The 121896-nt window shown below is 44.8% G+C and overlaps 4 protein-coding genes across 5 annotated transcripts; 2 read left to right on the top strand and 2 right to left on the bottom strand.

The window, feature by feature from the left end:
* Window positions 1-294: 294 nt before the first annotated feature.
* zc3h4 (zinc finger CCCH-type containing 4) lies at window positions 295-17288 on the bottom strand. Its single transcript, XM_080507595.1, has 14 exons — window positions 17036-17288; window positions 11401-11749; window positions 10367-10474; window positions 10071-10269; window positions 8592-8737; window positions 7962-8094; window positions 7739-7872; window positions 7509-7640; window positions 6214-6325; window positions 5992-6101; window positions 4731-5251; window positions 3720-3985; window positions 3402-3644; window positions 295-2688 (listed from the first exon to the last, which is right to left on the bottom strand). The coding sequence occupies exons 1-14, from the start codon at window positions 17113-17115 to the stop codon at window positions 1040-1042; spliced, it is 4182 nt and encodes a 1393-aa protein (XP_080363721.1). The 5' UTR covers window positions 17116-17288; the 3' UTR covers window positions 295-1039.
* Window positions 17289-19355: 2067 nt separating this feature from the next.
* sae1 (SUMO1 activating enzyme subunit 1) lies at window positions 19356-44881 on the top strand. 2 transcript variants are annotated; one of them, XM_080503063.1, is made up of 9 exons: window positions 19356-19517; window positions 20721-20832; window positions 21369-21542; window positions 31644-31789; window positions 32387-32486; window positions 32895-33000; window positions 39598-39742; window positions 40020-40089; window positions 44596-44881. In XM_080503063.1, the coding sequence occupies exons 1-9, from the start codon at window positions 19417-19419 to the stop codon at window positions 44686-44688; spliced, it is 1047 nt and encodes a 348-aa protein (XP_080359189.1). In that variant the 5' UTR covers window positions 19356-19416; the 3' UTR covers window positions 44689-44881. The 2 variants fall into 2 exon arrangements, with proteins under 2 accessions (XP_080359189.1, XP_080359190.1); XM_080503064.1 differs by lacking the exon at window positions 19356-19517 and adding an exon at window positions 19730-19770.
* A 9875-nt stretch (window positions 44882-54756) lies between these two features.
* On the bottom strand, window positions 54757-66474 carry bbc3 (BCL2 binding component 3). The gene is made up of 4 exons (XM_080503041.1): window positions 66235-66474; window positions 64584-64957; window positions 58514-58686; window positions 54757-54892 (listed from the first exon to the last, which is right to left on the bottom strand). Exons 2-4 carry the CDS (start codon window positions 64729-64731, stop codon window positions 54797-54799), a joined length of 417 nt encoding a protein of 138 aa, XP_080359167.1. The 5' UTR covers window positions 64732-64957; window positions 66235-66474; the 3' UTR covers window positions 54757-54796.
* Window positions 66475-93957: 27483 nt separating this feature from the next.
* ccdc9 (coiled-coil domain containing 9) lies at window positions 93958-116635 on the top strand (the record flags this gene model as incomplete). Its single annotated transcript, XM_080505433.1, has 16 exons — window positions 93958-94060; window positions 95437-95467; window positions 95699-95800; window positions 96625-96774; window positions 99924-100307; window positions 101475-101558; window positions 103505-103669; window positions 103814-103995; window positions 106435-106496; window positions 110401-110445; window positions 113872-113992; window positions 114558-114681; window positions 115096-115582; window positions 115942-116444; window positions 116488-116552; window positions 116614-116635. Exons 2-16 carry the CDS (start codon window positions 95465-95467, stop codon window positions 116633-116635), a joined length of 2499 nt encoding a protein of 832 aa, XP_080361559.1. The 5' UTR covers window positions 93958-94060; window positions 95437-95464.
* Between the last annotated feature and the right edge of the window lie 5261 nt (window positions 116636-121896).

Raw genomic sequence — 121896 nt, 5'->3', positions numbered from 1 at the left:
ATGAGTCAAAGTGTTAGAAGTCAGTGACTAGAAATCCGACTGCGACCAGGAAATTAAAGTGAACCAGCAGCTGCCACAGGGGGGGGGGGGGGGCGCCGTCTCCCCTCCTCCACTGAATCGGAGCCTTCCATCAACCAATAATACAACATGTTCAAAGCTTTTGTCTTTGTGCAGCAAAATGACTATTGAAGGCAAAATCTGTGTGATTGATCTGAAAAAGTGGTTACAGGCGTTCCACTGAAAGGTCAAAAAGGTTACTTCCTTTCAACCCCTTTCAGAGAAAAGAGCCGAAAATACGAAACGAAGCAAGTTTTATGAACATCTGGAACAGTTTTTACAGACATTAAAAATATGATAACAAGCTTCAGAATGCAAGCTGACAGTGCAAAGGAGTAGAAAAATAAATACAAAAAAAAAACAACAAATCAAGCAGAATATAGATTTATATTTAGATATTTGCAAACGTCTCTGCGGGAAAACGTGAAGAGAAACAGAACTTTTCATAGTTGGAGGAAACAATATGTGGAGCGCAGTGCATGAAAAGGCAGTAATTTGTTCCTGATCTGAAGGAGATGATCAAAAAAAAAAAAAGAAAAAGGAAAAAAAACCCACAATGCTTTCAATAGGTGAGAATTAGCTGAGAAAATGAGTCGAGGATTCCAAACTGAAAAAAAATGACAAGTTATGCTAAAATTGTTTATTTGCTGCTGTTTGATTAACTGTTTCCACTAATCACTGAGATGAAGAGAATACGTCTATTTATACGTCAATATGTTGGTTTAAAATAGAGATTTGACTTCAAACCCGTTCCCCTAAACCCTCAGTCTTTCATATAATCTGTGTGTGTGTGTGGGTGTGTGTGTGTGTGTGTGTGTGTGTGTGTGTGTTGAGCCCGTCTCTTACAGGTCGACCCCTCGGGGTTCCGTTCACTCAGTGTTTCACCGATCAGCTCAGTGTCCAACACAGTTAAAACAAGGCAGCCCCTGAACACATCAGGTGGGGTGGGGTGGGGTGGGGGAGGGGGTGGGAGGAGGGGGTGTCACTGGCAGAAGGGCGATGCCGTCGGGTCGAAGCCTTTGAAAACGTCCTTCAGGGAGGCGTTGTCCTGCTCCGCCGCCGCCTGCTCCGACTGAGCCGGGCTGTTCCCTCCGAACGGGCTGCTGGCGCCACCCGGCTTGGCGGCCTGCTTCACCACTCCGAACAGCGAGGACACGGGGAGGTTGTGGACGCCCGCCGGCCCCTGCTCGGCGGCGGGGGCCCCGGGAGCCCCCGCGGGAGCCCCCACGCCGCCGCCGCCGCCCCCCGACGCGGCAGAGTTGGGCGAGGGGGCGGGTTTGGGCCGCGGCCGGTTGTAGCTGTTGTAGCGGTCAGTCCCCTGCTCGCCGCTCTTCTCCGGCTCCGGCTGGTCGAGCGCCGACTTGCGCACGAACAGCGGCTCCTTGGCTTTGGGCTTGCCGGGCTCGGCGCCCGAGGAGTTGGGGGAGTTGCTGGTGCCGGCCCCGGGGCTGCCCGGCTTGTCGGTCCGGGGGTCATACAGGCTGATGTTGCTCAGCACGCTGGCGCCCCCTGGCGCCCCGGCGCCGGCGCCGCGCCCGGCTCCGCCGGCCGTGAGCAGGCGGGGGTCGTAGGGGGCGGTGGCCGGTGGCGACGGGCCCGAGGTTGCCGACGGCGACGCGGCGGGCTGAGGAGCAGGAGGAGGAGGAAGAGGAGGAGGGGGAGGAGCAACGGGGTCCGGCGGCTGCTTCAGGGCGGACTTCTGCGGCTGGAGGCGGGGGTCCGCGGGGGTTTTACGGACCACGCGGGGGTCGACGGGCTTTTCTGGGGGTGCGGGGGTCATTGGGGGGGGCTGGGCCATGAGGGCGGGTGTTAAAAGAGGAGGAGAGGGGCTCTGGGACGCGCTGGAGTTTACAGTCTTTAGGATACGAGACAGCAGCTCAAAGTCTGGGGAGGAGGAGGAGGAGGGGGGGGGAGCGGGGGGGTCCAAGGAGGGAGCAGGCTGCATGGGAGGGGGCTGCGAGTGCTGCTGTGGCTGCTGCTGCTGCTGTGGGCGGGTAGGGCGGGGCTCAAGGGTGGGGACGGGGGGGATGCCTGGCGGCAGGGGGAGCAGGTCCTGCTTGGGGAGGGGGAGGGGGAGCAGGTCTTCGGGGGACCAGGTGATGGTCTTGTAGAAGGGGGGCATGTGCAGGACTATGTCCTTTTTGATGTGACTGAACTGCTTCAGCTGTGAGCGGGGGTCCCTCAGGGCCATGCCCATGAGGGGGTCCAGAGGGATGGGGACCGGTTTGTCCCTCAGCACCCGCTCCGTCTCCTCCTCCTCCGCCGCCGGGGCCGTGAGCGGCGGGGGCTTGTAGACCAGCGGGGGTTCTGGCTTCAAGGTGGGGGGGGAGCGGGAGGCCGAGGCGGCGAGCCGGGCTAGCCGGGGGTCGGCGGGGGGCCCGGACGACGACGACGAGGGAGCGGCGGCGGCGGCGGCTTCGGCCGCCTCGGCACGCGCCAGGCGGGGGTCCCGAGCCAGGCGGGGGTCCGTGGGGCGGCTGGGGGGGTTGGCGGCCTTCTGGAGACGAGGGTTGCCGGGAAGGCCGTCGGACTTCTGGGGGGCCTGCGTCTGCTGACGGAGGGTCTTCAGGATGGACGTCACACTGCTGCCGCCGTCTTCGTCCTCGCTGGAGTACCAGTTCCCCGAGTCGCCTGCAGGAAGGAGGAAGCACCACACACCAACGTCACATGAATCCTCAGACCGGCTAAGCTCTTAGAATGACAAAAAAAGATCATGCAGATGAATTCCCGTTCCTTAAAATGACATGCATCTCCTAATCACTTCTTTCTTTAATATCTTCTTAATGATAATCAACACATTACGTCCTGTGTACAAGGTGAATCAATATGAATCACAGATCAGGGTGTGTTGGTGCAGGAGAGGCACGAGCACAGTCGCGATGTGTATTTTGTTTTCATTGCGCTTTACTGTGTGTCGCTTCTTTGACTGGAGGCATTATGTCGGGCTGACCGTTCATAAATCTGATCATTAACTTATTTTAACTGGAGAAACAAACAACGCAATCACTCGTTGACAAACCAACAGCTCCCTTGAGGGAAATGATAAGTTTGGTGTCACTCACCGCTGGATTGAGGACAACAGCAACAATAAACAAGACTACATCTCTTGAAAAAAAAATTTATGTGAAGCACCAGAACAATCAGGCAATAAACAAATCAGACGTATTGAACTGTTGTTCTCGAAGCACTGATAAGCAGGGGTAAGCTCAGCCAGGAAGGAAATGGAAAAAATGGACGAGAGCCGACCGTTGACTTGTCGAGGGTGAAGAGTTCCCAGTTTTGAGTGACGCAAAACAGCAAATCTGGTCGACGTCGCCTTTTTGTGATAAAGAGCGTTGGACTACCTTCGGCATCCTTGCTCTTCTCTGCTCCTCCCTCGGCCATCCTGCGAGCTCGCTCCTCCTCCTCCTGCTGCTTCTGCTGGATCCTCATGAACAGGACGCGCTGCGCCGGAGGCAGGAAGTCGGGTACGGAGAGCCCTCCCTGATTGGCCGAGGCCCCGTTGGCCGAGCCTTCCTGCCCTCCGGACTGAAAGCTGCCGGCGGCTCCTCGGTCGTCCATGCCGGGGAAACCCTGGTAGTTCTCGCCTGAGAGGGAGCGGACTGCCCATCAGGGTCCAAACCAGACACACGAGTTGACAAGCAGTGGGGTTTGCGACTCACCTTCTTGCGCCACTCCCTCCATCGGCATGCCCTCCTGCTGGCTGTAGAAGTCATTGAAGAAGTTCCCTCCACCCTGAGGAGGACCAGGAGGAGGCCCCTCGCCCGGCGGGAACCCTGCCATCATGGGGGGCCCACCGGGGCCCAGGCTCTGCATGTCGGGGGGCATCATGCCGGGCGGGGGAGGGTAGTGGGGAGGACTGTCTCCGGAGCCACCCTGGGATCCGGGTGCTGCTGGCTGCCCCGGGGTTCCACTGGGAGTCTGAGTCCTGAGACGGGGAGAGGGACGGAGAGGAGTTATGGACCGGGACGGGGCTTTTCCAGCAACAAGAACCTGGAGCCAGCTCAGGGCCAGAACCAGGACCAGTTCTTAAATGAACACAGCCTCATGCAGGCTCAGCCTGCCGTCATAATGCGAAACAAGACGTGGAAGTGAAGTTAGTTACAATGAAAAGTGTTAAAAAAAACAACAATGGAAAACTGCTTTCTAGATGATCTAAAGTATATATCAATGCAGCTGACAGGACACTTCCAGAGCCACCGGCTCCGTAATCAAGGATTAAATGATCTTGTTCCCTCGTATTATTAACTTGAGGGAGCGACTTATAGCGTTCCCATGTGTTATTATTTTTTTCCGGGGCTCCGTGTTGGCTGTAGATTTCAGAAAGCTGGTTCAGAGTCTCTTCCACCTGGTAGGTAGCGAGAACTCCAGCGGTAGCTCCGCCCCCTGCTGAAGATATGTCAGACCCCACTCTGGTCCGGCGACGGTGTGGGGGTCGGCTTAGCACCAGTTTAACCCCTGATAGGCCGGGGCTTTGGCAGTGCAAAGACAAAGAACTGGTGCTAAATCTGGCCCTGGACCAGAACTGGGACCTGGTTCATTCTGGTGGAAAAGCCCCCTGAGAGGAGCTGCAGAGTTTCTGCACAGCGGCAAATCGTTTTTTTTTAAAGATCTGACCTGATATTTTTAACGAAAAACTCAAATCTTGTGTTAAAGTTTCAAAATGTCTTTACCTGACCGCCAGTTTCTGAGCCAGTTGTCCTGTTGGCTGAACTTTAATCTCAAACAAGGAGGGGATCTTCTTCCCGAGGCAGCCTCCAGCTGCCGCTGCCGCGGCTGCAGCCGCCAACGCCGCCGCCGTGGCTGCGGCGCCCCCAACCGGGGGAGGGGGACCCATGTGAGGGGGAGGAGGGAGTCCACAGGGATTGGGGAGTCCGCCTTGAAAGGGGTTTCCGTCGGGACCTATGAGGGGTGGGCCAACACAAGGGTTCGGCCCTGGAATGGGGCCCGGTAGAGGGGGGGGCATGTTAACCATAGGACCCTGGTTCGGCCCAGGAGGACCCCCGAAGTCGGTGGGCGGGGGCCCACAGAAGTCCCCGGGCGGGATGGAGTTATCCACGGGGATTGGGCGAGGAGGGGTGGGGAGGAGGCCGACCCCGGGGGGGGGTTTTGGGAGGGGGTTGATTCCCTGCTTCTTCAGTTCCTCCACCTCTTTCTCGTCCTCGGCTCCAGCCTCCGCATCTTCAGCCAACATCTACAGGGGAGGAACCAGAGGAACAAGCCACTGAGACTCAAAGGCCTTTTCATTATTCATGAACACAACGGTGGAAAGTAACGTTAGTTCAGATCCAAACAATATATTCACTCGTCAACTTGTTGGCTACAAAAACATTGAATAGGAAATGTGTTATACACTGAGAAACCGCACGATTCTACAATTACCTTGGCGGAATGCTTCAGTTTTTATTCTAGGGCCGTCAAACAATTGAAATCTTTAATCAGATTTAATCACAGGGCTGCTGTGGATTCATTTCAATTAATCGCGATTAAATATTCATTTTTAATCTGTATTCATTGCATTCGCTTCACAAACAGACTGAAGAGAGAAGAAACATATCAATGCACTGTTTATTCAACTCTCCATCACGGTGATTCTGATCAGACGCCACCTGACAAGCTTTGATATGATTCAACTGTGGCTGAGTCGACGTCATGGAGCTGCTGCACGTGGAGACATAACTGCCATGTATTGCGATACGTTTTCTGAGTAGGAGACCTGCCATTGTTTTTGAAAAACGAAGACACATTTGACATAAATCCTGCCTTGATATAGGAAATATTTACTTTTACTTAAGAGCTTCGTTAAAACAAAGCGACTTAAAGCATGTTTCACAACCACGTTCTCTACAGATGTATTTCTACCTGTACTAGAGGGGCAGAGTTTAACCTTTAGAGATGACGTGTCTGTTGTGCTGGACCACACTAGTCTCTCACCTTGTTGAGCAGCTCCTGAGTGTCGTCGTTGAGGGAGTCGTGGGAGAACATGCACTCGTCACCGTTGACGCAGTTTCCTGTCGTGTGGAAGAGCTTACAGGGAAATTCACGTGGCAGAGGAGTCAAGGAGGAACGACGGCAAACAAACGCCAGAGTGAATTCTTTCATAGACTTGGATTCAGTGGTGTACAATGACTAGAATTGATGAAGAGTAAAGGATATCATGCATGTAGGGACAGTGGTCGGCCCGGGCACAGTATCCAGTGATGTAGAACTTGCACAGCTCTTTCTTCTTTGGCAGCTCGATGTCATGGCTGAAGTTACAGTGGTCCCCCTGGTGGTAGAAAACAGTAATGATGAAATAGGAAAGGATAGATACTTCAATAAAATACTACGAGGAGCGTGTAGAAAAGCCGTTATGAGGAACCAGGGGTATATAAATCCACCCACAAAGGACCACTGGTTGATAATTCTTGAACAAATCGACAGGAAGGGAAAAACTATCCCACAAACTGCGACGACAGAAGAACAAATGGACAGTGAGTGGGAAAAAATGGACTGAATACAAAACTCTAACTGGCGGAAGGACTAATGCAGATAACCAAGCAACGTTCATACTTTTGTTCTCTGTTTGTTTATAGAAGCCAAATCAAAATTTAAGAAGAAAAAAAGAAATCAAACAAAAGAGTTTTTTTCTGAATCAAATTGTTTCAATGACAAAATATCTATCAGTGTTTAACATGCTCAGGCTGTTTTTGACAGTGTTGACTGAGAATTGACTGATCCGACATTCAGGTGATCGATGGAGTCAAACTCCACTACATGGAATTAAAGTTCTTATGTAGGTTTTTTTTTATGTTTTTCAGTGTGTTTCAATAAAGTAATCAAGACCAAATGAACTTGGAGCTGAAAAGAAAAAGAAATTCTAACGAATTAAATCTTTCGTCAAAAGAAATGAGCTGTGCTTTGCCGTCAGCTGCACGCACTGTCCCATGAGGAGGAGGCGCTGTCTGCACGTCGTCACAAGAGCCACATGTGACGGCGGGTTGCAGACCTGTGATGTAGAACAGCGGTCCCCAACCCCCGCGCCGGTACCGGTCCGTGGATCAATTGGTACCGGGCCGCCCAAGAAATAATCAACTATTTCCGTTGTATTTATTGTCTGAGTCTGAACAATCTTTTATTTTGAAAAATGACCGGATTCTCTCGGTTACATCTCGGTCACTTGAGCGCCAAACATTTAACCCACGAGCGAGCAAAATGAGCAAAAAAACAGACGTCTTTGGAAAGTTTCTTTTGGAAGGGGAAAAAGGCCGGTGAAGAGACGGAAGGAGAGCCTACAACTTCCAAGAAAAAGAAAGTTTTTAACAGACAGTACCAGGAGTTCTACTCGAAGTATGGATTTATGGCGACAGGTGATTCCCACAGGCCAAGCCCGCTCTAACCAGGCAATGACGCCTTCAATAATATAAATCTACGAAGGACGGAGGGATGTGGTTCTCCTGCTTCAGACTCACCCAGGTGCAGCGGCCCTCGATGTAGTACTTGCAGATGGCTTTGCCTTTCTTGTCCTGGTGTTTGTCATTGTGGTTCCTCCGTCCCGGTCCCGGTCCGTGTCCGTGTCCGTGTCCGTCTCCCGGGCCGCCGTCCTGAACCAAAACACACCCGCGGTAAATAACACTGTTGCTCTCCTCTGCACCGTCCAGACGGCGACTCTGATCACCGTGACCCCCCCCAAGAGCTTCACCCCGTGGTCCATGTCTCCGTTGTTGTCGTCGTCCATCCCCATTTCTCCTCTCCCCCGGCCTCGGTTTCGACCCTTTCCTCCCCGGAGCATCCCCCGTCCTCCTTTCCCCCGGCCGCGGCCGCGGAGTCCTTTACCTGGTGGGACGCACGTTTAGAAACAGGACTTCCAGTCATTAGTGTAAAAGTGTATTTGTTTCTTTGGGGGGGGAAGAAGGGAGACAAACCTCTGCCTCGATCTTTGGACTTTCTGTACTGATTGAGCTCTTTTGAGTAGTCGTCGTAGTCCTCCTCCCCCCCCATATTGTCCCCCATGTAGTCCTCTTCGCCATACTGGAAGAACAGAGGCACGCGTTTCATCTTCGGTCAATTTCACATAGAAATGAAAGAAACAATCATAGAAAAATTAGGAAAATTTACATGACGGTAGTAGCTGACTTTTATTTTTCATTTTTAAACTGTAACTCTAACTGTAGATCGACTTCAATCTGAACATAAAGAAGCATATTGAAGTGGATTTGAACATCAGCCCAGTGCCACTGTGACAAACTGTGACCACAGAGTGGAAAAACTTCTATCAATAATCTATCGAAAGTCATTAGTTGTCTGGTTACATTCCGGGCGAAGAAGGTGGAATGCAAACAATTCAACAATGTTTTTATTATCTCACAGTTGTTCCATTAAAAGGAAAATAATCTGTCTCTTTACGAAGACCGCCAACAATCATTGGCCTTTTCTATCTCGTCATCTTCGTCTTGTGTTGTTTACGCATAAAATCGAAACTTAGGCTTTGGGTTAGAAGCACAGAAGAAATCAAATGAAATGAGTGAACAGGAGTTTTCTGGAGTTGGGCTCACCTCCATGTCGTCTCCGTAACCGTCCCCGTCATCGTCTCCTCCCATCTTCCCACCTCCTCGCCCTCTCCCTCGGCTCCCTCCCCTTCCTCGGCGGCCCCCCCTCATTCCGCCGCGGCCTCGCTGCATCTTCATACGACCTCTCATCCCTGCAGCAACGCAAAGATGACGATGAAGACGGGAGACTCTGATTGGACTGAACTTGGGGAGTCAGGCAACTGAAAATAGGTCCGTCAAAATTGATCCACCATCATGATTAATCTGATTAAAATTTTGAATCACTTAACCCATCTGCAGGGCAGCGTCTTCATTGGTCACATGACCAAATTAGATAAACGGGATAAAAAAAATAATCTTGTGTTACAATTTTAAAATTAAACACCATTCTGATTTAGTTTTCATGGCTCTTGAATGAATGACTGACTGACTGACTGACTGACTGACTGACTGACTGACTGACTGACTGACTGACTGACTGACTGACTGACTGACTGACTGACTGACTGAATGAATGGTTTATTTCGGTTACAGTTTCAGTATAAGTGCAGTTGATGAATTTCTGTGCAGTTCATGGTACAAGTTCACACACCTGTGATTTTTCACTGTTTCCACAATAGACTTGTAACCGAAATGGGTATAGGCTGAAGCCAAGGCTTATTTTAGCCTATCCCTTAAAAACCCGTGCGGTTACCCCAGACACCAGTGATGCAAAAAATATAATCACATTTTTAAAAAGCAACTGGAGAAAAATAAAAAATAATAAACATAGCAGTCGTAATACGGGAGAAAAAATGAATATGGAACATAACAGAAGTAATACATGAGAAAAACCCAACCAAACAAAAAGAAGTAACAGAAATGATTGTTCATTATTTTTCCTTTTTACTGTTTTTTTGAAGTTGTCACTGAGACATTCCATAAACCTACTCCCAGAAAAGAAACACATCTGTATTTAACGTTGGTTCTCGCACCACCTTTTTCAAATATACACAGTCCTCTTAAGTTGTAGTTGTTTTCTCTTAATTTAAAACAATTTTGAATAGCTGTGGGAAGACTTTGATTCTTTATTCGAAATAGTATTTCTAATGTTTTTAAATATACTATATCTTTAAATTTTAATGTGCAAGAGGCTATAAATAGTTTATTAGTATTTTCTCTAGAGGAAGCTTTATTTATTATTCTAATAATTCTTTTCTGGAGTTTAATGATAGGGTCTATATATGTTCTATATGTGTTTCCCCAAACCTCTGCCTCCAAGCCAGCACACATTATTGATGCTTATATTCAGAAAATCTAAAGAAAGACCATAAATGTCAGAGGTGTGCACATGAAGCTACAGCATTTTATTTGCTATAAATACTGTTTGCTCATCTCAAATGTGTTGTTAGCTGCTGTCAGTTGTTCTCAGCAAGAGGGTTGGGGGAAAAAAAAAAAAAAAAAAAAGCAGCAGAAGTGCCAGTATTTGGAATCGAGGCCTCTCACCTCGCCCGCCGCGGCCTCCCTCCTTCGCCTTGCGGTACTGGTTGAGCTCCTTGGTGAAGTCGTCGTAGTCCTCGTCCACCATGTCCTCCTCTTCCTCCCCCTCGTAGTTGTCCTCTTCGTAGTCGTCGTAGCCGCCGTAGCTCTGTTTGTCCATCTTCATGTAGCCGCCCTTCTTGGAGCCGCCGTACCCTCCGTGAGACTGAGGACAGAGCGAAGACGCGGGGGAGTGAAGAACACCGGGATTCCATGACGGGGGATTTTAAAGTGTGTGTGTGTGTGTGTGTGCTGAGCCTTACGGGAGGGGGGTACTGGGGGCTGTACTCTCTATACTTCCTCTTCTCGCTGGGACTGTAGTCGGAGTCGTCGCTGAAGTCCGAGTGGTCGTCGTCAGAGGAGGCATGACGCTACGAGAGGACAAATAAAAAAACAAAGAGAAATTCAGAAGTGTGCAGAAGTGGATGCATGACTTACAATTGGACATTTCACCCAGTGAATGGAGTAAATTATGTTTAAAAGCACATACTCAAACCATCAACACTCGTTTGAGAATGATACAATTTAATTGGATAATGCGAACATATACTTCCCCTGCACAATTAAATAAATTCAATTCTAATATTCTTGATCTATGTTATAAATGTAACAATCACCAGGGTACATTATTTCACCGTTTCTCAAATCACAACTTCTCCTGCACCTCTATGCCCTAAGCTATGTATTCTAAGTATCTATCCTGAGAACTGTTCTTTATCCTGCCAAGAAAGGAAAATGGTTGATTTGTGTTTCCTCCAGGCCAAACGTTGTATTGGATTATGTTGGAAGAATGTTGGGTGTCCTTCTGTTAAACACTGGTTGAATCACTGAACATGGAGTTTGGCTCTTGAGAAGCTGACCTATATTGTGAGAAAGAAGGCTTCTGAATTTTAGGACATTTGGAAGATGTTTCTGGAACTGTTGGAGGGAGGGGGTATGGAGGAGACATTGGGAGAGTGAGATGATAAAGATATTTATATAAAAGTTTGTTTTTTTTCTTTGATGGAAGTATATGTTATAACTTATATCGAGAATATTATTATTCATCATTATTGTCAGAGTATTTTCATTTATGTATGCACTTATTTATTTATTTTCTCTTCATTTATTGCTCAGAAATTTGGTGAATATTTGTTGGTGTACTTTCTTATTTTTTCAATAATGCCATATTTTTAAATTGTTCAAATTGTTGGTTGCTGTATTGTTGTATGAATATCAAAAATAATAAAGATATGCTTTAAAGAAGAAGTGTGCAGAAGTTTGAGCGGCTCGTTTCGGCACTTTCCAGAGTTCCTACTTTATGTTTGGATTTGCGTTTCTTCTTCGCCCGCCTCTTCTCCCGCTCCCTCTCTCGCTCTTTCTTGCGCTTCCTCTTGCGCCGGTGGGCTCTCTCCTCGTCCGAGTCACTGCTGCCGTGGCGCTCCCGGCTCCTCTGGGGTTTCTCCGCCCCTGCGGCCGCCGCCTCCCCTCCGCCTTCACCTCCTCCTCCTCCTCCTCCTCCGCCCGCATCCTCGCCCCCGTCTCCTCCTCCTCCGCCCGCGGCCCCCACCGCCGCAGCCCCGCCGCCGCCGCCGCCCACGTCCTCCTGCGCCACTTCTCCACCGTCGTCTTCCAGCTCGCCCTCCTCCAGCTCTCCATCCTCTGGCCTGTTGGGGAAAAAAACAACCACGTGAAGAAAGTTAGCGAGACGCATTTACGCTAGATAAACGTCGAGCTGTTAAAAATAAAATGACAGTGTGCATTTTATTCAGACACGTGACTGCAGATTTACTGCAAGAAAAACAAGTACAGAGGGTTTTTTCCCCCCCAGAATTTGAAAGCAATCAACACTTATTAAGTTCATAAATCGGATTGGTTCAGAAGCTGAAAGACACATTTTGGTCAATTGCGATGTAGCTGCTCCGTCCAGGGGTCAGAGGTCACCGCAGCACGCCATGGCGCAAAGCTTCAACCCGGACGTTGTTCCTGATGCAAACCGTCAGTGGGATTCAAACCTCCAACCACAAGTTACACGCTCACTGCTGTGATGTCAGGTTTCATGTCGTATTAAGAAAAATTTACAGTAATAAGAATTAAAAGTGACAGTTTTGACTAAAATACTCACTTTTAAAAAAAATAATGAAAGAATGTTTCACAATTAATTTATATTTTTCGTCTTTGTCGGCATTGTTGCAGTACTTATAATAAATATGGATACGTTTGTTTGTGGTTCTTTGTGGATTTAGTTACATTACCATAGAACGTTGTGACACAATCTGAGCTCAGTAATCTAATCGGCCGTCCAGACATTGTCAACATTCATAAACATTCCAGCTGATTATATTCACGATATCAATACATTTTTTGGGCGTGTGTTTCTGGCGGATGTTTAAACTAACGGTCACCTGCACAGGTGCACCATTAAAGTCTTCAAGGTCGCATCAAAGCCAAATATACAGTCAAGAAGGACTTTCTGGAAACACACTGGGACCCGTCGTCTGACTTACAAAACAAAATACCAACTGTGGCCGACCTAATTCCATTGTATTCTAACAAACACCCTACACCCAGCCCAACACAGTGAACTGTGCAGTAGATACACAAAACTCTGCATGCCAGCCAAAATAAACATTCTTTCAAACAGCAGAGAAACTGTGACGTTGAACAGTTTGCTGTGCAGCAGGGTGAGAACCACCCGGACGACGCAGCGACACTTCTGCTATACCGTTTTCACACCAGGAGATCAAATATATCTCCTCCTTAAAGGGATAACACTTACTTTAAAAGGAAACTGGATACAAAAAAAGCCAAATACGAATAAGAGTCTTTTAAAAGAAGTAGAGCTGAAAACAGTAAAACTTCGACACTTTTCATTGAAGTCATTTTAGGATTAAAACCGGCCATTCCTTCATTTTCAAAATTGTTTGTCGCTATCTGATCTGTAAAGTATAAAAAGGTACTCCAGAAACCCTGCAAAAAGACAGATGTGTCAAAACCTGAGGTGTAAGAGTTGCACAATAAGTTATTAAAATGTGTTTATGAAGCACTTTCGGAGCGAAAGATCACAAGGCGCTTTACACCGAGAGAAGCAGAAAAGATAAAAACAGAAATAAAATTGGAACGGGTACTCGGTAGAGCGCACACCTTCTCTTAACACCACGTTTGCAGAACGGAGTTAAGTGTCGCTCGTCAGCCGGTAGCGATGCTCACCAGGTAGCTCAGGTAGCTACATCACTGTATGAACATGTGACTTGTTGCCATGGACACGGCTCGGCTACCAGGTTAGGGAGAGGGTGCAAGGCTTTCTGACCAATGTAGATGAATGGGACTTTTGGGTTTGGGTTTTTGCAAAATTAGAGAAATACATACATATATACAAAACAATAAATATATATGTATGCGAAAAACTTAGCCTCAGCCAACTTCCTTGGTCCCCCCCTTCATTGGCGAAGGTAATCCATAAAAATATAAGTATGTAACAGCTATGTATAGAGTGGTTAAAAACAATTATTCAAATTGAGCAGTTACAGTTCAACCAAAGGTCTGTTTGAAAAACAAAACCTTTCAAACTACCTCATATCGGTTTCAAAGGAGTCGACCAATCACAGCTGTTAAGGAAAAGCGTTCCACAGCTTTAGTGCAAGAGATTGAAAAACACAATACAGAGTACATATAATTGCTTTTCAGCTATTCCTAAGTAACAAATTGTGTTTTCTACTGCCAATCTCAGATCCCAGCAGCTGTTATATTACGACCTCAATCACGACTCGCACCGAGTGACATTGAAACTTGGTCCACAAATGTTTCATATTTATCTCTTTTATGATAAACATCAGTTTTAAACTCTCGCTATTTGATATTTTTTTTTCAAATCATGGTTACTTCTCATGGGAAACAAACACACAAATCCCACTGTGCTCTTCTCGTATGGGCACAGATGTACATCTGTTTTACTAACGGGGTGAAAAATGCGACTTGAGTCCACAACACAGAAGGTTAACGGAGGATGTCCACAGCTGAAAAGGATCCAGCTTTTACACAGCAACCACAGAACGGACGAGTAGACGCCACGATAATGTGGTGTTACTGTGTTCATCTGGTTTTTCTGGACACCCCCCCAATCTGACGAATCACCAGCATAAATAATTGTTAAATTTCTGTCTCACTAGTATAGTGGAACTACATAAACTGGGTCTGAAAAAGTAATCCCCAAGAGAAAAACACCCTAAAAGAGCCAGAATAAAGTTTCATCAGAGGTTGTGACAACCGTAAAGACTTCAGTCCACCATGGAATATACTGAGACGAGATATCTGGATCAAATCTGACTGAAACCTGAAAACAAATCATCTTCCAGCTACAGTTCAAAAATATTGCACCCATTGAAATTTTCCGTATGACTTTGTAAACCTCTTTTCAAAATAAAGGTCACATACAGCCTGGTTATTATCAACATCAGAGCCCGACCGATTAAACAGCTGACTATCGCCATCGGCACCAATATTTAGTTAATTTTCACGAATAAAATGCAGGGAAAGTGATGTTTTTCCGATGTCCTTGTGTGACGTATCCAGTACTTTTTACACTCCAACTCCTTTTACTTCACGCTCCAGTCACCCCACAGCAGGGCGAAGTACTGAAGAGTGCAAAGCGGTAAGTCAACTCCTTTGTGAAATAAACAAGTCAATAAATACGTTTAGTGTTTCCCACAACTTTAGCTCAATGTCCATCCATGCTTTGATCGCCACTGCCAATATTTAACGAACATTGCCATCTTTGATGTGCTACATTGATTAATGTATTTACACTGACACGTCACTCCAGCACTAACAATTTTTTTTTATCAGCCAATATATCGATTATCTGAATTTTTTTGTTCCCTAATATCGGAATCGGCCAACAAGCACCTATTCATCAGATCTGTCTTATCTGATTTATTCGGGAACAACAAAAACCCCAATAGATGAAACCAATGAATTTATGCTTTCCCACAGATTATGCGTTTGTCGGCCAATAAATCCAACAGTGCCCAACTTCACCAAGGACCCCACTACAGCATCCCTCTTTCCATTTCTTCATCATTTCCAATGCCCTGACCCCTCATCTTCACTGCACACTCTACTGAGCGAGATGACACATGCTACAGGCTGGAGAATGTACTCAAAACCTGACCGACACCCATCACAAGTCCATTCATCACGTCACGCTATAACAGCTCAGGGGATTTTGCTGCAATGTGGAGGCACACTGTTGTGAATGGTGGGGGGGGTGTCTGGGCTTTACTATTTGAGGGGGCTGGGGGCCTCACTGGCCTGTAGCCATACTGTCCGTACACATCAAACCTGTGGCTGACAGTAGAGACCAACATGGTGTCGAAAGAAAACTGTGACCGGCAGTAAGTGAATCTACCACAACTACATGGCACTAAAAAAACCTGTGGATAAGAAGAGCTGTTATTTACTTAATGAGCTATTGATTGGAGGCTGCACCAGCAGCAGCAACAACAACATCTAAACTGCCCTGTATCGCACAACATTTCCAGTTATCGAGCCCATAAAGTGTGCAAATCTCCGGACGTACACTGCCTACAAGCAGACATGAGACGATCAGAAAGGTCAACAGTCAACATGATTACCGTGGTCCATTGAGGCCCACTGAATCAAAAGGATTCACCATGCATTAGGCGACAGTTTTAGCTGGCTTGGAGTCCATAACCACATTCTGGAAGCAAAGGGCCATGATACTTACTGTGACCGGATTTCTTCATTCAAAAGCATTTGAGGAAAAAAGTAGTTTTCCCTAAAACTGAGCAGGGACTCTAAAGAGGGGGGAGAGGGGCTTTGTGGGGAATGGGGCCAACAGCACAAAAATAATTAAAAAAAAATGTTTAACTTAAAAATAATATTACCAGTTGGGGACCGTGGAAAAAGGGGATCTTTGTGTTTGACTTGAAACAACTCTGGGATGCTTTGCAGACGTTTTACACTTGATTTTTTTTTTTGGAGGGGGGAGAAGAGGGACTTTTTGTGGGTGTTTGGGAACGACTGTGAATACAAGTCACATGTTAGGAACAAATGTCAACTTTACAGTGATACCGAACAAAGTTACACTATAAAACACGTATCACAAAACAGAAGCGCGGAGAGGAATACAACGTTGTAAGGGCGTCCGGGAGCTGAATCTTAACTTTTCTTTACGACTGTTTTTTTGCGCGGCTATCTTTTGAAGTGCGTGGCACCAACTCGACGACAAATTGTTGCTTCGTCTCTCTCCGTTTAAATGACATATCTTCTGTAATGGTCGCGCATTACTCGAATAACTACCCAACGACTGTAGTGATGCAAATTAATATTTTAAACGCGACAAAAACGTCGACGGAGTGCCAAGTAGGCCGTCGTTAGCCGTTAGCTTCAGGGCTACATCAGCTAACAGGCGGCTAACTGCTAAGTTGGCTCGAGAGCAGGGTCTTAAAAAACACCAAACAACCCCAAAAACGATCGTTTGGTTTAAAACTCTTGCGACGTTACGCAAAAATATAAATTACTATTTTGAGCCATTAGTTAGCCGTTCTTAAAACAACTAGTTAGTAATTCGCCGACGCTCCGTAACCGTGGAATTGACGGAGCGTGTGGCTGTTAAAAGTATAATGGATCAGCTGCTTCGAGTCGTCTTTTTTTTCTTTTGGCTGGAGTCGAGCCACTGTTGATTTCGGTGTAAAAAACAAAAACAAAAACAAAAACGGGGAAATAGAAAAGAACGTTCTCCGAGATGCTTTTTGGCTTCCCAGTTGGCGTTGTCGTGTCAACATGGCGTTCTTTACCTCTGTACTTGTTTTCCAGAAAAGGCGAGTTTAATCCCTCTGACAGAAAAAAAGGAAAAAGAAACCCCGAGCTTTTTGTGTAAAAGCACAGGACAAATAAATATTCATATAAATATGATTGTAGAATTACTCGACCTTTCGTCAGTCAGGAGACTGTTGTGTTCGTGGTTGGTAGTTGGGGAGTTTGGATGGACAGTCATGCTTTCCACAGCCATTTCCTTCAAGCTACATTGAGATGCAAAAAATTACAACTCGACACTCTGCAGTCTACTGGCTTATGCGTCACTTCACTAGGATCTACTTGTTTTTGGTTTGAGGAAGAGATTCAGTTCATAGTAGGCAATTCTCCACCACAGTTGTAAGAGAAATATGATGAAATTGGGTCCTGACGTTCTCCGTCCTACTGTAGCGAGGTGAAATGACGACTGATGGACTTAAAATGGCTGACTGTCGTCTCCAAAGAGAAAAGGGGCGGGCCTCCCCGACAGTGACGTTGCCACTCCTCACGGAAATTACCGAATGGAGAAATTTAAAGGGGCCCCGCAATTTGACTCGCAGGCACAGCGGTTATTGCAGCGACTGCGCTATATACCAATTGTAATCCTAATCATTTGTTGCAATTGTTTTGTTGTTTGCCATGTATTTTATAATCACCATAAGTATCGTTATAGTTTGAATGTTAATTTGTAATCCAACAAATTAATATTTATCTCCAACCCTGGGCATTGGTACATCCTGGACAGGTCAAAAGTCCATGGCAGAACAAACACAGAGAGGCAGACAGCCAACCTCGAACAGTCTGTCAACTGTGGGGTGGGACATTTTGGATACCTTGAAAAAAACCCAAACATGCACAGGAAGATCACAAAAACTCCAAGTAGCCGAACCCAAATCAGAGTCTGATCTGTGAGTTTGGAGTGTTTAACCACTGTGTGGCCCAGAGCCCAATGTACACACCAGACTGAGCCGGACTCCATCCGCCCAGGCTGTTGGAGGATACGTGCCACTGAAATATCTCTTAATGTCTATTGTCAGAACAATGTCATATATCCTGACAATAAATAAAAGTCACTCCCTCCATAGTGCAAATATGACAGGGAATACTAGAATACATATTCACACAATACTGAGTGGCTGCGAAGGAGCTGCTTCCCTCAGGCTGTCTGCTGAACCTGAAATAAATTGACTTCACAAACTGCATTGTATATACTGTATACTTCTGCACTATTTGACACTTTGATCCATATATCTACCTATATTTATCTTTTGTGTGCCTTAATATCCATTAGTATTATTAACATTATCATTGCTGTATGCTTTTAATTTATATTCTTCAATTTGTATTCTTTTATTCTTCGAATCGTATTATTATAATTTTTGTTCGGCATTGTGCTGTTTATAACTGTTTGTGACAAATAAATGACTTGACTTGATGCAAATATATTGCATAGATGGTATAAGTGTGCAGTTCTTCCACAAATGTAGCTGTAATCAGTTTAAACTGTTATGTGAAAATACTATTTCTGGGTTAAGTTTTGTTTCAATATATTTGTAGCATCTGGCAGATGGCTGCAGGTTCTTATAGCTGAACTGTGGAAAAACTGGTTTACAGGCCACCAGTTCATCTCAGGACAAATACTAAGAGACACACATTCAAACGACTGGGTGACTTAGGATCGTCCAGTAGCTTCACATGCGTGTTTTTTGACTGTGAGAGGAAACTAGATAACATGCACTGGGAGAGATTTCAGACTCGACACCTCTGTGTGCCGCCCAGAGGTCAAAGTTAGAGTTGGACATCCATATGATCTGAGAGATATAGATGCTCCAAACATAACCGAAGATGTGAGATGTATTTTGGGCCTAAACCGTTCACAGTTTTGTCGACCAGTGGTAGTAATATTTTGAAACCTATTTGTTGCGTGACACCAAAGCCAAGGATAAAGACCAGAGAACTGGAGTGGTGTGTTCATAATGTTACCGGTAAAACCTGTTACAAGCACTTGCTATTACAATTGAATGCGTTTGAAAGCCTCAAGGATACAAGTCCGGGGCTTTGTAAGACAAAACCCAGGGTAAAATTTAACCACAGTTCTTTGTCCGAAGGCTTTGTGGTACTAAAATAATAACATCTATTCTATTTATCGTTTTTATTTGTTTAAACTACGTCAAACTGTAGCACATAACGAACGATACAAAATCCAGAAATCAGTACAAATGAGCAAAAAAAAACGAGATGAAAAAGAGACTAAAGACGATAAAAAAAATAAACGATAAAGAAATTATTTGCATATAATAGTATACAAATCATTAAGACTAAACGTGTAAATCCATCAGTCCGAAAATCGATGGGGTAATAAAAATAACAAACAGAAATAAAACTATTGTCTCGTGTTGTGACGTCATCACCCAGCGCCCATACAGCGGGACTGTGGCTCCGTTTGAAACGTTTCCATCTGTGACTAAACAAAACGCTATTTTTTTCTCGAAAATCCCAGCCTTCAGTTCGGACTAACATGATCGACATGATCGAGAAGGAGGACGCGGTCATCAGTGAGGAGGAAGCGGCGCAGTACGACCGGCAGATACGGCTTTGGGGGCTGGATGCCCAGAAAAGGTCGGCTAGCTCTGTTAGCTCGCTGAAGCGAACCGGCGCAGCAGCGGGGATTTATTTTTCTTTTACTTGTTGCACTCTTGCCGCACCGGATCGGTTTATGACTCTGATTCAGCTTTACATCACACTGAAATCTAGAAAGGTGCTTTCATTAATGCATGCAAATACTGTTTCTTTGATATTGATTGAGTATTTTAAATACAATTAACTAGTTCAGAGCATCGGTTGTTGTTCTGATGAGTGGAGACACGGACAGGTGGGACTTTTGTTTATCAAACTAGATAGAAGTGATACGTTATAGGTAAAAGTACCCAGTCTTATAAACTAAACAAATCAACAATCTGACATGTTTTTTAAAAAGTTCGGGAAATAATACTCTTGCGTTGTCAAACCGTCTTTATATCAGTATAAGATCATTAAATATTGTTTATTTTCTCAGTTAGCAATCACAACTTCACAATGAGACATAATAAATACGCTTTACTCAACTAAAAGACTGAATAATAACAATAATAATACAATATAAAACACTTGGGTTAACTCAAAACTTGTTATAAATGATATCTACATAAATGCACAGTGCACCAGTCTTTTGCAATGTGTATAATGTGCATCTTGTTGTTCCAATAATGGTACATTTGTGCTATATTGTGCAGCCTTATTAGATTAAATATGATAAAGTTGGTGACATAAAGGTACAAAGAAGCGAATCTCAGAAATGCCTCCATAGATCTTCTGTGCAGCTTTGACACACCGGTCGGTGCCCGCTGCTACTTTGGTCTCTTTCACACTGTTTATGTTGCTTCTTCACACCGTCTGTGGACACAGAGAAAGCGGAGGTGTTTCAGTGTGAAACCTGCTCCGCTCCGCTCTGAGGACGGTGCGCACTTTTCATACAACCACGAGAAGCTACTTCCAGGGCATGTTTATCCAGCCATCATCTATATAACCACTTTACCCAAGTCGGTATCGAATTCCACCCACAGCGACATGAAGGGACACTTCAGCACACAGTCACACTCCGTTGTTTGGACTGTGGGCAAAAGTCAAAGTGCCTGCAGAAAGCCTGGAATTCAACCCTGTTATTTCTGCCAGGGCAAGCCGCTGTCCTCACGCCGCTCTGTGCTCTCTTCACATAATCCATCCTGCAGCCTCGAGCAAGCCTCGACTGAAGACGTCTCCATCTTGTCTTTGTCCCTCTTCCAGACTGCGGGGGTCTCGTGTGCTGCTGGCAGGCCTGGGTGGTCTCGGAGCTGAAGTGGCAAAGAACCTGATCCTGGCAGGAGTTAAAGGCCTCACTCTGCTGGATCACGAGAAGGTGCTCAACCAGTCTTTTTCACACTGGCAGCGTTCACACCATCAGATCTACCACATATGTAGACTGTGTCACAAGTCTTCCACCTCATGTTTTCAACACGTCTGTCCAGCCGACAGAGACGTAATCTAATGTGGATTAAGAGCAGTCCTATAGAGTCATTCATGCCCTGTGAGACAGGACAGCAAGATATCTGGATCGTCGCAGTGGGTGGAAAGCTGATTTAATACACCATGTGTCGTTGAAAAATCAAAGTTTGGAGATATTGTGGGAGAAAGTGAGAGTTTCCAGACAAATCCTACACATGCAAGCTCCACATAGAAAGACCCTGAATCCCAGAAACGTAACTATGACAATTCCTGCTATGGATGAACGTGAGCCTGTATCCAGCAAGGAAACAAGCCTGACACTTTGAAATAACATTTATCGTGTGTGAATGTTCTCTCTATGGTCATGTATTGGTCTGTTTTCTGTATGATGATATGTATTAGCCTTCTCTCTGAGATCACGCCCTCCTCCCGGCTTTGTGCGTCTTCCAGGTGTCCGAGGACTCGTGCCGCGCTCAGTTCCTGGTCCCGGTGACGGCTCAGGGTCAGAATCGGGCCCGGGCCTCTCTGGAGCGGGCCCAGAACCTCAACCCCATGGTGGAGGTGCATGCTGACCCAGAGAGAGTGGAAGACAAAGCAGATGACTTCTTCCTGCAGTTTGATGCGGTGAGTAAAGAAGAGACGGGGAAGCTCTCGATGCATCACCTGACAAGAACCTTTTTTTTTTTTTCTTTCATGTTCAATTCTGCTTCCAGTTACCGTATTGTAACCGATAGTATTTTAAATATCCTTAAAAAAAATGACTGATTTGCAATTATGCATTGGCATTGGCTGAAAATTGCGACGCATTTTTATTAATTCAAATCCTGATAACGACAGAAATAAATGATACATTAACACACACACCCACACACACGTCTGTGTGACAAAATAAATCACAACATGCACCAGAGAGATGAAGTTATCAAAAACAACTCCCAGTGTAAATAATGTTGTAGCAATAGAACGTGTAATAAACACATAGTGACTGATTGAACGTCAAAATGTCTGAGGATTATAAAACCATATGATAAAGAGGCATATCAAGTAAAACAAGAAGAGAAGTAAATACCAGTCACTCAAACACAAACTCCCAAGTCTGCATGAGAGCATTACTCACTCTGACCACCAGGGGTCATTGTTTCTCCAAATTTACACCGCCTTCCTCCAGATTTGGCTCCTCAAAGATTAAATGACTCATATTTGTCTATATTTCATGTTTCACAGTCCATCCTATGGTCATGTGGGATAATAATTTGGGTGATACAGTATACAACACTCAAAACTTGTGAAATTCTAGCTATTTCTTGGATTGAGCTGACGTCACCTCTCATGAAACGCGTGGTTCTCAGCTCCTCCACCCTCATGCAGACTGCAGCCCAGCCCACAGCCACCTCCTCCCACCCCCTTGGTGACGTAGCCAGCAGCTCGCGCTCGTAGTTGTAGCAATGTACTTACAGATCTCGTTTGTGTCTTTTATTGTGGAAATAGCAGCAGGTTTCAAGATGAGCTTCTGAGTAAGTCCAGTTTCAAAGTACTGTAGTTCTGGAAGCTTCTTTGGTGAAGTGTCGCTCGCAAACAAACACATTGTTTGTGGAAAAGAATAAAAAGTCCAGCCACATTCGCCGCTGTGCTTCTTCTTTCAGCAAAGCCAAATAGTGTGGAACCATACTTGAAATCACATTTTCTCCAAGTGGACATGATGGTGAAAACAGTTATGGACACAACTAAAACAGCAGTTCAATGTGAAGCAACAGAGACGGAGAGCAGACAAGAGGCTCCTTGGCACATTTGTGGGCGTGTCTTGTTTTGGTTTCTCCGCATGCCAATCTTCCTGGAGGCGGGGCTTCTCCAGCACGGTGGTGCCCCGTCATCAAATTGAATCCACGCGTTGAGCTCCCCCACCAGTTAGAACAAAGAAAGATTGCTGTGAACTCAAGCTTGAGGGAATCAATGAAAAAAACCACTTTGGGGATGTATAGGAACCCCAAATAGCACTTTTATGATGTTTAAAGCACAGAAAAGTGGATTTAGTATAATATGAGTCCTTTAATGAATGGATCTGCTACACTGAAGTAATCCGCTCTGCTTCAGTCCTCCTATAGATTTAGATTGACATATTGTTTAAATGAGTTTTTTCTTATGTGATTAGTCGTTTTTCTTTCCATGTTGCAGCCAGGTAGACTGGACTGTCTTTTAACCGTTTTCCACATCTCTGCTGCTGGAGAGCAGAGAATCAAACAAAATCTGATGTGCTGGTGTGAATCCCACTGCTGAGGGTCCCTTCACTGTGTAGGTTGAATCAGGTTTTACTTAAAAAGTCCCAAAATAAGACATGTGGATGCGCGTTATCCACTCCAGAATGAAGCCGCAAATCCTCCCTCTCAGTAAATGGAAACATGTATGAAGATAAAAACGTTAAGGAAATTACAATCAAGTACATGCACAATTCTGGTGTTTTTCATGTTTTTTTGTCCACAAATATGATTCCATACATATTCAAATTGAGCACACATTAGGAAAATATGTCTTAACTTGCAGTTGCATCAATTCTTTTGACCACTAGATGTCCCTACGTGTCTGTGCTGTCACAGTTCTCTTGCTTTGGGGTCATAATACTGAATAAGTTAGTTTTTTTCAGCACTTCTGTCTGTATTTATTGTCACAGTTTACAGTGATGTGTGTTAAAGTCATCAAAGTACATTGTAGCATGTACACAGACTTTACCTGGACACATTTAGACTGCAGTTTAGGGAATTTGACATAGTTAACGAACAAGTGGCAACCACAGGCTGATTCATAAATTCATCCCGATGTCCACTTCTGTTGAGATGTTGACAAAAGTATTGCAGACCAACCAATGCAGTGTGGCATGAGCCGACGTGTTGCTGGAAAACCTTGGATCTCGCCTCCTGGTGGATTGTTCTCGACTTGATGCTGTGAAAATTAAAGCATTAAGGTGGATTAACCCATCGTCATGATTAGTCTGATTGAAAAAGTTAACGTAACTAATCCATCTGCTGAATTAAACATCTCTAGTAGCGCATTTCAGGCAGCTTGTCCGTGTCGACTGGCTATGAAACAAATGGTAACGGAACCAATTGGATTTATTTATTTATCATTTTTTTTTAAAGATAAGCAGCACGTTGGTCCGCTCGATGGAAAATCTGAGCACAAAAACACCCGAAGACGGAACATTCGTTTGCCATTCAGTATCATTCACATTCTGCAGGAACGAGTTTTCTCACTTTCCCGTCAATCCCACATTAACCGTGACGCAAACGTGAGTCTGGATTCTGCCGACTCGGCTGTTCTCATCTGCAGCAACGCTGTAAACAAGAAGCGGTCGAATTTCCTTTCAGACAACGTCTTAGTAGCTTCGTTAATATACACGGTTAGAAGTGTTTTAAACATGTTTAGTCTGTGTGTGTGTGTGTGTGTGTGTGTGTGTGTGTGTGTGTGTGTGTGTGTGTGTGTGTGTGTGTGTGTGTGTGTGTGTGTGTGTGTGTGTGTGTGTGTGTGTGTGTGTGTGTATTCCCTTCTTTCTTCAGTATGTTTGCTCATGCAAAAGTAAATATGATTAGTAAAGATTAAAAATGAATATTTAAATAGCACTATTCTTCACACGTTACAGTGACTGAAGCATCGTTGTCGATCAAGTTCATGCTCCGATGCAATCTGCAGTCCTTCATGACCTCTTTTAGTAGCATATTTCATCCTGACACCATTAAAAAAAAAAGGTTTTAGGAATGTTTTGAGGAATTTGCTACGTCTGATTCACGGAGGCCACAACAAACACTCAAGAGGTTTATTGTCGGCCGTGCTCGGGTGGGTCAAGGCTGTCAGCCGGCGATCATGTCACACATTGGCAGTTTAATTCGGGGTTGGTGAAAAGGGCGCCGGAGGAAAGATGGCGGCTCCGTTTGTGCGACAGTGTTTACAAAGAGGAAACCGTAAAGCCTTCGTTGTGTTCTGGCCGTTGGATCACATGATGGTGTCGGGAGTCACAGAATAAAAAAAAGAATTCCAGCACATCGTTGTCACGCAAGCAGGCTTTAAAACAACAGTTATGGTTGGAATACTTCCCCGGCACTTCAAAATAGTAGACGGCGAGTTTGCTAAAAATGAGCGGTGCTATCTGAAGCAGAGGATCAGTGGGCATTAGAATGTTGTACGGCGAGCAGCTGATCGTCCTCTTTAAGGAAGCATGATGAAAGCTGCAGGATCCTGCTTTCATCTCTGCTGACAGCCCCCATGTATTTGAACACCATCAGAAGTATTACAGAAGGGCTTTTTTTTTTTTTTTACATTTTTTTTTCTCCTTTCCCCGCCTGTTGTGTCTGAATTATCGGCGCCCGCGCTCTCCCTGTGGGGGTGTGAAGAGACGGTCGGGGGGTGGGGGGGTGGGATGTCAGTGGGACAGATTGAGGGTTAGTGGAGGAGGTGGGACAGCTTTAATAAAGAAAAAAAAAAATTGAGATAAGAACTGAAAGACAGGCGAGTATCAGTTGCTTGCTGTGTGTGTGTGCGTGTGTGCGTACGTGCGTGCGTGCGTGCGTGTCCTAATTACTGAAAGATGACTACAATACAGACACACACACACACTCACTGTCCATCTGTGTGGCTTACACTCCTCCTTTCATCCTTCTCTACATCCATTCTTACTTCCATTACCAGCATCCTCACTTCATTGTATTTCATTTAATTTATTTATTTCCCCTCATTTTCACATTCACATTCTAACATACAGCAAGGGATGTTGACTTGAGCATGAAAAATGTGAATCAATCAATCAAACTTTATTTCGATAGCCCTTTACAATCACCCAGTGTGATTTACAACAAAGCTATAAAAACAATACGGTAAGAAATAAATACAACAATAATACATAAAAACAATACATAAAACACAGGTGCTGACTGTGGGAGGAGCGACGGTGCTGCAGGTTGTTGGAGCCTTCCAGAAATTCATAAAAAAAAACAGAGCATACAGAATAAATACACTGCCCTAGACAGAGTTAAAAGCCAACTTAAAAAAGTGAGTTTTCAGTTTTGATTTAAAATTTTAATATTTAAATACTGTGGGGGGAAAAAAACGAGCACTCCAAAAAGCTGGTTGCTCCTCGTGCAGGGCTCCAACACACACACAGCAACCCGGGGCTTCTTGAGCCCCGTCTCCACCTCACACAAGTGCCGGGGCGGAGCGGAGCGGTACGGAGCAGTTCGGAAGCACTAACCCCGACCGAAATTTTGGGTCGTGTCTCCACTGCAGAGAGGAGCATGAAAAGTGGGCGGGGCTTATGAGCTCCGCAGAAATGTGACATTATAACAGAAAAGAACGTCGTCAGATGTAGATCTTATGAATCCTCTGTTGTTGTTTAAATTCTCCACTTTGCACTGTTATTTTTTGCAGCGGAAAAAAAAAAAAGTTACTTTTTGCAGCAGTCATTTTTTGCAGTGGAGAGCTGCAGCCGCAACTTCCGTGTTTGTTGTGAGAGAGCGAACGCCCCGCACTCGAGCGCTCGGGTGTGGGGCAAGTGGCCGGAGCGTTCCCCCCGGTTGGCTGAGGCACAGACACGGGAGTCTGAGCTTTCTGCTCAAACGCAGGAGGTTCTCCACTCCGGCGCTGATCGCGGTCCGGCAGCACAGCGCCGGACCACGGAGGCGCCGAGCTCCGAGCTCCTTTTCATCGCTTCCGCGGTCCGTCCCCGCGATAAAGCGCCACTGACCGCGGCTGAACAGAACGCTGACCGCCTCTGGGAAGCGGAGCTGCCGGAGCGCGGTCAGCGCCGGAGACGAAAGCTCCAGACTCCGGTGTCCCGGACGCGCATCAGCGCCACGGCCAGCGCTATGCTGCAAACAGGAAGCTCCAACGCGATGCAAAGTCCCTCCCCCCGGTCTCCCCCTGCCTCAAGTCGCTGTTTCACAACAAACACTAAAGTTGAGCAGCAAAGAAAAGAAAATGAAAATAAAAACAACCAGAGCACAGCTGACCACACTGACAGCAGAGGCTTCATCCAGCCGGCACATTAAAATATTGAGGGCGTGTAGTAAATCACTGACCAATCAGCAGACAGCAGCTCAACCTCAGACCCGTTCCATGGTCCTGGTACCCCAACGGAAGGGGAGCTGAAAAGCGGTCGCCTTTGGAGCGGTCTGGAGCGGTTTAGACTGCATTCCTGTCGTGACACACGAGCCGGAGCGGTTTAAACCGGTCTAGGCCGGTACTTTTTGTGCGGTGGAGACGGGGCTTTAATCTGCATATTCTAACCAAGGATGGCTCGACCATGACTCGGCCCCGCTAACATCATCAGTCAGGAGAGTGACCTTACCGACTAATATGTGCAAACAACAACAAAAAAGAAACAAAATAAACAAACATTTTCTCACAAGTGTGGTCCAAAACACAATACAAGTGATAAATGACTCTACATTTACATGTTTGTAATATTAATTACTTCCGCCTTGAACACATCCTCCTTTCTGGCTGTCTTGAATGAATTTACTTGCAGACGTCCATCTTCAGTTGTGTTTTCGCTATCAGCTGCTCCCTACTTCCTTATATCTGTCCTTACTGCCGTGCAACCTACCTTTGCTTTTTTACAACCACACTCACGAACATCCTCACTTCCTTACATCCATCTTTACTTTACTCCCCCCCCCCCCACTTCACATTTCCTCACAATCATTATTCAATACTTCCTTACATCCTTGCTTATCTTCTTACAGCCATCCTTACATCTAGTCTTACTTTCTTTATCTTTATTTACTTAAGGTTCGCCACACACTGGGATTTCGTGCGACGTAAACAAAGAAGACGGCCGAGTAGAGTCCTGGCTGCAGACGTCTTCTTCTCTTTGGGGGAATTTTTTCCTCCAAAACAAATAAATTCCACAAGGCGAGGGCTCCGTTCATGTTTCCCTCGTTTGTTTCTCACGACTGGACGGCGCACACTAATTTACGTTTTTTTTATTGTGCACCCGCGTTGACTCGCGTACGTCGCCGCCTGCGATTCAGCTTGTTTTCATCGGGCAGTCTGCACACAGTAAACTTCATGTCGTGGCCAAAGAGTATTAGACTCACGTTCCCGTGTTTGATCCACACCGAGTTCTCTTCGGGGGGGAAAAAAACCATTTGGTTTGCGCGACGTGAACGCTCCCAGGAACTCTGAACCGGAGCTAACAAGTGATCAAGTGATAGTAAACACACAAAGCTAACCACGGGGGGGTCAGAAGAAAGTGACGCAGAAAGAAAAGGCTTGAAGATACCTTGAGGGGGACTTGGAGCAATGAGGAAGACTCATTGATATCTGGTCTGAAGACTTGTATACCGTGGTTGTCTGTGGCTGCCCACTAGCCATGAGCTAACTAGCCTAGCCACCACGGGCGAAAGATTTTCGGTTTCGTTCCGGACCAATCAGTGAGCCGTGTTTCTTCGTCACTTCCTCTCTGGTCAGTCTTAGTTTCAGCTGGTGGAATTGTGTGGCATTTTGCAGGCGGTTTGGTGAATGTGAACCAAATGAAGGGGTGAAAATTGTCGGCCCCTCCTAACTGAACCACGTCACAGGCACTCCGATTGTGAAAGGCCCCTTATAAAATTGTTCAAACTGCACTGTGGGTAGTCGGGCTTATGTCTTTGGAACCGAGATGTTTCTTCGACATGGAGAACATTAGTCAAACACGGAACCAAAGTGAACGTTTCTCCTCAGATGTAACATCTGATGGTTCACAGTTATACACTGATATACACAGCTGAATAATATCAAAGCATTTCAGGTTCCTCCATCATGAGACTTAGATACTCGTTATGGAAATAATCTTCTTTTCCCCGTAATGCCGTGCAGATTTTAGTTTTTTTTCCCCCCTCCCCGTCAGTCTTTTTTAGTCCTGACTCTTAATCACGCCGCCACTCCACGTCAAGTAATGCGCTCGACTTCAGTGTTTCTCCGAAGTCATAGCTCTTTTGTAATGAAAGATCAAACGGGGACATTTACTTTTTTTTATTTTTGCAAATCCAATTGATTTCCGCCTCCAGCCACGTTCCAGATGGCCGGAAATTCCTCGCAGCCTGTCACACTGTCACAATCTAAACACTGTCCAATGCCAATGATTAGTTATCTCGTGAAGCATTTTGAAGCACAGACCTCGCCTGCTGCCGAGTGGCGCCGTCAGCCGGGGGAAGTCTTATCACGCGTCCTCGGCCGTTCCGGGCTGGGTGGGTAGGATAAGGTGGGCCCAGCCCAGCAGTCAGTTGTTTACAGTCAGGCAGCAGCACCGCCCTGGCTTCATCACGGTACACCGAGTCTCTCTGGGGGTTGTTTGGTCACTCCTGCACGAGGTGTGTCTCTGTCCGTTTGGTTCTTTGTTTATTTTTGTTGTTGTAAAAATCGAGTCATAGGATCCGCCTTAATTTGTTCTCTTAATTTCCCTGTAGTTTCCACTGAGATGTGGCCTGAGCTTGACGCTCTATCTAAGAAAATCCACAGGACCGCTGGTACAGTTTAGCAGTTTACTTTTCCAAGAAACAAACAAAAGGGTGGTACAGAAAAAATGTCCAAAGGGGTTCCAGGTTATGTAAGTGGTCCGTTAAATCCGGTCAGTATTAATCTTCCAAAACACAAGAGACAAAAGAAAAAGGGAGAGCGAGAGGTCAAAAAAGCGTGCGGCTCCACGCTCACCTGCCTGACTTCCTGTCACAGGTAACCCCCCCCAAACTCCACCCACCCGGGAGCATCAACAAACAATTAAAGGTGCACAGCCACCAGAAAACACCAAACAGTTATCCATTTCCAAACATTGCAAATAATATAAAAATGAAGCTTTTATCCACCTAAATCAACCACAACATTTTAAATGATTAACCTATTACATTATTGCCGATGTGAACTAAAATACTTGTAAATGCTCCTCCTAATTCCTACCAAATTAAACGTTTTACATTGCTGCTGTTTTAGATCAACTTAAATTATTTATCTTTTTAACCAACATCAATGAACTGCGTTTAGGCTCCTACATTCCCGAAGTGAAATCCATCTATACATCCTGCCGGGACCGAGGCGACAATATTATCTCGTGTTGTGTTTGGTAGTACGGAGCATTTGAGTGTCGTGACAATAGAAACAAAAAAGCAGACATTAAAGGAGGATGTGTGGCGAAGGTGGGACGAGAAGGTGCTAACGCAGTGGGAGTCCAGACGTATAAAGTGTGAACCTCGGGGGTTAGCGACGCCGAGAAGACGCACTAATCTCACAGGTAATAAAAAAAAAAAAAAATTGACAGCAAGAAGTTCATAACTGCCAACAGGAAGTGGGGACTGTTATATGATGGGTATCTCATGTTTTATTGTGTTGAAGCAGCACAGTGATGTGGCGGTGAGCAGTGACCTCACAGCCATTTTAATTCCTGGTCTCTCTCTGTGGTATTTACATGATCGCCCTGCGCACGCAGTGGTCTCTTCGCCGTATATATTCCCAAACCTACGACCATTTTGACAGTCCAAGCGGACGGGATTTTTAGCGAAAATGGGAGTATGTGCACAAAAAGCACCTCAAATCTTTTCGACCGAATGGATCTCAGGACCAAGGCTGGATTTGGCGAGATACACTTTGAACACGACGTTGTTCGACACTGATGGGAATAGTTGAAAAATGTCTAATAAGGAACCTTAAAGTCCTAGTGAAATGTAAAACACTACTTTGCAAAAAACGATAGTTGGGGTTCTACTTCTAAGGTTCCTCCGACTCTGTCCCACCACTGTTGTCGCATAACAAAGTTATTTGAATTTTGAATCTCCAGCCGAGGAAGTCGGGGGAATCCTTCTTCGTGAGCGTGACGTCAAGAGATGTGCAGATCTCCATCTGTTCTGTTGGCTTGTTTCCCTCTTAAATATTCAAGTTTTTACAGTGTTTTGAAGTTCTAGTCGGCGTTTTATGAGCCTTGACGAAAGACTGAGCCTGGAAGAGATCGAGAGAGGAAAAAAGGAGCACGGGCGGCGGGAGCGGCTAGCCGTTAGTTCGAGCTGCTACCGGCTAGCCACTAGCTCGGGCGGCTAGTAGACAATCAAGTAATACCTGGACTCATGTTCGGTGATTCCGCAGTGGGAAAAGCGCTTCGACATGATCCAGGAAGCCGGTCGTTCTGCCAAAAGTCAGGAGCCTCAAAGCCTCAAAGGTGAAAACTGGCGGCTGCTGAGGCGAGGAGACGAGGACGAATGGAGGACGAAGCGTCTTCTGCTTCCTCAAACATGTTCCAGACGGGGTCACCGATGGCAGAACGACTCATTCTGTGTCTTCTTCATCAATCACTGGGTTTGAAGTGATGATGATGATGAAATATGGTTAAATTCAGACTCTTCGTGGTCAAAACTCTGATCCTCCATAATGTAAACACAACTTGGGCGTGTGCACAACCAGTGACATCACTCTATTATTGTCAGAAGCTCCGCCCAGCAGAGGAAATACCAACGTTTATTGGCTATTTTCTCACAGATTGCCGTGTTTTAACATTTTACCCTTGGACCAGTTAGCATAAAAAATGTCCCTAGAAGCGACAGCCAGAGTGTTTTGGAGGTCGAATTTTCATTTCACTAGGACTTTTAAGGTTGATTGTAAATGCAGGTTGCGTTGTAGCCTCTTCACAGGCTGTTCCAGCAGAGTCAGACTCGCCCCAGCAGCCTGGTTGTGTTCATTAAAACCAGGTCACTGACAGGATGAATGGTTTTCCTCCCTCAGGTGTGTCTGACAGGCTGCTCCAGAGACCTGATGGTCCGGGTTGACCAGCTCTGCTCCAGAAACAACATTAAGGTCTTCTGTGGCGACGTCCACGGTTATTACGGCTACATGTTCTGCAACCTCGGACAGGAGTACAGCTACGTGGAGTAAGTGTGGGCGTATTCTGTAAAAAAAAAAAAAAAAAAAGCAAAACTCTACTTCAGGTGAATACAGAGGCTTGTTTGGGGGGGGGGGGGGGAGTAAAAGCAGGCATAATGGAGGCATGAAGGGAAGAAACAAGCGCATGTTTTTAAAAATGGATCCTACGTTAGCTGTCATGCTAATTCCCCACACACACTGACAGTGATTCTGAGGGACTAAAAGTAGATGAAGACATGTTCTTTGTCTTCGGCTGTTCCCTCCAGGGCTCGCCACGGCAGATCATATCATTTGCCTCCCCCTCTCTCTCTCCACCCCATCCCCCCATCAGTTTGTGGCATCTCGCTCCCCTTCATCGACAACATCCACCGCTTCTCACACGTCCAGACCGCCTCACAGCTTTATTATCTCTGACCCGCTCAGCCTCATCTGTCCCTCCGATCGCTTTCACTCTCTTCACTCCCATACGAGGTCTCAGCATCTTCCTCTCTGCCTCTCGCCTCCAGTCTCTCTCCTGCATTTAAACTTTTTTTTTGCCTCTTCACCCCACCGTTCACTTTGGTGGTCCCAGTGTTGTTCTACTGTACTCCTCTGTATTCTTTCAGGGAGAAACCCAAACTGGTGAAACCAGCCGCCAATCCCGACGACGGTCCAGAGGCCAAAAAGGCCAGAATTGACCCCAACGAAACCATCATGGTGAAGAAGGTGAGCTGGATGAGAGGAGCGTCTTTCACCGTCTCACGTTTCCTCAAGATTTTGAAAAACGTTTGAGTTCAATTTAGCAGCTGGTTAAGGTACCTGTGTGAAAATAATGGGACTTTATTTATGGGGGGAAATAAACAGTGATCATTTAACTCTCGATGAAGTGAAAAATGAAAAGAAGTTTTCGTTCTTTTTCGGTTTCTTTTCTTTATTTCGTCATTTGTTATCTGCCTCCCTGCTCACTAGAGTTCTATATTCGTATTTCCTTGTTACGCTGATAGTGGTAGACAGTCGTGACTCTGGTTTGTCTCATTCGCCTCGCTTTTTTATTCACAATTTGTAAATAAATTCAAACAAATGTCCTGCAAATTCGGATTTGATGGGGTAAACGCTGCGCAAACGTCCTTTCAGACGGCCAGTTTCTGCTCGCTGAAAGAGGCTCTGGAGGTCAGCTGGACCAGCGACAAGGCCAAAGCTGCCCTGAAGCGGACGCCGGTGGACTACTTCATGCTGCACGGTAATTCAGAGCACTTTTGTTTGATGCCACTTTTCATTCTTCCAATGTCACTGTTGGACTTTTTGCCCACATCTGATGTCCTGCGAACTAATCATCAACATTCCAGACGTTTGTGCTTAAATGTGAGTCAGAAATCATAACTTGGTCTGTATTTCTCTGACTGTTTGGACAATATCATTGTTGCTGAATGTGTTTTTTTGTGTGTGTGTGTGTATGTATTAATCATACAGACCAGGGATCTGCAACCCTCATAACCCAGAGCTATTTTGGGGGATTTTCCGCCAAATCAAACACTGCATCTTATTTGACACTTGCTAAAATGTAAAATCTTAATTTTAGGTAGATCATTAGTTTGCTTGTTTTTAGTACCTGATTCTACAGCATCCTCTCAAATGTAGGTTTTAAGATTTCTTATCAAGTACGTTTCATTGGTCAGATCATTTCACTAGTTTTTCATTAATTTTATTCTCAAACTTGGTGTTTCTGTTTATATCTTGTGTTTGGGGCTACTTTTTGTTTGCGGTGAGTTTACCTGGAGCCGCTAAACACTTTTTTGAAATAAGTTGCACTGAACTGCAGTGAAAGAGACTCTCCGAGGTTGTAAAACTGTCTACTGACGCCACTGATCCCTCAATTTTGGAACATGAATAGTCTTTCCTTATATTTCCAGATCTCCTTATTAAAAAAAGTTAAAATATACTTTTATGAATGCTTCCGTTGTTTTGTTAAATGAGAATGTAAACTGTTCTGCGAAATGTTTTGCTTCATCAAGGACAAAAATAGTCCAAATGGTTTAAAAAAGAACAGATAGTTGAAACTGAAAATGTGTGGGATCCTGAAACTTGTACAGTGAACATGCAAATATCAGTGTTCCAGTGTCGCTGATGAAATATCGTTGCATGTAAAGGCCAAAGGGTTGATCGTCTTATAACCAGGTCCAGTGGATTCAGTCGGATTTTATGTCAAATTGTCAAACCGTGTCGTCCCCTTTTTCCAAGGTCACTTTTGACATATGTACGTTTTTCAATATTGCCATTTCTCATAATTCTGCAAGCTTGTGAGTCTCATCTCCTAATAGGTCGCTGCTCCAGGAGTCCCCTCAATGTGGAACTGTAGTGATTTGGTACATAGAGATAAAAAATCTATTTGTCTGCTATCTGGTAGATTGTAAAATTAGAAGTATGGAAGTTAAATCCTGTCAGTGTTGAGATGAACGTGAACAACTGAGATGAATCTAAATGTACCCAGTGGTTAATGGAAAAAAGAGAAGAGCTTGAGCTTCTTTAACCCTTAAAGTAAATGTTACCTTCCTCTTTCTTCAGGTTATTTCTGTGTTTGATGACCTTCTCTCACTCGGTTGTTATTGTCCCTCCCGTCACCTGGCCCCGCACCATCGCTTCACCCACACACACTTAAAAGTTTCCATCACAGGCCGTCCATGAGCGCTCATGTGCAATGAGCGTAAAGAGCTCAGCTCCGCATGCGACGACACAACAACAACAACAACAACGCGCGTGGCGGCCCGTGGTACACGGGAGGCCGGGGGGGGGGGGGGGGGGGGGGGCGACTGAAACACAACAAGTTCCAGGCAGAAATGCTCAAAATAATCATGCAAACTTTACTCAGAGAGTCGCCAAAGCCTGGACTCCAACCAGGAAGACGCTCAGTCAAAGTGGGGTTGTGTCATTCATGATAAATGCTGTGTTCAAATTAATTTCCTTTTATAAGGTTTCAACAAACTAATCCTTTCTGTAGTGCAGGGGTGCTCAATACGTCGATCGCAATCTACCAGTCGATCGCGATCTACCAGTCGATCGCAAAGGTAGTAATAGTAGATCGCATCACATTAGTAAAAAAAATAGACGCTGGTGTAATGAAACTAATTTACCTTTCCGAATTACGAGTACAACCGAACACAGCATCAGATGGCAGCGGAATTTTTCTGACCTTTAGGTCACCGCATACACCGCAAACAACGACGCTAAGTGTAGCAAAGCTAACAAGCTCGTCAGCGAGTTACGGCAAATTTGAAGCCCTCGCTTTTTCTTTTAAACTAGAGAAAGCTCTGGTCATCAAAAATGAGTGGGGGGGGGGGCTGGACCAAGTAAGAAGACGAAAATGTGTCACTTTCCTGAGGAATGGGAGGTGGACTTTTTTTTCACAATGTCATTTTCGAAGTGCGTTTGTCTCGTGTGCCAGTCGACCGTCACAATACCAAAGAAGGCCGTCAGAGTAAACTCGGGTAATTACAAAAAATGTTCATAGTTAATGGGTTAATATGTCGTGTTGCACAATATTGGCTCATACGGTTTTGCAAGGTACATCATTATACATTGTACATATAAAGAATCCTCAATATATTTGAAAATAAATATATGTTTTGCATTTTTGTAGTGGGTAGATCACTTTGACTTGGTCGTTTTATAAGTAACTCGCAGGCTGAAAAAGTGTGGCCCCCCCTGCTGAAGTGAATCCCATACTCTTCTATATTCAGTGAGATAACGTCAACATCAATCCAAGGTGCTGGAAGCGATACAATTGCATGATGGGTAATTGTGATTTTTTTTTTTTTTTTTACCAGCCAAAAACTCTGTGCTTATTAAAATGAAAAAAGCAGCAGAAATTCCTTCGTTCTGGACATCAAGCAGAGCGAAACCACAGGCGCTTGTTCCACTTTTTAGCCAACGTGTGTTTAAGCAAGCGATTCAGAGATTTTTCCCTTTGTGACATGAGGGGAAAACAACCCCTCCCTCTGGTAGTGATACTCAGGTAGATAGGTACTGACAAAGATTACTGATGCACTGAATACATTCACTGTAATATGAAAAGCGTTTGGTAGTACCAGTAAAAACACACAGAACCAATCTCAGTAACATATTCAGACACACAATATTTTTAACTCCCCATCATCAGCAGTCTCTCCTTCTGGATGTGATTGTGGCTCAAACTGGTTGAACGACAGCGTTTCTACAAGCCACAGCCATAAATCCACCATAAACATGAGCGCGTTGTACCGGTGTTTCAGATTAACTGGTTTCCCTGTTAGATCGCGACCGACTTCCTTTTTGCATCCTATAGCATCGCCGCTATATGCAGCTAGTAACAGCATATATTGAAATAAGACTCACAAACGGTGAGACACTTGGAAACATCATTGTCGATCCTGTTAAATGGCGTTCATCAGGACGGCTCTGGATTTCCGTTTTATTTATTTGTATAGCCCTTTACAATCACCCAGTGGTACCCAAAGTGCTTTACAACAAAGCTATAAAAACAATACATTAAATAATAAATACGAGAACAATACGTCAAAACAACACATAAAACACAGGTGCTGACTGTGGGAGGAGCGACGGTGCTGCAGGTTGTTGGAGCCTTCCAGAAATTCATATAAACAGAGCATACAGAATAAATACACTGCCCTAGACAGAGGTAAGATCCAACCTAAAAAAAAGAGTTTTCACAAGAAGTTTCACTTTTAAAATGGCCGCATTGTCAAGGTCAAATAGCAGAAGGCAGATCTGCTCCAGAGAGAAAGGCCCTCGCCACGAGACGGTGACGTCTCCTAATTCTGCTTGCTTAAGAGTTGAAGTGCGTTTTTGCATTTCTGTGGTTTAATTTTAGGTTTGTTTCCATCCCGATAACGCCCCGGTCCGCTCCGTTTCACCTCTGAACGGAAAACGCCTCCCAGCTGTTTGCTTTTTGCTCTTTCAGAACGAAGGTGACTTAATGTTCTTTCACCGACGAGGAAGCGGCTCTTCCTCTGTTATAACTGCTTCTGGTCTCGCCAGGAAGCTGAACAGCAGTTATATGTCTCTTTTATAGTTACACTTTTTAAATTGGTTCAGCAAACTGAAAAAAAATCAGCTTTCTAGCATCTCTTTGTTGAATATCAGAGATTTTCAAACTGTGGAGGGGCTGAACTCTCCCCGTCTTCCCACACAGTAGATGAAGTCTTTGTGCTTTGGGATATATATTTGATCATATTCCTTCTATGTGGGTCTTTTTTCCCCATCAGTGTTTCACTATTTCAGAAACAGATTTTGTTGTTGACTTTTTTTATTTTATTTTCTTAAGTGTTGTGCTTCTGACTTCTGGCCTCTTTTATCTTTTTTACATGTGAACTGTGCACTTCTACACCTTATTTATATCACTTTGGTGCACTGGTGCACTTTTAAATGATTAATTAATCTGTGAATTACCATTGAATCTCCCAACATAAATTGCCAAGCGATGAAAGATTAGTCCTTCTCCCATATTATAATCTATTAATACAACAAGAGAACTGAAGAAATGAACTCCCCAGGACAGGTAAAGTGCTTTATCAATAAAGCTGCTTGCGCTTGCCACCAGGTTTGATGTAATGTTGGAATGAATGCAGTGAAATACGGTCAGTTGACGACACAATCCACTGCAGTCGGTCCCCATCTTGTTTTCCAAATATGTCGTCCTGCACAAGAGCATGAAAATATTCTTCATTGCAGTTCAGAAGGTGGTTCCAGTCCTAATTCTTCATTATGAGAGTTTACGAGAAGAACTCCTGTTGTGCTTTATTCTTTTAGCGCATATTAAAACATGGAGGAACTTTCTTAGATTAGATTAGATTAGATTCAACTTTATTGTCATTACTAATGCAACGAAATGCAGTTTAGCATCTAACCAGAAGTGCAATATCGCAAGTATCAGATCATATTATACACAGATAAATATATATGCATAGCAATGTACATTCATATATGTGTATATATACATTTTATCTACTTGAATGGAGGCGATGGCGGTTTGCCGGTTGCGTGCGTGTAGGTTTAATGGTACGAGGATTGTTCCGTGCCCTCACATTAGTGTGTGGCGTTTGATTTCGACGCCCTCCGCGCCTGGCGTTGAACCCCCACCCGCCCGATAAAGGGCAGAGAGCCGAGGAGTGAGAGCGATTCACTGTCGCCGCTTCGCTCTCCGCGTGCCACGCTGGTGGAAATGGCCGTGGGAGGACCCCACTTCCTCTTGTGGTTTTCGGTTAATGGACGAAGCGGAAGCGTGTGGGCGACGCGTGGAGGCGCTCGGCGTCGGGGACGCCGGCTGCCGCGACAAGACGTCGCTCGTGGCCAAATCCAGTTTTTCGACAACTAAATTTCTCAACCTTGTCGAAGACGTGGCAGGAAGCAGATCTTCCGGTGTTTTGTTCCAGAGCTAATATTTCCTCCCTCGACTCGGTGTGCGGTTGTTCACTGGAGGAAAACCAAAGGTTTGATGGGGTGAAGTGGTCGATGGTGCAACCGCACGCCGACGTTATCGGGGGGAGCAGCAGTCGGCGCGGCGTCTTTCATGACGACTCACTTGAAAATGTGGTGCAACAGATTTCTGTGGAAAATGTAGTGCCACAATCTGTAACAGTACAAACTGTGGAAACAGGGACTGAAAGGCCTAGTGAAATGTAAAACACTACTTTGTAAAAAACGATAGTTGGGGTTCTACTTCTAAGGTTCCTCCGACTCTGTCCCACCACTGTTGTCGCATAACAAAGTTATTTGAATTTTGAATCTCCAGCCGAGGAAGTCGGGGGAATCCTTCTTCGTGAGCGTGACGTCAAGAGTTGTGCAGATCTCCATCTGTTGTGTTTATATCGGCTTGTTTCCTCTTAAATATCCAAGTTTTAACAGTGTTTTGAAGTTATAGTCGGCGTTTTATGAGCCTTGACGAAAGATTGAGCCTGGAAGAGACCGAGAGAGGAGAAAAGGAGCACGGGCGGCGGGAGCGGCTACCCGCGCGAGCTAACGGCTAGCCCGGGCTAGCTCGGGCGGCTAGTAGACGATCAAGTAATACCTGGACTCATGTTCGGTGATTCCGCAGTGGGAAAAGCGCTTCGACATGATCCAGGAAGTCGTTCTGCCAAAAGTCAGGAGCCTCAAAGCCTCAAAGGTGAAAACTGGCGGCTGCTGAGGCGAGTAGACGAGGACGAATGGAGGACGAAGCGTCTTCTGCTTCCTCAAACATGTTCCAGACGGGGTCACCGATGGCAGAACGACTCATTCTGTGTCTTCTTCATCAATCACTGGGTTTGAAGTGATGATGATGATGAAATATGGTTAAATTCAGCCTCTTCGTGGTCGAAACTCTGATCCTCCATAATGTAAACACAACTTGGGCGTGTGCACAACCAGTGACATCACTCTATTATTGTCAGAAGCTCCGCCCAGCAGAGGAAATACCGCTGTTTATCGGCTATTTTCTCACAGATTGCCGTGTTTTAACATTTTACCCTTTGGCCAGTTAGCATAAAAAATGTCCCGAGAAGCGACAGCCAGAGTGTTTTGGAGGTCGAATTTTCATTTCACTAGGACTTTAAGTCAAGAGGTTTTAAGTTTACGCTTCTACCTTTTAACAGAAAGCACCAAACTGCAGCGTCAGCTCGTCTAGCCGAGCATGTTTTTGCAGGAATTCTGCAGGAAAGTTCCTTTTAGAAGAGTTTAATATTTTTAGACCAACCCTCCAAATTGACCGGACCAGAGTCCATTGGTACAGGCCCGCCACCTCAGCAACAAGTTTTAACTTCCAGCTTCTCGCCCGCCAATCTTTCCATTTTCCCCGCCGTCTCCGCAGTCCTGCTGAAGTTCCGCGCGGACAAAGGTCGCGACCCCGACCCGCAGGCGTTCCCGGAGGACAGCCAGCTCCTCCGACGGGCCCGGGACGACGTCCTGGAGGCCTCTGCGCTGAGCGCCGACCTACTGAGCGACGACTTCATCAGGTGACGGGAGGGCCTCTCAATGACAAGTTTCCAATAACGAGTTCATAAACCAACAAAAACATCACATACTGTGTCGCACTGCAGTGCATTGTGGGATTGATCCACTGGCTTTAGACACTGTTCATGTGAACGAGACGGAGAATTACATCAGATTGACACATCAGTGAACGTGGCTGTTGTAGGAAACTGTAATCGTGGCAGAAAGAAGCTAAAATGCGGCTTGAATTTTTCAGGAAAATGTGTTTTTGAAAACGGTTGTGTTGTTGTTGTCACTCAGCTACTGTTTCTCGGAGATGTCTCCGGTCTGTGCCGTGGTGGGAGGAGTCCTGGGGCAGGAGGTTGTAAAGGTGAGATCACAACTGTTGTGAATTAGTTCTTTTTATTTTCTTCAAAATGTCTACAGGTTATCCGCCACCCTTTTTCTATTTCGTCCTACTGTGGTGAATTCAACACCCATTTTTCACCCGTCTGCTTTGAAGGAATCTGTAGAATTCCAGGAGCAAATATCTTCACAGGGCCTCTTCATCCTCCAATGTCTCTTTTCTCTTGAAGCCTGATGGACGTCGCAGACATAGTTATTCATTTGAATCATTAGAACTCTGCAGCGCTTTAGCTTCCTGGTACCGTATTTTCCTCCCTATAAGGCGCACCTAAATACCTCAAATTTTCTCAAAAGCTGCCAGTGCGCCTTGTAACCCGGTGCGCCTTATATATGGATGATTGTTCTACTCGAGACTGCTATTTGACAGCTGAACAACCAGAAGCTTTTATTTTGACAACTCTAACTTCTCAACCGGATGTTCAGAGCGGACGACACTCCACACAACACATTCATCACTCATGGTTGCACACCAACATTCTAACAAACCAAAATAAACTAGATGAAATAATGACTCCCTAAACTGGGGAACAAAAACACATAAACACAATCAACACAACACCAAGCCCAACAACAACCCACAATAACCTCCAACAACACAAAACATGAATTTGTCGCTGCAAGGCATGATGGGACATCATGCCTTGCAGCGACAAATTCATCCTGAGCTCCTCAGTGCAGCCGATAGAAACTCCCATAATTCATTGCAGCTGTTTGTGGTGTTTTAAATGCAATTATTGGGGGTTATATTTGGTTTGTGGTGTCGGTAATAATTGTGTTGTGTTGTGTTTTTGTTGCTTAGTTCATGTAGTTTAGTTTATTACCGGTAGTTGTAAGTTGTCAACCAGCAGTGAAGAAGGTTTTGTGTGTAGTGTCGTCCTGGCATAGGCTGCAGGTAGGACTATCAAAATAAAGTGTGTGCATCTCTCTGGGTGTTAGAATCAGTGGAAAATGTAACCTAATGGCTTTGAGCTATAAAGGTTGTTGACCACTGGTCTATTCCATGTGCCTTATAATGCGGTGCACTTATATATGAACAAAGTTGTAAATTATGTCAATAGATGTAGGTGCGCCTTATAATCCGGTGCGCCTTATAGTGTGGAAAATACGGTATATTAACCCAGTGTTTTTCACCCTTTTTTGAGCCAAGGCACACTTTTTTGTTTGGAAAAATGTGGAGGCACACCACCACCCAAAAATGTTAAAATGTGAAACTCTGCAGCCTCTATTAACAATATAAAGTCATTCTCATCAAAGTTTTATCAACAGGAATCAAATAAAGACAGAAAAAAAGTATTTCCCAATTTATTTTTTTAATTTGTACTCCCTCAGTGTGAAACCTGGACCTGATGGATGAAGAGCTGAGATCCTGGTTCACATTCTTCCTTTTCAAAAACTTCTCCCTCACTGTCACTGACACAGTACTTTGATACAAGATGGTAGCAGGAGGTGGAGATTAACCACACTGACGTCTGTCACTTTCTATTTCACCGGCAAAGTTCTGTGCTGCCCTCTATTGGCGGAGAGTATTTATACATGATTACTGTGCAACACACTGCTCTCACAGCCGACAGCGGCCGTGAGAACAAAAGATTTTTAGGAACAAATGTGAAATTGGATCATTTCCCACGGCTCACCTGACGAGATCTCGCGGAAACACCAGTGTGCCGCGGCACAGTGGTTGAAAAACACTGCTTTAGACTGAAAAACACTTGTTACTTCCTTTCCTTCACCACTGAACCAGTGGGAGTGTGGGGGGGGGAACGTCTCCAGGCAGCGTTCCGGGTACATCCTGACGTGTTCATGAGTCCCAGGAGCGGCGGCACCTGCTGCCACGCTGGGATCACCTTGGTCCATGTCTTTAAAATCAAATATGAGCACGTCGACATGTGTTCATGTGTTTAGCCTTTTTGTGCAGACCTGATAGGTTTAACACACTCGTAACTTCGGAACTCATTGGATTACTTGTGTGTGTTTGTGGTTTTTGAGGGGTCCTGCGTCGGGTTGCAAAGGTGTGGAGAAATTCCAGTAAATTCCCATGGGACATCAAGTTGGGGGAAATTTGTAAATATCCCTTAAAGTTGATTGTGTTGTCGCTGCATCGGTGCAGAATTGTCCACATCGCGATGCATCATAGAAACCATTAACTTCAAAAGTTTGATCCTGGATTATGATGATATCAGGAATGGAATCTGGTTGTTTTTAGTCAGGAAATACTTTTTGTCCACCTATAAGCAAGTTCTCTCACAAGAGCCAATTTAGTAAATTGTTGTTTTAGTCCCATAAATTCCAGTTAATTCCAACTGAAGTGTTCCAACTTCCCCGACCTCTTAACCCCCCGTCCCGTAAGTGTGTGTGTGTGTGTGTTTGCACAGTAACTTCATAGGACCTTATCGTTAAAGGAAACTCGCACAATGATCAGATAATGAGGCGTTCAGAGGTCAGACTGAGGTCACGCTGGGTGTTCACAGTAATACAGTAATACTCGATGTGAGTGAGGCCGTGGTCCCCTGAAGGCATGACAATACGCGTCAGTCGCTTGACATGTGGCCACTCGGCTGGTTCCTGGGTCATGTCCAGACCAGCGGCAGAAGCTCTGCTGTTTGGAGGGTTGTTTTTTGTTTCTTGTGTTTTTTTACCGGTGGAGAAGTTGTTTACGTCTCCTCGAGCCGACAACATGAAAAAGTCACTGATGCTCCCAGTATAAAAGACATAAAGGGACTGAAATCAAATAAACTGTGTGTGTGATCTTGGATCTATTTAAGTGTTCAGATTGATCATTAAATGGAATAAAAAATCAACACAGAGACCATGAACGGTGGAAATGTATCATCCGTACTGTCCTGAGATTCTGCCTCAGTGTATTTTATAACAACACTCATCATACAGTCGCAAGTTTTTTGTTTTCACCCCCCCAAAAAAATACAAACACAAGTAGCCTTACACTGCTGTAAGTCTAGTTTGACAAACTGCCTGAAATGTGTTGCCAGACACGTTTCGGGGATTTTTAGGAACATGGGAACTGAAGTAAGTTACTAATTAACGCGTCACCAGCATCACTGCACACAAACCACATCAAGTCAGTTTCTATCACTGACAGAAGGCGTCACCGTTACAAAAACGGCTCTTTTTTTATTTATTTTTTTGTCATCTCGGGCTAATCAACACAATTTGTCTGGAGACAATCGCAAGCGCAGATTTCTCAGTCAGTGGGACTTTGAGAAGCACGTGACATCCTGTCTGGTGTTTTCCCGCCCCTGCAATCGATTGAGCTGGTCTGACGTCTCCTTTTAAGTTCGTCTCCTCGGCGGGGCTCCAGACACGCGGATATCATTCAGATTCACATCGCAGATTAAAAACACTGTCGTTATTTATTTTATTTTTTTTGCGCGCAAAATCCAAGCGGTGATCAAAGAGGCGGTTGTTGCCTCGGGAGAGGTTTGTCTTCAGGCTGCGAGCAGACGAGGCTCCGGCGGTGACCTCGGGCTGAGGTGAAGCTCGGCTCGTCTGCAGGAGAGAGAACGAGGGCGAGAGAGGACGCATTGTGTCGGCACAAGGCCAACCTGCCATCTCCATCACGACGATGATGATGATGATGATGGTGATGATGAAATCTTGCTGCAATGAACATTTGGACTTTTATCACAGACTCACAGGAAAAAATTGCTCAGATTTTAGAGCAAGACAGGTGGAAACTTCATGAAGAAGTTTGCAATGAACAAATACTGAAGCCTTTTCCTTTTCCTCCCTGTGTCAAACACTGTTATTTGGCTCATTTCAAATGTAATCAAGCTAATTTAATAAACATTTGCATCCACAATGATTGAATATGACGACTAATCCATTTACATTTTGATATTTTTGACATTTGTTTATATTTTTGGTAGGCAAATTGCACAAAACCTGCAAAAAGATCTTATATATTCAAGAAAAAATTGTAAACGAAACAGTTTTACAGTAACGTGTAAAAGCCTACATGACTGGGTGCAGTGGTTCCATTGTCTTTAATGCATCTATGATTTAATACCATAGTATTCTTGGAAAACATTATTATCATATTGGAGCAAATATCTTATTATATTATGGGAATTTTAATGTTGAAAGTCCAAAATTATGACTTTATTGTCAATTTTTACACAATAACTATTACAAACATGCATGAATAAAATTTACATTCAGCTACAAGATAGGGAGTGTGTTGGAATATTTTTGTTTTCTGCATTAATTTATCATGAAATGTTTGTTTAAAAAAACAAAGTCTGAGGGGACGAATCCAAGGTGTTTTATTTTAACACCACACAAACCGTTTTAATAGTTCATGTCTTCATTGAACATTTGTTGTAAATGTAAATACACTCTTTGGTTATTTGCAGTCGGGAGTGAAATTAATAAAAACAAGTTTGACTTTATTAAAGAGAAGAGCTCCTCCGTAAACTGTTGTTTATTTAGTTTTTTCCACATTGTCTGTCCGCAGGCTCTCTCCCAAAGAGACGCTCCTCACCGCAACTTCTTCTTCTTCGACGGCCGCAAAGGAAACGGCGTCGTCGACTTCTTTGGACCGAACTGAAAGTTTCTCCATCACAGGATAGTTTTTACCTTGAATTAACAAGTCTGTTTATTCTGTCTGGTTATTTATATCGGTTCTTCTGATACGACTCATAAAATCAATGTTCATCCAGTTATTTTTATTCATCGTTATCTTATTATTCCTACAACAAGCTCTGACACAAGGCAACGTTAGTTTTTTCTTTTTTCTTTACATTTCCTAATAAAACAAACACAAAAAATGACTTTGCATCTTGTCTCCTGAACAGTTGGTGTACGAAGAAAAACACTGAAGTGATTTATTAATAGTCAAGTTACATTTGCATTTGACATATTTAGCTCACAAAGAGCCCCAGCTGGGCTTTTTCACTCTGAACAATAACTGAATAAACGTGGAAAAAAGAACAATAAAAGACAAAAAGCAGATTACAGATACAGAATGTAAGAAACAAACAAGGGTTCACAATCTGTGAATGGCATGTTTAGTAAATTGCAGTTAAAAATGTCACTGATAGGTTCTGTTTGTGTTTTCAATTATAAAAAGTCATGGCCTCATACAGTCCTAACATTAAAAAAAATTGTAAAATTTTAGAGTGCATCGATTAAAAAGAAAAATTATTATGCTTATGCATAAAGTCTGCATGACGTCAAATGTCCTTTCCTGTTTACCAAGTGGAAAATTCCTAGTATAGCATTTCTTTTTAACTGACAAATTAGATTAGAATAGATTAGATAGTGCTTTAATTCTCCCACCATGGGGTAATGCACTCGTTCCAGCAGCAAAAATGTCAAATATACAACAAACTGTATACAGAAAAGAAACACTCTCCTATAAAACATTTTAACAGTATATAATAAACTGATGAATGAAGCGTGATTGTAGAAGTAATTGTGCGAAAAGTTTTGCAGCAGCAAGTATGGAGATGGAAAAAAGGCACAGGAGGTATTTTACTTTTTGGACTGCAGCCTTTCTCAGAGCGTCTTTTTAATCTTTTATTTTTTATTCTCGTGAGTGGACTTCACACTCTTCCCTACCGGTGTGTGTGTGTGTGTGTGTGTGTGTGTGTGTGTGTGTGTCTGCATTGCTCGTTGCTAACTTGTGGCTTAAAAAGAAACGATGAATGAACACGAGTCAGACTGGACGGGGAAATTCCTGCTTGGACTGGAGCGGTTTCACAGGGATTTTCGCGACTCTTTCGGGACTGACTGGGCTGTAACAGTCGTCCACGTGAGGCCCAGAGGCAAAGTCAAGACATTTCAATATCCACGAATCTGCGGTCAGGCGGCAGCAGTAAAGTTTTCGAGGAGAGGCATTAGCATTAGCATTATCTGATATCAGCCCCTGGCAGTGGCAGCTGGTTAAATCACTAATGACTTATTTGGGAGTGCTACGTTAATACGGTTTGATGGTGGTGAGTTGGCTGTTTACTACCAAACAACATATATAAAGCTGATTCAGCTCCTCGGTTTATATTGCTTGGTTTGGAGTGTCGGTGATTGTCCACCATGCCGATTTCTCACTTGTGGGACTAATAGAGGTTTATTTAATCTTATCTAATCTGATTAAACAAGCAAATAAAAGTTAACTGCGCATACTGTGACAGAGGACAATGCAAGAGGGGGAAAAACCCCGGGTGAGTACACTCGTGTAGAGAATTTAACAGGAATGGCACCGTCACATTTCACGCCTTGGGGGGGGGGGGGGGGGGGGACTTTCTTTACTGAGGTTGTTTTTTTTTTTTTTTTTAATTTCATCTGTGTGCCTGTATTAGTGACTTCAGCCTGAGGTTCTGTCCACACGAGTCGAACCTTCAAATTTTCCCGTCCAAATGACGCCATTAAAACTACCCAAAGTGATGTAGAACATATGCCGGGCCTATAGATGGCGCTGCAACGCCGCCACAGAAATACACCGAAAACATAGAAGAAGACACGGAGCATGCAAATGTGGAGAAATGAACAGATCTAACATCTTATCGAACCAAATACCGTCGTGGTTTATAGTTGTCATGTTGGGTTTGTGTGTCCTGGAGAGATTTGTGGGTGTTTTGTTTGAGAAAGACAATAACGTAAACTCCGTTGTTTGTCCTTTTCGGAATACCTCGTTGCATCATTGGACCAGTTTTGTCTCTTAAACGACACAAATATCCCAGAAGACAACAAAAGCGCCGCCAGCTCCAAAACTTCTCTACACTGAGAACGTCCGAGTCGGCTTTTTCCGGCCAGTTTGTTTGTGTTTGGGGGCGGGGCTTAACCAAAGGTCAATAGTTTGATCATAGTTGACACTACAGGAAGTCGTAGTTTTGTCTGCGTTCTCATTCAGTGTGTCTTAAGTGACATTGTTATTGTATTCTTGGGGCGTTAGCGTTAGCGTTAGCATTGGCTGAGCGGTTAGCACTGTGTGCCGCTACTTGACAACAGTAATGTATTTTGAATTTGTCTCTTGTGCCTCTGTGACAATATTTGTATGAGAGTGACCAGTTCCTGCCAGGCGAGGATAGAGCGATGCGTTACTCGCCACGCTGCTGATGTTTCCTTCTTGGCTCTTCTCGTCGGCTGCAGAAATTCATCTCCGTTTAAATTAAATTTGGTCCACGCACTCGCTGGGTTCATTTGAAGTTCAGCCCAGTGGCTGAGAGCAGGAAGAGTAAATTAAGAAAGGGGGGGGGGGGGTTCTTTTGCTGCGTGGAAAACGATTCCCGTCGAGCAGAGTGTTTCATTCCGGGGTGGTTGTTTTCAGTGGACTGAGGGGCCGACCGGCACCAAAACAAGTGGAGCTGGGGAAGGAAAGCAGAGGGACGACGGGGCGGCTGGCGGAGGAGATTAATTATGAAACGTTGCTTTAAGCTCACTCTGCCCCTTTAATTAAACCTCCAGTCTTATCTGCCAACACACACATCCACTACACTCTCCACACACACACACACACACACTTCATGCTGACTCCACAAACCTCCAGCTTTTTTCCCACTGTATTCTCTCTTTTCTTTATTTTTCACTCTATTCTTTCCTTTTTTTCCCCTGTTCTTCTCCTACACACACACACACACACACACACACACACACACACACACACACACACACACACACACACACACACACACACACACACACACACACACACACACACACACTCACACACACAAAGTCAAATCCCAGCCTCTGCTATGTGGTCACTCTCTTGGATTCGGCCTCCACTTAGCAGCAAAAACAACCGGCCAATCAGATCGCTGATTTTCCTCCGAGTGCCTCCTGATTGGCTCGTTCATTGGAGCCGGTGAAGTGAGGACAAGTCGACCGAAGACTGCCTGTTGACTCAGTAACAGACCTGTGTGTGTGTGTGTGTGTGTGTGTGTGTGTGTGTGTGTGTGTGTGTGTGTGTGTGTGTGTGTGTGTGTGTGTGTGTGTGTGTGTGTGTGTGTGTGTGTGTGTGTGTGTGTGTGTGTGTGTGTGTGTGTGTGTGTGTGTGTTTGCTATACATTACAGGGACCTGAATGTGTTTACAGACGTATATTCTGAGGACATATGTGAAAGTAAAAATCCCTCAATCGTCCCCATCACGTGTCTTATTCGTTGTTGACTTGAGGTTTGAGTTATTTTCAGGTTATTCTAGAGCAAAAGTGATGCTTGTCACTGTAGACGTAATCTCAACTCCACGTAAATTAATCTACAGTCCTTGAACGGATGGAAACGACTTTGTGTGCCTGCACTTATGTATAGTTTTGCATTCATGCCATTAATATTATGATTATTATTATTATTACCCAGTATAAATTGTTCACCAAGCTTCAGATATACAGAAAAACAAAACCTTTACCATTCTTCTTGTTTCTGCTCCAAGTTTTCACCAAAAAAAAATCGCCATTCCTGAATGTTTGTTTGTTTGTATTCACTCGTAGAAATTGCATGAACATTTCTGCAAACAAATATCTTAATTAAAAACTCATGTAATCACTTGTCACATGTATGTTTTAGAAAACTTCTCGTCATAGTTTAGTTAAGTAAATAAAAAAGTGTGTGGGGGGGGGGCACTAATTCATCTTCAACATGTTGATGCTCTATACTCTGGATATTAGAGGAGGAAGATGCTCTATAATCTGGATGTTAGAGGAGGAAGATGCTCTATAATCTGATGTTAGAGGAGGAAGATGCTCTATAATCTGGATGTTAGAGGAGGAAGATGCTCTATAATCTGGATGTTAGAGGAGGAAGATGCTCTATAATCTGGATGTTAGAGGAGGAAGATGCTCTATAATCTGGATGTTAGAGGAGGAAGATGCTCTATAATCTGATGTTAGAAGAGGAAGATGCTCTATGATCTGATGTTAGTGGAAGAAGATGCTCTATAATCTAATGTTAGACGAGGAAGGTGCTCTATAATCTGATGTTAGAGGAGGAAGATGCTCTATAATCTGATGTTAGAGGAGCAAGATGCTCTATAATCTGATGTTAGAGGAGGAAGATGCTCTATAATCTGATGTTAGATGGGGAAGATGCTCTATAATCTGACCTTAGAGGAGGAAGATGCTCTATAATCTGACGTTAGAGGAGGAAGATGCTCTATAATCTGAGTAAAGTAATGTAATGGAGTCGTTCTTCACTATAGACAACACGTCAATATGATTCTCAGCCAGCAGCTGGCTCAGTGAGCGCTACACAGAGACGACGGCACTGCAAGATTGTTTAAAAAAAAATATAAACGTGTTAATCCAACAGCATCATATCAACACAGATGACGTTATTTGTTCACTTTCTGTCGTGCGAGAGCGTCAACAGAACAACACTCCCAAACACAGACCTTGTACAGTGAAATGGCACTAGTTGTGTGTGTTATTCAGTAAGTATTCATAATCACAGCTTCCACTGATCCGTGGTTCCACTCCATTGGAGAATCAAGGTTTGGGGTTCCGACACAAGTCATTTCACATTGACTCACCTTCTTTGTTCTCGTTATGTGAATCGTGTCTCCCAATTCCAACTGGAGGTGAATCATTAAAGATTAATTTTGTCCTTGAAGCTGCTGGAGAGCGTCCCTTCCATGAACTGGACTTATTCTCCAAGTCTTACGTCAGCGGCGGCAGCGAAGCAGAGGCGGACTGAGCGTGTCCTCAAAACCCAAAGATCACATTGTGGCCTTGACAATGGCTGGAAACACTGGCGCTGACCGTCTGTGTTTGTGTGGAGCAGCGAAGGGTCGCGACCTCCTGTCCGCTAATCCCCACGTGACGGCGGTGGCGGCCGCCGGCATCTGTCAACATCTGGAGTCGTGGCCACATCTTGACTGGGAGCTGAAACACTGGAGCCTCCGCCGCCCAGTTCTGTAAACATCGAAACCAACGTTTAGCGCTTGATCGCTTACATGAATGATCTCTGGTCTACTTTGTGTTCCTTATTTTAATTTCCTCTGAGTGTTTGGGACATTTGAATAATCCGGATTACAACAGAAAAATAGCTGCCTTTTCACGTAAAAATTTCAGACTTCTATAAAAACAAACCATATCGGGAAAATTACAAGAATACAAGTGTCAAGAGACGTGTTTTTCACATTTCCTCCAAACTAACAGTTGTGACTTAAGGTATATAAGAAATAGTGGCGTCAAACACAGAGCAGAGCAGTTTCACTTGTTGTCTCGAGTCATTATTCAGTTAAAACACGTAAATGCACCTGCAGAGTACGTCTCTTTCCTATCTACACCGTGTGTATAGCAATCCCGGCAATTTACTCTATTTTTAGAGGATTTCTTTCTTTTTTACTGGATTGTTTTCTTTTTTTTCTTTTCTTTTTACATGTTCTATTTTTTGTGCTCTTTTTTTTCTCTTGTTTAGATATTTACATATGTTTACATATTTTAATTCCTTAATTTGATCGTTTCTGCACCTTTTTACCTTGAGCTGTTGTAAGTTTGTGTTTCTCCCTGGGGAGGAATAAAGCTCTCTACTCTAAATTGAGTTTTTAAGAATCACTTCAGGATGGAATCGTCACATTAGATCGAATTTCTGAGTTCTTGAAATAAAACGAGTCCAAATTTTGAGCGTGAATTTATATACATTTAGAAAGAAATGACATCATTTGATGGGAAATGGGTCCAGTTTGGAAAACAAATTCAAACATTTGTGGGAAAAGTCTCAATTTTAGGAACACAAATGTAAAAGAGCAAACTGAAGCTGAATTTGATGAAACGATTAAAACAAATTTGTAATAGTTTCGACACTTTCGACGGAGTCAAAACTTGGGATATTTAAATGATAGAAATTTGGGAAGTAGAACAAAAACATTCAGTAAGTCAACATATCTAAGAAGATAGGAAAAACCGTTCAAATTGGGAGAGAATAAGGATTTTAAAACTAAATATTACTTTTTCAGTTAAAATTTTATTTATTTTTTTAATCATGGCAAATTCATCCAAATGCTGAATCAAATGAATTATCTGGGAATATCAAGAAAAGTTGTGTGAACTTTCACGATTATGTAAAAATATGAATAAATGAAACATTTGGTCAATATTTGAAGTCAATGTCTCAATTTGTTTGTGAGTAATGTTATTGTAATAAATAACATATAGAAGGAAAATCCATTCATTGAAAACATGTTGGGACGTAAATTTAGTGTTTCCTCTAATTTATAACGTCATAAAGTCATTAAACATTTAAAGTCCTAATCTTAACAATCCGGTCAATCTTCAGGGGAACAAAGTCAAAACATTTAAGGCGACTTCATAATAAGTGCAATTTTTTGGGGAAAATGCCTCAAAAAATGAGGGAAAGATTGAATTTGTACTGGTGGTTACAGATTCATGTGAATATATTAACTTTTATTTTGACACAAGTGTTGAAAAGTGACATTTTCCTTCAAGCCCATCTACCAATCCATTAAAATATAAAAACACATACACATGCATTGTTCTTAACTTTATTGTATAAAAAAAAGAAAAAAGTACAAAATTCATGTAGAAATTTTACAATACAAAAAGGTTGAAAAAAACAGCAAATGACACACTGCATGTGACTGACATCGAGATTCACTTGGTAGGAAAAGAGGTGCTTGGGAAGGTTTCCGGTAACACAAAAAAAAACTAAACTTTTTACATCAAGGCTTTGAGAGGTTTTTTAAAAAACCAAACAAAACCTCGGCTTGGTGCAGAAGAACATGTAGAACAGAAAGACTCAGGCTCTCACACTAAACCCTCAAACAGCCGAAACACTCCTTTAAAAAGAGGCCACTTAGACATTAACGTCCTTTATCGCGTGAAATCGCACAGACCCACAATAGTATTGCTTTGAAACTGGACTGCTCATTTCTCGTCTCGGGGAGTTTTCATACTTTTTTCTCACTTCATCTGAAACGTTAACGCGTCACTTTCAGTCGGCAGTCGTCGTTAAAAAAAAAAAACTAAATGTGTTTTTGTGACCAAAAGGTGTTGGGATTGAAGCTGAGCGGCCGATAAAGGGATGTCGTACGGCCGTTTTTGTTTCATCGTCGTGAATCCGCTTTTCTGAGCCGTCGTCTTCAACTCCTTTTAGCTTTTGGCTCCCATTTCATTCAATCTCCGCTTTAATGCTTCAACAAAACTCACAAAGAAAATACAGCTTCAATCATAGTTTCGATCAGGAATGTTAAAAAAAAGCAAAATATAAATACATTTACATAAAAACAAAAAACAGAGGAAACCCAAAACAAAGCTACAGATAGGCTACTTTCCAAAATAAATTACACTCTTTTAACACGAGTGGCTTAAACTACGAGAGCGATCGCGCCACCGAGAGGGTCACTTTACTAAACGGCTTCAACACTCCAGACGTAAAACACTTTCAGATTCCTTCTCAGATCCACTGGATTCAAAGTGAAGACGGAAACCCGTTGTCACCCAGACCGTGGCGGCTCGTAGAGTCCAGACAAACCTTCGCCTGGAGCCAGACTCAGTTCATCTAAAGTGAATATTTACAGTCGATCGAGGAGGAAACAGAAACACTGAGAGACACGAGACCTCGCCGTCCGTGTGTGTGTGTGTGTGTGTGTGTGTGTGTGTGTGTCTCAGCCACGTCTCTGCAGAAAATCGTCAGGAAGAAGTTCAGAAAGTTCTTCTACAATAAAGCCCAAATACAGTGAAACCGTCACCAAGTCTACCTTTTGAGAGAAAATCTGAAATGGAATGACAAGATCATCAAATGTCTTGGGGGGGGGGGGGGGGGGTTAAATATGTCAGAATATCAACTGACAAAAAAGAAAAAAAACTTTAATTTGAAATGTTGTAACTACTATAGAAATGTTGGCAATAATATTTAAACAGTAAGTTTAAAGTCCGATGGAATGAAATCAATTAATTCCAGAATGTTCTGGAAATAGGAGTGAAAAAGTTGAAATGCTTGGGGGGGAGGGGAGGGGGGGGGGGGCAAAGTGGAGTCCACTGAGAAATGGAAATATTGGTAACATTACATAACTTTGCAGATAAAGTGAAAGGTTTGCAAATTAAGTCAAATTAAAGTTAAAAGTCAAACATGAAGTTAAAATACTGTTGAGTCAAAATATTCCAAATACAATACCTATGGGGGGGTGGGGGGGGGGGGGGGGGTCTGATCACAACTTTAGATCAGACGTCAAAATGTGCAGGCTTGGTTAAAATAATACCAAATAGTCAGTCTAATGAAGTTTAAAAAAAAAAAATACAGAATAACCTCTAAATAGCACGTGTGGCTGAAATATATATATATATTTTTTAAAGAAACAAGCGTTAAAAGTAACAATTTAGAAGAAAAATGACACTTTTTTTCTTCTTCTCCACATTTTAAGTGAGATCTTGAACCGAAAGCTAAACTTCTTCCCGACCGTGGCTTCGACACGCCGTCAATCTCGTGGCTTCCGTCCTGAAAGCTTGGAAACCGGCGATGTATGAAGTAAACGTGTGTTTGGTTGCGGCGGCGGCGGGACGCCATCGGGAAGGCACATGGCGGAGGTTCTCTCTCTCTGTGCTTCTCCGCTAGTGGAATTAAACCCCATTTTCCAGATTCACAGTTTTCCAAGAACAACAACAAAAAAATAAAATAAACCGGAGACGTGAGAACAATAAAAGTCAGGAGAGCAGCGGCTCCACATCAACTCATTATGTTTTACATTCACAAAGGCCCAGTGTCGTTTCTCTGATTCACACAGGAAATAAAGAACATCATCACACTTTTCTTTTCTTTCCCCCTCCTGTCATTTGATTTACTTCCTCCAGAGGTCATTTCACTTCATTCTGATTATATCATCTTTTTGTTGTTGCAATTATTCCCTGAGAGATTAGCCGATTTCCCATAAGAATCAAGTCTTGACGTTAACATTTTCATTCACATTTCTTTCCTACCGGCTTGTTTCGTGTTCCAAACCCCCCCGATCTCCTGGCTTCTACATTTTTACTTTTTGTGCCAAATAACAAAATGTATTCTATTCAACTTCTCTTCGTTTTGGTATCAAAGAAAGTAAACCAAAACGTAGAAAAACAACAACCTGTCTTTGTAAACCAATGACATTTTTCCATTAACATCAGGAAAGTGATTTTTCTTGCTGCTTTGGTACATAAAAAAACAACATATTACAGATAAAAACGCCTCAAATCTCAGCAAAATGTGAATGAAAATCTTTGCTTCCAGACAATTTCTAGAAACCAACTTCTGATAAATTGAACTTTTTTTTTTTTTTTTTTTAAATTGTGTGAAAAGTGTTGTGGATGATTTCTCAGTCTTTGCGTTTGACGTTAGCACCCTCATCGAGTTCCACCTGCTACATTTAATAAAAAAAACAAAAAACCCCAGAGACTTAAAAAAAACAAAAAACCCCAATGAAAACAATAGAACAACATCTTTACAAGATATACAAGGCGGGGCCGCCAGCTGCAGTCTGAACCAGCAGACGACTGACGGGATTCTCCCGGCGACTGCTTTCCACGGGCGGAGCGCCAACGACGCCTCCGCCCGCCCATCTCAGCCTCAACACAGGTTGTCGAGCGTCTCCAGGACGACGGCGGCCGCGGTACGGCGGGTCGGCGCGTCCGACGGAAACAGCAAAACAGGAGCCAGGAAGTGACGGGGGAGGAAACAAAACAAAAAATCAGTCGTAACCGACCGCCGCGGGCCGACGGGGGGGAGGTGGGGGTCTACGTCAGTCTGTAGAGCGTGCTCAGCGTCTGGGTGACGAAGTTCAGCAGTCCTCGGCATGCGTCTCTCCAAGCCGGCCACTGGGGGGCGACGTGCTGCGGGAGAAACAAACCAAACAAAGAGAAATGTTAGGAATTATTCTGCCGTTGGATCTTTCCAGAGGAGCAAGAGAGGAAAGTTCGTTGACAAAAGTGACCCGTAAACAAGTCACAACTGATGTGTCTGTGAGGAAACGCCACGGTGTCGCTGCTTTTCCAGCACCGTCAACAGGAAGGAGCAAGAGAAAACAACAACAGCAAACAACAACAGGAGCAAGAGAAAACAACATCAGGAAACAACAACAGGAGCAAGAGAAAACAACATCAGGAAACAACAACAGGAGCAAGAGAAAACAACAACAGGAGCAAAGAGAAAACTAAGATGGAATCTCTATCAGGCAGCACCAAGATCATCAACCGTGGACTTGAACGTTTACTATGTTGTTGTTGTTGTTTTTGTTGTAGTGAGAAGCTCATGGTTCTCATTAGTGACACGCTGGTGAATCATGTGATTGACGCGGCGGCGCCGAGAGCCAATCAGATCACGAGCATGAGCCCATCAGAGCCAATCTGCTCCTTTGACGGTTTTCCTGGACGTCATTTAGAGTGATGGTGACGAGGAATGGGCCAGAAGTCAAGTCCTCTCAGCTGAGACTAGAAACGTCTCTGTCGAGGGAAAACTCCCTGAAATCTCCCTGCAGTAAATACAATTAGGCCAAAGTCAATAAGTCACACCCGTGTTATCGTTTACAAAACGACAAGCCAAACGCATTGTTGTCGGGAACGTTTTCATAGCAGCAACTCTTCCTGCTCCTGCCGACGTACACGTCGGCTCTGGATGCTGCCCGACAGGTTGGACGCCATGCTGGGTTGCGAGGGCATGTGTGGGCGTGGCCAGAGGGAGCGAGGGCATGTGTGGGCGTGGCCAGAGGGAGCGAGGGCATGGGTGGGCGTGGCCAGAGGGAGTGAGGGCATGGGTGGGCGTGGCCAGAGGGAGCGAGGGCATGTGTGGGCGTGGCCAGAGGGAGTGAGGGCATGTGTGGGCGTGGCCAGAGGGAGCGAGGGCATGGGTGGGCGTGGCCAGAGGGAGTGAGGGCATGGGTGGGCGTGGCCAGAGGGAGCGAGGGCATGTGTGGGCGTGGCCAGAGGGAGTGAGGGCATGTGTGGGCGTGGCCAGAGGGAGCGAGGGCATGGGTGGGCGTGGCCAAAGGGAGCGAGGGCATGGGTGGGCGTGGCCAGAGGGAGCGATGGCATGTGTGGGCGTGGCCATAGGGAGCGAGGGCGTGTGTGGGCGTGGCCACAGGGAGCAAGGGCATGTGTGGGCGTGGCCAGGGGGAGCGAGGGCATGTGTGGGCGTGGCCAGAGGGAGCGAGGGCATGTGTGGGCGTGGCCAAAGGAAGCGAGGGCATGTGTGGGCGTGGCCACAGGGAGCGAGGGCATGTGTGGGCGTGGCCAGAGGGAGCGAGGGCATGGGTGGGCGTGGCCAGAGGGAGCGATGGCATGGGTGGGCGTGGCCAGAGGGAGCGATGGCATGTGTGGGCGTGGCCAGAGGGAGCGACGGCATGGGTGGGCGTGGCCAGAGGGAGTGAGGGCATGTGTGGGCATGGCCAGAGGGAGCGAGGGCATGGGTGGGCGTGGCCAGAGGGAGCGACGGCATGGGTGGGCGTGGCCAGAGGGAGCGGCGGCATGGGTGGGCGTGGCCAGAGGGAGCGAGGGCATGGGTGGGCGTGGCCAGGGAATAGCCGGGAGGAGGATAAACAAGGCTGTCTGTGTGGAGCGTGTCACTGAACCGCCTGAACCTCACGTGCCTGTAGTTAAACAACCCCCCCCCCCCCCCCCACACACACACACCTCCCTCCTCCGTCATTCACTACTTCCATCTCTCAATCCTTTTGTTCCTTCGAGAATAAATAAAATAAACCAGTCCAGACCGCCATGCCTTTTACCCCCCGGGTTGTAAACACCATTGCACAATTTCTGCCCTTGAGACAACACACACCCACACCCACACACACACACAGAAACCTGTAACACATGTCCTTGTAAAGTGCAATCCGTGTGTGTGTGTGTGTGTGTGTGTGTGTGTGTGTGTGTGTGTGTGTGTGTGTGTGTGTGTGTGTGTGTGTGTGTGTGTGTGAGCCGAGGGCGGCTGACGTCACCTTTGTTTGTGTGCAGAAAGGCGGGTGGAGGGGGTGAGTGTGTGTGTGTGTGTGTGTGTGTGTGTGTGTATGTATGGTGGGGGAGGAGGTCGGGAGGGAGCTGCCAACTCCTCACGCGATGTGAAGCGGGCAGGCAGGGGGGGGGGTGAGAGAGGGCGAGATAAGGAAATAACAATCACAAGAAGCAGACTGTGGGGAGGAAAACACTGTCATTCCATGTATGGGAGTGTGTGTGTGTGTGTGTGTGTGTTTAAAAAAAAAAAAAGACATCTGAAAATAAAGGTCTGATCTGTGAAACCAAAAGAAAAGAGGGTTTTTTTTAACAAAAAAGGAAAGAAAGTGAAACTGAAGGGGGAGGAGGGCGGACAAAACTGATTTTCAGTGTGAGACAGTACAAATGTGTTTCGTGTGAAAATCAATGAGAAAAGACAGAAGAGGAAGAGATCCGGAGAAAGAAATGAAGGATCAACACCAAGGAAAGAGTGAATCAAACTGGTGCAGCAGACACCATTGATTCTCTCACACATATATATCGATCTGTCTACACACACACACAGAAAGTGTGTGTGTGTGTACTTCTCTCCACGTGGGGCCTCATGTCACCAGACTGAGGGTTGGACTCTGTTTAGGCGAGTAACTCGTAGTTACAGTTGAGTTTAGAGTAAAATAATCCGTAAACAAATGGCAGTGAAGGCTCAGTCCATTGAAGGCATGAAATGGTCATGTGACCTGTGGCGCCGACCCAAAACGACACACTCCACTTACGCTTCCTGTTGTTTTCAGGCTTGGGACAGCAGAGTGTGTGTCGGGACGCGTGTCCTGCTCACCTTGTGAGGACCTGAATCTTCTTATGTCTACATCGTGAGCTCGTGTTAAACATGGGAGACCAAAAATCCCAGAAAAGTCCCTATATTATGTAATATTTGTGAATTTCACCTGCTATTCTGGACTGGTGAGACATCAACCAGTTGGAGAGGAAAAACTGGAGACATGTTTGTTGTTGCTGCAGGCAAACTTCACTAATATCTAATCATAAGAGTCATTTTAGGTGACGAGCGACCACATCGTGCAATGCCGACTATATAAACCTGCAAAACATGGCGTCGCTCTCCAATGACTCAAAACGTGAAGGAGCGGGTTCATATGCAAGATAACCAACATCATGTTGTAACAACCCAGTTCTAAGGAAGTCTGCAAAAAAACAATATATCAACGGGAGTCAATATGTTGTCAGGTACAGAATCCTAATGTGCGCGTGTGAAGACGAATCCGTACGGCCGTGTTGCGTTCAAAGGCAAGCAAACGTTTATACGCACAGGCAAACTTTTATTTATGAGAACTTTGTGTTAATAACTTTGTGAAACTGTGTTAGGTTTTTCCACACGCTTCGGTTGACAAAAAGGAAAAGGCGTCTAATTTTCATGAAGCCTGAAAAATCAATGAAAGGTTGATGACAAAAAAAAGGCCCATGGACCGCCGTGACCCTTCAATAGAATCCATTCAAACTGGCTGTGCTCACCACTCTGCGGCGCGCTGTGGCGTGGAACGCGTCTCCGATCGTCCTCAGCTGGTGAGCCACCCTCCTCGCGTCCAGCTCGGCTCCGCCGCGGTGGAGCACAGCCCCGGACGGCTGCCGGTCGGCGGGGGGCGGGAGCCGGGCGGAGGCGTGCCGGCACTCTGGTCCGTCCGAGTCTGAGGCGGGAAAGACAGAATATTAGGATGGCTGGTTTCCCCTGACAGGACATGACCACGTACGAAGACACAGATAGGGCTTTATTTGGTACCCAGAGCCGCTGGTTATACTCTCAACGAGCAGTTATTTAAGTCCAACGGCCAATCCCAATTCTACCCCTTCGCCCTACCCCTTTGAAATGCGCGTTCACGAGAGTCTGAGGGGTGTCCAATTTCATTACTGTGCAGAGGCGGAGGGGTGAGGGGAAGGGCTATTCACCCCTCGAAACGGAGCGTTTCCAGATGCACACTTTAAACAGAGGGGTAGGAGGACATGGCGCCGAAGGACTCGCATTTCACATATAGACGCTTCTAAAGTTATATAAACCTGTTGTGTTTTATACTAGTAAGAACAGCAGTAGCGCTGCCGTCTGCCGTATGGAGATTCCGTGTGTATTTGTTTCGTGGAGACGGTGTTTATAACATTTTATTATTACACTGTAGAGCTCCAAAGTCTTCTAATATGGGTGTTTTGAAAACAGGGACCCCCGAGCAAACAAGGAAGCTCCTCCGCTTTCACATGGTGAATGAGGAAATATTTCTGAAGTCCAAATACAAAAACTGAAGTAATCCATGTCTCCGTCTATTTCTTCACCTTGATGTGGGAAAGGCGGAAAACGAAACAAAGCAGCCAAGCTGCTGCAACACGTTGAATTTGGGACGGCAGGACAACGCTCCTGCTGGAAAATCAACAAACATCCGTGGCTCAGCTCTGCTGATGTAACGGCGCCGTATTATGACATCACAACTATGAGACGGAGTGAGAGGGGGAGGGGGGGTCCCAAATCTAAGGGCTGAAACTTTTACACCTTTGCCTTTGCCCTCATTTTGGAGGGGAAGGCGGAGGCGGAGGGTTAAGGGGTAGGGGGAGGGGTAGAAAATTGAATTGGGATTGGGCCCAAGTCACATGTGGCGACACACAAATACAGCGAGGCAATAATAAAGCAAGGAGGAGGAGACAAACACACAGAGCTTCGCTTACAGTGCAGAAAATATTCAATTATAGGACTTGATCAATTCCTTTTTCTTTCTTTTTTAAAAAAAATCTAAAACCCGTGATTCCAGTTTCATAAATGTGACGATAACGCAAATAGTTCTAATTGGGTCAAATAAAACATTTTAGGGGAATTTCAACAGACAAATTGACATTTTTCATCACTTTGACACTTGCAAGACGATCAACCGATTCTACGATCATGTTTCTCGTTGTTTCAGTCGAAGCGTAAACTAAAGAGGAGTAAATACTCCGCGTCCGACTGAAGAGAGCTCGTCAAAATGTGTTCCCTTTACATTATTTGCACCAGTAGTGCCCATTGGACACAAACCACTTCAATCACACTGAAGTGACATCAAAGTAGTCCATTTTTATCAGTAATGCACTTTTCATTTAAAAAATTAAAATGTTGAATCTGAAAGTATCCCTCTCAACTGCATGGAGCACCTGTGAGCGTTCACCTTTGACATTAGAGCAGAAAGGCCTCGTCCTCCTCAACACACAAATACTTCCTCGGCCGGAGCCTGACGGGACGACGGTGACTTATCTTCCTCTCCGTGGAACTTCAGAGAGTAATCTCTTAATCTGCTTAATAAGTCTGGTATGGAGAGGAACTGTCATGTGTTTGTTTGTTTTCTCATCGGTGGACAGATACCAACAGGACGGCTCCACGTGGGGGGGGGGGGGGGGGGACGACGCCAATGTCTGGATTTGAGAGCTTGTTTTTTGGTCATTTGCATGTAAAAATGTATTTATTCATGTTAGTTTACTTGTTAAATGTCTTTCCTTTCGGATATTTGATCGTAAATGTTTAATGTGAGCAATAATAACGTATGAAACCCGGAGGGCTGACACCAGGCAAATTAATATTTTTAATGACATTTTTTTTTTTCCCCCTGCCGACTTTCCTCTTGTTTGTTTAAGTTTTGTTCTGTCTGCTTTGTGGGGAGGATTATAACTGATCCTTTAAAGACGCAGGTGACTAGACGGAGGGAGGGAGGGATGGAGGGGGAGAGAGAGAGAGAGAGAGAGAAAAGAGAGAGCGGGAGAGGAGGAAAAAACAGGAACCGACAGGAAAACCCTGGCCTGTTGCCAAGGTAACTGTACGGCAGCGCTCCCGGAGACGTCTGCATGTGATTGGAGGATGAGGCAGGGAACCGAGCCGTGATAGGCTGACGGGGAACCTGAGACTAGAGGGGGGAGATCGAGTGGATGGAGGGGTGACAAATACCCTGTCATTAAAATAATAATAAGATTAATTCATTTAAAAAAAATTTGGGGGGGGGGGGATTATTTTACAAAACAAAAGTTTCTTTTGATTGACCAAAATCAAAAGTTTTGACTCCGTTACCACAAGGTGGTGAAACATAAGGCACACGGACCCAAAACATGGCCGCCGGAGGGAAACGATCTGAGCGGAACTGCAAACGCAACGTTAAACTTTACTTTTCAATACGAATCGTTTTTTTCACTTATTCGCTGTGACGTTCGGGGACGCGTCAAATCAAAAGTCACATACTTCTTGATTCTAACACTAACAAAAACCTGCTCATTCTATGAAATTACATGCTTAATTTTGTATTTTTTTTCCCCCTTGCCAATAAGTTGTTGCTATAATATTGTTTTAAAGATTATTGATGTAAAACCAAGTGGAAAGGTTTTGTGTTTACTTCCCCCCCTGTCTATTTTTAATAAACTCGCCTTTTATTTCTTTCTTTATGTTTTTAATGCCTTTTAAATTACCAATGTTTTTATCCTTTTGAATTCGTTCCTTCAACTGTGTTTCTTTTATTTGCATTATCCTTTTGATTTCAACTTGTACACGATATTTATTCTTTCTGTACAGCGCTCTGGTCCACTGGGGTGTTTTTTTTAAAGTGCTTTATGAATAAAGTTGCTTTCGTGTGCCACAGTGTAAACATTCCCCCCGGAGGCCCTCAAATGGGCCCCAAAAGCTGCGGTTTGCCGACCCCTGGAAAACCACAGTATCAATACATTTTCAACAACGGAGAGACAAAAAGTGAAAGTATATTCATTTGTGTTCACCGTCTCAAATCTCGGTTTCATGTGCTTTATGGTGAAAAGCAAACGACCCTGGAAGCAAATCAACAGCGACGGTTTGAATCACACATCGTCTTCATTGGTTACGAATCGACGATGGTCCGCGGTGACGTCCAATCAAATTAAGACTAGCTGAGTAATTAATTTTCTCACTGCAGGGGTGGCCGACAGGCCTGACTGACGATCCTAATAGCACAGCATCACGTTCGTCCTTCACAACGACGGTTGCCGGCACTTCTCCCTTCATATTTTGACTTTCAACTTTCGGATTCAGCTTTATGATGTCTTTGACGTCTTTGTTCTTGCATCCACCTTTAATATTACGTTTGAGGACTGATTGTTGACGTGGCACCTGATGTGTGCCAAGAGATAATTATAGTTATTATATCCATCCATCCAGCCATCTTCTATCCCGCTTATCCAGTTCAGGGTCGCGGGGTTATTACATCCAGTTTAATAGTGATCATTTACACTGACTTGAGAAGTCAAAGCAAAAAAAAAAAGAGAAAAAAAACCTCGTTTTTAAAAATCTCCTTCAGCAAAACCCTCCAGGGTTCAATCTTTCAATTTGCAATAACTTCAATGAGTATTTAAAGCAAATAAAGCTGATGTGCTTTTGTTACACCGGAGCTATATTATCATGTACAAATGTTGATTATTTCAACAATTCATCAGTAAAATATTTGTATTATTGCTTCTATAATATACTTCTAATTTAACGTGCATGTCGACGTGCTGAAACCTCAAGAAATTAGTGAATGACTCATGCGTGCAGATTTCTCCCTCTATGTTTTCAAGACTAACATGGTTCACAGCAGATCATTTTAAAGAAATAATAAGAATTTTGAATATTTACACAAAGCTGCATAAAGTCGTGTTTGAGAGCGACTGTGATCACGCTGCCAGAGCAACGACAAATGTAAAGCCTCCGCTCCCCAAACACCCGTCGTCGTAAATCAAAACAAGCCTTTCCACTGCTTTAACACCACGCAGCCATCACAGAGTGTAAACACATGACGCACACATGTTATACTCGTGTCCAGCCGGACTTTTCAGATAGAATCATTTTCCGGCGACTTGCAGCTTAATGTGTAAACGAAAGGCCCAAACACAAGCATTGAAGGATCAGTTGTTGCTCGAAGTAAATGAGCTCTAAAAGGTCATATTCCCTCTGTTCTGATGGGAGTTTTCTGCACAATGTTAAACTTCAAAGGCACCCCCCCCCCCCCCCCCCCCCCCCCCAATTCTATGACTGGAGTGACTTTGTGCCCCGGAGCCAATCAGAGCAGGAGGAAACACTGCAGACGGCTTCTTCACTTCAGCTGCATGAGGACATGTCTGAACATGTCTGCAGGCACAGCTGACCTGCAGCTGAGAGGAGGAGGAGGAAGAGGAGGAGGAGGAGGAGGAGGAGGAGGAGGAGGAGGAGGAGGACATGTGCTTATTTGACCACAAATGTGTCACAACACTGCGGCTCTCTGCTAAAGTCTGAACCGGTTTTTCCTGCAGCTCGTCGAGAAACTTCTGCCACCTCACCTGAGTTTCCCTCTCCAGTCTCCTCCACCCATGTTCCCCAGTCTCCTCCACCTACGTTCTCCAGTCTCCTCCACCCATGTTCCCCAGTCTCCTCCACCTACGTTCTCCAGTCTCCTCCACCCAAGTTCTCCCGTTCACAGTCAACAGATGAAGAGCAGCTGATTAATTATTCCCTCCGGCAGCTGACGTGAGACACAAATAAACAACTGATGAATTAAAAAAAAATGATGAATTAGCGTCACTGTGCGACCAACACCCCCCCCCCCCACCAAAAGTCCACTTTAAGAATTCCTCTCAGACGTGCACGGGAGATCATTTGCAGAAGAAATGCTGCAGTTGACATGATGGATGTGAGATAAAACAATGTGGATCGTCTGTGTCAGAGAAGTCCGGTTCAGGCGGTTCAGCGTCTTGTGTGCAGGTTCATGACTCATCGGTATCTCCACGTGGCAGTGACGGAGGCAGTGACGGAGGCCTTGTGACACCGGGGAGCTCTCTGACAGCTGCAACACACGTTTCCTGCTCCACCTGCTGCCCCCCCACCACCACCCCACTATCAACAACTCCTGCCAGGGACATCGAGCGCAGAATGTAGCTTCATAAAGAACTGATGATATGCCTGTTTACTGAAGGGTGTGTCTGTGTGTGTGTGTGTGTGTGTGTGTGTCCTCAATATGCTGTTTATAGATGGTGCGCGGCTCATTTCTGCAGAGTCGGACTCCTCTCTGGAGGCTTAGTGATTAAGGACGTGCACCGATACCGAGATCACAGTTCCACCGCCCTCCTTCTCCTGCCCGCCGGTTTAAAGTGACGGCGCAGCGCAGAGCATCTCGCCCTTCAGGCGCGAGCAGAACGTTTCCTCGGGGCTCGTCCACACTGCGTCGTCGTAGCTTTTACAATTCTCCCTCAAAATTCCAACGCGACAGCTGCACTTTTCAAATACCATCATCTTTTAAAACAAGAGTCACGAGATAACTGGAATGCAGCTTTCGTTTACTTCAGCTTTAAAAATCAAGAGAGCTCATTCTTTTATTTTGCATCGATATTGCCGTGGCGGCTGTGGGATAGCGCCATTTCTCTGGACTAATTGATCTTTTTTGTGTCTGAAATGAAGGCTTTTTACGTTTGTGGGCGGGGCTTGGCGAAAGGTCGATTGCGGTTGAGCGTGCAAGTGACTTTATTTACTTCCAGGGTTGCTTTAGTACATAAACAAGCCGATTCCTGCTCCTCACAGGCGAACCAAGACACATGTTTTTCCCAATCCTACCTGACTGATCCCTCGAGGCGTTCCCCGGCGCGGCCCGGCGGGAGCGGAGCGGCGAGGCGGGAGGTGACGGCGACAGCGCAGGAAACCCCCGGTTTTCGCAGGGCTCGTCTCTGCCCTGCGAGTGGGGGCGGGGCAGCGAGTAGGACATGACGAGAGCCTGCAGGTTGTGCGGGACGTGCACGTCGCTGCCGCCGCTGGGCGTCCCGGGGCTGGTGGCGACGGCGGCGGCGGGGGGGGAGGAGGCCGGGCCAGGCGTGGAGGGGGCGTGGCAGCTCCATGCGGCAGGTGTTGGGGTGGGACAGCGGGCCGTTTCCCCGCCCTCCGGTTTCTGCCACGCTCTCGATGGTCTCGGCGCGGGCCATCCCGGTACTGACCTGACGGGAGGTTACATGGCGGAGCGTTAGAAACACTGTCACAACCAGGAAGCAGGAAGTTCTACCAAGTATTTTATTTGACATGTGAGAATCTCATTTTCACAGATTCAGGACAGGCGAAGCCTCAAAACTCCACCGTGACCTCTGGAGCCGCATCAGAAACCCCCTGGTGTCTGGAACGTCGTCTTGTTATGGTGATGGAGCATTTAAGGTCAACAAACTTCAACCTTGCAATCACGACTAAAATATTCAAGAAGATAAAGGTTAAAGGATAAAGAGGTTTTGTTAATAACGTTTGTTTAAAAATATATTCCTATGGAGATCGCATGATTCAGAGGAGTGGCCCATTTTGATAGACTGTAAATATTCAGAGCAGAAGCTGTTCATTCATGCTGAGCCAATTCAGAGTAGATATATAAGCAAACAGCAATTTTATCTGCTATGAAATAAAAAAAAGAAAAAAAAATTGACATTAGAAAGATAAAAATGGTTAGAACATATAAATTAGTACATGAAATTTACGCTTTACAACATGTAATTTAAAGTAATATTTAATGAGTATCTTTTTTTTTTGACCTACAAACCCAGATTCCCTTCCCGGCCGCCAGGGGGCAGAGGCTCCGCTCCTCCACAGGAGCACGAGACTCGTGTTTGTAAACAAATCGGTGCCGCGCGGGAACGGGAAGGCGCACGCTCACACAAGCGAACTGTAACGTCATTAAAGTACGGTGGAAAAAAAGTCAACGACGTGCAGAAAAAAAAGAAAAGAAACGAAAACGCGTCAACATTTCGAAATATTTGACGTAAACACGACGAGAGAGAAGAAGGAGTCATGAAACTAAGGTTTTACACAAGTAAAATAAAGGCGCATTTACGAATTTCCTCCTTATTTTGATTTTACACGTAATGAAACTGATGTGTTTTTGTTTTTTTATTTAATCAAAAATTAGACTATGGTGTCGTGTGAAGCTGCAGGCTGCTGCACAACGACTCGTTCATGTCGGGACATGCCTCCCTCTCTCTCTCTCTCTATACCTCTCTCTCTCTCTCATTCACACCAAATGACCCCAACATGTAAATAAATCAAACCAGATCATCGTGCAACGGACGCTCACTAAACTACAATTCTTGAATAACTATCGTTTGATTAAGCAACGATAACAACAATAAAAGAATGACTCGTGGGGGTGAAAAAAAAGCTGCAGACAAAAGTTTAAAGATGATGCAAGTTTGCGTGGTGGGACTCGAACCGGAGTCCGGCGGACCGTGAGACTCACTGGGTGTGTGCGGCGGGCGGCGGTGCGGCGGTCTGCGGGGCTGAGCCGAAAACAAGCCGGTGGCGGATCTGCGGGGCGGACGGAGGGAGGGAGGAGGGAGGAGGGCGGCGGGAAGCTGTCAGTCCATGTCCGGCCGTCCGGGCTCGTTTGTCTCGGTCCAAGTTGTTTCTCCGGTGTTTGTTCAGTTAACCCATCAAAGTAAAGGTGGAGAGACGCAGGGAGGATGAGGAGGATGAGCCAGGCGCCTCCTGCACGGCTTTCTGTGTGTGCGGGTTTTACGCTCCGAACGGGCTCCTGCAGCTTTTATACGGACAGTCAAGTGACCCGTAGTCAAATTAACTTCCGGTATGGACCTTCAGAGTAAAGTTTGCCGGTCTCTCGGAAACCCTTCAGTCAGTTAAAACACCTAAATTCTCAATTTTTACACTTCTTATTCTTGTTCCTATCACTGTACGCGTTACTTATTCTTATTACTGTACATTATTTTTTTTCAGTATTTTTTCTGTTTATAACTACGTTAAAGAACCTTTGTGATCAAAAGAGCCGTTTTTGTAACTTTCCACTAAATCACCTTTGGCCGGAGCCGCAAAACACGTTTAAAATGAGACTGACATCGCTTATAAAGTTTTATATTTTTTTTGATGGAGGAAACTGTGCATTTATGAAGTTTCAATTACAATTTAAGATGATCAACATTTAATTACATTTTCAGCTATTTTTGTAGCTGATTTTACAGGTTTCAACTTTTTTTTTAATGTTATTTTTAAAGCAGTTTTGTTTAACCTTATTTTTTTATGCTTTTAATCTTTTAGAAATCCTAGTCATTTTAGGATTTTTTTAAAGCTGTTTTAGCTATTTTCCCCATTATAGCCATTTTGGTTGTGCCTTTTTTTTTTTATAAAGCCCTTTAGAGCCAAGAGTTAAATATCCTTTTGAAAAAGACTTTGTGTGCATGAAAATGCATCTATCTATCTATCTATCTATCTATCTATCTATCTATCTATCTATCTATCTATCGACGAGGATTAGTGCTACCCCCAAACAATGTATTTGATGTATTTTTGTAAAAAAAAATGTATTCTGCATTAATTTATTTTGCCATTTTAGTAAATTTCAATATCACTTGCAAAATATAAAGAAATGTTGAAGAATACTTAAATTGCAATAGACAAAAATATTTTAATGTAACTTTAAAATAAAATAAAGTAAAATTAATTCAGTTCATGAAATCTGAAGAAAATTGTATATTGTGATGATTTTTATTGCTATTTGCAGTTTTATTTTTCCCCTGTGCTCTGCGGTAACGAAGACTACAGCTTTTATTTTGGTGACTCTACTTCAGGCTTCCACGGCTGACTTCACTTCCTTCTCCTTTTTTTTCTCCTCCTCCACAACAAGTGCTGACATGCTCCCTGACAGGATGCTGCTGCTGTCTTCACCCTCCTCCTCCTCCTCTCCCTCCTCCTTCTCCACCTCCACACCCCCCCCCCCCCTCCTCCCCTGTAGCTTTTGTTTTGGTGAGGTTTGTGAATCCCTGTCACCTCGCAGGTTAAGGCCCCCCTCACATCCTGTGTTTTCACTCCCCTCCTCCTGCAACTTTTTAATCTCTTACCTCAGTTGCTTCCTTGTCATGTGATCAACACACACACACAGGAATCAACAGAGCATCCCCCACCACACACACACACACACACACACACACACACACACACACACACACACACACACACACACACACACACACACACACACACACACACACACACACACACACACACACAACCCCCGGCTCGCTTCCTTCTCCAGTTGGACACATCTTCAGCAGCTGTAAACCAAAGACAAAGTTGGCCTATGCTCCGCAGCTGACTGAGCTTTTGTAAACAGTGGCAGTGTTTACAACTGTGTCGAAACTCAGGAATAGTCTGTGTGTTGTGATTTTAAGTGTTTGTGATTCATTGCCATGAAGAGATTGAAATCTCCATTGAGCATGTTTGCTTTGTTGGTAAATTAACTTTCGGAGAGACAATACGGGACGCTGCTTGTCGTAAACACATCGGTGGAAGCTTAAAGACAATTTAACACTGCAAAAAGGTTTCCCACTGTGCTCGGGCTCAGCGGGACTCCAAACATCGCTCTGATCACATGTTCACAACTTTTGTTTTGAAACTGGTTTGGAACAATTGGTGTCATTTTTATTGTCTTTCAGAAATTTGCACCTATTCTGTGATTCATTTAAGATGCAAATCTCACTCTCACCTAACATAACCTAACCTAATAACCTAATAAAGAATTGAATATAAGACAACAGTAATATACAAAAGGCAAGTAAAAAAGAAAAAAGAAGAGTGGACTAAGTAAAAAAAAAAGATAAATTAAGATGAATTAAAGTTTATATTGTGCAGCGGACCAGCAGTTATCACTCTTGCTTCAGAAGGAAAAAATAGCCAGTGTGTGTCTGATGTCCTTCTGTGTAGTTTGCATGTTCTCCCTGTGCCAGTATGGGTCATAATTAAAATTAAAATTAAAATTAAAATTAAAATTAAAATTAAAATTAAAATTAAAATTAAAATTAAAATTAAAATTAAAATTAAAATTAAAATTATATAGCTGTAACCCCAATCATAATTGATTTTTTTATTTATAATGCAGTTTACATTTAAACAATCTGAAAGTGCTCCAAGAAACAGATGCAATTTCAAAGGGAAGCAATAAACTGTTAAAAATGTAGGGACGACCGGGTTCAAAAGGAACACATGAAAGACAACCTGCCTTCAACCACTGTGACCTGAAACCAGCTTGATCCTGAGCTGGATGAAATGTGATAGGAAAAAAGGTTGATTTGGATAAAAATACAGTAACGCCCACCACCGAAATGCAAGAGTGTTTCGGTAGAGCCGGATCTCTTCACGCTGGTCTCTCACCTTGAGGTTTCAGTCTTGAGGCTATGAGGATCAAACTGTTTACATGAAGGATAATCATGTGTTGATGATTCAACTGAAATCAGAAAATGTTAAAATGGGCAAAGGCACTGGCAGTGGAAGGAAACGGGATGAGCTGCTGCTCTCAGGCCCTGTTTACACCACAACGTTTGACGTGACGGCTCCTCATCCGTTAATAAAAAAGGGAGCGTGTTTCCACTCACAGGGACAACGATATAGTTAGTATACCGGGTCACAGGGGGGCGCTGTGGCTTGATTTTGTAATGAAGCCACACAGAGAACAATACGCTATAAGAAAAAATGGAGAGAACCCGATGTCCTTATAGGCTGATGACACCTGATGCTATCAGGGGAGAGTCTCAACGACAAAACTACTGATATGGAGGATAAAACTAGAATACTGAGCACTACGGGGGCGGCCATGTTTGTTTACAATAGATGAACGGGGGGGGGCATGCGCAGTAACAGGTTCTGTAGCCTCCAGCAGTCTCTGCAGGAGGGATTAGCAGCCGTGAGAGAATCTTTCCACCTTGGGAGTCGGGATAAAAACTTCTCAGATACAGTGGATCTGAACACTGGTGTCGTGTAAACGGACCCTCTCCAACAGTGAGGGAAGTTTTGCTGATACACTCGTAGTCGTTGTCGTGTAAACGGGGGCCTCAGTCTCTTCTCATCCCGCCTTTTGAACGAGCTGTCGTGTTGAGACTGTACAGATTGTATGTTTTCACAGATCGTCTCGTTACTCTGGTTTTCAGCATGTCCGACACTGAGCTCCTTCCAGGAAATGTTTACTTGTTTATCAGTTTTGCTCTGAGGTAACTGTGACATTTACAAAACCACAAAAAACAATTTTTTTTTTAATTTAGATTTTTCACATGCACACTGAATTGCTGCAACGGAGACTTTTAATTGCATTTGGGATAGATTTCCTAAACGCAAACATTGGGAAATTTAAATCCGGGATTAGCGCATGTTTTGTTTACGCTGAAATCCAATTATGACAAATCCACATATGCGACGAGTCATTAAATGCATCTGGCAATTGCCAGCGTGCCGCCTTACATGCTGCGAATGAGCAGAACTCTTAAGTTGCCTCAGTGTTACAAAAGCGTTTCTTCCACCTTGAGTGGTGTTTTAATCTGGCGTTGACGCCTCTCAGCGGGGACGTTCATCAGACTCGGACACTTCACGCACGGGAGCAGTTGAAGCTGCAAGTCACAACAGCGGCCTAATTGTTCAGGCTTTTACACTCGGCAGCATGAGAACCCTGGATCACATTAGCATCCCAAATAACTTCAGAAACCCCCGCAGCCCCGACCTCTGACCCCGCGGTCTTTGTCTTCTGGGAACCCCCCTCAGCTGCGGGGCATGAGACAGGGCCGGCTCAGCTGAGCTGCAGGCCGGGGGCTGTTTAATCGGCTGGAAATAGACACCCCCCCCTTCCCCTCCCACAGTCGGCAGATTGCTGTTTGTGAGGAGGAGGAGGAGGAGGAGGAGGAGGAGGAGGAGGAGGAGGAGGAAGGGGCTGGGGGTCCCTGCTCAGGTACATGCCCGGGCGAGCGCCTCCTCCCTTGTAGAGACGAGATCATGAATGTTGATGCTTCTCGGGACCGTTTCCATACATTAAGGCCCCGTTTACACCACAACGAATACGAGTATATCTGCTGAACTGTCTTCACTGTTGGGGGGGGGGGGGGGGGGGGGGGGGGGGGTCTGTTTACACCACACCGGTGTTTGGATGCACTGTATCCGCAAAAGTGTTTATCCCGACTCCCAAAGTGGAACGATTCTTTTATGGCTGCTATTCCCCCCTGCAGAGACTGATGGAGGCTATTCACCTTATTCCGGAAGTTTGCGTGGGCGGCGCCATGCGCGTAATCACACTTCCGGTTTAGCTCCGCGCTACTTGATTTGCGATACCAGTCTGTTTAATTGTTTCCAATTTAAAGCTAATTTAAAGCTATCAGAGATGGCCGGCGTTAATTGCGCAGTGCGTGGTTGTCATAATAGCTGGAGAAAAAGGAACCTAACTCTGTCGCAGCTTTGTTTTGAACATCAGAAGAAGAGAGGTCCGTTTCACGAAGCAGGTTTAAGGATTACCCCAGGTTAATGAACACCGAGTTGAGGGAAATGCAGGATTTTCCATTTCACGACGGGAGGTAACCCAAACCGGAGGAAGCGGGGTAACTCAAGCCTGTTTCACGAAGCGGGTGTAACGTCAACTCCCGGTCAGTTACCATGGCAACAGACGCTCTAGAACTAACCTGGTCGGGAGCAGGTTTTTGTCAGTGAACACGGAGTTTTGCTCTGGCTCCGCCCCCTTTCAGACGGACACGGGATTTCATTTCCTCATTCAGCGGGGGAGTGTTTTGGTGAAACAGTTCTGCAGTGCCTTATTCCCGAGGAAAATTAGACGTCAACTTTATTCCCTCAATATGGAATGTGCTTTTGATAATGATCCGATTGATGAAGGCGCAGCATTACTTCTCCGAGAATTTAATATTCGCAGATAATATTCGCATCATCAGACCGCGCATAGATGTACTGGCATTTGCAGACACCTTCCTTTTTGAGCGGTACCGTTTTACTGCAGAGACCATTATGTACATCCACAGTTTAATCGCTCTGTACATTAGCAACATCACCAACTGAGCCTTGCCCTGACGTCATAGCAGATATTGTGTGTTGTGCTGCGTTTCCTCGTAAATGGCAGAGCTGTCAGAGACACCATATGACATCATCACTTCAGGGTCTGATCACCACCACCACCACCAAATAAAGACATGATGCACAATTAATTTGGTCTTTTTTATTTCCTACAAATACAAGAGCTAGTTTAGTTAATGTAATTAGCAGTTAGCATAATTCACCTGGGGACTGTACACCTACCCTTAACTTGTGCTCCAGTAGTTCAATTTACACATCTGCATTTCCTTAGCAGTTGTTTCCATCTTCTGGAGCAGGTGGAGTCTATAGATCTGTTTTACAGATAACTGGGAAGACACAAGGAGGACATTCAATTATTACAGTTGGACATGAATTCCCCAGAATGAACCTCTGGTGTTTACTGAACATCTGTCTCACTGTCAGTCCTTGCAGTGGATGTTGAGGGACCCTCCTGCTGCTGCCCAGCCAGGCCCTGTTAAAAATAATGTGTCAATACTTCAGTGTAGACAAAATTTACTCACTCTTTATTCCACCACAATGTTTCAGAAATGTAAACGGGATGAGAACTATCATACCTCTACAGGCCTTTGTGGGTCCTCCTCTGTAAAGACAGCAGACAGGGTTTCCTGTACTCTTCATCCTACATGAATATGTTCCAGTATATTTAAACTACCATTTTGCAAGATCTTTGGAGTGTTGCCTACTTACAAGGTCTGTTGTGGCATGAGGGGGTCCAGCAGGCAGAGAGCACCATCCCAATCTGTTGGGTGACAAAAACAAAGACATGATGGGGAAATAAAGATGAACAAAAGGAGGCTTAAAGAGATATATAGGCCTCGGCATATTCTATATTATGAAGGAAGAGGTATCTTGAGGGGTGAGGTCTGAAGAGGAGCTCCTCCAGGGATTCCCTCAGCCACTGGCCTCCCAACATTCTGGCTTAGGGCTCCTCTGCCTCTGTTAAAGGTGGAGGTGCTGGGCCACCACCCGTTTTACATCTGCCTTCTTTCTGTTGGCTGAGTAAAGTCTGTCTTAGTTTAGCCTTAATTATTTGACAGCACATGATATGGGTGAGAAGACATTTATGTGTTTGAAAACAGCATTATGTTGGAATAAAACACCTCACAGTCAAATGGCCACTTGATATTTACTGTACAATGTCACACATGATCGAAATTACGTTAAGAAATGTATTGATTAACAATTAAATTAGCAGCAGTCTTACCCGATTGGACAATGTTTTTATATTTCATTTTCAGCTGCTGCCAAGAGGCTTCTCCCCCGCGGAATTGCACCCAAAAGAAATAAATTAATAAGCTACCATCAAGCAGTATTCCCTTGCAGTAATATTGTGATGACAAAGACGTTTGAACTTACGCATTCACTTGAGCAGCAATCTTCTTCCACGCCGCCTCCCTCTCTTTAGCAGCCGCTGCACTGTTGCATTTTTTTTTTTTTTATATGTTCATATTCGCCATATGATCGGATCAATACTTCCTGCTCCACTGGCGTCAAAAACTCCGCCCTCCGCGTCTCAGTTGTCATGGTGACTCGTTGAATCGGGGCTCCATTGATGCGGTCTTTTTAGAGTCGTGGTGCACGCGCTTGACTCCAGGTGAAACTACTCTGAGTTCATCAAACTGATCATAATCCGGTGTCGTGAAACCGAAAACTCCGCGTTTTCTGTTTCAGTGTAACTCAACTCAGAGCTCGGTGTTAAGCTCATGGCTTCTTAAACCTGCTTCGTGAAACGGACCCCAGGTCTGAGTGTTGTGGTCCTTTGTTTACCTTTTGCATTTCTGTTCCTGCAGCAGCTAAATTCCCGAGATGGACATGCTGCATATCTTTACAAAGCATGTTTTGGGTAGTTTTTAGTCGCTGGGTTTGTTTAACAGACGCCTTAATTTCCTAAGCAAGACGCAGCTTAAGAATCGCTAGACCGGCTGGAAGCTAACTAGTTAGCAACATTAGCCTGTCGTCTTGTAAACACTGCCAACTCCGCGCTGCGGCACTATAATGACAGCATGTAGCACTGGACACACTCTGATTTAGACAGTGTAGTCTGTAATAAAGTCAGCTCTATATGGAATATTGTGTTTCCACACTGAAGAATCCTCCAGATTGTTGTTCTTTGCTCTCCTCAGTGAAGAGGAGCTCCGTACTGAGCACACAGCAGGGATGCGATCTGACCGGCAAACGGGCTCTATAAACACCTCAAAGTCGTTTTCAAACTATCAACAGAAGCAATGCATCGTTTACTCCTTGGTGTACATGATCATAGCACATTTGGCGCAAAATAACCTACCTTATATGATATTTTAGATGCAAGCCTTCCCAGTAGTTCTCTGTTGAAACAAATGCGATTTCACTGGAACCGGAAGTGCGTTTCAAACGGAAGTGTGGGACAGAAGTAAAAGTGGGCGGGGCGGAATAAGGTGACTACACATGTGCTCTTACTGCTCACCCCCCCCTCCCTCCTGCTTCTCATCTATTTGTAAACAAACATGGCGGACCATAGTGGTTTGATCATCTGTATTCCAGTTTTATCGTCCATATCAGTGGTTTAATAGTTGAGACTCGCCCCTGATAGCATCCGATTCTTCATCAGTCCATACGGATGTCAATTTGTTTTCACATTTACAGCGCTTTGTTCTCTGCACACGTCTCTGTGGTTTCATTGCTAGAACAAGCCACAGCGCCCTCCAGTGGCCCAGCAGACTAACTACATCGTTGTCAGTGTGTCCGCTGCCAGAGTGTAAACACAACACTTTTTCCCCCCGGTGTTGTCACCGAAACAACGCGTAAAACGGGGCCCAAAATCTCCATCAGCCGCTTTGTTTTGTTATAAATGCTGTCAGAAGAATTCCACATCTAGAGATTTTCATTGACGGCGTCGCCACGTTCACACTGTGCGGCGCCTCATGCTCAGTTCAGGCCATGTCCACGTGACAACGCCGTTTCCTGTAACCACATCGTTTTTTTGATTGGGATTTCAAAGCACAGTCACTGTGGACCTGATTATTCGAATATTCAGATGTTGTGGTGTTGTCAGGGTTGTTGTTGTTTTGAGACGTGAATTCTCGCCGCCTCCCCGCAGCACGAGACTGTGCTGTGAAGCGCCTCTCCGTTAGTTTCACTCACCCATTAGGAGAACGGTGAACACAAACACAAAGAAACAAAGCCGTACGATACTATACTAAATATATATGGAGCATATATGGATACTATATATATGAAAAATATCTAGTATATCAATTAGAAATAATGTAATATGTAAAAGTACATTGTACAGGATTTATTTTCTCTCAAAATTGTGAAATCTCATCCGTGGAAGTGTTGTCAGCACCACCTCTCGACCTGATAACCCCGCGGTGTCACGGCAACAACAACAACAATGGCAAATTACCCCCCCCCCCCCACACACACACACACACACACTTGACATCTATCTGTGGTGAAAATTTAGACAAAATCAGTGCAGTCGTTTTGATGTAAACTTGCTATAACAGGCATACAAACAAATACATACTGATTTTGTTAAGTCCTTCACAGACGTAATGAGGCCAGATGTTGGATTTCTCAAAAACAAGGATTTGTTTTTTCACGCATTTTGTCTTCTTCCCCATTTTTGGTGTATTTCTGAGCATTACAGCACCACCTATAGGCGGGGCATATGGGACGCCATCATTTTAAGTCATTCTTACTTCCAAGGAGGTTAAAAAAAAAATCACCCAGGTTTCTTTTTAGACTGTTTTTCTGTAAACAAGATATCTCAAAAACTAAAAAGAGCTCAGCTTCATAACAATTGGTACACAGGAAGAACCCATTAACCTTTGGTGATGATCCAAATCATTGTGTTATGTGACCTCCACAGATGCATTAATTAATTCGGACCAAGGCCGGTTTTGAATGTCATTTTTGCCAATCTAGTGTTTCTAGATCAGCCTCTGTCAGTTTTCAGAGTTATACTTTAAAAAAAAAAAAAAGAAAATCACATGGCGGGCCGGATTAGATCCTCTGGTGAGCCGGTTCTGGCCCCCGGGGCGCATGTTTGACACCCCTGGCTTAACGGGTTTGACCAAGATATGGTTGTAGTAACTGTATTTAAAAAAACAAACAAAGATAAACAACAACACAATTTTCCACTATATGATCTGCCTGAACCCGACCTTCCTGGCTCCTGTGTGTTTTTTGTTGACGTTCCAGCAGGAGAAGGAACGCAAATTGAAAGCTCAGTGACACGTCGGCAACAACACCAGAAACACCTCCTGACGCCAAATCCATGAGTGATCAGGTCACCTGCCAGGTTTTCAGTGTCAAACTGCACCATCACTGCTGTTTTCCCTCCTGCAGAGTGTGTGTGAGTCCCTCTGTAACTCGAGAGCCGCCGTGCAACACAGAGACGATATGACGGCACCAGATAAGGTGTACATAAACCTCACTGACGGATGCCTTCACCTGCAGCACCCCCCCCCCCCCCCCCGTCTCCGCTCCCTCCCCTCTATGACCGTAATCTAATCCTCTGTGGCTGTGATAAGGATGTAAATGAGATCTGCAAACTTCTTAACCATCATCCTGAAACCTGCAGCAGGACTGCAGCCATGAAGCCATGAAGCGAAACCACTAAAGGTGCACTAGAGCTGTGCAATATGTTGTAATTTGTTTTTTTTTTTGTTATTGCAATATCAACATGCACAATGTACAGCTCGTAAAACGCTGACTGAAGTAAAATGAATGGGGTTCCAATGCACTGCCCAGTCATTCTCTGCAAAATTGAAATTGCAGAATTTAAAATCTGAAAGAAAAGGGCAATTAATTACCAACAGTACCCCTAAACAAATCTCCTTTAGTGCCTGATGACCACTTTGCCGAAGTCAGAAGCACAAAAAAAATCAGGTTAACTCGCTCCACTTCTGAAAGGTTGCAGCTGGAAACTACAGAAATACACGCGACGGAAAACAAAACACTAACAAAAACGTGAATCAGTCCCAGCCGGTATCAATTACAAGCGAGAGAACAAACACTGTTATTTTATAGAAGGAATCTTTTTGTGTCGCGCACAACGGATGGTTTCTGGCTGAGGAAATATCTAAATATTGTGGGCAAGTCAAGAGTGACGATTGTCACGACCAATCAGCAGAGGGCTGCGTTGTCGGTCCCCCTCAGTGCTCGGTACCTCAATGGAGGGGTGGTCGTTGCCGGTGGGGGCACCTTTTTTCCCCGTACCATCCGCAACTTTTTCCATGGGACCACGCGAAAACTCCCTTCCTGCCCCGCCCGCCGCAAAAAGTGCGGTTATAGCTTTAAAGGTCAAGTCGGTCTGATTTGGCTTCATACCTCCAATGCCCCCCTCCCCCACCCCCCGTCTCTCTGACTGCCCGGAGGAATCCCCATCAGGTGTTTGTCCTGCGGTTACCAAAGCAGAAGGCCCGGCTGTTTGTCCCCACAGCTGAAAGTGGAGCCAGTGTTTTGGTTGCTACAATGACATCATGGTGTAGAAGCTCCAGCCTCCCTCCTCCCGTCCCGCGGAGCTGGTTCAGACCAGGACAGCAGACTCGCCAGACACACCGGCCTCCTTTCTGGGAGGATTTTTTTGTGTGTTTTTTTTAGAAAATGAGGACGAAAGAGTAAAACTCAGGTATAATCTTGGAAACAATAGCCTGTATGTTATAAATAGCTCACCTCAGTCTGGGTTCAGACGCTCCCCAGAGAGCGATCTGCCTGAAAAGCTGCTGCTCCACTGTGTCCCTGGAAAGAGGATCTTTTACAGTCTGTGTTACTGTAAACAGTTCAAAACAAAAGCTGCTCATATGCATGAGACACACCTTTACACCAGTTCAATTCCATTGGATTGGATTGGATTGGATTGGATTCAATTCAGTTCGGTTCGGTTCGGTTCGGTTCGATTCGATTCAACTCAACTCAACTCAACTTCATTTATAAAGCGATGAATACAACAAAATCATTTAAGGGCACTTTTTCAGAGAAAACCCGACAAATGGATGGACTCATGGAGCAGCAATGTACAAACCTCACTGTCATTTGGTTTTTTTTGTTCCAACAAGATGTCGTATCTCCAGCGATTAGATACGACTTTCAGTGAAACAAGACTCCTGATGCTAAAACAGCTCATTATGGGAGAGCTAATCTCAACCATGTTTAGCAGGTCTTGAGAAATTAAACAAACATCAGTTGGGAAATATGAACTTTAAAAGTTTCAAAATCTTTGAACAGGACAATTCACACTAGAGGACTTCAAAATGCTTTCACAGTCCTTTGGTGTCATTGTAATCGCCACATGGTATGAATGACACTGTAGAAAAATATGTTTTTGACCATGAAACCATGTCTGCAATGAGCTGTTTTTTTTCCCCACACTGGTTGAGGAAGCTCTATAATCTGGATCTTAGTACTTCTTGAAAGGGAAAGACTAATAAACTAATACAAATAAGAAGAAATAACAGCAAAGCAGCTGAAATAATCTGTCAACATACAGACAGGACCGCTAACAGAGCTATTTTTCAGTGGAGGTAAGGCTAAAGCTAACAGCTAAAGCTTTATACTTATAAATTGTTTCCTTTTTTTATTTCACTTTCCTCACTCGTCCTGTTTCCTTACTTTTCAGTCTTCCAAAAGCACAATGTTTACTTCTTGTAACACGTAACCCTGATGACTGAGGCGCTTCCTGGGGATTTCAAGCTCTAATAAAACGAACCACGAACACTGAGTTGTGGTGTTTTTTTAAATGTCAGAGGGCCTCAGTTCTCCTCCTTCCCCCTTTTCCCACCGATGGAGGTCCTGCGGCCGCTGTGATAATCACCTGCTAAAGAGGCAGCGGGGGACAAACAGAGGACACCCGCTCCTGTTCAGATCACTCTTTGTCTTCACTGCCGCACACGGTCAGTATTTCTACTATCTGCTATGCACTCATCTGCAAAAACTTTAGGAACATTTAAAAAAAAAAAAACTAGAACGTCACTCAGTGGAGCGCAGACCTTCGCCAACGCCACATTTGTTTGTATAACCGTGTTCGCGTTGCTCGCAGGATAGCTGTTAGCTCGTATCGATGCTACCTGTCAGGTAGCTATATCACTGTGGCGCACTGAGCAGGGAGCGTCTCCATGGCAACAGATGCTGATCTCCTTTGATCTCTTCCATGAGATGTCATCTGCTTTGTATAGGGCATTTTTCCCCCAGTTGTTTTGGGGTTAATTTGGAAATGGTTTGCTGTTAATGCCCCCAAATCTGATGGACTGGTCCTTTGGATGATGACAAACCATCCCTAAGAATGTCATGCAATTCGGGTACATAGTTTGTGTGAATAAGCGTTTAAAAACATACATACAAACCAATAAATGAATAAATATACACAGACGAAAATGTAACCTTCTCGGCCAACTTAGTTGGTTGTCCAACTTTGTTGGCAGAGGTAAAAATGAAATGACAAAAAGAAAAGGTGTGTTGTGTTTCGTTATTTCACTTTGTGTTCCTCCGTCATGTGTTTATCTTCCTCCATGTTTCCAGAACGTAGCGGCAACAACCTGCAACTCCCATCACTCTGTTTCCCGTCAACCTGGAATCAAATCCAACAGGAACTAAAACGGCCTGATCTGCTTCACATGTAACTAAAATAAAGCTTTTTGCCTCAGTACTAAGCCCGTACCAGCTGAACGCTGGGCAAACTTTACAACGGACCAGTTATGGCTCAGCTGGTGGAGCGAGTCGTCTCTCAACCCAATCTACCCCCCAGTCCTCATCTCAAATGTCCATGAGCGAGACATTGAACCTCAAACTGACTGAGGGTCTTGGCAGCTGCCTCCATTGGTGTGTGTGTGTGTGTGTGTGTGTGTGTGTGTGTGTGTGTGTGTGTGTGTGTGTGTGTGTGTGTGTGTGTGTGTGTGTGTGTGTGTGTGTGTGTGTGTGTGTGTGTGTGTGTGTGTGTGTGTGTGTGTGTGTGTGTGTGGGTGAATGTGACGAAGTGTAAAGCGCTATGGGGAAAGCTCTAGCAGCGGAAAAGAAAATAGCTATATGAGTGAAATCCTTTTTGCCGTTTACAACAAATCAAACTTATGTCATTCATCCAGCTGACTGGTGAAAAACTACAAAATACAAGACAAACTACAGACGGGGAAAAAAAGTTCATAAAGCCACGGCTCAGAAAGAAATCTGACCCTCACTAAAGAAAATGTGTCAGGCGACGGCGCAGAAACAGCATTACCTCATCGACTTCACCTCAAACAGAGATGGACAGATGGACCGCCGTGTGTGTGTGTGTGTGTGTGTGTGTGTGTGTGTGTGTGTGTGTGTGTGTGTGTGTGTGTGTGTGTGTGTGTGTGTGTGTGTGTGTGTGTGTGTGTGTGTGTGTGTGTGTGTGTGTGTGTTCTCATCTAGCCCTGTTGTGATAAGCCGAGTGAACAGTGTGCAGGAATGTGCATCTGCAGCATGTCGTCTCTCTCTCAGTTTCTGCTGCTCCTGGACAACGACGCGACGACAGAAACACATCGAAGCATAAACGTACGTCGTAGTAAGTAAAGCAGTCGACAGATGGCACGGTGATATTCACCACACAGACAGTGAATGGACTTGGATCGGAACTCTGCGGCTCTTCAGTGACACCAGTCTGACATTTCGGTGTCGGTGACGCACATGAAATCACAGTCTCACACCAAATGTGCACGAGTCCACACCTCTGTTGGTTTTCTCACAACTTGTGTGAGTTGTATCGAGTGTCATGATCAACTCTACTAATTAATAATGTCTGGAAAGAAAATGTATAGGAAGAACATGCAAACTCCTCCAAGAAAATAGCCCAAGCCCAGTATGATGTGAGCATGACCAGTAAATGGCTACTATCATCAATCAGTTAAACATTAAGATAAGATAAGATAAGATAAGATAAGATCGCCTTTATTAATCTCACAGTGGAGAAATTTACTTGTTGCATACAGTTCTTGAGGACACATGAGGAAAGGAGAGGAATGTGCAAACTGTTAGTAGAATAGGCAAGGAAAGTGCACACAGTTAGTAGAATAGAGGTATCTTATATACAATTTTACAAATTAAGTGACTTAGATAAAGTGTCCTAGATGCAGGGGTTGTTTCACATGCTGTTGCTGTTACTACACAGTCCTGTTGTCCAGTCTGACAGCAGTGGGGATGAAGGACTTGCGGTAGCGCTCCGTCCTGCACTGAGGGTGTCTCAGTCTGCCACTGAGAGCTCCTCAGCTCCTCTACAGTCCCGTGCAGTGGGTGGGTGGTGTTGGTGATGGAGGTGGCCTTAACTACCACCCTCCTGTCGCTTACCTCCTTCACAGAGTCCAGGGGCCAGGGGCCCAGGACGGAGCTGGCCCTCCTGACCAGCTTGTCCAGTCTGTTCTTGTCCCGCTCTGTGCTGCCCGGGGCCCGGGGCCAGGGGGCCAGGGGGCCAGGGGCCCGGGGCCCAGCACACGGCAGCGTAGTGGAGAGCAGAGGCCACCACAGAGTCATAAAAAGTCCTGAGCAGAGGCCTGCTCACTCCAAAGGACCTCAGTCTCCTCAGAAGGTGGAGGTCACTTTGGCCCTTCTTGTACAGGGCGTTGGTGTTGTGTGACCAGTCCAGTTTATTGTTGAGGTGAACACCCAGGTACTTCGAGAGTGTCCGGAGCCGAAGCAACTAGCAGCTGAGCAGTCAGCGCCATCTTGAATACTTGAATACTAATTAATTAACATTTTATTTGCACAACACCTTTCGGATAGAAATGCAAAACGAGCACACACAGTGTGTGAATGTGAGCGTGAAGAGTTTCCACAAATGTATCCACAAATCTTCCTTCACTTTTTTTTTTTTGGGGGGGGGGGTCCGTTTGTACGACACCAGTGTGCAAATCCACTGTATTCGCAAAGTTGATCCCGACTCCCAAGGTGGGAGGATTCTTTCATGGCTGCTATTCCCTCCTGCAGAGACTGATGGAGGCGACCAGGCACTGCTACTGTGCATGTGCACATCTCTACCTTCCCCTCCTGTTGAAAATCATTTAACCTCTAATTTTGTTTGTTTTTTAAAATATATATTTTCTTATTAAAGAATGCTTCCTTTATAACCTCCTTCAGCCTAGGAAACACTGATGCTTCCTTTATAACTTCCTTTAGCCTAGGAAACACTGATGCTTCCTTTAGAGCCTCCTTTAGCCCAGGAAACACTGATGCTTCCTATATAGCCTCCTTTAGCCTAGGAAACACTGATGCTTCCTTTAGCCTAGGAAACACTGATGCTTCCTTCATAACCTCCTTTAGCCTAGGAAACACTGATACTTCCTTCATAACCTCCTTTAGCCTAGGAAACACTGATGCTTCCTTTATAACCTCCTTTAGCCTAGGAAACTCTGATGCTTCCTTTAGAGCCTCCTTTAGCCTAGGAAACACTGATGCTTCCTTTATAACCTCCTTTAGCCTCGGAAACACTGATGCTTCCTTTATAACCTCCTTTAGTCTAGGAAACACTGATGCTTCCTTTAGAGCCTCCTTTAGCCAGGAAACACTGATGCTTCCTTTAGCCTAGGAAACACTGATGCTTCCTTTGGCCTAGGAAACACTGATGCTTCCTTTAGCCTAGGAAACACTGATGCTTCTTTTAGAGCCTCCTTTAGCCTAGGAAACACTGATTCTTCCTTTATAACCTCCTTTAGCCTAGGAAACACTGATGCTTCCTTTAAAACCTCCTTTAGCCCAGGAACTCTGATGCTTCCTTTATAACCTCCTTTAGCCTAGGAAACACTGATGCTTCCTTTAGAGCCTCCTTTAGCCTAGGAAACACTGATGCTTCCTTTAGCCTAGGAAACACTGATGCTTCCTTTGGCCTAGGAAACACTGATACTTCCTTTAGCCTAGGAAACACTGATGCTTCCTTTATAACCACCTTCAGCCTAGGAAACACTGATGCTTCCTTTAGAGCCTCCTTTAGCCTAGGAAACACTGATGCTTCCTTTGGCCTAGGAAACACTGATACTTCCTTTAGCCTAGGAAACACTGATGCTTCCTTTATAACCACCTTCAGCCTAGGAAACACTGATGCTTCCTTTAAAACCTCCTTTAGCCCAGGAACTCTGATGCTTCCTTTATAACCTCCTTTAGCCTAGGAAACACTGATGCTTCCTTTAGAGCCTCCTTTAGCCTAGGAAACACTGATGCTTCCTTTAGCCTAGGAAACACTGATGCTTCCTTTGGCCTAGGAAACACTGATACTTCCTTTAGCCTAGGAAACACTGATGCTTCCTTTATAACCACCTTCAGCCTAGGAAACACTGATGCTTCCTTGATAACCTCCTTTAGCCTTGGAAACACTGATGCTTCCTTTAGAGCCTCCTTTAGCCTAGGAAACACTGAGGCTTCCTTTAGCCTAGGAAACACTGATGGTTCCTTTAGCCTAGGAAACACTGATGCTTCCTATATAACCTCCTTCAGCCTAGGAAACACTGATGCTTCCTTTACAACCTCCTTTAGCCCAGGAACTCTGATACTTCCTTTATAACCTCCTTTAGCCTAGGAAACACTGATGCTTCCTTTAGAGCCTCCTTTAGCCTAGGAAACACTGATGCTTCCTTTGACCTAGGAAACACTGATACTTCCTTTAGCCTAGGAAACACTGATGCTTCCTTTATAACCACCTTCAGCCTAGGAAACACTGATGCTTCCTTGATAACCTCCTTTAGCCTTGGAAACACTGATGCTTCCTTTATAACCACCTTCAGCCTAGGAAACACTGATGCTTCCTTGATAACCTCCTTTAGCCTAGGAAACACTGATGCTTCCTTTAGAGCCTCCTTTAGCCTAGGAAACACTGAGGCTTCCTTTAGCCTAGGAAACACTGATGCTTCCTTTAGCCTAGGAAACACTGATGCTTCCTATATAACCTCCTTCAGCCTAGGAAACACTGATGCTTCCTTTACAACCTCCTTTAGCCCAGGAACTCTGATACTTCCTTTATAACCTCCTTTAGCCTAAGAAACACTGATGCTTCCTTTAGAGCCTCCTTTAGCCTAGGAAACACTGAGGCTTCCTTTAGCCTAGGAAACACTGATGCTTCCTTTAGCCTAGGAAACACTGATGCTTCCTATATAACCTCCTTCAGCCTAGGAAACACTGATGCTTCCTTTACAACCTCCTTTAGCCCAGGAACTCTGATACTTCCTTTATAACCTCCTTTAGCCTAAGAAACACTGATGCTTCCTTTAGAGCCTCCTTTAGCCTAGGAAACACTGATGCTTCCTTTAGCCTAGGAAACACTGATGCTTCCTTTACAACCTCCTTTAGCCTAGGAACTCTGATACTTCCTTTATAACCTCCTTTAGCCTAGGAAACACTGATGCTTCCTTTACAACCTCCTTTAGCCCAGGAACTCTGATACTTCCTTTATAACCTCCTTTAGCCTAAGAAACACTGATGCTTCCTTTAGAGCCTCCTTTAGCCTAGGAAACACTGATGCTTCCTTTGACCTAGGAAACACTGATACTTCCTTTAGCCTAGGAAACACTGATGCTTCCTTTATAACCACCTTCAGCCTAGGAAACACTGATGCTTCCTTGATAACCTCCTTTAGCCTTGGAAACACTGATGCTTCCTTTAGAGCCTCCTTTAGCCTAGGAAACACTGAGGCTTCCTTTAGCCTAGGAAACACTGATGCTTCCTTTAGCCTAGGAAACACTGATGCTTCCTATATAACCTCCTTCAGCCTAGGAAACACTGATGCTTCCTTTACAACCTCCTTTAGCCCAGGAACTCTGATACTTCCTTTATAACCTCCTTTAGCCTAGGAAACACTGATGCTTCCTTTACAACCTCCTTTAGCCCAGGAACTCTGATACTTCCTTTATAACCTCCTTTAGCCTAGGAAACACTGATGCTTCCTTTAGAGCCTCCTTTAGCCTAGGAAACACTGATGCTTCCTTTGACCTAGGAAACACTGATACTTCCTTTAGCCTAGGAAACACTGATGCTTCCTTGATAACTCCTTTAGCCTTGGAAACACTGATGCTTCCTTTAGAGCCTCCTTTAGCCTAGGAAACACTGAGGCTTCCTTTAGCCTAGGAAACACTGATGCTTCCTTTAGCCTAGGAAACACTGATGCTTCCTATATAACCTCCTTCAGCCTAGGAAACACTGATGCTTCCTTTACAACCTCCTTTAGCCCAGGAACTCTGATACTTCCTTTATAACCTCCTTTAGCCTAAGAAACACTGATGCTTCCTTTAGAGCCTCCTTTAGCCTAGGAAACACTGATGCTTCCTTTGACCTAGGAAACACTGATACTTCCTTTAGCCTAGGAAACACTGATGCTTCCTTTATAACCACCTTCAGCCTAGGAAACACTGATGCTTCCTTGATAACCTCCTTTAGCCTTGGAAACACTGATGCTTCCTTTAGAGCCTCCTTTAGCCTAGGAAACACTGAGGCTTCCTTTAGCCTAGGAAACACTGATGCTTCCTTTAGCCTAGGAAACACTGATGCTTCCTATATAACCTCCTTCAGCCTAGGAAACACTGATGCTTCCTTTACAACCTCCTTTAGCCCAGGAACTCTGATACTTCCTTTATAACCTCCTTTAGCCTAGGAAACACTGATGCTTCCTTTACAACCTCCTTTAGCCCAGGAACTCTGATACTTCCTTTATAACCTCCTTTAGCCTAGGAAACACTGATGCTTCCTTTAGAGCCTCCTTTAGCCTAGGAAACACTGATGCTTCCTTTGACCTAGGAAACACTGATACTTCCTTTAGCCTAGGAAACACTGATGCTTCCTTGATAACCTCCTTTAGCCTTGGAAACACTGATGCTTCCTTTAGAGCCTCCTTTAGCCTAGGAAACACTGAGGCTTCCTTTAGCCTAGGAAACACTGATGCTTCCTTTAGCCTAGGAAACACTGATGCTTCCTATATAACCTCCTTCAGCCTAGGAAACACTGATGCTTCCTTTACAACCTCCTTTAGCCCAGGAACTCTGATACTTCCTTTATAACCTCCTTTAGCCTAAGAAACACTGATGCTTCCTTTAGAGCCTCCTTTAGCCTAGGAAACACTGATGCTTCCTTTGACCTAGGAAACACTGATACTTCCTTTAGCCTAGGAAACACTGATGCTTCCTTTATAACCACCTTCAGCCTAGGAAACACTGATGCTTCCTTGATAACCTCCTTTAGCCTTGGAAACACTGATGCTTCCTTTAGAGCCTCCTTTAGCCTAGGAAACACTGAGGCTTCCTTTAGCCTAGGAAACACTGATGCTTCCTTTAGCCTAGGAAACACTGATGCTTCCTATATAACCTCCTTCAGCCTAGGAAACACTGATGCTTGCTTTACAACCTCCTTTAGCCCAGGAACTCTGATACTTCCTTTATAACCTCCTTTAGCCTAGGAAACACTGATGCTTCCTTTACAACCTCCTTTAGCCTAGGAAACACTGATGCTTGCTTTACAACCTCCTTTAGCCCAGGAACTCTGATACTTCCTTTATAACCTCCTTTAGCCTAGGAAACACTGATGCTTCCTTTACAACCTCCTTTAGCCCAGGAACTCTGATACTTCCTTTATAACCTCCTTTAGCCTAGGAAACACTGATGCTTCCTTTAGAGCCTCCTTTAGCCTAGGAAACACTGATGCTTCCTTTGACCTAGGAAACACTGATACTTCCTTTAGCCTAGGAAACACTGATGCTTCCTTTATAACCACCTTCAGCCTAGGAAACACTGATGCTTCCTTGATAACCTCCTTTAGCCTTGGAAACACTGATGCTTCCTTTATAACCACCTTCAGCCTAGGAAACACTGATGCTTCCTTGATAACCTCCTTTAGCCTAGGAAACACTGATGCTTCCTTTAGAGCCTCCTTTAGCCTAGGAAACACTGAGGCTTCCTTTAGCCTAGGAAACACTGATGCTTCCTTTAGCCTAGGAAACACTGATGCTTCCTATATAACCTCCTTCAGCCTAGGAAACACTGATGCTTCCTTTACAACCTCCTTTAGCCCAGGAACTCTGATACTTCCTTTATAACCTCCTTTAGCCTAAGAAACACTGATGCTTCCTTTAGAGCCTCCTTTAGCCTAGGAAACACTGAGGCTTCCTTTAGCCTAGGAAACACTGATGCTTCCTTTAGCCTAGGAAACACTGATGCTTCCTATATAACCTCCTTCAGCCTAGGAAACACTGATGCTTCCTTTACAACCTCCTTTAGCCCAGGAACTCTGATACTTCCTTTATAACCTCCTTTAGCCTAAGAAACACTGATGCTTCCTTTAGAGCCTCCTTTAGCCTAGGAAACACTGATGCTTCCTTTAGCCTAGGAAACACTGATGCTTCCTTTACAACCTCCTTTAGCCTAGGAACTCTGATACTTCCTTTATAACCTCCTTTAGCCTAGGAAACACTGATGCTTCCTTTACAACCTCCTTTAGCCCAGGAACTCTGATACTTCCTTTATAACCTCCTTTAGCCTAAGAAACACTGATGCTTCCTTTAGAGCCTCCTTTAGCCTAGGAAACACTGATGCTTCCTTTGACCTAGGAAACACTGATACTTCCTTTAGCCTAGGAAACACTGATGCTTCCTTTATAACCACCTTCAGCCTAGGAAACACTGATGCTTCCTTGATAACCTCCTTTAGCCTTGGAAACACTGATGCTTCCTTTAGAGCCTCCTTTAGCCTAGGAAACACTGAGGCTTCCTTTAGCCTAGGAAACACTGATGCTTCCTTTAGCCTAGGAAACACTGATGCTTCCTATATAACCTCCTTCAGCCTAGGAAACACTGATGCTTCCTTTACAACCTCCTTTAGCCCAGGAACTCTGATACTTCCTTTATAACCTCCTTTAGCCTAGGAAACACTGATGCTTCCTTTACAACCTCCTTTAGCCCAGGAACTCTGATACTTCCTTTATAACCTCCTTTAGCCTAGGAAACACTGATGCTTCCTTTAGAGCCTCCTTTAGCCTAGGAAACACTGATGCTTCCTTTGACCTAGGAAACACTGATACTTCCTTTAGCCTAGGAAACACTGATGCTTCCTTGATAACCTCCTTTAGCCTTGGAAACACTGATGCTTCCTTTAGAGCCTCCTTTAGCCTAGGAAACACTGAGGCTTCCTTTAGCCTAGGAAACACTGATGCTTCCTTTAGCCTAGGAAACACTGATGCTTCCTATATAACCTCCTTCAGCCTAGGAAACACTGATGCTTCCTTTACAACCTCCTTTAGCCCAGGAACTCTGATACTTCCTTTATAACCTCCTTTAGCCTAAGAAACACTGATGCTTCCTTTAGAGCCTCCTTTAGCCTAGGAAACACTGATGCTTCCTTTGACCTAGGAAACACTGATACTTCCTTTAGCCTAGGAAACACTGATGCTTCCTTTATAACCACCTTCAGCCTAGGAAACACTGATGCTTCCTTGATAACCTCCTTTAGCCTTGGAAACACTGATGCTTCCTTTAGAGCCTCCTTTAGCCTAGGAAACACTGAGGCTTCCTTTAGCCTAGGAAACACTGATGCTTCCTTTAGCCTAGGAAACACTGATGCTTCCTATATAACCTCCTTCAGCCTAGGAAACACTGATGCTTCCTTTACAACCTCCTTTAGCCCAGGAACTCTGATACTTCCTTTATAACCTCCTTTAGCCTAGGAAACACTGATGCTTCCTTTACAACCTCCTTTAGCCCAGGAACTCTGATACTTCCTTTATAACCTCCTTTAGCCTAGGAAACACTGATGCTTCCTTTAGAGCCTCCTTTAGCCTAGGAAACACTGATGCTTCCTTTGACCTAGGAAACACTGATACTTCCTTTAGCCTAGGAAACACTGATGCTTCCTTGATAACCTCCTTTAGCCTTGGAAACACTGATGCTTCCTTTAGAGCCTCCTTTAGCCTAGGAAACACTGAGGCTTCCTTTAGCCTAGGAAACACTGATGCTTCCTTTAGCCTAGGAAACACTGATGCTTCCTATATAACCTCCTTCAGCCTAGGAAACACTGATGCTTCCTTTACAACCTCCTTTAGCCCAGGAACTCTGATACTTCCTTTATAACCTCCTTTAGCCTAAGAAACACTGATGCTTCCTTTAGAGCCTCCTTTAGCCTAGGAAACACTGATGCTTCCTTTGACCTAGGAAACACTGATACTTCCTTTAGCCTAGGAAACACTGATGCTTCCTTTATAACCACCTTCAGCCTAGGAAACACTGATGCTTCCTTGATAACCTCCTTTAGCCTTGGAAACACTGATGCTTCCTTTAGAGCCTCCTTTAGCCTAGGAAACACTGAGGCTTCCTTTAGCCTAGGAAACACTGATGCTTCCTTTAGCCTAGGAAACACTGATGCTTCCTATATAACCTCCTTCAGCCTAGGAAACACTGATGCTTGCTTTACAACCTCCTTTAGCCCAGGAACTCTGATACTTCCTTTATAACCTCCTTTAGCCTAGGAAACACTGATGCTTCCTTTACAACCTCCTTTAGCCCAGGAACTCTGATACTTCCTTTATAACCTCCTTTAGCCTAGGAAACACTGATGCTTGCTTTACAACCTCCTTTAGCCCAGGAACTCTGATACTTCCTTTATAACCTCCTTTAGCCTAGGAAACACTGATGCTTCCTTTACAACCTCCTTTAGCCCAGGAACTCTGATACTTCCTTTATAACCTCCTTTAGCCTAGGAAACACTGATGCTTCCTTTAGAGCCTCCTTTAGCCTAGGAAACACTGATGCTTCCTTTGACCTAGGAAACACTGATACTTCCTTTAGCCTAGGAAACACTGATGCTTCCTTGATAACCTCCTTTAGCCTTGGAAACACTGATGCTTCCTTTAGAGCCTCCTTTAGCCTAGGAAACACTGATGCTTTCTTTAGCCTAGGAAACACTGATGCTTCCTTTAGCCTAGGAAACACTGATGCTTCCTATATAACCTCCTTCAGCCTAGGAAACACTGATGCTTCCTTTACAACCTCCTTTAGCACAGGAAACACTGATGCTTCCTTTATAACCTCCTTTAGCACAGGAAACACTGATGCATCCTTTACTAAAGGTGACCAGATCATGCTGCCCAACAATTCTTTGCGTCAACAACATTTAAAAGGACCAGTTCATCCGAGCGTTCAGGGAAACTCACAATGACTCATGTTAAGTTACCAAAGCAGTAATATGTCTTGACCAACTTTACATAATGTAAAACCCAGATCCCAACTCTGAATGTTGTGCTGATGTTGTAGAACAAACACAGTAAAGTTTTAGTTCCGCCTATTCTCAGTTTGATTGGTTATTTATTCACCTGGCAGCCGTTTCACTTTAGTTCCTCGTAGCCTGGAGCCTCTTTCCCTTTAATTTACATTCACACCTGCTGATGTTTCAGATTATATCAGTGGTTGGAAGGAGAAAGTGGTAGAAATGTGCTTTTTGTAGTCCATTTTTGGAAATTTGTAGTTTTTTCACCACGGCAGACGTCGCTAACCTGCACTGCTGGCGGATTATTATGACGTCACTTGGTGGAAGGGCGATTTGATTGTCACAACAACAATCGTCTTTCCATAACTCCTTTAGTAAGCCTCCCGACACCTTCCCTTAACACTGTGACATCATCCACGGGGTCAAGTAAAAGTGGATAGGAAAGAAGAAGGAAGCACCCGAGATGTCGTCATGAACAAACCTTGTTGTGTAACCAGGGCCTAACATTGTGAAGCGCTGTCTGGGCTGATCAATCTGTGGAATGAGCCCCATATACAGAAAATTAACTCCATATCATTTTGTGGATACGTTTGAAAATTAGCTTTTTTTTTTTGTTCACACAAAGGTCACACATTGTTGTCCCTCCTGTCGAGTGAGTCCGCGGGGCATTGCGGTGCTTCGCAAAGACAAACTTCAGGTATTTTCCCCCAGGTTTCTCAGAGAGAAGAATTTATTCACCCCACGTACTCCGAGAGCTCGGAGATGCTTCGCGAAAGCCACCGGCGTCGCGGCACGACCCTCCCGAGAGCTGGTTGTTTATGTCAACAAGAGAAACCGCCGTCACTTTCCTCTCTCCTCCGTGAGCAGAGCCTCCAGGGCTCCGGTGTCGTTCCCCCGGGGAGGCCGCTGTTTGGCTCCCACAACAATGAGCTCATCCTCCTCCTCCTCCTCCTCCTCCTCCTCCTCCTCCTCCTCCTCCTCCTCCTCCTCTTCCTCACGCAGCCTGAAAGGAGAGCCACGGCTCCGCTACTGAGAACCCGCGAGAGGAGCTCCGGGATAGTGTGACCGCCATGAGAGCGGTGACCCAAAAACCACCGGGGAATCAAACACATATGTTAGAATTTGATGCTGCGTCAGCAAAAAAATCGCAGAGCAGGGGTTGACAACAAAAAACCACCACACACCTTCAACTGCCTGTTTTATTTGAACTCCTTTTTTCTGTAATTATCTAATTTGCTCTGATTATTTTACCCTCTAATTACACAGTTTTTGGCCACAGACTTTCTGGCTTCCACAAGTCAGAATATCTTCCGAGAGGAAGGAAACCTGTTGGAAATCTGGAGGTTTGTGACGTGTCAGCTCCACTTGGTGTGTTATCCTGTGACGTTGTTGTTGACATTCTTTTTAATTAGTGGCCAAGAATCTCTCCAAGTCAACCCGAAACCAGCGGAATCCTTCGGCCTGTCTCTACCTGCCTTCCTCGGTGTCCACATACACACTGGCTCTAATGGCACGAGCTCATCAAGCCATTAACAACAAAAAAAAAAGCTCATTACTCAGAGCGGCACCAAACAACAGGCCGTGCCGTGTTTCAACTGTGTCCATTGAAACTGGGCCACTGATTGTCGCTCGTCTCTGTGGTTGGAGGCAGAGAGAGTGAAAAGAGACGTGAGTCACGGTGGAGACAGTTGATCCGGTTACAAAACATACTGGGGAACCGGCAGGCTGTGACGGTGTATCTGGATGGAAGTGAAAAAACTTTATTCAAAAGTGCCAAGTGCATTCTGTTATATATCAACCTATTTTTTTTTTTTTTTCAGGTGTGTGTGTGTCATTGAGTGTGTGATGCACAAGAAGTGTGTTGACCCTCGTGCCGTCACAGCTGACTGCAGAACTCTGCCCTGGTGCCCACGATCCCGATCCCCAACGACACTGGGAGCCGCAGTCTACCAGTTGTATCGTCACCTTTTTTTTTTTTTTTTAACTTTATTTTTATTTATTTTTTAATAATAAACATGAACATGAGAAATCACGTTACAGAACCTTCCTCAACAGCAAGACAGCATATACATGACAATGTAAGAAAAATAACAATAATAATACTATGACAACAGAACCGATATGAGACAAATGCATAAAAAGATGGGCAATTAAGACATTACCGTATCGTGTAGGTGACCATTCAGTTCGACAGGTATTTTTCTATAGGTAACCATTTTCTCATGAAGATCTCAGACTTCAACTGTAGTTTTGCCGTTAAAGCCTCCATTCCATACGCCTCTCTCACTTTTTGTTTCCATTGTCCCCTGGTCGCTGTGAATTCCTCCACTTTATTCTCACCATTTTCCTTGCAGTCATCAATAGTATTTGTAGCAGGTACTTTTGATTTTTTGTAAACTTCTTGGGAGTCAAATCAAGAAGAAACTGGCCTGGTGTGTACGGTACCTCGACTCCCAGAGCCTTATCTAACTCTATCTTCACACCCTCCAGAAAGGAGTCAAAATTGGGCAATCCCAGAATATATGTGAATGATCGCCAACCATTCCACATCCTCTCCAACACTTTCTTGCATTCGGATGGTCAACACATTTAGAAACCACCAAAGGAGTGTTAAAGAACCTTATCTTCGTCTTCCAATCAAACTCTTTCCACGTGTTACTATTGATTCCTTTATGACAGCCACTACAAATTGTTTCCCACTCTCCATCCTCTATTTTAATATTCAGTTCCAGCTCCCATTTATTTTTAATGTCGTGAGTATTGTCCGATGTGTCCAGTAGCAGGTTTCTATATAAATGGGAAACATGTTTTTTGTTTGGTAGATGGTGTCTTATTATATTTATCAGGTAATTTCAACATTTGATGGGGTAGTTTTAATTGTATTCCAATTGTTATGGTTTGTAATATAGTGTCTAATCTGAAAGTGACAGAACATATATCTTCACCCTTTTTAAGTCAGCACCGTCTTCACTGGACAGGCCACGTCCGCCCAATGGAGGACAGCCGAATACCAAAGGACGTGTTCTTCGGGGAGCTCCCGGGAGGTTCCAGACCCCGGAGGTCGACTTCAAAGCAAGTCCAGAGCCGCCCACAAGTCCAGTCCTGTAAACTGGGCCACTGATTGTCTGATATTCACACACCATTGAATGCAACTTTAGAACTAATTGTCGTGCTCAAAAACACTTCTGTGCCCGAGTAAAGCGAGTCTGAGGCTCATATGGTAATTTAATTGAACTTTTTTAGTGCTTTTCCACCACTTCAATAGTTCCCAAAATGCTTTACACTGTTGATTGCATTCACTCATTCACACGCGCCAATGTAGCGGCTGTCAAGTACAGTGCTCATCCATCCATTAGGAGCAATTTGGAGTGTATTTAAATATATATATATATATATAAAGAACAGCAGGCTGTAAGATATGATGATCTTCTGATCTTGGATCAAGCTGTGATTTTGGAGGCACGATTGTGTGACACCCCTTCTCAATATAGGGAGTTTTTAATCAGTGCTTTGAGGTGCAATGTTTTGGAGTGTGTGTGTGTGTGTGTGTGTGTGTGTGTGTGTGTGTGTGTGTGTGTGTGTGTGTGTGTGTGTGTGTGTGTGTGTGTGTGTGTGTGTGTGTGTGTGTGTCTTTAAGAATTCGTTGCCACGAATGAGCAGATAAAACTCCCTGAAAAGTCTCTGCCGCCTTCTAGCGGAATCTCTGAAAGTTACAACATAGTCCACATTTGAAAACATTTGCTTTCCGCAGCAATATCGACGTTTTTGTCCACAATAGTTCTGAAGAGTATGTAACACAACTGTTTTGTGTCTGTATCGATACGGTAATGTTAATATGAAACAACCGCTTTAACGTTTTGTTTTCAAAACTTGTACCGCGGTCCCTTTAAGAGTAGGAGGTTGGGGCACTTTATTTGGCAGGAAGTTAGCCGCGGCTAACCGGAAGACAATAATGAGAACGCATTGAGGAGCACAAATTGGCAACGAGCGGCGCGTCCAGACAGAGACTTTCGTAAAACTCTCCTTCGGACTCACCCGAGGCAGGTAACGTGCATAAACCCGGGCGCGCGGGGACGCGGAACGGCGTGGAGGATTATTATTTGGCAGCGAGCGGCCGGAGCAACGGGTCGGTCGCACAGTCCGGCTCCTCATTAGCGCAGTGTGCTTCCATTACCTCCACTCAGTCGCACAAAACAACACCAATGCACTCGATTTGTTGGAGAGGACACACAGTTTAACTCTGACAAAACGGTGTGTTCGCGTTGTTTTCCGTGCTTCATGCGACATGTTGACCTCCAGTGTGCCGCTCTAAGGAGCTTACTGGAGCTTTGGGAGCACATGGAGGGGTTAATCATTTGGGCTCTTTTTACACACACACACTTGTAACCTCAATTAATCTCAGTATCCAGGTGAGCAACCTTGGGTTGAATCCTGCACACTGGTGACTTCCATGTAAACAAGAGCAAAAGCGTCTGAGATTCAGCGTGATGCTGCCAAAACAATGTGTTTAGAATCCTCAAATAATCATAATAATAATAATAATAATAATTGCCTTAACTCATGTCAAAATAAGTGATTTTAAAGATCGTGTATCAATGAGTTGGATATGTATGGATATGTCTGAATCCTATCATAAAGCAGTTGGGATATTGACTGAGGATGAAACAAAGCATCACAAAATTGCCTCTGCAAACTAATTATTATCTTAGCCATTAGACAAAATTCAGCCAAAGATATGTGTTATAGTAAGTGAGATTAAATATAACAAAGGGTGTTTGAGAAGATGATCTTCATAATTTTTTGCTTAATTCTTTTTGGAGCATACAAGTTATTCTTGACACGACTTTACGTTCAAATGTGACATATAGCCAGCACGTGCCTCAGCTGACAACAAGTGTCTTCTTTAAGTGCTGAAAGAATTCTTGGCTCTTTCAAACTGGATCCTTGCCTATCCTTCCTGTGTTAAACTATAAAATACTTATTTATGTGTTCATATAATTAAGTGCATGTAAAACGGTCTAAGATCAAGAAGGTGAGCACAGACGAGCATTATTACACGCATTAAGTTGTGGATGTTGTAAAATGCGACTGTCAGCCACGTGTCACTGAGCCGTGATAAATGTGTAACGTCATGTAAGTCTAACGGAAAGACTGGATGCAGGAAACTGCGGTCCAGTGAGCAATTTGGTGGCCGAGGAGCTTCAGCATGAAATAAAATACTGACGTTCATCGGCAACATGTATTGAGTGACTGCACCGATGAAGATCTTCTCCTCATCCTCTTTACCTGCCGGCCATGTACGAAGAGGGCAGAGACTTTTCAAAATGTACTGGATCGGAATTATGATAAAAAGAAAAAGCAACAAATGCTAAGAATTTTTGTTTATTTTTCTCTAATCCTCTTCATCCTCTTCACTCCAGGAACTGAGTGAAGACCAGACAGGCAGCTATGGTGAGTACTTTGTTCTAGTCCTGTACACTTTGGCAGGAGTTTCAGGACGGCAAATTGCAGCTGTGTTCACTATTTTTAAGGCGTTTCCATAATCGGCATCTCGGTAAACCGTTGTCATTCAACCACTGTGGTGGTCAGGCAGTATTTTCCTGGTGTCATTCAGTTCAGCCCTCCTCAGTTTTCTCTTGCAGACACTTTCGCCTCCTTGTTCACTCTCGCCTCTTGCCTCAGTCCACAGCGGATCTGAAGACGAAGGAGGAGAAGGACGCGGAGCTGGACCGACGAATCGAGGCTCTGAGGAAGAAGAACGAAGCTCTGGTGAAGAGGTATCAGGTATGTGGTGTCCAGGTCCGACAGAACGATTGACGGTGCTTTAAAGGGAGGAGGAGAAGCAGGTGGACACGAGTGTCCCTCCCGATGTGAGACAGGAAGATTGCAGCATCCCCATAGTGAGACAGGAGCCCCCCCTTAAAATATGATTTGTGAAATTTGTAAAAATGCTGTTTTTCCCGATGCATTTCCTTTTTGTTATTAGTTTGTTTTCAGTTTTGTCACGATCGTGTATAAAACTAGGCTATTTCTGTGTGTTTTATTCGTGCACGAGTGTGAATCGTCATTCTTTAAAGTTGCCCTCATGTAATTCCTGTCCTCACCATTGAAGTGTGGAGGCGCTAAATCCCAGCGTCACTTTTAAATCAGACAGCCGCTCATTTTCAAACGGGGAAACATCGTCATTTTTGGATTTCCTAATAAAAACAATGTGGGGGTGGGGGACTCTGAGGAGCGTTTTCTTTCTTTCTTTCTTTTTCTAACTCTGATGTTGATGCGCGTTAACGCATTTCAGAAGGTATTTTGTACATGTTAATGTGGATTTGATTCCCGGTGGAGACTCACTTTTTTTTTTTTTTCTTCGTGGACGTTCATATACGACTTCCAGGAAATTCATACAACAAACTTTAATTGTGGCTTTTTATGTCCCAATTGGACACCGCGTTTTGCTCAGCAGGGTAGACAAGTAGGTGTTTTGAGTCATCACCTTAAGGCAACCCCCCCCCCCCCCCCCCCGGAACCAACCTCAAACGTTTTTCACAAGTTCAGTTGGTTTCTTAATACCTTTATTGTGGAACTCTTGTCTCAAAGTCATTCCATCTCAACAGGAAATAGAAGAAGACAAAAAGAAGGCCGAGCAGGAAGGCATCGCTGTGACAACGCCCCGTAAGCCCCGCCCCCACGAGCCAGACATTGACAGGCGGAAGACGGAGAAAGAGAACTTCACCGTCACAGTCGACCTCTCGAAGCCAAACCCGGTAAGATGGGAAATGAGAATGAACCGACTCAGAAGATGGGGGATGCAGAAAATCACATGCGGGCTCAGAGTTGAGGCGAAAAGTCTTTACTTGGACGAGTCTTTATTTGATTTCTGTCCGTGCAGCGCTGCTTCTGCTCTACGGAGATTTGATTTGAATGACGATCTCTTAATTGCACCGAAACAGACGCAGAGATAATTGCACCTGTTGCGCCGACCTAATGATGCAGCAGCCAATCCCAGTGCAGGATGAGCCACAGTCGGTACGATGAAGTACAAAATGTCTCCGTGAACCTCTGAAATCACTTTATCCAGGTTGTAGCACACGTACACACCAAACAGATCGTCCTTCAGCTTTCCTTTTGGCCCAATCCCAATTCAATTTTGTACCCCTACCCCTTAGCCCTCCGCCTCCGCCTTCCCCTTCCCCTCCAAAACGAGGGCAAAGGCAAAGGGGTAAAAGTTTCAGCACTTAGATTTGGGACCCCCCCTCTCCCTCTGCTCAGCCCCCCCCCCCCCCCCCCCCCCCCCCCTTCGCTCCGTCTCACAGTTATGACATCATAATACGGCGCCGTTGCATCAGCAGAGCTGAGCCACGGATGTTTGTTGATTTTCCAGCAGGAGCGTCGTCCTGCCGTCCCAAATTCAACGTGTTTCAGCAGCTTGGCTGCTTTGTTTCGTTTTCCGCCTTTCCCACATCGAGGTGAAGAAATAGACGGAGACATGGATTACTTCAGTTTTTGCGCCGTATTTGGACTTCAGAAATATTTCCTCATTCACCATGTGAAGGCACTGCTGCTCCAGCTGCTTTTCAGTTTTTTCTATTTATTCACTTAATTTACTTATCAATGGAGACTGAGGACGCCGTGAAAGTCTCACATTAACGAGGCAGCCCTGCAGCTCACGGTCCGACGGTAAAAAAAAAAAAAAAAGAAAGAAAAGTGACTCGCGATGACTGGAGACCTGCAGCGAAGAGCAAGACGAGGATGAAGAGCAGCAGGGCGGCGTGTGGGGTGCAGGCTTGTTCTTCGTTAAAATGTATAACCTTAGTCGATGAATCCTTTCCTGAAGATTAAGAGAACAGTTTCCTCTTAAAAGATTAAAAAAAAAAAGAAAAAAGCAAGCCCGGTGAGGTTCTTTAGTCTCGGTTCACTGTTGGAGTTTTGCATAATCCACAGCCCAGATTAAACTTGCTAATGTTGTATAGCAGCAGGTCTCAGGATCCAGGAGACTGGAGGTTTCACTCTCACATTGCAGCCGTCATCAATAGGATGCGGTATCGGTACTTCTCTTGACTCCAAGGCTACAGTTAGAAGATTTTGAAATATCCACCAGGAAGCAGAGAAGTGGTTCTTTACGTCTAGACCCGTGTTTTTCAACCTTTTTGAGCCAAGGCACACTTTTTTTCTTTGGAAAAATCTGGAGGCACACCAAAAACGTATTTCCCAATTTCTTTTTTTAATTTTGACTCCCTCAGTGTGAAACCTGGACCTGATGGATGAAGAGCTGAGATCCTGGTTCACATTCTTCCTTTTCTAAAACTTCTCCCTCACTGTCACTGACACAGTACTTTGATACAAGATGGTAGCAGGAGGTGGAGATGAACCACACTGACGTCTGTCAGTTTTGATTTCACTGGCAAAGTTCTGTGCTGCCATCTATTGGCGGAGAGTATTTATACATGATTACTCTTCAACACACTGCTGTCACAGCGGCTCTGAGAGCAAATGATTTTTAGAAAAAAATGTAAAATTGGATAATTTCCCACGGCACACCTGACTATATATTGCGGAAACACCAGTGTGCCGCGGCACAGTGGTTGAAAAACACTGGTCTATAGTCTGCTCCTCCAATCAGACACGATTCACCAGTCGCACATTGTGTAAGAGGAGCTTGTCGGCACTAAAACAATATGGAAGATCTGCCAAATGGAAGTTAATGTGATCTCAGGGAAACAAGCGACACAGACATCACTCATTGCACATTTCTTGAAAATATCACTGCAATAAAATCTAAATAAACCTTGTTAAGAGGGCTAATTTAAAACGATGGGTTGAATTTGAACCAAACGAGTGTTATTGTTTCCCCCGTATCTGCTTAATAAGTAGAAATAGACGTTCACCACTTTATGAACTCGTCCAACATTGGCGGTGTGCCGATTGAGTTAAATGTCAATTTATTATATATGATGTGTGGCCGTCAGAACAATTCTCTCAACATTAACAGATCTTTAAGACCCGCTACATGTTGCCTCAGTCTGACATGTCTTTTCTTCTTCTGCAGATGAAAAAAAAAAAAAGTGTATACATTAGTCCCATCAAAAATTTCGTGTTGAATTAGTTCACTTGGAATGTTTGCTAAAAAAATGTTTTACGTAGTTTGTTTACATCCATTTTTGTTTAGTTTTTACTCCCTTACCGGAGCAGCAGCATGCTGCAATTAACTAGTTAATTTTTTAATCTATTGACTGCACTAAAATATATAATATTCTTCATGTCATGTCATGTTCTTTTTACGCTTATGGATCCTCCTTTTGGTGACTCTGCATTCAACCTTTCCACAGTCGATCGTAACGACTCCGATATAGGAGCAGTGTGCTTGGGGATCTGGAGGTCAAAGGTCATGTTGGTGGTGACCTTCAAACACAAACTCACTGCTCTAACCTGTCAGCCACCAATTCTGTATTTCTTGTCCTGCTCCTTTTCCTTTTTTATTTTTTTGTTCTGTCTTTTTTTTAATCTCATTCCTTTTCTTCTAGTTTTTAATTCTTTTTCTTCCTCCTCCTCGTTCTTGTTCTTTTCCTTGGTTTCATTTTCATACTATGTCTTTCTTGATCTTGTCTTTGTTCTGTTCTTATTCTTTCTTCTCATTCTTGTAGCTGTTTTCTTTTTTTTTTTTTTAAATCTTTATCTGTAGAGAAAAATGATTTCCATCAGGGAAACATTAATGAGACGAGGTTTTTAGTCTCATGTGTCGGCATGACGCAGTTTTTTTTTGTTTTTTTTTCCTTCTCCGAAGTCATAGACGTGCTGCCAGAATCTGCTTTTGACATTTTGAGGGATTGTTGAACTCACCCAGCTTGTTGATCCTTGACCCGGCCGGTCCAGAGCTCACGGTGGCTCCGTGTTGAATTTGCTCTGTTTGCTGCAGGAGAAGAGAGTCGTGAACGACTGGAAACCTGCAACGCCTCGCGGCCGGAAGTCGTCTGAGGAGAGCGATGGGCACAGAGGTCCGAGTGACGGACGCAGCCCCCCCAGGAGGATGGGGTCCGGGCGAATGGGCCGTGGAGGTCAGAGGGGAGGAGGAGGAGGAGGTGGAGGAGGTGGAGGTCGACAAGAGAGGAGAGAGTGGGAGCCCAGAACACCCAGAGATGGAGAAGGAGGCGAGTTAGGAGGTCCAGGACGAAGAGGAGGAGGAGGAGGAGGCGGAAGGAGAGGAGGAGCAGGAGCAGGAGGAGGAGGAGGAGGAAGTGGAGGTGGAGGTGGAGGAGTCGTCGTCGAGGGGACACCAGGGGGCGTCGACCGGAAATCAAAAGTAAGTGTGAACTAAAAAGGAAGTAATTTTTTTGGGATGTCAAAAGTGACACGTTAATGCAGATTAATCTGGAAGTGCTTACAGAGACCATACTAATCCTTTATTTAGACAACTAAAAACACTGAAGTTTAAAGATTTAATGGAGTATAACCTTGTAAAAACCATGTTTAAAGCTCATCTGGAAAGTTTACCAAACAAATTGCAAAACGGATTCGCCAAGAGAAAAAGCAGATATGAACTGAGGTTTTTACAAAACCCAGGTTTCAATCGGCCGTAATGGAAAAATGCATCTCAATGGAAGGAGTCAGTCTGTGGAACAGTCTTGATTGTTAAATTCAAACTTCTAAGTCCATTGATGTGTTTAAGAAACTTGTTAAATTGTCAATGTTACACAAATACGACACTGCGGAGTAGCAGATCAACCTTATTTATTTATTTTGTGTTTGATGTCTTGGAAAAAGACGCTGCATGTGACGGCTCAAATGAACTGAACTGGAACTGTAAAGGATTTTGTGTTGATAAGTTTTACTTCTTCCTGCTCCTTTTCACTCATATGAAATGCTGTTGTTGCATTGTTTTAAATGAATGAAATAAAATAATCCAACATCATGATTAATCATATGAATAATTTTAACACATCTGCAGCGCAGAGTTGCTTAGATCCCTGAAATGTTTATGGCAACACATTTTGTGTCCCAACTCGACTTCCCGTCCAGTCGACCTGGAAGATGCTAAACAGCACGGCGGCCCTCTTGATGGGCAGTTTGAGTACAGTCCCCCTCCCCCCGACAGAACAGTTCACACTCTGCAGGAAGGAGTTTTCTTTTCACTGAAACACTTCCAGCTTAAAATCCCACATTTAGCGTGAAGCAAGCGTTCGGTCTGGATTCTGCCGAGTCAGCTGTTCTCGGTTGCAGCAGCATTGTAAACGAGAAGCGGTCGCCCCACCCCTCGTACAACGTCAAATGTTGGTTCGTCTTAGTAGAGTTTGTTTGATCCTGCTAGAATAGAGGGCAATTTTTTTATGTAGATTAAAAATGAGTGACATTTCAATGTGATTAATGAAAATGAATCCACAGGAACCCTGTGATTAATCTGATTAAGGCTTTTAATAGTTTCACAGCACAAGACCCTCAAACATGTTGCGCTGTGTGATTTTCTCCACAGGAGTGGGAGGAGAAGAGGCGGCAGAACATTGAGAAGATGAACGAAGAAATGGAGAGAATAGCGGAGTACGAGAGAGGACAGCGGGTACGACACAACACTTCGGGTCCTACCTGATAGTCCCTCCTATCTCTTTTCCTATCCACTTGTTAGGAGACTTCCTAAAGCCCTCCACCAGGTGCCGTCATAATAATCCGCCAGCAGTGCAGGTTAGCAACATCTGCCGTGGTCAGAAAACTACAAATTTCCGAAAATGGACTACAAAAAGCACATTTCTACCACTTTCCCCTTCCAACCACTGATATAATCTGAAATATCAGCAGGTGTGAATGTAAATTAAAGGGAAAGAGGCTCCAGGCTACGAGGAACTGAAGTGAAACGGCTGCCAGGTGAATAAATAAGCAATCAAACTGAGAATAGGCGGAACTAAAACTTTACTGTGTTCATTTGACAACATCCACATAACACGTTTTACATTATGTAAAGTTGGTCAAGACATATTACTGCTTTGGTAACTTAACATGAGTCATTGTGAGTTTCCCTGAACGCTCGGCTGAACTGGTCCTTTTAAATGTTGTTGACGCAAAGAATTGTGGGGCAGCATGATCTGGTCACCTTTAGTAAAGGATGCATCAGTGTTTCCTGTGCTAAAGGAGGTTATAAAGGAAGCATCAGTGTTTCCTAGGCTGAAGGAGGTTATAAAGGAAGCATCAGTGTTTCCTAGGCTGAAGGAGGTTATATAGGAAGCATCAGTGTTTCCTAGGCTAAAGGAAGCATCAGTGTTTCCTGTGCTAAAGGAGGTTATAAAGGAAGCATCAGTGTTTCCTAGGCTGAAGGAGGTTATATAGGAAGCATCAGTGTTTCCTAGGCTAAAGGAAGCCTCAGTGTTTCCTAGGCTAAAGGAGGCTCTAAAGGAAGCATCCGTGTTTCCTAGGTAAAAGGAGGCTCTAAAGGAAGCATCCGTGTTTCCTAGGTAAAAGGAGGCTCTAAAGGAAGCATCCGTGTTTCCTAGGCTAAAGGAAGCATCAGTGTTTCCTAGGTAAAAGGAGGCTCTAAAGGAAGCATCCGTGTTTCCTAGGCTAAAGGAAGCATCAGTGTTTCCTAGGTAAAAGGAGGCTCTAAAGGAAGCATCCGTGTTTCCTAGGCTAAAGGAAGCATCAGTGTTTCCTAGGTAAAAGGAGGCTCTAAAGGAAGCATCCGTGTTTCCTAGGCTAAAGGAAGCATCAGTGTTTCCTAGGTAAAAGGAGGCTCTAAAGGACGCATCAGTGTTTCCTAGGCTGAAGGAGGTTATAAAGGAAGCATCAGTGTTTCCTAGGCTAAAGGAGGATCTAAAGGAAGCATCAGTGTTTCCTAGGCTGAAGGAGGCTCTAAAGGATGCATGAGTGTTTCCTAGGCTGAAGGAGGTTATAAAGGAAGCATCAGTGTTTCCTAGGCTAAAGGAGGATCTAAAGGAAGCATCAGTGTTTCCTAGGCTAAAGGAGGTTATAAAGGAGGCATCAGTGTTTCCTAGGCTGAAGGAGGTTATAAAGGAAGCATCAGTGTTTCCTAGACTAAAGGAGGTTATAAAGGAAGCATCAGTGTTTCCTAGGCTAAAGGAGGATCTAAAGGAAGCGTCAGTGTTTCCTCGGCTAAAGGAGGCTCTAAAGGAAGCATCAGTGTTTCCTAGGCTAAAGGAGGTTATAAAGGAAGCATCAGTGTTTCCTAGGCTAAAGGAGGCTCTAAAGGAAGCATCAGTGTTTCCTAGGCTAAAGGAGGCTCTAAAGGAAGCATCAGTGTTTCCTAGGCTAAAGGAGGCTCTAAAGGAAGCATCAGTGTTTCCTAGGCTAAAGGAGGCTCTAAAGGAAGCACTGTGCCTCCTTTCCTTAGGTTATTGAGAATCCAAACACTCTTTATCACGGCTGTCACTTAAACACTTCCGGGGGTCTAGGAAAAGTGGATCACAAAGGAGATAGGAGGGACTATTTGGACATCCCCTGCGACTTTTTCAGCCATTGTCTCGATGTGACTGCTTGTATTGGATAATGTTTCTGCAGGTGGAGGGAGATATGCCCATCCGCAACTTCCTGGACGACCCCAGACGGTCGGGTCCGGCCCCGGACCTCGACCGCAAGGAGGGCAGCAGGAGACACGTCCGGAACTGGGGAGGGCTGGACTTTGACAACGTGAAGACGGGAGCAGAGGTGGAGAGAGAGTGGACGGTGAGTGCTGCACGAGAGCGTTGCCCCGATCTGTCACTGGCTGTAGCGCTCAACACATCTGCTGTCGCTAATGCTAAGTGGTCTCTTAATCTGTCTGAAGCCATTAGTTACGGTCCTGTTGTTCGTTGACCGTCTTCCCCGCAGAGTCGGCGTCCCGGTCCAAAAGGCTCCATGGACATGACGATGTCCATGACGGGCCGCGAGAGGGCGGAGTACCTGCGCTGGAAGAAAGAACGCGAGCAGATCGACGAGGAGAGGCTAGCGCGTCACCGAAACGCCACGGGCCAGTGGAGGCGGGAGTGGGACGCACAGAAGACGGATAACATGTGAGGACGGAGACAAGTTCTTCTTCTTCCTCCTCCTCCTCCTTCACCGTTGGTGAAAACCTTTAGCGTGAGATTAGTTACACTGAGCTTGTGGAGCCAAACTGGCCTCTCTCAGCACATCGTTTGACCAGCAGTGAATTAAAACTTATTTAATCCTGCCACTGATTCCCGAATCGTCAAAATCTCATCGTGCCATCAAACCACAACACGTATGATAGAAACGGCGACGTACACACACTCCTCACCAGGGCAGGTTCCGCTGGTCTGGTTTAGATTCTTTTAAAAGTCCGGCTTTCTCAGGCCTCGTTCAAGCTGCAGGGAAATGCAACCCAATTCAGATTTATTTATTTATTTTTTATTTTTTTTACTCACGTGTGACTCATGTCCGATCTGTTTTGTGTGGCCAGGGGAAAAGTCCATCCAGATTTTTTTTTCCCCACACCAGACCCAGGCCTCGTTCCTATGTGGTACCAGTTCGGATGTTTTTCCTACATGCGACTGCTTCGTCATCGATTGTTGGGTTCTTTATTACACATATAATAACCCTCCGGGGCCCAAAAACATCCCGTCCCATCACCTTCTTCTTGCCCTGCAGCTGCCAGGGATTTAAAAAATGGCCAATGATTTTCTATGTAATGAAGTAGGGGTGGGCGATCTGGTAAAAATACCAGAACATGGGGTTTCTTTCTATAATAAAATCCCTTTTTTTTGGCACTGGTTTTTGAGATTAATATGCAAGTGACTGAACCCAGTCTGAAACTTTCCCAATGTAAAAAAAAAAAGTGAGCCAAAGAGCCTTCCTGAACATATTTTAATTTAAATAGTTTGTGCAATGTTGCCAACATGTGCTAAGACTGTAAACATGCCCAATGGTAAATGACGACACTGATAAAGTGGCTTTTGAGAAAGTTCTCGCATGAAAAGTGAAACAGAAGTGACAAAGCAAAAAATCTCAAATCATTCAAATAATTGTTCAGGCTTATTTTAAATGGGGAAAACTGAAAATGTCAACTGTTGTAAACTTAGGCAATTATGCAAAAATGTTATTTAAGAGGACTTAAGTATCAAAACATTAAATAGCCTATAGAAAAGAGTCAAATAAAAAAGCTAACTTAAAGGCCTAGTGAAATGTAAAACACTACTTTGCAAAAAACGATAGTTGTGGTTCTACTTCTAAGGTTCCTCCGACTCTGCCCCACCACTGTTGTCGCATAACAAAGTTATTTGAATTTTGAATCTCCAGCCGAGGAAGTCGGGGGAATCCTTCTTCGTGAGCGTGACGTCAAGAGATGTGCAGATCTCCATCTGTTGTGTTTATATTGGCTTGTTTCCCTCTTAAATATCCACGTTTTTACAGTGTTTTGAAGTTATAGTCGGCGTTTTATGAGCCTTGACGAAAGATTGAGCCTGGAAGAGACCGAGAGCGGCTAGCCGCTAGCTCGGGCGGCTAGTAGACGATCAAGGACTCATGTTCGGTGATTCCGCAGTGGGAAAAGCGCTTCGACATGATCCAGGAAGCCGGTCGTTCTGCCAAAAGTCAGGAGCCTCAAAGCCTCAAAGGTGAAAACTGGCGGCTGCTGAGGCGAGGAGACGAGGACGAATGGAGGACGAAGCGTCTTCTGCTTCCTCAAACATGTTCCAGACGGGGTCACCGATGGCAGAACGACTCATTCTGTGTCTTCTTCATCAATCACTGGGTTTGAAGTGATGATGATGATGATGAAATATGGTTAAATTCAGCCTCTTCGTGGTCAAAACTCTGATCCTCCATAATGTAAACACAACTTGGGCGTGTGCACAACCAGTGACATCACTCTATTATTGTCAGAAGCTCCGCCCAGCAGAGGAAATACCAACGTTTATCTATTTTCTCGCAGATTCCGTGTTTTAACATTTTACCCTTCGGCCAGTTAGCATAAAAAATGTCCCTAGAAGCGACAGCCACAGTGTTTTGGAGGTTGAATTTTCATTTCACTAGGACTTTAAGGAACTGAGGTTCTCTCCTAAAGTGCAGCGATTTGAATAATTAAACTCTGTCGAGAACCTGATTTATTAGAAAATCCAGCAGCTTTAGAACACGTTTTTGCCACCTGGGGAAAAAGCCCAACTGTTCCCACACGATGGATGTGGAGTTTGTTTCCAGGACCAACTCTCCTCTTGCTCCTTCGCCCCTATGATGAAGCCGTTTGGGGTCCTGGACTTCGGGTCCGGCTCCGCATCTTGAGGTCAGTCAGGTGTTTGTGAGGTTTGAGGCGATGTTCACAAGCTGCAGCTAAAAGCGGCCTGACGAGGTGAGGACGGAACGATTCCGAGTAGCTGTCAGCCAGGATGAAGATGATGATGAGGATGATGAGGATGATGATGATGATGATGATGATGATGATGATGAAGCTGCTCTGACTGACTGAGTGTGTTTCTCCCTCGGGGCTGTTTTCACAGGTTCAAGGAGGACGCATGTGTGCCTGCTGAGGGCGTCGCACCCGAACAGGGCGGCAGGAGAGGTGAGACACACACACACACACACACACACACACACACACACATCAAAAACAAGGTAAAACTGCATCAAACTGGATAGAATACATTAAAAAAGGTTCTGACATTTTAAAATGTAATCCGCTAAAAGCCAGATTTTAAATATACATATCCATAGTTAACAGAAAAAAGATAAGTAGCAGAATAACGACGGTATGAAGAAAACGTCAAACAAATGAATAGTTTAAATGAATAAACCTTTGAATTATTTAAGACTGAAGAGGTGTTTTAGATTTCTTTTAAATATTACAATACATTCGAGTGCCTGCAGTCTTTACCTAAAAGTTGATTTATTTCTGTAATTCTATTTTTTTTTTTTTTTTAATTGCCGTGAAATCAGTTTAGATATAAAGCTATTTAACCCATAACCCTAAACAGCACAGCTTTTGAAGAGGGTACACACACACACACACACACACACACACACACACAGGAGGTCAGGCCGTCGCCCTCCTCAGGCTAATTAAGCTGGTTATGTAAATGTAGGCTGTATTTCCCAGGAGTCCAGATGAACCTCAGCCTTAAGCTGCCTGAGTCTCCAGAAGAAACCTCACGTCGTGTGTGTGTGTGTGTGTTTGTGCGTGCATGTGCGAATACTGATTTCCACAGGCCCAGAAATACATTTGCACATGAGAATTTTCGGATCGGTCGTTTCAAAAAAATCAGGTGGCTTTAATGAAATAAAGGCTGCGTCTCACTAAAACAAAAGGAGAAACATCTGCATAATTTATTGTTTTCAAAGTTTTTTCCATTTTTCTCAAAATCATTATAGTTCACAAATAAAAATGTTGAGTGTCCAAAACAAGTAAAAAAAAATGAGCCTAATAATCAATATTCTAATGTCAATGACACTTCTACCTCTTCGTTTCAGAGGCAAGAGGGCGTGTCCTCATTATTGATAGTTTGACAAAACTTGAACTGTTAATACTTACAAGAAAAATCTTTCCCGTTTCACCGGCTGGGGAAAAAAAAGTTCCTGACGGTTCCAACATGTCCATTTTCTAAAAAAAAGAACAGAGTTTCTGCAGGACTCCAGTATTGTGCTGTGTGAGATTAAAATGTCTGCACTGAACAGGTGTCACCGCGAAACGTTTTCAGGAACCAAGATGCTTTTATGCTTGAAACGTTGCCTTGTGAAGGAAATACAGTGAAACTACACGTTTTAGAGTGTCCTTCCCTTTATTGTGGCGAGCCGAAGACACACCTGTGCAATAATCATGCAGTTTAATCTGCGTCTTGATGCTTCAGGTGTGTGAGGTGGAGGGATTATTTAGGGTCACTAATGGATCTAGAAACATTTGTGGACAATATTTGATCTTTGAGTTCAGCTCCTGAAAAACGAGAACAAAAACGTGTTGCGTTTATATTTTTGTTCAGTGTATAAAATGGCACAAAAATCTTGGGGAAAAAAATGTTCAACAAACCTTCATGGCTGAAAATACTTAAATCTGTTTTATAACCACTGTGCCGCACCACACTGGTGTTTCCGCGAGATCTGGTAGGTGTGCCTTGGGAAATGATCCAATTTCAAATTTTTTTTTTCTATAAAAACATTTGTGTGCAGAATAATCATGTATAAATACTGTGGCGAGCGCCGCGGAGGAATTGCTGAGATGAGATTCTTTTCAGCCAGCTGATCACCAGAGGCTTTTATTTTGACATGAACGCACGCAACCGGAACTTCATAACAGGATGAAACTCCACACAACACATTTCTCACTCCTGGTTGCACACCAACATCCAACAAACCAAACTAGAGGAAATAATGAACTATCTGAACCGAGGAACAAAATCACAACACAAGCACAAATCAACACACAACAACCCCAACAATAACCCTCAATAACCTCCGGCAACACATTACCTGAACTCCCATCATGCCCTGCAGCGACCAACTCCGTGATGCTACAATACTCTTCACCACTAGAGGGCAGCACAGAACTTTGCCGGTGAAATAGAAACTTAACAGACGTCAGTCTGGTTAATCTCCACCTCCTGCTACCATCTTGTATCAAAGTACTGTGTCAGTGACAGTGAGGGAGAAGTTTTTGAAAAGGAAGAATGTGAACCAGGATCTCAGCTCTTCATCCATCAGGTCCAGGTTTCACACTGAGGGAGGCACTATTAAAAAAAGAAATTGGGAAATACTTTTTTTCTGTATTTATTTGATTCCTGTTGATGAAACTTTGATGAGAATGACTTTATATTGTTAATAGAGGCTGCAGAGTTTCACATTTTAACATTTTTGGGTGGTGGTGTGCCTCCACATTTTTCCAAACAAAAAAGTGTGCCTTGGCTCAAAAAGGTTGAAAAACACTGACTTAAATAATGTAACATTTAGGCATTTGTGTGTGTGTGTGTAAAAATAAAATTTTTGTTCCTTTGGAAAATTCCTTTACTGAATTTAACTCGTCCCGGTCATCGTTAACTTTAACCCCTCGTGCCTGGATCAATGGGCTGGGGGGGGGGTCAAAGGTCACGCTCCAGCACAAGCTTGTTTCTCTAACCTTGTATCTTATAAACCGCTTAATAGTTCAGCTACTTTTAGGTTTTTATTGAATTGGGGTTTTTTTGTTTTTTTTTTTAAGTTCCCCGTGACAAAAACGTAAAAATGGCTTCAGCCGTGTTCACGTCAAAGCTGAGCATGAATAATTCATGGTTCTGCTTTATGAGACGAAAGCAAAGCTCATTTTTAACTTTGTCGTGTAAATGTGTCCTCCTGCTGCCGATTTGTTTGGTTTAACGTCGACACTGAAGGCGTCTGGCGGCGGAGCTCGCCGCAGGTCGCTCGTTCACATGATGCGAGCGACCGGAGGACGGCGGCTCGAGGACACGTCTTTTGCACACGCGTCACAACACGAGACGGCGAGCGGCAGAAAAGTCAAAACTCCATTAGAAGAGCTCTGCATCTTTAATGCTCGTTGCCGGCTGCTGCCGATGTGACCTGCAACAGCTGGATAATTCATCACAGGAATCTCAAATACACCTTTTTGCAGGTCTTTTGCTCAAGTAGCGAGAGATTTTAAATTTCTTGATTAAATTAAATGAGACGAGGCGAGAGATGCGATCAGACTTTTAATCCCACGTGGCGGAAATTCGGTATATATAGCTTAGACGTGGGTAAATTCTTTTCCTGTTTCTGTGATCATGAACATCTTTCCTTGACTTTTATAATATGAGTCTTTGTCTTTAAATACTAACTTTAGATTATTCTAGTAATACTCATTCTACTGTTTGAAATAAAATGAGATGGAATTTTAAAAAAACCACACAAAAAGGATGAAAAAAATTAACTGAAACAGTCGAATCAGGAATACAAGGAGCAGCTAAGTGTATTAAAAATCTGCTTTGTGGGGACATTTTTATTTATTACATTTTCATCCTTAAAATTAGGTGTTGTCCACTGAGTTGAATTAATAATTAAAAATCGTACGTGTTAAGCTGAAGACAGGTTCACAGCCGGTTTAGAGACGAGGAGAGGAAAGAAAACGAGGGTTAGTGGAGTAAATGTGGCTGCAGCGAATTTACTTTACACTGTGCAAACACTGGAAATAATGTGAACCAAAATTAAAAAAAAAAAAAAAGTGTAATGAGTGTGATAAATTCAGTTCATCTTTTAAAAGTGTTGATCGAATCATCCCGATGCAGTGGAGAGTAAAAGAGAAAGGAAATGAGCCGACAGTCTGACGGGAAGATTGATCATCTCTTCCTTTCTGATCGGCGTCACACATCCTCTCATTTCTCTGCTTGTCGCTAGTTCTGGCTCCGCAGCCAGACCATATTCAGAGATGTGTGTGTGTGTTTTTGTGTTGTAACGGTGTGTGTGTGTGTGTGTGTGTGTGTGTGTGTGTGTGTCCGTCCTCTCTGCAGCGCGGGGGCGTTCCTCAGGTGTGGCCCCCCGGGGCAGGGCCTCAGGTTAGACCCCAGCATGGGACTGCGATTGCACTGTTTGCTGTTTATTGTGTGACGCACAACAGCTGCCCCCCGCCTCCCCACTCCACACACACTGACACCCCCCCACCCCCTCACCTCAGGAGCATGAAGCCCCCCCCCCACACACACAGCCTCGCAGCCCTTTGATCTCTTTACGTCATCTGCTCGGTGAACTGTGAGAACATCAAAGTGAAGTGTGATCACAGACCTGTGATTCCCTCACAGTCTTTGTTTATACAAAACGTTTATTCAGCCTTTACACTTTCACCCTGGAGGAAATCTTTCTTTCTCGCCCTCAGCTTGAGATTTCCAACCTCGGTCCCCCAACCACATAATCTGATTCACCACCAGGGCGGCGACTAAAATTCATCGTCATGAACACTTTAAATCCAGAGTTGTTTTTTTTTTTAAGTGTAAGGTTGACCTCCCTATAGGGGGAGCCAGAGAGCTTTCAAAGAATACAACAAAAGTAGCGTACTGTCTCGACCGTAGGTCACACGACTCCCGCCTGAGGAGAAGTCGCATTTTTCCGAACGCGTCGGTGTCACTTTTGTTCCTCCAGATCCAGATGTGACTGCAGGGTCGGTTCGCTTTTCCAGAACTTTCTTTTTTTTTTTAATTAAAGAAGACATTTTTAAATACATTAGTCATTCCAATGTGCTTTTATAGAGAAAATAGAAAAGCCCAACATATCCACATGAGCAAGCAGGTGTGTTTGTGACTGTGGAAAGGAAAAACTCCCCCAACAGGGAGAAACTTTGTAGAAACCAGAGTCAGGTGGAGGAATTCTGCTGACCGGTTGGGGTGAAAGGGGAGAGGAGAGGAGAGGAGAGGAGAGGAGAGGAGAGGAAAGAGATGGACTTGGTGGGGAGATACATACAATACTCTTGTTAGTGCTACATACATATTTTTTTATTTGTTTTATTTTTTGCTCATTATTATACAGTAATCACAGTGATCCAAATATTTTCCAACTGCCATGGGATTAAACCAGCCTGAACAACAACAGAGCAAAAACCAAATTAACCACAACAATGATAGCAAAAACAAAAGGACACAAAACAAACAAACAAAACATGATTTTGATAATTGACCGAACAATAGCAGAAAATAAGAAAAATCAGCAGCAAATCTCGTGTGTGTGTGTGTGTGTGTGTGTGTGTGTGTGTGTGTGTGTGTGTGTGTGTGTGTGTGTGTGTGTGTGTGTGTGTGTGTGTGTGTGTGTGTGTGTGTGTGTGTGTGTGTGTGTGTGTGTGTGTGTGTGTGTGTGTGGTCCTGTGGATGTTTCCAGAACTTTCGATGAATTTGTTCATCAGCTCTCACCGTCGGGCTTTAATTATTTCATTAGCCTCCTTTGTTTTTCAGCAATTCTGCTGTTTAAGTTACAAGACCAACCAACAACCTAAAAAAAAAAAAAAAAGTGCAACTTATAAGCCAGACAATATGATGTTTGATTATTTTTCATTCTTTTATAAAGATTATGGAAAGTCGGTCAGAATTAGTCAGAATGAGTCTATATCTAAGTCATTTATTTTGATTAAAATGCTTAAAAGTATAGCACATGTAATGTCTAAGAATTCAACTGATAATATAAAGTGACTTAACAAGTATTGATGGTGTTGACCTGCTCTGTGATTTCTAACACAGCCTGGCGTTAAAGGCTCAGCAGCTATTTCAAGGCAAAAACTGTAAACTTGTCTAATCCTAATTGCTGTTGGGGTTTGGGTTAGTCTCCGACAATAATATCATTTTAGAACATTAAGACGCTCATCATTAAACCAAAAATGACTGCGGGGGTCACACAAGTTTATCAAAAAGCTTTTCAAGTACACGTCACTGTTGTAAAAACCCGGAGATTATTCCATGAAGAACATAGGCCACATATATTACATGGCAAAACGCACACTCTCGTTCCACACCAGTCCACGGAGTTTTTCCACATATTTCAAATTGGGAATGGGCGTAAAAAGAACACAAGGTAGATTTCTATTCTTGCAAGAAAGAAAAACAATTCTAGAGTTGTATTTTTTTTTTTTACATTTTTAATCAGAATTCAAAAGCTTTTTCGCTCAGGTGACATTTAGTTTGATCTCTCTGAGGTTTCTCTGCTGCAGTCGCAGCATTCTGCGGTCCTCCGGTGACCTCTAGTGGTCGCAGGTGGTATCTACTGGTATGTTTCTTCCTAATGAAATTGACCAAATCGCCGAAGACGACGAAACAGAAAGAAAAGTGACTTTAGGTTCTTACCTCCATTGTCGTCTCCATATCCACTGACCTGTACATTTCAGCATTACATCTGCCCCACATTAACTGTGTGTGTGTGTGTGTGTGTGTGTGTGTGTGTGTGTGTGTGTATGTGTGTGTGTGTGTGTCCACCATTTCTAATTGGTGGAACGACTGGAGTGTCCTCTTCCCGCCCCGGGCTGCTCTTTTCAATCTCGTCATCCTCTCTCTCTCTCCTCGTTGATCCCTTAATTTCCTTTGTACTTGTATCTTATTCTTTGACCTTTTTTTTTTTTTTTTTTTTATCTCCCCTCTTCAAGCTCCTCTCCTCCCCCTTCCCACATTGAAGCTCTTTTGGTCTCTGACCTTCTCTCTTCCTCACGTCTGTCCTCCTTCCTCACTAACTTTAACTGTCTCATCCTCCTCCTGCTGGTCTCTCGCTTTCTCTCTCGCTCTCTCTCTCGCTCTCTCTCTTGTTCTCTCTCTCTCGCTCTTTCTCGCTCTCTTTCTCGCTCTCTTTCTCGCTCTCTTTCTCGCTCTCTTTCTTGCTCTCTCTTCTCTCTCGCTCTCTCTCTTGCTCTCTCTTGCTCTCTCTTGCTCTCTCTTGCTCTCTCTTGCTCTCTCTTGCTCTCTCTCGCTCTCTCTTGCTCTCTCTCTTGCTCTCGCTCTTGCTCTCGCTCTTGCTCTCTTGCTCTCTCTCTCCCCCCCCCCCCCCCCCCCCCCCAGCTCATTTGTTCCATTTCTCTGACTCCGAATGCTTTTTATTCAAGTACCCGTCCACTTCTTTTCTCCGTTTACATTTCTGTCCTCTTTTCTTTCCCGTCCTCCACCACTTCAATTCTCCTTCATGGCGTTTGTTTTCTCCGGTCTTCACCTTCAGCACCACGCTGACTGACACTGATCTGTGTAGGGATTACTAATGTGTCACTCCTCCTTGCATTCCATTCAGGTTATAATGCAAATGTGTTTATTTTCAACTTGAACCACAAACTGCAAGTCAACATAAATGTAATGTGACTGTATTGAGTCCTCGGGAGCGTCTGTCCAACTGGTTGACCCTGCAACTACTTCTAGTTGATCACAGTCATGAGTCTTTATTAACTCCTTTTCCTCTCCTTTAAATCCCCCAAATCTTCTCCTCTGCTTTGCTTGTGTCTATCCTCACGTCTTTGCCGTCTCCTCCAGACGACGGTAAGCGGCCGCCCAAAGCTCCCACGTTTGGGGACTTCCTGTCGCAGGGCCGGAGCCCCGGCTCCCGGGGTGACCGTGGCCGAGGGAGGGGCCGAGGACAGAAGCTGAGCTACAGGTGAAATGACCACTTCACACATGAGATTTACTGTCACGATCACTCATTGGAACGATCTCTGATTGCAACTCATTGCCTGCCGCTATTGCAACACATCGATCTTGTTTAGGGACACAGTAGGTCTGGTACGGTATTGTAGTTTTGTCTGTGGCTGCAAAATAGAGGAGCGTTTTAACGTCAGAATGCGTAACCATCTACTTTTTAAGTTTATTTGTCTCAAAGTAAATTGTTCGCATGTGGTTGTTTTTTGCTTTTAATGCAGAGGAATCCCAACAGAGACCGTCGGGTTTATATTTTATATTGGTTATCCTTTTATAGGGGGAAATAAATCCAACAGCCAGTTAAAACAAAATGCTGAAAAGTTTAAAACTAACATTTTTACCGGATGCCTTCAACAATGTGATTTCATCCAAAAGGTGGTGTTTCAGCAATCGCGACCCAATATTGGGTTTCAAAAGCTACACAATTCTTTTCGTTTGAGGTGTTTTCTTAGAGCCCTTGAGACGCCCGATTCCTCGTCGTCTCATGAGATTGTAACGCTGACGTGACCTTTAATATTTGACAGTATGCACGACAACCGCTGGGAAGGAGAGGAGGAAGAGGAGGAGAAGGAGAAAGAGGACAAGACGAAGAGAGAGAAGCCGAAGAAGGAGAGGGAGGACAAAGCCAAACCTGTCCCAGCACGGAAGGTAAAAATGACTTGGTCCTGCTTCTTCCAAACTTCTTGATTAATACTGATAAACATGAGGATGAGCAGCAGGAGCCTGCACAACCCTGCTCTGCTGCTCATCCCACAAATGCATCTTCCTCACACTGTTTAAATAATCTGGCTTTCCAGCTGTGTCAGATAGAACTGATCAAAACTGTCTCACTTTTTGTGTTGACTTTTTTTGATTCATTTGAACATTTTCAACTTTCTCTGAACATATGTAAGGAAGCGGTAACTTGGATCGTCACATTTCTTCACACACCAAGGTTTTTGTCTAATTTAAATAAATAAAGACGACGATTCCTTGGGTTCCTGTTGGTTTCCTCTTACGGTTTGCCTCTTCAGCTCTCGGCCAGTGGCCCCCCCCCGTAAGTGTCTGTGTACTTTGTCTCAGGCGGAGGATAAGAACGGAGAGGAGGAAGAGGAGGACGAGTGGGAGGACGCCAGCGACGGCGAGGAAGACGAGGCGGAGGAGGGCAGCGACTCGGAACGCGAGAAGAAAGACACGGGGAAAGAGAAGGCGCAGAAGAGCAGAGACGACTCGCTCCTGTCGCCCAGGACTCGTCCCCGGAAGACGTCCGCAGGGAGCCCCAAAGAGCAGCGGACCCCCCGGCCGAAGGTCCACATCCCACCCCCGGCTGCAGCGCGGGACCCCCTGGAGGGGGGGAAACCCGTCAGCCCCTTCTCCCCGTTGGACGGGCACCAGCCGGTGACGGACTGGGGCGAGGAGATGGAGATGCTGTCGCCCCGCAGCAGCACGGGGGGCGAGAGCCCCCCGAAACCCCCCAGCGTCGAGTCCAGTCCGCCACAGAAGGACCAGGAGGAAAGGGGGGTCCGGACCACCGGGGCGCCTGCTGAGACTGGGAAAGAAGAGCACGCAGGTGAGACTGACCGGCGGCCTCATCGACACGTTACAGCATACCAACGCAAAAGTGTTCGAATGCAAAGTAAATGACGTAGAGAGGCAAATATTCAGTTTCTGCTCAGTTCAATGCATTTAATTGAGTTCAGTAAGTTTTAAACAAACTCGGCTGCATATTCGTGCATGATTGTGAAATATTTTTCAGCCATGTTTAGCTGTGAGCCACACAAAATGGACTAAAATGCTGTCATGTATTCTGCATCGTACCTGTGCTTCACCATAATCACCAAAAGGTAAACTCGACAACCTTCTTAATGACTTCTCCTCTTTCGTGTTCCCCCTCCCTCTCCAATCCTTTCCTTCCTCGTCGTGATTCAGCCGCGGATATTTCCTCTCCTTCAGTCAAAGTCCAGCACACTGTGATTGTATCCGAGCCGCAGGAGACTCCCTCAGACTCCCCCAATGTACCCCCGTCTGGCCCCGCCCCCTCTGAGGTGTCTGCGCCTGCCTCCGCCGAAGCGTCTGGCCCCGCCCCCTCTGAGGTGTCTATCTCTGCCGAAGCGTCTGGCCCCGCCCCCTCTCATATTTCTGTCTCTGCCGAAGCGTCTGGCCACGCCCCCTCAGATGTTTCTGCCTCTGCCGAAGCGTCTGGCCCCGCCCCTTCTGAGGTGTCCGTGCCTGCCTCCGCCAAAGCATCTGGCCCCGCCCCCTCTGATGTTTCTACCCCTGCCGAAGCGTCTGGCCCCGCCCCCTCTGAGCCCGCCCATTCCCTGGTGTCTGATCCTGCCCCCTCAGAGGCGTCTGGCCCCGCCCCCTCTGATGTTTCTGCCTCTGCCGAAGCATCTGGCCCCGCCCCCTCTGATGTTTCTGCCTCTGCCGAAGCATCTGGCCCCGCCCCCTCTGATGTTTCTGCCTCTGCCGAAGCATCTGGCCCCGCCCCCTCTGATGTTTCTGCCTCTGCCGAAGCATCTGGCCCCGCCCCCTCTGATGTTTCTGCCTCTGCCGAAGCATCTGGCCCCACCCCCTCTGAAGTTTCTGCCTCTGCCGCAGCGTCTGGCCCCGCCCCCTCTGATGTTTCTGCCTCTGCCGAAGCGTCTGGCCCCGCCCCCTCTGATGTTTCTGCCTCTGGTGAAGCGTCTGGCCCCGCCCCCTCTGATGTTTCTGCCTCTGGCGAAGCGTCTGGCCCCGCCCCCTCTGAGCCCGCCCCTTCCCTGGTGTCTGATCCTGCCCCCTCGGAGGCGTCTGGGCGCGCCCCCGCCCCCGCCGATACTTCTATCTCCGCCCCCTCCAAGGCAAGTGAGGACCAGGGTGCAGCAGCTGCTCCTTCGCAAGGTAGGACTGTAACCGAGCTGAAGCTGTCTTCACACTGTGTCGGATGTTGCACTTCAAATGGCTTTCAAAGTTAGTTTTTACATGCATCTTCTTCCTCATCCTCGCCTCCTTCGTCCTCCCGACCTGCATCCATGAACCTCCTCCTCCTCCTCCTGTCGCGAGGCCATGCAGCTCCATCCTCCATGTGTTTTACCCCCACGTGACGCATAACTCTCTCAAATGTGCTCAATCCACCTGGTGTCTCACTTCGTCTCCATGGGATTAGGTTGTTAGCACCGTTTGACGTGGACCAGTACTGGTTTGGTGTGGATTCCTTCCTCAATTCAAACGCTAAGCACAATTGTGGGCGGGGCTGTGGGCCACCTGAACCTGTAAGGAGTAGAAGAAAAAACAATTCATATTGTTACTAATATAAGAAGACTGATATTTGTTGTAATTGTCGGTGAACCAAATAGAACGGTGTTCTTTTCTGAAATAGTACATTTAAAAGTAGTTTATACTGCATTTTCTATCAGGATTTAAAAGAAGACGCACAAGTATATGATAACTGTAGGGGCTGGCTGTGTAATCAGATTACTAATGGAGGATCTCAAAAATGAGTCGGATATAAAAATCGGCTCTAAATCAACCAGATGGCTCTGTTCTTTTGATCAGTGACAATAGAAGATATTACTTTATGTGATCATGTATTTGAGGTTGAAATATATTTTCAGAATAGATTGTTTCTCTTCTCTCTGCCTGACAGAGGACAAACCAGAACCCGGTGCCTGTCCTGCCACCCTGGAGGCTGACCAGGGCTCGACCCCCCTGGAGGAGGAGGAGGAGGAGGAGGAGGAGGAGGAGGAGGAAGACGAGGATGACGATGACTATGATGAGGAGGATGAGGAGGATGAAGAGGAGGATCAGATGCCTGCAGGGAGCGAAGCTGCTCCGTCAACAGAAACGTCCTCAGGTGCAGTTCTTATCGCAGACTTTGAGACTGTGGCGTTCTGTAAGACAGACCGTGAGCAGCTCTGACCTCCCGTCACGCTTCACTGTATTTCCCGTGCGTCTTGGGTTGTGACCCTCGCCGTCTTCCTCCTCATGGTGCTTCTGTCACTCCTGCATTGCTTTTGGTCCCTTCCACTGATCAACAAATCATACGCTTGGTGGCATCAAAACCCAAAGACACATTCATTCACTCACCTCCTACAGCCAATCAGGACCCCACTCCCTGTCTGACTCCTCCTCCTGCTGCTGCTGCTCCTCGTGTGATGGACTCATTATTAACTCCTCCTCCTGTTATGCTGTTTGCTGTATTTGCTCCTGAGGCCTGAACTACGAAGCAGGATTAACGTGTCCACGATATCTGGATTGACATTCGCTACTCTTGCTGAGCGTTACTATGAAGCCGGTTAACAACCCGGTAGTTCAACCCAGGGTTTTCCAGTCGGGGTCAGTGCGCGGACTGTTAATGTGTAACTTCATGGTATTATACAATTTTTAATATGAATGAGTTTCGTGTTAGAATACTAACTTCATCACCATGACGGCATGAGTAGACGTGCGTTCCAAAAATGTATGTTTTCTGATGTTCCGTCAGGCCAGACCATTATTATTAACCTCATTATTCCAGGTCAACCCTTGTGGAGCTAAACAGACTTGGAAACAAGTTGAGAACGAAAACATCTTTCAGAATTAAGTGACCAGGCTTTGTTTTATTATGTCAAAAGGATTTCATCTCTTCCTAAAAACTCTTCCAGACAAACCCAAACGTGTCATGAGAGGTCTGTTGAGGACTGTCGGTCATCCCCGAGGAAATTCTTACAAACCGTCCGGCGCCTCAGGAGGGGGAAGCCGTTCTCCACCAACACTGTTTACAGTGGAGTTGGAGAGCTGTTGACCTCAACGGGAGATGTCATCGGGCGGTGGAGGGAATAGTTCGGTGAAGAAGGAGCTGAGCCAAAAGACGAAGCTCTCGGTTTACCGGTCGATCTTCGTTACTCCCCTCACCTCTGGTCGTGAGCTTTGGGTCACGACCGAAAGAACCAGATCCCGGATACAAGCGGCTGAAATGAGTTTCCTCCAAAAGGGTGGCTGGGAGCACCCTGAGAGGTAGGGTGAGGAGCTCAGTCACCCTGAGAGGTAGGGTGAGGAGCTCCGTCACCCTGAGAGGTAGGGTGAGGAGCTCCGTCACCCTGAGAGGTAGGGTGAGGAGCTCCGTCACCCTGAGAGGTAGGGTGAGGAGCTCCGTCACCCTGAGAGGTAGGGTGAGGAACTCCGTCACCCTGAGAGGTAGGATGAGGAGCTCAGTCACTCTGAGAGGTAGGGTGAGGAGCTCCGTCACCCTGAGAGGTAGGGTGAGGAGCTCCGTCACCCTGAGAGGTAGGATGAGGAGCTTGGAGTAGAGCCGCTGCTCTAACCCTAACCCCAAGAGATCTGATTGGTTAGGAGGCCGAGCTTCAATGCCGGTTGATCTCAAATCCAGAACATAACCTGATTCGGAGCAGGCGAGAAGTTCAGTGTTAATTACCGTAGTGATTTACCAGCGAAGAAGTGATGAGCGTCGCCGTATGGGAAACCGGGTTAATCCCTGAAGTTACCTCGATAAGAGAAAAATCCTGCTTCATACTACAGGCCTCATGTCCCCCTGCTTTCCTTTTTGATTTGTTTCTCTTTGACTGTGATGGAAATGCTGCATGTCGAGTCCCCCCCCCCCCCATCTCACCCCCCCCCCACCATGTCCCTGGCGTTTGTTAATGAATACACATGAATCCGTTTCCACTGTCGCCTGCATCCTGTTTATTCATTGTCTCAAAGGAAACCGAGTGAGCTGCTCACAAGACCACATTTTAATATGAGACCTGAAAACTTGAGTGTTTGTTTACACATAAATGGCACTTCTTTTGAATTTAACAGAACTTCCCCAACAAAAAAGGCTGAAGTAATGCTATAAAAAAAAGATTTAGGCTTTTTTAAGTCATGCTTGTAGTTCCGAGTTTGAGTGGTTTCCGAGCCGCGGCGTTCCTTCCAGCCTGCTGCTCGTAACCTGCTTCTCCCCGTCGGAACAGGACTGTTTACTTATTTCACAGAGCTGCTCACTCGTCTTCCAGGGTGGGCTCATTAACAACAAAAAAAAAGAAAGATAAAGAAAAAGAAAAGCCTAATTGCCGTCAGTCGGAGTGGCTCCCACAGCGAGGGGTTTGGATTGGGAGCACTTCACGGGACCATGAATCATCACTCGGCTGCTGCTGCCGATGGGAAGAAGAGTCTGAAACGGTGTTTTTCTCCCCTGGTTTCACAGTCATTTGTCCCTCCGCGGTTTAAACTGAGTGAGTGAACCACAGACCGGAGGCAAAGCACTCATTACGCCTCTCCTCGCAGCCACTTAGCTCCTGAATGGAGACTTTTCTCTCCGTCTAATGGCAAAGTTGATCAACATAAATATCCCGTCTTTCCAGGCTCAGCAGCGTGAAGGTCTGGCTGAGAAAAAGAATATAATGTACACAGTCGCTGTTAAAATGGGCCAGACTTTAATGTTACTGTTACCAATACATAAAACCTGTGTTTTTATAAACCTAAGTACTGTTTAGCACACCGTTATTGCAGATCATTCTCCGCTGAAGATGTGAGGCCTCAGAGCAGAATTCACTGTTAAAGGTACTTAGTTGCTTTACTTCATTGTTAATAATGGGGGGAAAAAATGAGTATCACAAGCTGTTTTGACTGCAATGTTCAGTAGAACGAGGATCAGAGGGCGAGCAGGTTTTCCGGAGACATTGGGAGTAGAACATGCAACAAATTCAGTTTGAGAACATTGAAAAGATCTAAAGCACAAAGTCGTGAATTAAAGTTTTAACTGGTTGAAGAACAAACGCGAGGAAGTGGAAGTAAAGATGATTTGATAAAATTCAACATGGATGTTTTGGGTTCGACGAAATGACAAAATGGATGGTTAAGCTACTGTGATGTAAACAATACAGAATAAGTACAAACCGAGCCATGAAGAATATAAAATAAAGCTGGGATGCGTAGATTTTGCTCCGGCTAGCATCAGTCGCTTCTGCAACTCAACTGAAGCACGTAGTCCATTATTGTGGTTAAGTGACATCGCAGAGCACCGTGGGGGGGTGGGAGGGTAATCACAGTTTGTCCACAGACGAGCCGGGGTTTTAGAATTTCCTAACTGTGTTGCAAAAAAAAAAAAAAGTTTTCAGGCTCCTAAAACGGCGCATTGTATTCAAGGTCATGTAAAATACCTCTGGAAGCACCACAGTTTCACCACAGATTGATTCCAGTTGAGTCTGGTGTTTGTTACACACTGCGATTTTTTTTTTTTATCAGTCTTGACGTTGACAGCATTGACACAATGCTCCACAAGAAGCTCATAAACTTTTGGGCCACGACGTGAAGTTTGCAGATTAAAACACAAGCTGAATCAGCCAAGAAAGTGCCGGAGTCCACGGGACTACGCCAGGATAAAACGTCACGCGCGTGCGCCGTCTATTCACAAAAAAACAAAAGTTAACCTGAGCACATAATTGTCCTCGAAATCCTGCGATTTGCCATTGTAGCCGCAGAACATCTGTTTTGGTTCGGCGCCGATGTGTAGCAGCGTCAAACCAACATGGGTCTGCATTTGCGATGATGAGGGGCGGTCGACACCAGAACGCCGTTTCAATGTAAACTCAGTTATCTTTTTGTTAATCATCCACAAGAGGCGCCGTTTTAGGAGCCCGAAAACTTTTTTTTAAGTGTTTTTTAACACTAGTTGCAGAGTTAGGAAATTCTAAAACCCCCGGCTCGTCTGTGGACAAACTGATTACCCTCCCACCCCCCTGCGATGTCACTTAAGAACCACAATACTGGCGGACTACGTGCTTCAGTTGAGCTGCAGAAGCGACTGACGCTGGCCTGAAGGAAGAGCAGGGTCATTGACCTACGACCAGGAGTCTACGTCTAAACTTCTATGAGCTCTGTCTTCTTCATTTTTGGTGTATTTGGTGAGTCATGGCGCCCCTA

The sequence above is a fragment of the Blennius ocellaris genome (genome assembly GCF_963422515.1).
Source record: "Blennius ocellaris genome assembly, chromosome: 2".
NCBI classification, from domain to species: Eukaryota; Metazoa; Chordata; class Actinopteri; order Blenniiformes; family Blenniidae; genus Blennius; species Blennius ocellaris.
The sequence above is the reverse complement of the archived record's forward strand: the minus strand, read 5'-3'. Positions and strand labels throughout refer to the sequence as shown.

Coding starts and splice junctions, on each gene's coding strand:
- zc3h4 (XM_080507595.1), bottom strand. CDS start 17,115: ATGGCTGTGGAAAGCATGACTGTCCATCCAAACTCCCCAACTACCAAC. Junction 8,738..10,070: donor GGGAGGCCGCGGCGGGCGAG/GTGAGAGGCCTC, acceptor GCGTTGCTGCAG/GGATGAGAGGTCGTATGAAG. Junction 7,873..7,961: donor GTCCAAAGATCGAGGCAGAG/GTTTGTCTCCCT, acceptor GCGTCCCACCAG/GTAAAGGACTCCGCGGCCGC.
- sae1 (XM_080503063.1), top strand. CDS start 19,417: ATGATCGACATGATCGAGAAGGAGGACGCGGTCATCAGTGAGGAGGAA. Junction 19,518..20,720: donor GGGCTGGATGCCCAGAAAAG/GTCGGCTAGCTC, acceptor TCCCTCTTCCAG/ACTGCGGGGGTCTCGTGTGC. Junction 32,487..32,894: donor AAACCATCATGGTGAAGAAG/GTGAGCTGGATG, acceptor ACGTCCTTTCAG/ACGGCCAGTTTCTGCTCGCT.
- bbc3 (XM_080503041.1), bottom strand. CDS start 64,731: ATGTCCTACTCGCTGCCCCGCCCCCACTCGCAGGGCAGAGACGAGCCC. Junction 58,687..64,583: donor CGCCTCGAGGGATCAGTCAG/GTAGGATTGGGA, acceptor TTCCCGCCTCAG/ACTCGGACGGACCAGAGTGC. Junction 54,893..58,513: donor CCACAGCGCGCCGCAGAGTG/GTGAGCACAGCC, acceptor TTTCTCCCGCAG/CACGTCGCCCCCCAGTGGCC.